This window comes from Pezoporus occidentalis, unplaced genomic scaffold (genome assembly GCF_034315485.1).
Source record: "Pezoporus occidentalis ecotype Australia unplaced genomic scaffold, CSIRO_AGI_Poc_V1 ctg16, whole genome shotgun sequence".
NCBI lineage: Eukaryota > Metazoa > Chordata > Aves > Psittaciformes > Psittacidae > Pezoporus > Pezoporus occidentalis.
In genome coordinates, this window is record NW_026913425.1 from 2,755,891 (window position 1) to 2,866,872 (window position 110,982).

Sequence of the window (110,982 nt, forward strand, 5' to 3'; positions counted from 1 at the left end):
AAGAACATAGGATACCAAAGGGACAGAAAGCACATGTTAAATAGCTGACTTGTGCCTTGCTGTTATCCTCCTCCTTCCTACATAATAACCTCCTCTTCTCTATTTATATTAACATCTATATTTAATGCTCACTGAAGACTACAGACTTGTGTTTGATGTTCAGCTTAAGACATGATTCATCACAATCCTCATTTTTAGTAATGGAAAAAGGCTGTGGTAGAAAAAAAAAACAGATGAGACTGCTTTTCATCTGGGTAGCCATATAACCTTTATGTGAACTTGGAAAGTCATACAAAGAATGGCAGTCTCAGCCTATCGCAGATGATTCACAAAGTTTCTTGGATGCTGCACGATATCCCCTAGTGGTGTCTGATCTCTCCTTCTTTAAAGGACACTTGTTAAAAATAGACAGCAAATCACCCATTCCATGGCCTACCATTTCTGTTGTTGTTTTTCACATGAGATGTAAAAAACATTCTATTGAATATAAAAAGGGTTTTCAAAAACAGATGTTATCATTTCTATGTCTGTAGTCCCAAGAATGAAAAACAAGGAGCATAAGTCAATTATTAACTTGTTTTTCATGCTTTACCCTGCAGCCAGAGCCACCAATGTTATGACTCCCAACCAGGTGGCCAGAGGAGAGCATGGCACTCCCTTCCTGGCTACCAAAAACAACCCTCTAAGAACAACATACCTCAGGGTCACCAAATGCAAACAACCGAAGAGCCTCCGATAATGACTCACAACAAAAAATAGCCTAGTGCTCTTCCTTACGAGAATAACTGGAGCACCAGAGTACTTTGTGTCACGGAATATATATGCTCCGTCTCTCCTATACATCCCCACATGGCAAATGCCAATATTCATGGGGTTAAAAATATTTCTGTGCACAGAAGCTGGTTGCTAGCTATTATTTAGCCACAGCTTTATAAATCTCTTTTCACAGAAGATAGATTTACCTCCCTCTTATCCAAACTAGCTTATTTGCCTTAAGATAACTAACATCAGCCTGTTAGAGATCAAACATTGCTGGGCTAGATGACACTATAATTTAAGAATATAATTTAATGCTAACCTTTAATACCAATGTGAAAGCTTGAAATTCCACTGGAATATGTGAATTCATTAAGCTGAAGTTATTATCATTCTTCAGAATGAAATGTATTCTTCAAGGAAATATAAAAGAGTATAAATGACCTCCAAATTCTCAGTTTCTATTAGGGATATTGCAGTTTTGTTTGAATTAAAAACTATTTGGATTTCTGGAAAAGGAAAAGCATGCATCTTTCATGTCTCTCATTCCTGGCTTCCCCAAAAGAGCTTCAGTCAAAGGGGGTTACAGTGAGCAAGCGACTCAAGGACCTGTCTGAAACCACCACCTGTGTGGTGGCAAAGCCAAATCAGAAGGTGTGGTTTGGAGGCCTGATGTGCTACCCCTGAAAGAGGCAGGTGGCTGAGAGAGGCTTATGTGACACCCTCAAATCACACCCAGCTCCGTTTCTTTGCTCAGAATCACTCCTTGGATCCAAAATGTCCTGGAGCTGCTCCCATGCCAAGGTACCACGATCCAGCTCCCAAACTCAGCTCCTCATGGCAGAGAAATAGAGCAGAGCCTCAGCCCCAGCAGCCTGCCATGGTGAGGGCAGAGAGCACACACGAGTGCTCACCCAGGCGCACTGCCTGCCATTAGGAAGGGGCTGTGCCTGGGAGCATGGAGATCCGAGCACACGGCCTCTCACCGCCTGGGAGCAGTTCCCACACAGCCCAGCTCTCAGACATCACCACATGCCCCCTCACATTGATGCCAAATTTTGCAATGCGCATGGAAGCCCAAGTCCCCACAGGGCCAGTCTGTGAGCTCCCCGTCCATCGCTCGCGGTGGGCAGTAGAAGTCTTCTGCACAACACGTAGGCTGTAGTTCCCAGTGTCACTCCTTTCTCCTTCCTCCCTCTTACTCCTCCTGCTGGGGGTCCCAACCCTCATAGAGCCCCCCAGGCTGCACCAGGTCAGCTGGTTGGTGTGGGTACACCTGTGCTGTGGGACCAGCCGAGGGAAGCGGGCTTGTTCTGCTGGACTGCATTTTGAAGGCTGGTTTTGAGACCTGCTGCTGACCAAGGAAGGCAGCACAAGGAGAGCCAGAGGTCAGCATTGCTTAGTGGGCTCTGCTATCAAAAGAAAGTCTCATTCAAGTCTACTTCAGTAATAACATCAGTTGCTGTGTCTGGGACTGCACACCTCATACAACATTTTAATCTGCACTGCCACTTTACACAGCAGCACTAGGGCAGGGGTCCTCTTTGCACATGTACACTGTACCTCTGGACTTCTTTCCAAACAGCATGCCATTTCCCACTTCCTTTGTCTGCTTTTCAGCAGCCATCCTCTGGGCATCACTGCCTGTGTGCCTGACTAGTGGGGAAGGGGACCTAGTGCTCAAGCAAGCACTGTAAAAAGGCTCAGGAGGGGACCCAGGTGATGCAGGATGACACTGGAATGGCTGTGCTAGAAATCAAGGTGGTCACAGGCTCTCCCTTCCACCAGCACAGGTATTGCAGTACCATATAAAAGAAAAACTGGCCCATGTACCTTAGAAAACCTTCCCCCAGATGTATGAGGAGACTAAAACCAGAAGGGACAATCAGGTGTTGCTCTATTTTCCTGCTATCCCCATCCCTCCCCACATCCCTATTAAAAAGCAATGATTGAAACCCATTTCCTTCCTTGTTATTCCTGCATTATAATTGTTTGTAAATGCCATTTTTTCTTTAATTACCCCTTCCTACATATACATGAGGATAATAGGGTAAAGAACAATCAAACATTGCAATTGAATTACAAAGGCATTGCACACGGCTGTCCTATTAACTTCATAGCAGCGATGTGTTATAAAATGCAAAGTGCAGAAAAGGGGGTAGTAATTTGTTTATAAATATGTTAGTTAGGTGGAGCAAATGCCATATTCTCTGAGAAAAGAAAATCACTGATTGCAAAATTTGCCTTCTAGCATGGATTTTGCAGGGCAAAATGTAGTTAATAAAACTACCCTTATGCTTTTTATTACAGCTTTTTAGCATAAATAGCTAATAACCAATTTACATTAATGGTATTGGCACAAATGTAAATTAGGATCTTTTTGTTTGTATTGCTGAAGTGCAATTCTATTGCTAGATGATTGTATTTGGCCATTTCATTAACTGGAGAGATCTAAGAAACAGATACAGTTCCAGGGCCTGCCCAAGGAATATTAATATGGAAAAGAAATTGCACTGCACACCTGGTTACAAGCTGGATTACACAAAGAGCCTGTGTGCTTCCCACACACAAGCCTGTTCCTCCATCATGCATGCTGGCACACAGAGATCACATCTCAAGCAGGCTGGTACTGTCTCAAATCAAATTTAGAAACAAGGCTCTCCAGTACCACACAGCATTTTGAGATTTCAGCTAGTCTCCCGTTCACACTCACACGCACCAAGGCTTTGGGAAGCTGCTTGCCATCCACCCTAACAAAAAGAGAGGTTTGGGAAAGCACAGCAGCAGTCTGGGGTCATTCAATTGAAAGAGAGGGGATTTGCCTCCACAGGCACAGCAGCTCCATTGGAAAAGGCCAGCCAACATGTCACAGATGAGGCTGTTCCCCCCTGACGGGCTGTGCTTTTCTCAGAACGACGCTCAGAGGAGGTCCTGCTCACCTCTGCTAGCAAATACTCTTCCATTCCTGACTGATTTACAGCACCCTCTTCCTTGCCACAGTGAAAGCGTTCTGCAGCTGAGAGACATATCTTGAATTTTCTCTGGCATAGTAAGTGATATGGAACCTTGAACAGAATTTACACCACCATTTCTCCCCATCTTCCAGGTGATGGCTTCCCCGGTTGACCTAGAAAAAAGGATGGTTGTAACACAATTTTTAACTATTTAGATGGCAGGTGGAGAAAGGGGACTTTACAGCCCACTAAATCAATGTTTCTGGTAGCCAAAGATCAAAGGCAAATTACTAGCAAGGCACATAAAAGCCACACAATCCTATCTGCTATAGAAACAGAGGTTTTCCATTTCAGGCCTCATTCATCTGGGACCTTTCATATTTGCAGGCTCTTTCTTTAGTCATGCTATGTAAGCAGCTACTGTATATACTGAAAGACAATTTTCCCATATACTTAAGTGTGCTGCTGGAGGAACAGTAAATCATGAATCTATTTCCAATTTCATTACCCTTTATGTGATATTGATACAAAAGCATCCTTTTCCTTCATCTGCTTGTCTCTTAGATATGGGCTGGAAGAAAAGCTTCTTCTCTTTATACCAGCTGGTAGTTGCTGGTTTCCTTTCATCAATATAGAAGGTGACAGAGAATTTCTACAGCAAGAGGATTTCAGAAAAGGGATGTATGTGTTGGTTGTTATTTCACTTCCAAGCATGCAATACACTGGGCTAAATTTTGCTATCGTCAGCACCAATATAATATCTCCAGAAAAATCTCTGGTGAACACAAAGCATTTTTTTCCTTTTGAACATGAACAGCCATCTTAAAGAATCATTATGTAAATGTACATATATACGTCAACCGCAGTTCGCTCTCATCCTTCCTATGGGCAGTATCACTCTAGCAGATGGAAAGAATTACAGTAGATCTCAGCCTTGTATTTACACTGCACTGCTATAAATTAGGAATAATTTCATTAAAGTTCATCAAATTCCTCCAATGTAAATGAGGTCAGAAATAGGCTTTGTGACCTCTACGTCCTCTTGCCCACTACATGCATAGAACATAATGAACTAAGCAAACACAGTAGGCAAGGTAATGCTATTCCTGTAGCATACAAAACATTAAAATCAATTAACAACACCAACATTATGAGATGAGTGCTATGAATGGCCAAGACTTACAAGAAGTAAAAGTGGAGAATCACTTCTCTGCCAACCTGGCATCAGGAGACAGAACCCATTATATGAGGTCAGCACCCCAAGCTCGTTCTGGTTTGGTAATTACTTAAATCACCAAATCTGATTGCAATTAGGTGGACTAAGTGAAAGACTTGATGGTTTCACTTCCATTCCTAAGCAACAGCACCAGTGCTCACATGGCTGTCTTACATGTTATGAGCCATACAATTACCAAATTGAGCTAATTATGATTCATGTTAAATTTACACCATCCAATCCAAATCCCATTATCTGAATACAAATATTCCCAAGGGCTTCCATGGAGCTTGGGTCAGACCTACAATGACAAATGCCAAGTTTGTAGGGCCAAAATGATCTGTCTACACCAGTGTAATTTCAGCATAACTCTATTAAAGGCAGTGGGGCTACTCTGATTTATGGGAGTCTGAAAGAAGAATTTAACTGTTACTGATTACAACTCAAATACAGTGTGCTTCTCTGTTTATAGCAGCCCTAAATATTTTGGGGGGCTTTGGAGTTCTTTTTAAACCTGATTATTTTTTTTCTTTCAGCTGGAGTTGTTACATATTCTCCTGATGGTTTTTAGGAGGTATGATACTGCATTTAATGAGCTCATGATTTCTTACAGTAAAAATATTGGTTACAACCTACAATAGGGCAGGAAAGCTTTTAGTACAGTGCAGCCTTTGAGCTAAATTCAACTCTTACATACACTTCAGTGGGATTATGTTCTCACTTGACACCAAATAATGTTGCCTGAGATGAAATGAGAGAGGGGTTTCGTCAATTACACATGTATGATTTTTAGTGAACCAGCTTGAAAGTGACAGAAATAATCATTAATGAAGACTAATGGGAAGAGTCTGGGGTACAGAAATAACTATTTACCACTTCACTTTAAAGGCAAGAATGGGAGGACAAGAAATGAATGATCACAGGAGCTAAAACCTGGTATGGAGCAGTGTGTTTAGGAGTATATGGCTATTAATAAACACATATGCCAGTATTTCTGGATTAATAATATCTCAAAGCTTTATGCAGCTGCTGCAGCTTCGGCTCACATTTAATGAGAAAGCACCACCTGCTGCTCTGAAGCACTGAGCGGGTTAAAAAGCTGGATAAAATTACGTTTGCTTCTCCAGAGGCTGGCTGGTTAAGGGGAGCTGCCCTGTGCTGCCCTGCTATCAGTATCAACATCCCTGCAGAGGAACCGCAGGGCACAGCAGCCACCTGCCCACCTCCCCAAAACGTGGGAGTCATTGTATTTTACAGGTAAATAAAGCTGTCTGCAAGGAAAGGGAGTTGTCATTTGTTTTGAAAAGTTAGCTCCTGCAAGGAAAAGGCCCATTTCTTTATCCCTGGGAACAGTGTTATTTACAAGAAGTGGACACCAAATCAGGTCAGTCTTGCTGGAGAAGCCCTACAGACAGACGAAGCTCTGGAGAGGTTTGGCTGCTGATTTGATGCTTCTTACAATCCCCCTGAAGCTTTGAATGCCTTGTCATCCTTAGTAAGGGATAAGACTGCATATTCCATAAACCTACCTTAATCTGGCAACTTTTACAAGAGCTAAATTCCCTTTTAAAAAGGTGTTACAAAAAAAGTACCAAGGCACATATTTAATAGCTTGGATTTAACAGGTCAAAATCAAGGGCAAGTATGAAATAGCTATTTAAAAAGATCAAATGGCGTCTGCATCACATCCAGCAGAAGTGGGTGAAGTGATATACGGTGCAGTTCAGATTCCCACGTTTTCCCAGAGTCACTGCATTACCAGCACTATATCCCAACTTAACTGCTCCGTAAAAGTGCTTTGGAATAGGGAAGAGTGAGAGGAGCCATATAAATCCAAATTCTTTTCCATTCCATTTAAAAGTTTAAGGCACCAGTAAAAAGAGAATAAATATCACTTCTCACTTTTTGCAGATGGGAATATCCATCATGAAATAATTGATAAGCCTTACTCGAAAGGCAGCCTTTAGGGTACTCTCTGTGTTGCCTTGCTGACAGATGCAGTACCATATCCATAGGCCACATCTGCAAAGGTGGTGGGAAGCTCCCTGCCAGCATCTTGGTGCCCTGGGCAGGGGCAGCCACCTCTGGGGCAGGCTGCAAGAGGCAGCAAGCCTGCTCTGATGTTTTGTCAGGGGGCTTGGGCATGAGCCCTCACATGCGCACCAGGGGTGGTGCACATATCACTTGCCACACGTAGACCATTTCACTTCAGAAAAGGAAACAGGAATGCTTCAGGCTAACCATGGCAATAGAAAGGATGGGCCAGTATCTGCCCTGTCTCTGTGTGTGTCACTCCTTGGATGCTTTCTCTAGGAGGGGAAAAAACTCTTGCCTGCGATCTTATGAATCCAGCGTATGTGCAGGAGCAAATAAATCTTCTACAGTAAATTCAGATGCCTGGAGACCTCTTCAGTACCCATCTGCATTACCTGATGGTAGGAGTGAGGGAAATATTTGGCAGACAGCAGCCAAATGCACATCAGGAAGAGGACAGGGCAGGACTCGTACAGAAAGGCAAAAAAAGAGGGTGAAGGTGCCACACCGACACGAATTTAAACACCAACTTGTGGTCCAGAACAACTGCCTGTGCTAGATATCATTAAAAATTCTGGGAAAGGGACACCTAGATTAAACTCCTCACCAAAGAATAATTACCTCAAGGAGAAAGATGCTTCAGCAGCCTCCTCCTGGCACTTGGGTTGCAACCATCACTGAGGAAGCCCTGGTCAGTGCCCCCCACAGCCATCACAGCTGTGAGCCTAGCACCTCCTGCCCACCCTCCTGGACAGCTCTGCTTTTAGCTGCTGGCACTCCAGTCAGCAGTCAGAACACGAAAACATAGCATCTTGAGGACTGGAGTATTGCCAGCCTTGGACATGGCCCCATGTGACAAAACAGCATTTGGGCATAACTGCAAAAAGTGAATTACTCAGGTGAACACCAGACTGAAATTGTGTTGGATTCTGTGTCTGTCTTACCTCAAGATTCTGACAAATGCAGTGACGTTTCCCTTGTGCTAGCCTCAGCAGCCAGTGTCACCTCCTCACCAAGGTCAGCGAGCCTGTTGAACCTGCATACTGACCTGTCTCACACCCGCAGACATGGGACACAGCCATGGGTCTTATGGGTCATCAGCCTGTGCTTACCTCTAAACAGAGGCTCCACTCCTGTTTCCAACTCTTCCATTCAGGAAGAAGATTCTGAACAGTTTCACTGATCAGTGACTGATGGGCTGGTCCCTGCTGCACCTCCTCTAATGGCTGGAGGAGAATTGGTGGAATATTTAAAACAGCTTCTTTTGTGACTGAATTGTTGCCTGCAGTGTAGATTTTTTTTTGCTTTGTCTATATGGGAATGTTTATTTCTGAACTTTATTGTTTTCTACCCATCTATGCATAAGGACAGGTGTAAAAGCAATTTCATATTTGGTATATACTTATGGATATGTTTCTTAGAAATAAAAGCCACTCAAGAAAGTGACCTCATATATGCCAGTCTCAAAATGGGCTTCTCTAAGTCACAGACATAACAAGTGTAATTAATAAAGATACTGGACTATTTCTAGAGAAGGCTCCCTTCAAAGGCAGAAGCAGTGCAGCAGCTGCAGGGACAAGGCAGTGGGTCTCTGCAGGGCAGCCATAAGGTGACAGCACAGCTGCCTGTGGCTGTCACATCTGGCAGAGGGGATGTTTGGGCACCTGGTGAGATTGTCCTTTAGAGATCATCTCCAAGGAGGGCCCAGGACAGCTCGGTTTATAAAACATTGCCCAATTTAACATGGACCATGTTTACAGAGGATGCTGGGCAGGATTCACCTGACCTGGCCAAAGAGCAGCTGATTTTGGTCTGACCAAGATATTTTGGTCTGTCTGAGCATCCAATCTTGGTATGAAAACATCAGGAAAAAGAAACCCCATCTCCTGCCTCCATGGTTTATTCCAGAAATACCATACGATAAAGCTCCAAGCAGTTAGGCCTTTCTCCGCTACATTAAATGCTCTTTTAATAGCCACTACTCTCTCCCCACCAAAGTGTTACTCACCACAAGTAAATCACTTCTCTAACAGATAACACAGATAGCAATGCTTTGATCCAAGATTCTGCATGCACTAAATTGAGGTGAGCCTGGTGGGATCAGCTTCTCCACAGCCCTCTTTTGAGAAGATGAGGCCCCTCATGGGGGAATCACTGCCTTAACTTTGCCCAGGTCAATGCTGGTGCCCAAGGTGTCCCATGTGGTAAGAAGATACAGCCGCCCTCTGTCTTTGATCATAGAATCATAGAATAGTTAGGACTGGAAAGGGACTTAAGATCATCTAGTTCCAACCCCCATGCCATGGGCAGGGACACCTTCCACTAAATGTATTACTTAGTTTTAGTACACTGAAACTTGGTTTAAATGGGTGCACTTCTTCTGAGTGTGCTGTTCTCAGCAGTAATTACTAATCCTTCTGGCAACTTCCACTAATCCTTGTGGTGGCCCAAAATGTTAAACAGAAGCTATTTTACCTTTGGAACAAGGGTCACTGATGGCAATGTTGCATAACATGAGGTTTAGGACAGATCTCAGCATTACAGCCACCCCAACTCTGAAACACTTCCCCATGGCCAACCACACTTCCAGACCTGAAGAAAGAAAAGGCAGGTGCCTTAAGAGACTCTCATAAAGTATGAAGTCAACCATCTCATGTGCTACCACTTCACAGCCAGGCCATGCAGGAAAATTCGTCCTCTCATCCGACAAGTGCCTCAGAAAACCTTGTCTAGAACTTGTTTTCTGAAGTTGTTTTCCAGAACTTGTTTTCTGAAGCCAGCTCTGGAAATCAGATGGTTGGGACCATTCAAATTGGTGACCATTTCTGCTGCTTCCCAGCAAGCGAGTGTTGAACAAGCACAACTTTGCTGCTTCAGGGTCATCAGGAGATAAAAGTGCAGCCAGCAAACATGATGCAATGCACAGAAAATGCCTATGTCTCACACCTATGTCTAAAAATAGTCTGGCAAAAACACACCAAAGCTCTTGTTGCTGCTTGTTGCCTCTAACCAGGTTTCCTTGGAAGCACAAACACAGAGAAAATACATGTTTCTTTCCACCAAATGGCTCTGAGAGCTAAGTTTTCAAAGGCAAAAGCACTCACACACTTCCAACTGAAAGCACTGCCCAAGGGCTCAGCCAAGTCACAGCAGGCCCACAAGACAGACACATTCATGTGTTATCAGCCTGTTGGTAAGGCTGACCCTTAATGCTAGAAAGTGCCTCTTCTCACAGTCTTGGAGGAAGGATGGTATCATCATTACCATATGAGTTTCAGATTTAGGATTTCCTGGCCTGTAATAGCTTTGTGATCTTCAACAAGTCACTTAATACCTTCCTGGCAATTCTTCACTCTACAAAAAATGCAAGGATAAAAATCCTTCCCTATTCATGGCAGGTTGCAAGGATAAACACAGCTTAGATGCTGAAGTGCTGAGATGCTGTGGTAACATATGTGCCATAAAAAGGAAATGTCTCATGAATACATTGAAGAAGACAGAAGACAGGTAAGACTTCAAGGAACAGCATATGTCAGTCTAGCAATGTACAGTCAGACACTTCTACAGCTTTCTGCATGTCTGCTGTGAAGGACTAAAAACATGGCCCTCTAAGCATCATCTGCTTGCCATCAGAGCAATAGTACTTAGTCAATAGCATCAAAATCTTCAGACAAGATCTTAACAGTACACTAAAAATTAATAGTAAATCCTTCTCGGTGCCTGTCGCCTGTTACACAGAAGCAACTGTGTACAGGAGCTGTTTGCAACAGAACTAACTTTATATCATGACGTCTGATGAAATCTCAAATTTGGAAAGGTGCCTTTGTTGTGGAGGAGATGACTACTCTTTTATCATGATAGTAAGTTGTATCTGCTTACCATAACAGCTGGGTCCAAATACCTTAGCTCTGGAGGAAGGTTAGGGCTTGTTTTGAAAGACAAAAGATACTGTAAGGCCACGGTATTCTAGGCAGCCTGAGTGATCTGCGTGTAAAATTGGCAATCCTGGTCAAAAGCAACCTCAGGTACACCACATTGGACCTTTGTGTTAAAAAATAACCTCTGGCTTTAGTTTCATTACTCATTTACTCAGATGTGTTATTCTGAGCCTCTAGAGTGCTGTACATAGTCCATCCAGTGAAGTACATATAAGCTTGACCTTTACAGTGGAGCTATTCTGCAACTTCTCAGATTGCCCTTTCTGCTATGACCTTCACAAGATTGTAATATTGACAGCAAAATTGCTGTTATGGCTGGGAATAAGAGTCGTATTCTCAAACAAAATGGTCTGTGACAGCTTATAGTACCAAAAGACAAATAAAAAGTCTGTAATTAGGGAAAATAAAAATTCCGCAAACCTGTAGCAGAGCTTGGTACAAAGCAGTTTATAAAACCTTCAATTGAGCTATGGAAAAGGAGTTCTAGAAAGTTCCTGGGATAAGCCCAGGAAAACAGACAGAAACAGTTTTGAGATAAACATGATGACAAAATTGGATGGATTGAATATACAACCAGTGCTAAAAGAAGAGTATATGAACCAGTGAGAAAAAGGCAAAACGCAAGAACAGAACTGGTGCTCCACAGGTAGAAGAATGTCCTTCTAGAAACAACATCAAGCTGTCAGAATTTGATCCAAGTGAAGCAGATCAGTACGTCTGTTGTCATGAATAACAAGAGGAGATAAACACAATGAAGAATAGCACAGAATACTGGGCTGCACAAAGTCAGGCACGAACACCTGCATCCAGGCTGTTCGTCAGCTTCATCAGAGCATTGGCTGGGTTCCTCTGGATACACTGTTACACACTGGTGTGCAGGAATACTTTCACCTGTCTTCTGGTTTTATCAGAAAAATACAAGAAAGTATCAGCAAAATGACACCAGCTCTGGAAAAAATCTTTTCTTCTGATTCTCTGCACACAAAAACTCAGTGATATTCTCTTGGGAAGCAGACTTATTCGATCACATAACTTCTTTTTCATTCTTTTAAAAAGGAGAGGCACTTAAAAATAGTATAGTGTCATTTTAAAACAGATTTATGATCCAGTGTTCCAGTTTCCTTTAGGCTTCTATAATTGTTCAACTATGAGAATAGGAGGGATGCTCTGTCCTAAGTAGAGAAAGCTCCCTGTGGGGACCCAGGCACAGCCACATCTCCTGTCCATGCCTCAAGTTCATGGCTTCTCCCTACCAGAGCATTCAAAAACAGAGTTGCCTTAATTTTCAGAGCACAGGCTGATAAATGCAAGCAGATGGACCCTAATCTTCATTCACACAATGGTCACAAAAATGTTTACATTTTTCAAGAATTTTAAAGGGTGTTTCAAGGGGGCTCATGTTTAATGTTTGCTGCCTTTCCAGCACACACTGCCATATGAAGCCGTGACTTTACAAGAGTCATCTTTTCTCCATAAAGATGTCTTTCTGGATGAGGTTTCCAATCTTCTTGTTTGTGTTTGAAAGTACAATGTCCCCAAACTGCCAGCATAAATCATTGGAGTTTAATTATCGCAACTGTTTTTTCCTCTAAGCAATCTCTGGCTAAACAAGTCAATGTGACAAGTAAAAAAGACAGGAGATTTTACAGAGAGCTTGTATGTATCCAGGTAAAGTAGGCAACAAGTGCACATGTAATGTTTTTATTACGGGAAGCTCTGTGGGATCAGATCACATCCTTCATACTGGAACAGACAAAACATGATGCACGAATCCAAGCACCATTCCTTTGTCTTCAGATGATTGTTCTAATACAGCACTGACAGGAACTCACCCAAACTCAAACTCATGAGGAAAACTCCACCGTGATTCCTAGGGGCATCCTTAGGGGTCAGCTGCATGCGGACACCCCATCCATGTTGGAACCGATGATGACAAACCTAACAAAGTACGTATGTTATTCAAAAGGTAATGAGGTCCTGCAAGAAAGACAGAAGTTTGAATCCGTGACCTTGGCAGCCTGAGGTGCTGAATATATCTGTTCAGGCAGTCAAAGGGAAAAAAATGCATACATTTGTTAGAAGTGTAAGAATATTTCGGGTTAATAGGCTGCATTACTGTCTGAAAGTTAAATTACAGTCTTCACACTTTCTCTGCCTTCCTCTGAATACTCAGCTCCATTTGTTCATGTACAGACAAGAGAGATTTTGAATTAATAAATGTGGTATTATGGCATGATCCTTTAAGCAACTGGGAGATGAAAGGCTGATTTTTGTTTGAGTCCTAAGCACACTGATATCAGGGGTAAATTTGGAACCTGATGCAAGGGATTCAGCTGTGCATCTGACATTAAAGCTAATAGGACCCATAATGAAAACGACATTACACTCTTTTCCTTGGACAAGAAATTAAATACAGATCACAACTTACTCAAAGAGTTCAAAGTCAATTACTTTTGAAATAAACGGGAAGGACTTTTTATTTCGGTTCATCAGACTTGCTGCACACTGAGAAGAGTGACTTTATCTGGGATCTTTATCACCATTTGCTTTTCTTGGTTGTTGGGTTTTCTTCTTTCTTTGACTGTCTGATGATCAGTCTCATATAAATACAACATTTGGGGGTTTTTTTCCAAAGGTAATCCCACTGCTCTCAATAATGGGCTAGAATTTCAAAAAATCACTGGAATTTTCCTCTAAGACACTGCTCTGGTGCTGCACTTTTTTAAGGCATCAAACGCAGCAAATTTCACCCCAAATAAGATGCAGTTTTCCTGATGAAGCAGAGATCCCTGCACTGTAGCAAAGGTGATGGGCGTTTGCTTGCCCAGAGCTGTCTCCCCAGGGCTCCCTTCCCTTGCAGGAGGGAAGCACCTTTCTGTCACAGGACCTCACCACTTTCGGTGTGCTGTGCATCCAAAATGACAGGACGTGCCAAGCAACCATGAAGGGACTTGATTTTGGTCATGTTGTCCATGGAAATCTGGGGCTTCCTAGCAACAGTGGTGATTATATAGCCTGTAGGCTTCTAATAATCATCTTTTGGCACCAGGTGTTATGTTCAGAACAGCCTAGTGGCTTGAAGACTGTTTTGGGGCATTAGAGACATGAGTTCAGCTCCTGGAGATAAATTGCTCAGCCCATTCTGTGAATCATCCTCCACCTCTGCAAACAGAGACACTATCTCACAGGCATGTCCAGAGAACAATGTAACCCAGAGATTACAGTGCTCTCATCTACACCAATTCTGAAGATCAGGAAAGCCTCCAGAGCTCCCACTCCCTTCGTGCACCAAACAACTGGCCCAGGACTGACCACCACCTCCTAAAGTTCAACACATTTAGGCCTAGTAATATCCTGACACAGATTTTACATGTGCTTATATAGCCAAGGTTGTAAGCCTCTGAGATCACTAGGTGAGTTCCAAAGTCATAAAAAAATACAGTGAATCTCACCACTTTTCACATTTCATAAAACAAAATAATAAAGGGAGATTATTTTTTTTTCCTGAAATATCAACTTAATTGATAAATTAAAGTTGTGCTGTTTGGCTCCACTCAAGATATAGTTCTACAAGTCCCAGAAGGATGAAGAGAACAGAAGTCCTCTGCCTACAATATGAAGGTAGAAAGAATAAACATTGTGATCTATGCAAACCCTCTGAAAACCTGACTTTTCCTCTTGATTTTATTCCTTCCCTGTATTTTTAGGAACTCAGTTGAAATAATAAATATTGCACCTTCTATGACTGTAAAAATCACTGCATTGCATAAGACAGAACAGATGTTAATCTAGAGAGTTCCTACAGCTTATTTTCAAACAGATTCCCATGTGACAATATGTAGTATTTGCTGTGTGTTATTATCAGCATCTACTGTGACAGTGTTTTAGTGTTTAGCAAAAGGCCACAGGCACTGAATGTTGGGGTTTCATTCAAAGGGCTCAGGGTAAGAAAGAGAGAGGAGACCCAGTGTCAGCCTCCATGCCCTGCCTGCTGTGAAGGGCAGTAGCCCCAGGGGTGCTGAGGCCAGGGCATCTTCCCAGGGGCCATAGGGGACATCCCTGCTCTCACTGCCCCCCAGCATGCCACTTGCTGCTCACTGGGTCACTTGGCTCTGGTGGATGAGCCACTGGCAGCAGTTACTCCTTTCTATCACCCTCCCTTGACCATCCATGGGACTGTGCTTTGCAGTCCCCTCTCCCAAGATGCTGGCTGTAGCCCAAGTCAGGTTTGAAAGATTTCCCCAAAAAATTCGCTTTCCAAAACTCTGCCCTTTATCCCAGCAAAATCTCACAAGCTGCCTCATCCCTGGAGTGTGATCTGCCAGCAGAGCACAGGTCCCGTGGCCAAGAGCTGCCCCATGCCTCCCCAAGCTGCCCCACATGGAGAAACAATACCCTCAGAACACCCAGAGAGCCAGAGCCCACAACTTCCCTAAACTCTGTGGACATAGACAGCTTCATACATTCTCTATCTTTTTCTTTAAACCTCATTATAACCTTAGTAAAGGAAAAAAAAAAACCAGCAAATATAAAAATATAATCATGAAAGAGCCCTCTGCTGGTAAATTAATTTTTGGATTAAGGAGAAGCAAAATTTTGGCTTGTATTGTGCTTCTTCTCTACCCTGTAAGTAGATACATCAGGTTATACAGAACAGCTTCCTTTCATAACTGCATTAAAGAAACAAGGACATCTGAAAATCTATGTGCTGAGAAGACAGTGGTGAACAAGATCCCAGTTTAGGAAAATCAAGTTAGGACAGTTTGTTGCTGATCTCCTAGGCCGGTTTAAATGTTGAGTTAAAAAAACACTGATATTAGAGGTAAAATTACAATGTAAGCCAAAGGATGATCCTGTGAGAGTTGGGCTGGGGAGCTGAGGAGAGGATGCACTCCCCATCCCCTGCTTACACACTGAATATTCCTGCCCATTGCATATGCCATGAATATCAAGTTCTCATCCAAGGCTCAAACCTGGCCTGTCATTTGTGCCACATGGGCTGTCATCCAAGTGCTGGGTATGAGCACGGCTCTCCGCAGTCTCTGCATTTTGTTCCTACTACAGCAAATGTCTTGGTGTACCAATTCTGCTAGGGCAACACTCTCACCTTTAAATATACAGGATTGAAATAAACTTAGAGGAGAGCAGACAGCCCATTAGGTGTAGGCTGGCAGTGGTGTGTGGCTGGAAGTCAATCAGTGCGACGTCTGTCTGTGAGCAAGGAGGATCACAGCCCAGGGCAGGAAGGCAGTCCTTCCTTTTTTCACACAGCTTTATCATAACCCTCCCTGAGATTTCGGCTTCAGTTTTGACCATTTGGTTATCCATGATGTACAACACAGAAAAGGAAAAGCATAAGAAAGGGATATTATGCTTTTGGTGTTTCTATTATCTTTCCCCACCAACATATTCATACTAAGAAATGTCTCCAGCAGTGTTTCCCCACCATTGTCAATAACCGTGAGCACCACGGTGGTGTCCCCTTGTTTTTGGTCACAAGCCACATGCAGGAGAGAGGAGCATGTCTGTACAGGACTAGACTGAGGAGGGAGATCCCTCAAAACCACAACATCATGAGCCCCTTCAATATTTATAAGCTACATAAACCCTGAGCACCATGTGTTGGGGCATTGATCTGAAAGCTGCTTGATAACACACAGAGAAAAATTGCATTAATGACATATGGCAAGTGAAAATACATCTGGTAGATAATGACAACTTGGTGCAGTTTGAAACGGTGACAAAATGTGATTATCTGAGGTAAAAACATGCTACTAATCATTTGGCAAGAGGTCAAGCATACTTCAGCTTTGTGGTTCTCCTGCAAAGCCCAGTAATAAAAAGCAGAGGGGCTGAACTGCATGATGTGTTTTTTTTTCTCACAAAGATCAGCTTTTTATGTTCATCTATTAGATTTTAAAACAGCCAATTTGGTGAGACAGCCTTAATAAACTGACCTATTCTCTGCAATGTTGCTTTTATATTTTTCATCTCTTTCCTAATATAATCAATAGTAAAGGAGAAATCGGGCTGTAAGGAGAATTGCTCATGTGGTCAGTCAATGGTAAGCACTGAGATGCTTTAAACACTCTATTTAACATCTCGGAGAGGGTGCTGCAGCCACCAGTGGGGGTGGGGCTAGCGCACTGTCAGCAGGAGCTACTTCTGTCAGACCACGCACCTCTTCCATACCACAAACTCCTCTTTTTTTTGTGTGTGTGTGGAAAAAGTGCACTGGGTACAAATTTAGCGATGGTTAACTTCTTTTTGCAGAGAGAGTACAGAATGCCCTATCCTTACTACAGAGAGAAGCTAATCCCTGCTGTAGGGAGGGCAGGGCAAAAGCAGCAGAAGTATCAGGAGACCCCAAATGACCCATGTCATGAACACCTATTGCCAAAAGGACCCAGGCTAAACACTTTTCCTGATCATAGAATCACAGAATAGTTTGGGTTGGAAAGGACCTTAAGATCATTTAGTTCCAACCCCCTTGCCATGGGCAGGGACACCTCACACTAGAGCATGTCACCCAAGGCTCTGTCCAATCTGGCCTTGAACACTGCTGGGGATGGAGCATTTACCACTTCCCTACTCCATTCCAGTGCCTCACCACCATCACAGTAAAGGACTTCTTCCTTATATCACGGTTCGCTGAGCACACCTCCTTCCGTGGATTTGTGGAGAGGTCACCAAACCATCAGAAATTATCCCCTGACCACCAAAAATCCTGGCCACAGCCATCACACAGGTTTCTTTGATCCTTCAAGTGGGCATGAGGCTACTTTCTATCCCCCAGGAATGCCTGCCACACCTGGCAGGATATGCTCCACAGGAAAAATACCAAGAGAATCTTCTAACATGTCTATACTGGGAGCCCAGGCATTTTAAGTGCCATTTGCAAGTAGTGGGCTTCACTGTTTTTTTTTAAGTAATCTTGTTCAAAGAATTGTGGTACAGACCTCAAAATGGATTTTACTATTATTATTATTTATTAAAATGTAAGGTTTGCACTTAAAGAATACCCTCCAGCTGGCATCTATCGTATGCCAATTCATTATTCATAATCCTGATACTATTTTTTTAGATGTTAAGCTATTGCCTAATAGCTGGTTGTGACACTTTGGAGGAGGGTAGGGAGTGGGAATGAATGCTTCTGAAGTGGGCCAGACTCATCATACAGGAACTGCAATTGCAAGTACCCTTCAGCACTCCACTGCTAATTTACTCTTCTTCTGAAAGGTGATTTCTTGGACCCAGTACTGCACACCAACAACCTCCCTTGCACCCGTTTGTCTGCCAGCATGCGTGAAAGAGCCACAACTTAACAAAGGAATTAGTTGGTTTCTTCTGTGGAAGGTGGAAAGAGGTACTAAATGACACCAGGCTGCAATCAGGTACTTCCATAAACTTTTAATAGTGGCCTGAGGCATCCACTTGTGAGCACTGGGATTTTTATCATCTAAGCACCAGTCAGATCTCACAAACATGTGAGGAGTCATCTTGGCTGTGGTTCAACTATGCCCCTACCACTGAGAAACTGGAAGGGTTTCAAGCAAACTCCCCTGGGGCCAGAGGCACTGAGGTCCTATTCATACGGAGGGCATCAACATATCTCTCCACTCCATAGCTTGGGGACCTCAGTTGTTTGCCTGAACTGATGCCATCTGAGCTTTCTTTTTCCTCTCACACCTCCAGTGTGTATTCCTGGGCTTATTTTCTGTACAGCTTGCTTTGGTCAGCTCATTCCTAACTATTCACTGCTCTGGGTGGCAAAGAAATATCACTGAAATAACCACTCAAGAACAAGGGAGGAGATATTCAAAAGCACAGATAAGCATTAGAGTCTCATTTGTGTCTTTGAAAATTCTCCTCTTTAGTATTACAAGCGTATCTTAAGAAGGATGCCCAATATGGCAACCCATATGGCAAAATACCATATGGTTCAAATACCAAGAGACATACTTGCCAAAGCCAGTGCAGAAGCATTGCTGGATTACATCCCAGGTGTTCAGTGCAATCCCCTTGGCAATCTCTGCTTATATACCTTTGTTATATATCAGACTTTTATGCAGCACCTTTTTCAAAGGGAAGAAACGAAACCTTTTAAAGAGTCTGGTAAGACACACAGAAACACTGTTGTACCACAGCACCCACTTTGTGGTGCCTTAAAAACCACCCAACAAATGCAATATTCCTCTTGCTTTCACATTCCAGTTTCTACTTATTCCATGAAATTAAAATCTCATCTCTACATGAGCTTTGCTCTGTAATTCACTCTCCAGTCTCCGTTTAAAACACACCAGATTCCAGCTATAAACTGCTTCAAATATCCTGAGAACTTCTGCAAAGCACAATGCAAATTTGAAAAGTTCAAGCCTGGTGCTAATGCAATAAAAGAAGGCAAATATGATTCCAGATATACAGTTGGTGTAATGCCTTTAGGAAGCGCTTCATCAGTTTGACTTAGAAAATGGTTGTATTATGTTAAAACAACTAAATTGGATAAGAGGGAGAGGGATTTGTTGACTTAAATCTTGTCTCTGGGTTCCAAACCCCTCCAAGTTAATGCAAATAAGAAAATACATACAAAGAGAACTGCCAATTTCTCCTGAAGAGATCTTTTTTCGAGGAACTAAAAGTCCATATTGGAAATCAATCTATTTGTTTATAAAGCAAGAAGCCTCTACTGGAAGTCAGTGGGAAGGAACATTGGAAGCAAACTATCAAATAGCAGAGAACAAAGGGGGGGGGGGAACCAACAACAAAAACAAAAATAAAAACAACTCTATATCCCAAACTTACTGTATTCAAATAACGACTTTGATTCTGACCTTATTGGCAATAAATCAGGACCAACTTGTCATGTGTCAGCCAAACATCACCAGCTCAAAGCAAACAAAACACAATGGAAGAGCAAGCATGAATAGGCCAATATTTAGTAATGTCACCATAAATAATCATCATGGGGAAGAAACAAGGCAGGACCAACTTCAGGCAGCCATAATTCTTTGAATATTTTGCATGGGTCTGAAATGTTGTGTCCTGATGGCAGTCTTCAGCCTACCAACTGACACTGATAGCTATTCACTTCAGTACTTCTCCTGCCAGAAGAGCCCTGCCAAACAGTATTAGCCTAGTGGGAACAGGGAGCCTTGGTAGGTGATGAAGGATTTGCCTCCTTTCTGCTTTCCCCTGTCCCTGCAACTCCCCAGAATCAAGAGAAAGTCATGCAGGGAGCAGAGCCTGCTGGAGGCACTTTTCCAAAAACTGTAATTTTACCAATCGATTCTTCTTCGAGCCCAGCCTTGCTTGTCCCTAACCTCCTGCTTAAATACGTAATTGAATATTGCTTGGCTGAATTAAATAGAAGATCTGGGAAATAAGTGCAGCTTCATGCTGTAGAAATGATGGGAAAAAATATTGGTACATACGTCTGTGCAATGCTAAACAGCTGTCAAAAAGTAAAGAAACAAATCTGAAATAACACTGTACTGAATCCCCATGCAAAAATTCTTTCCCTGTGACCATTACTGCTCCTCTATCTGTTATGCCAGAAGGGAAACAGTTGCTAGGTAATGAATTAACTCATTCAGACTATTCAACACTTTAATTGCTGAGTGATGTCCAGGGGCTGGATGATTACTGTCCTTCTGCCAGCAGGCTGGTGTGCCATGCTGGTTACTCACAGCCTTTAGTCCAGGTGGACAGTGGTGGCAGTGATGGTGACAACTGCCCATGCTCAGTGTAAGTGTTGGTGAAGTGGATCTCAAGCACTGGGCACAAGCTTCAGGGAAAGAGAACCATTTTAATGGTTGCCAGCATGGAGGTGCCTGGATCCTAGCCTCAACTTGCCCTTAATTTGAGCCAAGTCATCAGGCAAACAGATGTGAGTAACATATCCATAAATCCCAACAGGCAGCATGGCTGCAAAGCTCATTACAGGCAGAGGCTGACAGAAATGGAAAAACCCATGCTTTATCTCTTCCTTTGCAGAGTGAAATCACAAGGGCCCTTGCTGCAAAACCACAGGACCTTGGTGACTGTGAGAACAGGGATTAGTCACAAGGCCAGTGGCAGGAGCAAGCCCGCTCCAGTACCTCTGCCCTCCCATGCACCACTGCTCCTTGGGCCATTTGAGACCTCTTCCCCAGCAGGTGACCCCTCTCACTTCTCCAGAAATGCTATAGTCTTCTTGGCAGGCTGGGCATACTCATTTCTTGTCCCAGTGGTACATATTAGCAGCTGACCTACCACTTGAATAAACCTTCAGCACACTACTGTTCTCTTAAAGAGTAAAATGCTCTTTCCTGCTTGGCACAGTAGTGGACTGCCTGACAGTCCTAATGTAATCAGATGTGTCCTGTGACCATGTAGGCTAGTCTCCTCTTTCACCAAGATCCCAAATGGGTTTTGATGAAAGCAGAAGCAATTATTCTGAAAAAGCAGAAAACAGGAACAGCTCCTCACCAGCTCACAACCTTGACAAGGGCAAAATAAAGAACATCAAGAGAGAGGGTCTTTTCGTTCTATTTTACTGAAATACAGCTCAGTCTTCAACAGGGAGGCACACCCTAAGAGCAGAGCTGTGATCCATGAAGCTAAGCGCCAGAGCTCCTGATTACTGAACCACTGGAGGAAGGGGTTTATGCATGGGAAAGGAAGCAAGCTGTATGTCTTTCCTTGGACTTCACTGGTCAAAACCAGGAGATCCTGAACTGCTGTATGACAACAGCATCTCAGCCCAGGAGAGGACCCAGATTTCCTCACAGACAGGCATGGAAAGTGAAGAAATCAGAGACCGAAAAATATCTCACCCACCATTCAGCCAGTATTTTATCAAATAAGAACTCTTCTTTTCTCCTTGAGTCCTCACTGATGCACTTGCGTTTTCAGCTTATATTTTTGTGATCCTTCCCAGGGGACAAAGAACCTTATTAGCATTAGATAATTTAGTCTTCTATTACTCTGTTTAAACTGTGGCTATGACAGTGTGAGGGGCACAGATACAAACTGTAAATGCAAAGAAAGCTAAGATCACTGGAGGTCTCACTTCGTGTCTTGCAGAAATCCCAGTGCAGAGGCAACATCTACTGCTATCTTACTGCAAAGGCCCACCACTCAAGCCACGGCAATTCATTTTTTGTCATGGGAGAAGGAGTTGGTTGAGATGTCATCATCACAACTCCATTTTCACCCCAAGGTGATCTTAGCCTCTACCATCAGTTGTTCTCCAAGCTTACCCTGCTCCTGACCAGTACTACCCTGATGCAGCAGTCTGCTTCTACTCCTGCAATGCCCACAGTCAAAAATATAATGGACATGACTCTGCGTTGTAAAAATGTTTCTCCTTCTCCTTGGAAATCCCTAGGTCAGCTGTACATTGACACTCCTAGAAGAAAGGGAAAATACATTAATCCAAGAACCTCAGGTGCTGGAAAGAGGGGTTTTCATCCTAAAACATCCCACTGCTGCCTCTGCTGCTAGTAAGTCATTGTGGCCCTGTGCCTGGCCAGCTTTCACCCTTGATAGTGATTCCTTTTCCCCAGGGTACCTGCAGGAAAATCAGAAATAGAAATAAGACATCCTGACTCCAAATCTTATACTTCAAACATATGCCCATTGCCTCCTTCTTTTACCTTTGTCAATTTTATTCTGTCCTGCTTGCAACATTCATGCTGTACAGTTACTTCTCCTCCAAATGAACATCAATAGAAGCCACTGCTGGTTTAAAAAATTAAGCAAACAAATTTCTCAGTAACTCCAACAGTTGCTCAGAAAGAACAAAAGCAATGCAGATGCCTGCACCACAATACAGTTGTTTTCTACAGAAACTAACTCTGTTTCTAACAAAACTAACTGTTGTATCCAGACTGCTCCAAACTTCACCTTGCCATTTCTGCCACGAAAAACCAAACTCATATACTGCACTTTACTCAAAAGCATATCAAGATCTACCATTCTGTACAAACCTTGGGAAAACTTGAAGGGGGAGTTTAATAGCTATAACAACTAGTTCTATGTATGTATCTATGTATAGCCAGACCTATGCTGCTGGATAAATGTACTGTATTAAAATCCCTGGAGTGCTTATGGTAACAGTGGCTTATCTGCATGATATTTGATTAACTGAAAAGAAGTTAATCAAAGAGTGGTTTCTCTCTGGCAACCTGTCCTATTTCCTCCTCAAACTGTAAAGGATTGACAAAAGAAAGCAAAAAGTCCATTTTTAGATACAGTGGGTTCTTGCCAATGCCCCACACCTGCATCTTGGGCAGCTGCCACCCACTGAGAGTGTGGAGAAGAGTGTCACTGCTGCTGGGAGGGACAGTAGCCTGCGTCCCGGCATCACAATGCACAGCACTGTGGCCACCACACCAGGACCTCCCAGGGGGTTTCTGGGGCAAAAAGCACAAGGGAAAAGCCAAGGCCCCTCAAAATTAATAGCAAAACTTCCTCTGAGTTTGGCCAGGTCAGGTTCAAAGACTGTAGCAGACACTTCCATTTCTGACTTCATTTACTGCAACAGCTAATTTCAACTAACATTCACACCAGTGGCACATCATGTTGTTCTGCCTGGCACCCCAGGTGAGACTGGGCACAGTGATTAACCCCAGGGACAAGAAAGGCTGTGCTGGCAGCCTGTGATGGAGGAGTCCATACTGAAAGAACATTAACGTCTGTGTGAAACAGGACCAGGAGTGCACAATGGCAGTAAGATAATTAAATTCTCCTTTGGGAAAAAAAAGTCCTTTTGGAAAACACTCAAGTATGTGTAATTCACACCTGGGGTTTTTGCTAGAAGTCTGGCCCCAGGTTAGGTATAATGATGCAAATTAGAAAAACTTTTATTTGGGGAAATTAACTGTGCAACCTCAAAAAAATCCCTTCACATTAAAAATGTGTTTCTCCTATAAAGATGAAAAAGTCCTCCTTGGATGTCAGGCATCTCATATATTATATTATCTGCATCAAGATGGGGATGGCAGAACTTCTCAGGGTAACCTCACATGGATGTTTCAAGGATTTCTTTTTCCTTTTTTTTTCTTTTTTATGTGTGTAAAGCCTAATGGCTTGTTTTTCTCTTTTCTCAGAGAGAAAAAATGAACCTGATTCAAAGCAGCACTGAAATACAAGGCTCTGCCAGATGTTACATAAACGATGATGTAATGCTGAAATATTTCATTACACATGCAGCTCTGTTCTTCAGCCCAGCAGTGATTTATTTCATTTTGTCACTCCCATTTTATGTACCCACCTCATTTTTACATAATTTTTTTCATGACATTGTTACATTCTCACAGAAGCACATAGAGATAACATCATAACAGTGCAGACAATGAAGTTAGCATTTTACAAATAATGTTATTAATAAACAAGTGAGGGAAAATGGTCTGTGTGAGAAAGCGAAAAACAAATTTACCTTTGAATAATCTGATGGGGGAAGAGGCCATTGGTCCAATAAGAAAATTGAGTCTGTATCCATTCAGAGCATCTTCTGCCTTCATGAAGAATGGTGAGAAAATGTTGTTCTTGCTTCAATTTAATCTCACATTCTCTTTGTTTTCCTAATGTGTTCTATGTGCTGCTGGCTACATCTCATATGCTAGCTGCGTGGTCCGATTCATCAGCAAGTGCAAGGAGACCAATTCTGAAAATCAGTTTGACCCTGAAATTATCAAGCCAAAGCATATATTAGGGATTTTCCCTGATGATCCCTCAAGGTTCTTCAGAAAAACCACACACAGAAACATCACTTCTTACTGGGAGAAAAAAAAAAAAAATCCAGGAACTGTGAGCTGAAAAGCAGTGAAGGTTATGTCAAAATAATGCAGCAGGATACTTAAAAGATGCATTCCTACAGCAATACGGTTAAAGAAAATAACCCTTCTAATGAGCAGGATGCCAAAAATCCTGTTAGAAGACTGAAACAGAGAATTCCTCTTTTCTAGCAGACAGCCATTAAGCTGCATAATGTAAAATGTTGTACTGAGAAGCTGCAGTTAATAATGATTTAAAATTTTCTTCTTCCACAGAGCACAGGGCCAAATTCTGCCTCTGCTACATCACTAGAAAACCAAACCAATCCGCTATTTTAAATGGTGTGTCCCCATTGTACATATCTCTGTTTTATGCAGTGTCTCAGCAGGTCAGTATTTGTTAATCAGCTGTTAAGGTACAAGTCAGCAGAAGACTAAAGTATATGCTTAATTCTCATTAATTTCAATGGTTAAGCACATGCTTAGAGATTTGGCTAAACCAAAGCTTCCTTCTCCTGTTCTTTGGGATATGCTTGGGCCCTGTTCCAAATTAAAATTTGTCTGAGGCCACCCACCAACTACACTGCATCTGGGGTTTCATTGCAGAGCACTCAGCCTACCCTAAAATGTCAGTGTTTCAGAGAGACATGCCTCTATACTTAGAAATAGCTGAATGCTTCCCCAGTTTGGATATCAAAAACAAGCAGTCCAGAAAGGAAACTGCTTTCTGATCCAGGACGTCTCTGAGCAGATATCTGGTCCGCAGACTACTCTTACTTACTTCATTCTCAAGCAAGTGAAGAGACAAGCTGGGTTTCTTTTGACTCCCTGCTTAGGTTTCAGACCATTTGTAATTAATCTTTCAGTTGCATTGGTAGTTTGGAACTTGCCACCTATGATTGTTTGTGTTCCCCAGCTGTGAGCTTCCCCTTTCTTCCAAGGGTAAGGAGAGAGCAGAAGTGTTTTAATAAACCTCAAGACACCACAATGTTTTTCATCTCTAGTTGATACAAGACCTTGCCAAGCTGAATCCTTTTATAAAATTACACTATTCTGCCTTTCTTGTTTATTTAGTTATGTAGACCCAATCAGCTACAGCACTGCAGTAAGTCATGTCTGCTTCCATTACGCAGTTTGGAAGAGGGTTGAGTGGGCAAGGGGAGGTGGGGAGAAGGGAAGGACTTGCCCAAGGCCATGCAGAAGATGAACTACACAGTCAGAAACAAAACCAGGTCTGTCCTATCACTGGATCTTGCTATTACAGTGAAATGCCAACCAAGAGCAGAGTGGCACCTCTTTGGGGTAACTTCAAGCAAAACATTAACGAGCAGTTTTGGAGGATCAACCTTTTGGCTGGTTCATCCAGGGTCTCAGGGGTGCCTCACCAGCAAGTGAGATGCTGAGCAGCCCATGGGACTGTTTCTGCATGTTTCTGGCAGAGCAGCACACCTAGCCTGGTTCCATGCATCACTCACAGACCCTGTCAGGCTCTGAGGATATTTCGATTAAGAAACAGACACTGCCTTTTCTTGGAGGGGAAGGAGGAAGGACTGGGTGTTCAGCTATCTCACAAAGACCACAATAACTGCCAGCACTGCAGCAGTGCAATGCAGTCATCCTCTCAGCCTTGTTCTGTGCAAGGATACCTGGAAACTGAGAGCTTTTAAGGTACTGAAGCATATGACCCCTCGGTGGGTGAAGGCTGCTTTTATCTTCTCATCAGAGAAGAAAAAAAGAAGTTTATTATCCAACTAGCCATGAGATTTAAACTGGGGCAAATAGGAGTTTGATTTCTTTTCAGATAAAAAAGATGTTATAAATGAGAATTTTATCTCACATGGAGGCGTGACAAAGTATGAGACAGAATCCTTCTTGATTACAATCTTCCATCATTTTGATTTTATAATTACTGAATGGAATCAATCAGCTTTCAATTGTTACCTTGGCGAAAGATTAAAACATCATTACTTGTCATACATATTTCACACTTTAGCAAATTTTAATAAACTGAATGCATGAGAAATGGTCGTATTATCTTTCACAGCACTGGGATGCTAATGACATTTCTATTGATTTTAATTCACATTTGTTGGTCAAAATAACTTGGATTCAGGCAAGGCACAGACTTCCATAATCAACACTAACAAATGAAGACTGCTGAGCACTGAAATGACTAAAATGGAACCATTAATCAGAAATATCATAAAATAATTGCCAATGAGTTAGGGAGGTCTTATCTTCCTAATGATCATCCTTTACAGTCTATCGATCTGTTTATAAGGGGTACATGTTGGCGATCTCTCAATGAGAGCCCTACAGAGGAGGTAAAGGAGAGCAATACAAAGTGGATGACACAAGATGAGCAGGGATCTCAGACACAGCTGCCCACCAGCTGTGACAGCCCTTTTCACAGCCCAGTATCTTGGTTGAAAGCTGGGATGCCTCCGCAAATATCTAACCTTAGCTTGCTGTGGGGGAGACATTTTCCTCATGGCAGTCATCAGCCAGGACAGCCAGGACAAGCCCTCTGGACCTACCAGCAGTGGGGGCCAGCAGTAGCTTTTACACCTGTGCTGGTCAACCCCACAACACCATGTATATGTCAGGTCTCATTCCTGCTGTGCCAGCCTGTTATATGCAAGGTAGCAATGCCTCTTCCATGAATAAAGTGATGGGGAGCATGTTTGGGAGTTTTTTTGTGGTTTCTGGATACCTTTTAAATATAAATTATACAACAGTCTGCTTCTCTTACCGCACATACTATGAGTAAACCAATATACAAGTTATCCAACTGATCTAAATACTCCCATCTATTAAGATAAGTAGAGATACTACTCAATATTCCTGAAAGTTTTAGAAATATTGTGCAACCAACACTTTTTTTTTTTTTTTTGCTGAATCATATTTTGTTGTTTGAACTCATACTGGTGCTTTCTCTTCTACTTCTAAGCATGATTTAATAGCAAGATGATGTAATTATATCTTGAATTACTCAGACTTCATTACTATTATCAATACATTACAGAACATTTACTAACATACTCTGAAATGCTATAAATAATTAAAACATAAATACATTTGGTGAATTAATAGACACATCTTGTGACAGATTTCTTCCTTATTCTCCTACGGTCCAATACTGGGATGCTATTAGCCTACAGACCTGCTAGCTCTTAAAAATCAACTCATCTCTAAGCCCTTGAGGATAGATAGAAGCAGCTTTAAAATTGAGCACATGCAGAAGTGTTTGCAAGACCAAGGTTAGTGTTCCTGCCTACAACTGATCTCCTTGAGCTCCCATGTCACTCAGTGGAATAAGTAGGTTTACCATCCCGTATGGCAACCCAATAGTATTGTCTCAAGCCTTTATTGTTTTAATGCATGCACTCACAGATACAAGCAATTCACTTCTAGCAGAATTTCGCCAGGCTCTGAGCACATTAGCAAAACTGTAATTTAGCTGAATTACCAGCTGATCTCTGTGATTCCCACAAGAAATCTTAATTGTCCCTCTTATCATCATCACCAAAAATAAGTATGGGTGGGTAGGAGTACTATATGTCATGGTTTTAATGTGTGTAATGCAAAACAATACATTTATTAGTGCCCTTATATTGGGTGTGTTTGTTCTACTGGTGCTGTGGTTTTGTTTCAGAAATTTCCTGCACAGAAGTATGAATGTATAATTGCATCTCTTTCTTTGGCAAAAATTAAGACTTAAGACCCAGCTTTACCAGGCATAGAGAATGGTAACCCTTAGAAACCATGCCCCACCCTGTTACATACAGTGTATGCACGCACATGACCATTCAACAGTCCCTGCCCTAAAAAAAATTGCTAACACATTTGCAATGCATCACACAATAGCAAAGTGGATTATGCATATCATTCACTGCAAATCATTTAACTACACAAAGAAAGTGAGATACAAGTACTTAGAAACAGAATGTGGAGTGTTTCTTGGTATATTCCTGCTGAAAACAAAGGACAATTTCCCTGAATTTCCTCTGTTGTAGAGATTATCAGTTACCCGGGGAATCTGGCTCCTCCAAGAATTATGCTGTGAACAGAGGCAAGCCAGGGTTTGAGCTCACTTCAACATCGTACAGTACTGAATGTAATCTGAAGCTTTCAGGAGGGACAGAGGGGACCTCTTTAGAGTTTGGCATGGATGAGTAGGTATTTACAGATGTGAACTGGAAATGTAAGGAAGAGCTCAGAGCTGACTCTGAAATGTTTTAAAAATCTATCAATCAGGTGTAAGTGCATGTCACTGAGTCATGTTACACATGGATACCACATTTCAAGGCTGTTCAAGTTAAGTTTTATTGATATTCTCCCTCTTCTATCAGACATATCTGCGAGGTTAACTAAGGCATTCCTGTAAGCAGCAGAAACACTGCAAAATCCGTATTTATCTTAAGATCCAACTCTGCTAAGGGTAAAATACAAATATATATGTCAGGAAAATTGAACTGAGCTTGGAGCCATAATGAAGGGAATCACAAAAGCAGCCAGTGTTCTGGACAAGCAACACCAAAAAACCTTGGGAATCACAGAAGCAGTCAGTGTTCTGGACAAGCAACACCAAAAAACACTGGATTGTAAATATTAATCTTCTCTCACTCCAAGATGATAAAACATTCTTCCCTTGTCCCCCTGCACCTCTTCAGAATGAGAGATACAACAACCTTCAAATACTTAGCAGAAGCAGATGCTATACACATTTTTTTTATGCTTATTTGGTCTTAAAAAATCACTATTCCAAGCAAAGCTGCCTGTGCACTTGCCTTCAGTTTGAGTCCCCAGGGAAGCTCTCCCAAATAACTTGCTCACATCTTTAAAATCAAGAAATTCCAGCCTCTGAATTTCCTTGGCAACAGGTGAGCAGCCAGCAAAACATCCCCTGGTATCAGCCGACAGGACTTCACATCCTCACCAGGAAAACCTGGCACCATGAAAAACAAAACCACACTAACTCACAAGGAAGCCAGCAGCATTTTTTTTCTGATTACAGTGGCTTGGGTACAATCAGACACTGTCCTTTATATCCAAAAGCACAAGAAAAGACAATAAGTTTTTATCTTGTTGATGATTTGTTGATTAATGGCTCCAGTCAAGGTCATTTACTGCATAACCAACATGACTGATGCAACACACTGTGGTAATAATCTCAAATCAGAGGGACATCAAAATGAGCCTCGAGGACAGAATTCTCCTTTTCCTATTCCGACATAGTGGCCATTTATAAAGCTACAACAAGCCTCAAAGTGCACCTTGAGACACCAAATTTAAACATAGGACCCTGACTTGCAACGTAAAATGAATGCAGAAGAGTCTACTCACTGTATGTTTTAGTTTTAGAGGCCTCTTACAGTATCATTTTTAAAGGAAGAAAGAAGCGGATAAAATTACGGCAGTGACACAAAACCAATAAAGCAGATAAATCTGGAGTCAAGGAATCACTCTTACTCTGCATCAGTCCCTAAGAGAATAAAGTGTATTGCTAAACTAAAGCCTCATTAAGATGTCGTGTACTCTTCCTGTTTTCCTTTCCATGGTCACTGGTTACTAGGGTTTCTTCTTTCTAATCAGTTCCTTTTTAATATCTTGCTCATACTGGATACTGGATGAAATATTGCCTCTAGAGGCAGTGTGAGATTTTCCATTTACTTCAGCAGGACCAGGACCTCACACTCAGATTTCATTGTGCCTGTGGCTTGGTATAACCTTGAGATGCCCCTTTTGGCCTGCACCTCTGCCCACTACCTGCCCTTCCCACCCTTTGCCCACCAGGTATTCCCACAGCTTCACCAGAAGCAAGAAATTCCTACCTCTTACTGAAAACATGGGGCATATATATCTATGTGTATGGATAGGGATACAGATATGGTTATGCGTATGATTCCAAGAAAGGAAAGATAAAGTATATACACCTAAATTAGAGATTCTGAACATTTGCAGGTCTCACTCCCGTGTGAGCTCACACAGTTATCCTGCCCAGGGATACAGCTGCACAGCCCAGGCCACCTCAGAGCATCAGGACACTGGAAAGGAGATACATCCTCATCCCCAAGTTTTGCCTCCCCTCTGCTCTAAATTAGGTGGGACCGTGTTTCCAGCAGGTCTGATAAGAGGTCAGGGTAATGGGAACATTCCTATTCTGCCTTCACTGAGGGTCACAGCTCTCCTGGGGTTCTCACTTCAAGCAGTCCTCTGCTTGTCTGGTCTTGGAGTGACACAGGCAAGCCACCACCACGGGAGGAGAGAGACACAGGTTTCAGGACTGGGGAGGGCCTGCAGGTGAATAGGACTCTCTCGTGATTCGTTGATTTTGCTCTTCTCTTTTGTAACCATAATACGCTTTCAACATCTTTGTAGATGGAACTGTCAATTCTGCTGTTGTTATGTATTGTTAAAAACCTATAAAAGCCTTATGACTCAAGGATCTCCAGCCAGAAGAAAAGAGCTTAAAAATGGAACAAAATTTCCATCCATAATTTAAATGGGCAGCTTTCCCATTGAAAAATGCTTTTCAATTGAAACTCTATTAACAGGAAATTAGGAGATCTCCCATCACAGTGTTATTGGTTATTTCAAAATGAAAACTGAGGACATAAAAATACGATCATCACAAAAGTTTGACAGACCCAGAAATAAATTAAACCATTTTATTACATTTTTTTACTCTCAGTGTTTATCTTATAGTCTCTGGCAATTTAAATTTAATAGACAAATCTATTAAGAAGGTAGTGTCAATTGAAATTTTGGGCCAACTCCTCTTTGCTCTGGAATCAATGACAGAACTGCCATTGATCTCCACATGATCAGGATTTAGATGGGGTGTTTGTATCAGCAGTACAGATATGCCAAAAGGGGATGACCCTTGACCCTTCACATGACCAACCTTCCACTGGTGTCAAGAGGAGAACACTACAATCATAGAATCACAGAATCAACTTGGTTGGAAAAGACCTTTAAGATCATCAAGTCCAGCCTTCACTGCCAAATCCACCGCTCAACCATGTCACTGAGGGCCTCATCACACGTAAACCAAAAGTTTCATATGTGCTGTCTGGATTCACCTGTTTAAAAAGTGTCTATATACAGATGTAACATGTATGCATTTTAGGATAAGCACATGCATACATTTGCGTGTAGTTGTTGGTGCATATGTGTGTATGCACATATGTCAGCATCAGTATCCAACAGTACTGCCAAGGTGGCAGTGAAACTGTAACATAAATGGGAAGCTCGCCCTGTGAATTTTGTCCCTGTTAAATAGTTACATGTACAATGTAGGGTTCAGCAATATTCCAGTATACAGGGTTGTATGTTTTTATTTGCAGAGCAACCAGTAGCCTGAGGCATAGCTTTCCAGAGTCCAAAACTACCTGATTTAGAAAAATGACAACATCACATGACTTTTCTTCCAGGAAAGATTCTGAAGATTCCTCACTTGAATCTGGCCAGAAATATAGTAACACCAATCTTTCTCATAACACATGGGTTCTTCTGTGGTAATGTCTAAAAATAAGAAGTGTAGAGATGCAAAAAGGAGAACAAAAGGGCTAGCTGCAATTTTGCAAACCTCAAGAAAAACACAAGCTGTAATGGCATTCACAATTAAAATGTTTCAACCTCTTGCAAGAAGCCAAGAAAGCTCCTGGCTTTTTCTTAGTTTGAGTATTGTTTTTTATTTTCATATGAACTGCATTGGCTCAGTCATTCTTTGATCTAGTTTTCATCAAAGTTTGCTTTTCCCATATTGTGTTGTTAGCAAGGAATTTCTACATGTTTACAGTAAAGAAACGTGACTCCTTGAAGTATGAAGCTGCTTGTCTTTCTAGCTCATATCACTTGTCATATGCCCTGAGGGCTTGGTCTCTGTGAACCAACAAAATCCCAAAGAGTACCAATAAAACCAGATGATAACTAACAGTGTCAAAACATTTAGGCAAATGGGACAGTGCCCTACAGTGAACTACATTTTATAGGAGTGCTCCTGGAGAAGAAAACAAGCATGTAGGATGGAGTTGCCTCTTCCATAACTTCAGCATCAAAACCTGCTCCGTTCCCTGGTTCACTCCCAGCCTTCTCTCCCACAAAGCTCAGCTCACAGCATGCCCCCAGCACACCAGCATGCTGTAAATCAGGTGAGCTTCTCCATGTAGTTCAGCTCCTTGAGTGCCAGGATGCCTGCATGCTCCCAACCAAACCCGTCCTCAGGTGCGCACATCCATTAAAGAGAGTGAGGGAAGGAGAAGCAGCACCAGGAGCCACTGAGCTGCTGAAGCGTGGTTTCCTGACACTTTGCCTCTCAGGCTTAGGTTTTCTAATCAAGCACAAACTTTGGGTGAAGACTGCTTTTATGAGGAACATCTAAATATCCCTTTCCCATGTAGATTTTCTATGGGGTTCAACAAAGGGTGAACACAGAGTGGTGCCAGCCCCTCAAAGGAGCCCCCTGTGGCATCTCTGCTCCTTATCCAGGCTGTCCTTTTCATGAAAATTATTCGGAATGAATGCTTCTGCAGCTCTAGCTGAAATCAGCCCATAGGTCCATGTGCTAGGTGCAAGCATACAGAGGTGCACTCCATATGGCTAAAACAGCCCTTTTTTTGTGGAGAAAAGGAACAAAAAGGATGGGTCTTGGCTATTATTGGTACTGACACCAAACTTCCTAACAGGACCACATACAAGTGTTGCTCTGTTGATGCTGCAGAAGATATCAAGCTATAAGATGCATCAGTTAAATCCCTAGGCTTCTTCTCAGATCCTCTTGTGCAATGTGGCTGCCAGCAGAGCTGAAATATCTCTCTCCTGGCAGCTCAGATGTAAGCCCTACCGTCTCTCCTTGTTCCATCCCCTCTGCAGCTCCAGGGTTCTCCAGAGCTGCATCTCCAGAGGTTACAGGGTCAATATACTGCCTCAGTGAAGGTGCATCGCTCCTCTGATACCCCAGCCTGCATGAGGGAACCCGCAGCAGTTGCCAGGCTGAAGCCAATTTTGCACCAGCACCATCCCAGACACATTAGACACGTCTATGGGGCAGATCAAAGGAAGGAACCAGCTTGCTTTGCCCATCTTGGAATCGTGTGGCCTGATGCTGAGCTGACTAGTAACACTACATGCATGTAGCATGCACTCGCTCTGGCTGAGCCTCTCAGCATACCAGGCCCAGGCTGAGCTTCTTCGTGTTCGACCAGCTCTGAGCTCAGCAGAGCTAGCACCAGCCCTCCAGCCTGCCCCACGGCTGTAAATCTCAAGCTCTCCATGTCATGGCACATTTCAAGTGCTTTCAGCTGCTCCAGACAGGACAAAAATGAGCCTTGGTAATAGGCTGCACTATAAGGACTCAAACATGACATCTCCATCAGCTCATAATTCCAGTAATTGTTTATCAGGAGACAGAAAGCAGTTTGATCATCTCCAGTATGAAGTAACTACCTAGACAAGTGCTTTCTCCTGAATTCTGGTAATCTCCTTCTTCCACACCCCATCTGTCTTGGCACTTAAGACTAGACACTTAGACTTGGCACGATAGGCTACTCCGCTGGTTTCAGTGGATGTGCACTTGTGGATGCCAGTGTCAGATCTTGCCCTTCATCACCCATGATCCTACAGGGCTACCTATCATCTGCTGCTCTCCTAGTGCAAACAAAACAACCATTCATGCAGGACTATCCGCTACAAGTAAGCTCAGCGATCTCAGGCTGTTCTAATAACCTTGACTAAATCCTTTCTCCTTTGCTAACTCCACCTACTGAAAGAAAGGCCACTTCAAAGGGAGACTCTCGCCCTGAATGACACCATGACATGTGGAGATAATTCAGAGCAGCTATGATAAATGTTCTGACTACTGGCACAACAAATAAACAATGGGTTCACAGCAACATAAGATTAAACATGTTTCCACAGTTATCTGGGGAATTGTCCCGCTGACCATGTCATTTCTTACTATTTTTTACTACCCAAAACAGAGAATCTTACAGATCTGTGTGAAATACACTTGCAGTCCCTTAGACACCCCCCCCCCCCCCCCCGCAAAAGGCAAGGAAGCTGTGTTAGAAGAGGGTTTTCACTTGTGAGGTAAGAAGGAACATGTTTGTAGCCTCTACGCCACAGGCTCTTCTTGCTCCATTTGAGAGGGAAGCTAGTACTGTTTACAAGGGCTAATTCTTGCTGCTGGGAGGGTAATGCTGCACCATTAGATTGGTGGAGGGAGGCTACACTCAGTTAGGAAATAACAAGCCTGGGTGGCAAAAGCCAAAAGGGTTTGCAGTGAGAGGAAACAGGGCCTGCCAAGCCACGCAATGCAACACAAGCCTTGATCCCAGCCACCAGCTGTGCCAAAGAGCCTGGTACTCTGTAGCCCAGCCACAAAAACACTCAGCCTTGCCAAAGAGCAAGTGGAAGCAGATGGAGCAAGCTGCGGAGTACAAAAACATGAGCTCAGAGCTGTAGGCAGGACCCGATTACGAAAGAAAAAGAAGCAAGAAGTTCATCAGACCACCGCCATGTTAATCCAACTGATCCTTTCTTTGCAATCCTCCCTACTGCATTTTTAGCTTTGGTTTCCATTTCCATCGCTTCTCCGACAAGAAGTTATAGGATTTATCCCTCAGGTTCCCTTCCTTCCACAACACAAGGACAAGCTAACTCATTTGGTACCCAGCAACTCCACAAAGCTCCTTTCTTGGGAGGCCAGCCAGCCAGCCACCATTGCACCCTGCCTCCAGCCCACAAGCTCTCACAGGGTATACTACCAGTGAGCAGTCATGACGATGAGTTTCCCTGGGGCAAGAACCAAGCCCACACCACAAGACAGTCCGGCCACGTGTGCCAGAAGCCAAACAAACCATTTCACAACTTCAGGCCAGTGCCCAGGCACGTTCACCGCTTAATTTCCTAGCTGGGTTCACTGCTGCTGGATGTGTGCTTTTCTACCAGCCTGCTTTCCTAGGCATTGCCTACAGGTAATTTCACTGGCTTTGCTGTCATCTCTTCCTAAGATACTTTTACTTGTTGGCCAGCCTTAGCTACTGATGGAGCAGTAGAGGCCCTAGAAACATTCAGTTCCCAGAGGTTTGTGAAAATATGCAGCCAGGTGGAGGAGGGAGACCTACATTGGTGTCCCACTAGGGAAGAGTCTTCAGTATGAGTCTGACCCACCTACCAGACAACAGAGATTCAACATGGATTAAGACCATCCTAAATGCCTCAATAGCACCAAAAGTTTCATTCGGATTTAGTGAATGATTCAGTGGTTAGAAAGTCATTCTAGACAATCTACATGTCATTAATAGCTATGGTTTTGGCAGTAAAAATATTCCTTTGTTCATAGTGCGTTTTTTCATTTTTCTTCCCGCTTCTCCTCACCTTACTTGCTTTCATAATGATATTTTTTAAACCCAAATAACACTTGTATTCAACCCTATGTTCCAATAGGGGCAAAAAAGTATCCCCAGGATAAGTACTGGCTCTCCAGGGACCAGGCCCTGCATTACATCTTACCAAAACAAGACCTGAGGGATAGCAGTATGGATGTTAACAAGTAACCACATGGGAAAAAAAGCATGATCTATCCCAGGACAACATAAAACACCTGCCTGTCCAAGCAATACATATACACAGACACAAGACCTCAACAATGGTCAGAAACCCTCTGCTCTGCATCTTGATAAAGTAGACCAGCTGTCCTCCAGGGGCCTGCAGGAGAGAAGATGAATGCGTAATGTGAATTCTGCCTTCAATTTATGGCTTAATTTTAAAATAACTGGAAATAAAACATGAAGAGGAATATCACCCACAGAGAGTAGTCTGAACTCTGCTTTCTATCACTTTCCTACAGCTTCCATTTATCTCTGTCAGCACTGAGAGCTTTCTGAATACACCTATGAGTACTATGAGTTATTAATAGGGCCAGGTTTGTTCCCAAGGCTGGGCTTGCCCTCCATCCATGCCATACATCTACAGTCCTCCACAGCCAGGAGGTCCAAGCACCTACTTATGAGCTGTACATAGCTTACAACAGCACAAAGCCATATACAGTGAGGCACAGCCTATCAGAACATAGCCCAGATGTAGGGGTTTTAAAGCGTGTTTCATTATACTTTTTTAACACATGCCATGGGCCTTTTTTTTTTAAGCCCCTGGGCATTATCTGGGGGGAGGCAGGAGGGCAGTGAAGCAGTTAACAGCATTTACACCATCTATTGCCTTGAATTCACCATGTCTCCAACATCTCCCCTGCTGCATTATCAGCTCTCTTTAATTTTTACTAATGCTAGAAAATGTAGGTGGGCTGGTGTAAACCGACCATTAATGCTTTTAACTCCATATTATCCAGGAGGTTGAAGAGAACAATGTTTTTCTTGCTAATGTTCACGTGACTGTGATTCCATAATTGCTGCCCTCAGCCATGCTGGGGAAGGGGAAAATTTGAGGCAAAATGCTGTTAAAAGAGGTTTCTATGTTTCAGCTTCTGAGCAGCATGTGTTCCTTGTTAGTCAGGACTGTCACAGAGGAGGGAAGACAATACAAAGTAAGAGCTAACTGAAGTTGCTGTTGTCAGATAGAAAGTTAGCATCATGCATCTGTCTACTCACACTTAGCCAAGCTTTTTGAGTTTCCTCAAGCAAAATTCCCTATCAGCAAAACAGAACATGTGTTAATTTACGTCCTTAGGAAGGAAAGCAGTGAATCATTTCTAATGTTTCGGGTGCTCTGCTCATAGCACCTAATTAATCCTGACAGGAAAGTTGCAAAAAATTCTCTGAGACAATTTCTAGTATTTATTTCAGCTTTATTATTAGGTAGTCATAATGAATGAGGTATTGACCTTGTAGCTAAATCACTGGTCTAGGACCGAGGTTCAGTGCTGAACTGGCTTTCTGGGAAGACACCTCACTTTGCTGGCTCTTGCTGTAGGTGTTGCCTCTACTAAAGACTTTAGGAAACCACACGCATGACCCTGGGAGATGGTTACCTCTCTGCATGCATCACCACCAGCAAAGGGCCAAACCTAGAGGCGGGGACATGGCATGGAGAATCAATCTCTGCAATCTCTTGCTTTTCTTGGGGAAAACCCAGATCAGACTGCAGACTAATTCTCAGCAGGGACATGCACCTGAGCGTGGAGCTAGATAGAAGAGGTTGACTGTCCCCTAGATCGGAATGGCCACATCCCCACCAGTGGCCCCATCTGTGCCGAGCATGGCAGAGCTAAAACCGCAATAGAAAGATGGCAAAGGGGCTGCAGCGAGCACCACTGCTCATTGCCGACAGCCCGCAGTGGGGAGAGAAGGGAAAACAATTGCCAGAGACCTGTGTTAACGAGTCTGAGTAACAAAAGCTGCTTATAGCTAAACAAAAGCTTTCTGATAATGCAAAATTAAGCTGACAGGAAGTAACACACGTTAGAATATAGTCTAGCAGACACTCTACCATTTGTTTTATGTAAATTTGAACAGGCACCATCCTCTGTGACCAGTTCAATAAGAAACACAGCACTCATTCCAGCATAGCCACTCTGTGCATGTTTTCTCAACTTTTATTTTCTGCTACATTGACCTCAGCTACAAATTTCCCAGCAAAATACAATAGATGGCTTATGTCACATTACAGGAAATCAGTAAAGCCTCTAAAGTGACCCTGATTTTCAGGCGCTTTTCTGATTTTCTATCAATTCTTTTCTCCCTTCTCACGCCCGCTACATAGTTAACACTGCAGCTTTGTAGCAGAAAAAATGTCATGTTTAAGTCAAAATAAAGCTTTCTCGCTATGTCATTTATCTTATAAAAATTACTACAACAGAAGCTTTTTTTTTATTTCACTGTAATTCCACTTGTTTACATAGTGATGTGCATGAATATACAACAGCAGCACAAGAAGAGATGGAGATTCACAGCAATCTAAGTCATGCTGTTATTTCAGAGACAGCTGCTCTCCTTTCCACGCATCCTCAGACACCAGTCCTGACAAATTTCTGCAAATTACTGTGGGTCAGTCATGACTGAACTGAAATTCGTGAACCACTGATGTCTGTGCCCTTCCCCATGATGCTGTCTGCTCAGCTGTTCTCTGCTAGCTGAAAAATGAAAGAGCAAAGCTAGCATTAGAATCAGAAGGAAGAAATGCAGAAGCCAAGTCCCAGCAAAGTCATCGTCCTCTCATGCCAAATCAGAAAGAGAAGACATGTTCTGCCACTCCAATTATTTAGTTAATCCCAGTGAGCTTTTCCCGGAACAGTATTTGTGTCACCATTACTCAATGAATATAAAGCCATTAAGATATTTTCTAAACAAAACTCTTAATAAAAGAATAACGTGGAATAAATGCCCACCGGCAGCACAGCTTTGCTAGAGCTCCCCCACCAGGACATCTGACACTGTTCTGAGGGCACTCCCCGTCAGACCCGACTCCAGAGTGGTCTCCAGATAGTAACTCTTGAGTCCAGTGTGGTGACACCCACACACATAATTTCCTTCCACCCAGAAGGAAAATGCTTAATCTCTTTTGACAGACCAAAAGTCCAATCTTGAAATTACTGCAGATCTTCACTAGCACAAATTTAAGCACAAATTCTTTTGCTTTGAGGGAGAGGGTATTCTGGGGATTGATTTTTGGTTGGTTGGTTGTTTTTTTTCTTAATCTACCATAGTTAAGTGTAATCTTGAAGCAGCAAAAAGAAACACATCACTTAGAACGTGGCTCAGGTCTTTTTTCTTTTTTTTTTTTTTTTTGCTTCAACTCCCCCAAGATCTCATTTAGTGGAAAAAAACGAAAACAATTATCCTCCCAAATTTCTCTCAGCCTTTCTCTTCCAAGTTTCCCTGGGTCTCACTAGATTGCAGCAACAATCAGGTTTATTATTCCACAATAAATGTTTATACCTGATTTTATGTCTTAATTTTCTCACCATTTCTGTGTATTTTGTAGGCTTTAAATAAAAAGCTTTTCAAACCTTATCCATGAACACCATATCCTCTTTATGTAGGCTTTTTTTTAATCAGAAAGTCTATGGGTTTGTGTCTGTTCTTTCTGAGACTTTAGTTTCTCCCTCCTTCAGCTGTCCTTGCAGACTCCAACTTTGCTATAGTTAAGAGTCATTTGTTTTCACCATTCCCTTGAACAATCCTAACCAGTTTCACAAGCTGCTTTTTCTTCTGCAATTCTGTTTTTCAGTTACCTGCCCCCAGATTTACAGAAGGGCAGTAGCCATCTATGTGTGCAGTGGTCCTCCACTTTAATACATGAATACGCACTTCTAATCATTCTCACAATGATCCCTGGCAGAGTCCAGTAATGTGTATTTTCACAACTAGTGGAGACACAGTATGTTTTCACACATAATAGAGTTCACACGCTGACAGCAAGACACCTTTTGGCCAAACCAAACCACTACTCACAGCACGAGGCTAACAAGCCAGGGGTGGATTTCCAGTATGACCACAGGCAGATCTACACATGCACAAGTTCATATCTTAGGTATGCTTCTGTATGTACAGGTGAGACAGGACAGCCATTGTGGCTTACCAAGTGTTCAGGATCCATGCCTGCATCCCCTGGTCTTTGCAACGTTGACATTTAACTCATACCTCTATTTTGTTGTGTTTCTCCCAGTTTTGGCCCCAGAAAGCCCTCCTCTGTTCCTCTCTAGCCTTTCTTTCTTTACCTCTACGCACGGCTTGACCCAGGGGGCTGACTCTTACCCTTAGCCCGCTCCTACTCCACTGGGTCCCCCTGCTCGGCTCACTCACCGCTGCCTCTAGTCTGCGCAGTGCTCTCTCTTTTGCTGTTTGCCAACATCTCCATCTCCCGGACACACCGCATATGGCATGTAACTAAATTTATTTATTTATTCATTTATTTATTGCTCTGACTTCTAATGTTATTGTCACCTTCTGGTTGATCTATGGGCTTCAGGAAACTTCAAGCTGTGAAATGAAGGCTTTTGGACCTGTGGATTAAACATTTATGGAGTCTTCACAAGGCGGCTGAAATAGCAGAGCCAGCATGTCTTATGGTTTATGTTTGCCATGCAAGAGGACTCCACCTGCAATGGGAAGAATTTGCAAGTTTGCAAATAAAATTAAAATAAAATAAAATTAAAAAAACACCACACACACACCAAAAAAAAAAAAAGAAAACCACCACTTTGATTTCTGACCTGTGAAATTCTGAAATTTTTATTTGCCAGCAGCCATACTCCTCTGGGTTCCCACCCTGAAATTTAAAGTTACCCAAGTTCATTACTCTGAAGAAATCAAAAAGAATGCAGCTGGCCATTGCTCAGATTCACTTAACAGAGAATCGGACTTGAAATGGGCAAAGCAATATTTATATCCTCCTCCTTCTCACCTCTTCAGTCTCTCCCCTCTGAGACACTTATCTGTACCCCTTTCCCTGTGCCATTCCTCCTCCACTCCGCCTCCCCTCACGTTGATTTCTGATTTCTTTGATCTGCCTCAGTGCTGATGTAAGGACCAAAACTATGTGTTTGGATGTCCTGAAACCAGGAAGAAAGCTGTTAGCTCACCACACGGACATCTTCAACATCTTGCCCCAATTGTCCCGTAAGTTTGAACTGCACATATTTGTCCCCTGTGCTCCTCTGTAGCATCTCTGCAAACTGTTACACACTTGGTGTGTCACCCAACACGTTGCTCCACTTCATCTGTGAATGAAGTAATCCCTGTGCAGAGACCCTAGCGGCACACTGGAGGTGAGGTGACACCAACTGGGTGTCAGGCATTTCAATGATAAACACCAAAACTCACCATTGTCGAGGACTTCCCAAATTCATAACTGTTACCAGAAAACCCTGACCAACCTAGTGCATGCATGAAGAGACATACAGTGGCTTTGCAAGCAGGATCAGTGATGTTGATGCCTTGTCCAAAAAGTGTACAACGGTGGCATCAAGGGGAGGAGGACGACTACAAAGCACTGCCAGAGGTGCCAGAACAAATACTGGGTTATTCAAAGCAATGAAAGTGCTTCTGCAACTCACAGGGCACATGTGCCAAGGTTCCTGGCTCACTGACAGAATCACCAGGCTGCTGGGGGTGGACTCCATTTCAGTTGATAGGTGTTAAACAAAAAATTTGATCCCAGAAAGCTGCATAAATAGAATTTCATCTAGGAAACTAGGACCATACCAGACTGGTGAAGTTCAAGGGAGAGAAGAAGAAAAGAAGAGATACTCAGTGAATGATATGCAGCAATGGTCCTGGGGAAAAAAAAAAAAAAAAAAAAAAAAAAAAAAAAAAAAAAAAAAAAGTGAAAAACTGAATGTATTTTTGGTGGAAGCACTTACTAGCCCAGAGCCATGAGCAGGAAGATCCTCTCCTGCTGCTTGGTCCTGATAGTGGTCAGGACAGTAAGGCTTTCTACAGAATACAAAATAGGCTTGCATAAAAAGAAAATGCAATTCCACAATTCACTTTCCCTTTCAATGAAACAAATTGCAAGGCTGTACATATTGACCAACTTCTTCAGACGGAAAGAAAAGGGTGACATAATTCACTGCAGCCAATTCCTGCTATTCCCTGACAGAAAAGAGTCCCGTGACTGGTATATATCATTTTATTAGTTAGAACGGCTGCACTATACTTCTGATACCAGATGATATCATCCAGCCCCGTTCTCAGGGTACAGGGGGACGGGGGAAAGGGAGGAAGAGGCAGTAGGGGGGAACGTGAAGAAGGGGGGAACGGAGGGAAAAGTGCAACGGGGGAAGGGAAAGGCTTTTCCCCCTTCCCGTGCCCCGGAAACGATTTCCCGTCTCCGCTCCTTGCCCTTTGGCCGTGGCTTACGCGGTCCGCTGGCCTACCGCGGTTCCGTGGGGAAGCGGCGGCCGCGGGGGGTGAGCGGCGCCTGAGCGCTCGTAGCCTTCCCGCGCAGGAGCGCCGGGCCGCGCCCGCCGCCCGCTCCGCCATGGAGGACAAGTACAGCGGGCAGGCCTTGGCCGGCGGCGGAGTGTTGGGGCCTGTGGATGCGCCCAGCGCCCGGTAATGGCGGCGGGGGGGAGCGGCGAGGGGGCTGCCAGTCGCCGAACGTCCCTCTGGGCAGCAGCGGGCTTCCCCCTTCAGCCTCGCGTAGCCGGCGGCCTCCTGCTGCCGGGCCGCGGGGAGGGGCAGGGCTGGCGGCGGGGCCCGGGCCCGGGCCTGGAGCGGCGGGGAGTGCGCGGCGGCGGGTCCTAGCTGCCCTCTCTCCTCTTGCAGGCTGACCCGGTACATCGCGCTGCTGTGCTTCACCAAGTGTTTGAAAGCCGTGGGTCTGTTTGAATCTTACGATCTCCTGAAAGCGGTGCATCTCGTGCAGTTTATCTTTATAGTGCAGCTGGGGTGAGTGTGCCGGGGGGAAGCCTTGTCCACCGCCCTAACATCATGCCTTGTCCACGGCGTTCTCTGTCACCGTCAAGCTTATACCCTGCATTATGTTGTTACAGAGTAATCAAGGAGAAGGCATAGCAGTGTACCCAGGAAATGTTCTGTTCATAGCAATGGTTTTCCTTTGTATCTCTGCTCGCTATAATTTCATAATCATATCTCAAGCTTAAAGCAACCCATAAAGAAAATCAGTAAAACGACCTGCTCCTCACAGGACTACCTAAAACTAATCCATATGACTAAGAGCATTGTCCACATGTTCCCTGAACTCTGACAGGTTTGGTTCTGTGACCACTTCCCTGGGAGTCTGTTCCAGTGACTAACCACCCACTCAGTGAAGAGCCTTTTCCTAATGTCTAACCTGAACTTCTGCTGAAACAGTTTCAGTTCCATCTCCTCGTGTTCCATCACTAGTCACCATAGAGAGGAGACCAGCACCTCCTCCTCTGCTGCCCCCCTTGAGGCAGTTGTAGGCTGTGGTAAGGACACTCCCTGAGCCTTGTCTTTGCTAAACTGAGCAAACCAAGTGATTTACAAGTCTTTCCCTCAAGGTCTTCCAACATCTTAGTTGTCCTCCTCAAGACACTCTCTAATAGCATGATGGCCTTCATATATCGAGGCACCTAGAACCACACACAGTACTCAGTGTGGGGTCACACCAGTGCAGTGTAAAGTGGAACAGTTACTATCCTTGACCTGCTTGCTATGATGTTCTTGATGCACCCTGGGGCATGGTTGGTCCTTTTGGCTGCCAGGGCACATTGTTGACTCACATTCAACTTGCCATCAACCCAGACCTCCAGATTAGGTTTCCTGATGATACAAAGCTAGGAGCAGTGGCTGATACACCTGGAGGCCGTGCTGCCATTCAGCAGGACCTTGATGGGCCGGAGAATTGAGCAGAGATAAACTTAATGAGGTTCAACAAGGGCAAGTGTAGGGCACTGCGCCGGGGGCGGAAGAACCCCAAGGACCAGGACAGATGAGTGCTGACCTGCTGTAGAGCAGGTCAGCTGAGATGGACCTGGGAGTGTTGGTGGATGACAAGTTGACTATGAGCCGTCAGTGTGTCCTTACAGCCAGGAGGGCCACTTGTAACGTGGGGTGCATGGGGAGGAGTGTGGCCAGCAGGTTGAGGGAGGTAATCCTCCCCCTCTACTCGACCCTGGTGAGGCCACATCTGGAGTCCTGTGCCCAGTTCTGGGCTCCTCAGCACAAGACAAACAAGCAGCCACTGGAGAGTCCAGCAAAGGGCCACAGGGATGATCAGGCCTCTGGAGCATCTCTCTTATGAGGAGAGACTGCAGGAGCTGGGCCTGTTTAGCTGAGAGGAGACTGAGAGGGGATCTCATTAATGCATATAGATACTCAAAGGTGGGTGTCAGGAGGATGGTGCCAACCTCTTTTCAGTGGTGCCCACAGACAGGACGGGGAGCAATGGCCATAAACCAAACCACAAGAAGTTTCACCTCAACACAAGGAAGAACTTCTTTACATTGAGAGTGACAGAGCACTGGAACAGGCTGCCCAGGGAGGTTGTGGAGTCTCCCTCTCTGGAGACATTCAAAACCCACCTGGATGTGTTCCTGTGTAACGTGCTTTAGGGGGCCCTGCCTTGTCATGGAGGTTGGGCTGCATGATCTCAGAGGTACTTTCCATTCCCAACAATTCTGTGATTCTGTGATCTTCTTCAATGAGGCTGCTCACCAGCCTCTCGCCCTGCAATTAATACAGTATTAACCAGAATTACCCCACCCCAGGTGCAGAATCTGGTACTTGGTTTTGTTAATTTTCATACACTTGGTGGTTGCCCATCTCCTGGTTTATCCAGAAATCTCTGTAACTCCTCTGTACCCTCAAGAAACTTAAGTGGTTTTGCTACTATGAAATTGATCACATTATGACAGTGCTGCTTGGGAATGTCCAAATTTTCTCAAGGGTGTAGAAGACATGCTTTCTTCCTTGTAATTTGTATTCCTGTAGTTTTTTTGAGCTTCCAACTGCTCCTTTTCCCCTGATAAAGAGCTACAGTGTAGAAACTGATAGCCAATATACAGAAACAACCTTTGCCGATGCAATCCTGCATCATGATTAACTGATAAGATATGGAAGAGCATTTCTGTAATAAACTTACAAGGGTTGAAACATTTGGAACTTCAGTTTTATCTTTTATTTCAAATTTGTTTACATTTCTGGCCCTCTTGCTTGCATGCTCCCCTTACCTGCATATTCCCAACCATCATAGTCTTTCCTCTTCACTCTTGATCCAGTTTGAGGAACACGTACACTGTTTATTACCATTTTCAACAAGACTGTGTGTTCACATTCCATATAAATGGGTGTATGTATCTTGCCAATAAAAAGCCATAGTACTATTTTTCCTCAAAACTTCTGAGATCGCAAATCTGTAAAGCATAGGTAGACTTCTCATTAGCCATTCTCTAAAGAACTTGCCTTTAAAGTTTACCAGAACTGCAGCTCACTTGGCATCACATTTATACTGGTATCTGACACATGTAATGCATCAGGGAAAATAAAAGCAGTGAGTATAGTCAGGCCTGCTCGTGAAAAATGTAGAGGAAGATGTTTTGTAAACTGAGCCTGATGTGAGAGACCTGGTTATTTTGAACTGCTTTGAATAAAAAACTGTGAACTAGTACACTAATAGAGAAAATTTTCTCCTTTTAACAGGTCGGCATTTTTTATGGTTTTGTTTCAAAAACCATTCTCCTCTGGAAAAGTGGTAACCAAGCGCCAGGTGAGTTGGTCTATGTAATAGTGATTCACATCTTTGTAGATATCCTTGACAACTTGGTTCTTGCCAAAAGTGAAAGCAGAACAGAGATTATTCCACTTGGAAGATATGGTTGCAGTTTCCAGAAGGGGTGTAAGTAACTTTTTGCCTAGTGCACTGTAAAATTTTGCAAGTCAGTATTTTAGCTTTTGTCAGCTCCTTTTGAGAGTATTGTTTAAAGATTGCTCCTTGGCTCCATACAAGCATCTGTTTTGAGGACTGGATTTTCAAAAAGAGCTTAGTCTGCTTCACTGACTTTGACAGTTTAGTGGGACAGTTTCTGGACTGCCGGAATGTCAGAATGCCCCAGTCATGTTCCCTATGCTAAAAGAGTGCTTTCTGCATGGTGCATTGTGATAAGGGGCTAGTCTAACTGCTCTTCAGATCTGTATTCAGTTCCTAGTATCCTGAGAAGCTAGAGCAGGGCAGGTTGGAACCTGCTGTTTTATAAGAAACAATTTTTCTTCATCTGCCCCATACTCCTCTTCGGTTTATGTGTGCACAAAACCTGATCTGTGCACAGTGTTATTGGGGTACATGCTAAGTAGAAGGGATCTGAAGGACTGCCAAATGTCAGATGCTTTCATGATTAGACAGGTATAAACTGCATCTTTGATTTGTGTTGAGAAAAATTCATCCCTTTATAGTTTCACTGTTGCTAACATTTTTATTGTTTTGGATTTGAAGATGATGTTTGCCATAGGCACTTCGTCTTTCTCATGTATTTCCAAAAGGAATTACTTTTATTCAAAAACATACATTTAAAGTTAATAGTGTATAGAATAGCTGAATTAGAACATGCTTCCTGAAGAAAGAATTTAATATATGCATAAATATTTGTAGACTTAAGGTCTTAGTCTCTTTGTCTTGGATGTTTGATCTAGTTCAATAAATATTTATCAGATATATAGAGAATAATTTACAAAATAACCAGCGTCTTTGACAGATAAATGAACTTGATTTTTTTTCAGCCTTCTTTCCAGGCTTTTTGTTAAAGAGACTTCAGACTATACTAGAAAATGTACTACTGTGGTAAAAAAGAAATAAGTAATTCTGGTTCTTAATATGTCCAAACAAACTTTAGTTGCCTGACAAAGTAGGAAGGAAGATAATCATACTCTAAATTCTGCAGAATTTGCAGAGCATGTGTTTTACACTCTATTTTCACAGCTACTCTGCTGAAAAAATACTAATAATGGGGTGTTTATTTTGAAACTGTGGAGAAATTTATAATGAAATACCTTTCTCTTGCAGTGGATCAGAATTTTTAAGCATGCTGTTGTGGGATGTATCATTTCACTCTTGTGGTTTTTTGGCCTTACTCTTTGTGGACCACTGAGGTAATTACATATTTACAATGAAGAATGGTTTCTCCTTTTATGCTATTTTTTGTGATCTTCCCATGTCTTGCTGCATTGTTTATTATTTTCTTGTCCATCAGCCCATAACGCCAGCCTCTTGCTTTAGTGTTTGAGGTTTTAAATAAATCTTTGTGCTTTTTCCTGTGAATTCTGTTGTGCTTTCCTTTGGAAAAACTATGTATAATTCTCTGTAGAACTTGTAATTTTCTTTATTCATTCTTGAGACAGGATGCCAGGGAAATTCTTGATAGTGCTTGAACTGCTGATGTGAATGATATAACAAGAGAACTGGCTGTTACAGTGAATGTAGTTTTTGTAATTTCCATAGTCTCATTAATTTAACTCAAATTGTTGAATTAACTGTTTGAAGTCCATGGCTTGACAGCCAGTGGTAGCAGCTTGTATTCCCATACCAGTTGACTAGAATCAGTTTCTGCATTTGTACCAGTTGACTAGAATCAGTTTCTGCATTTGTTACAGGGCACTTCTTTACCTGGTCACGTGCCAATGCTGTGGTGGAATTGGGTAGCATTAGTGCATATGTATACTCCCAGTAAAATCGCTTGTGCTGTTTGTCAGCAGTGTTGAGTAACTATTAAAGAATAACATGAGAATTCCAAAAATGAAGGTTAATGTATTAGAAAGCATCTTTCATTAGCATCTTTCATTAGCAAGAGGCAGGTAAAGCCTTAAATTGTACATTTTAGAAGTTGAGGTTTTAGGCCAATAAAGGAAAAGGTATACCAGAGAATAACAGGATTTGTTAATACTGTGGTGCCTTTCTGGGTGCTGGCAGTCTTCCCAAACAGAACCAGTAAAGTGGACCCTAGCAGACTGTATTTTTACGCAGAGAATGACAGAAACACTTGGTAAACTTGACAGCAATTATTACTTTCATGTTCTGCTCTGGAAAGCTGTCAGTATAGCTTGTTAGTCAGCCTTTGTGTTCTGAAGGAGATGGTGTGAAAGTCAGAATTTCTTATTTTCAGCAATTGAGAGGTTCTGAGGTTGCATAAACTGCTAGATCAACACCTCAATAAAATGCATGTAATACAACAGAACAAGACCTCTTTTTTTCTGGGAACCAGAAACTTTGGTTTAGAGGAGGTGTTGTAATAAGAATAACAATTCCATCTTGATCAAGTTAGTATCTTGTTGTGTTATTAGAAGAAAGTACAGTTTAAAGCAGTTTATAAATGAATATTTTTTATCTGTTCCTTGAGTTACGAAGTTCTTGTTTTGTGATATGTCTAGCTGTCCACAGCCAGAGCTATTACTGCTGAAGGCAAATGGATTTGCATTTATCCTTTTGAATTGTTTAAATTTGGTGTTGAAATCACAGGCTAAGTCTTTGACTGCTCTGTCATTGAATTTTAGCTGAAATTGTAAATATCAAGCTTGTGATGGAAACTCCTTGTGACTGGGCGTAAGTGTTTATTTCACTTTTTTTATAGGACATTGTTGCTGTTTGAGCACAGTGATGTGGTTGTGCTGTCACTCCTTAGTGTCTTGTTCACAAGCTCAGGTGGAGGACCAGCAAAGGTATTTAAAAATGTATTTTATCAAATTTAAGAACTAGTGAATGCTAAAAGTTCAAATACTTCTTTACCTGGAATGGTGTTTGGGATCTATATTCATCGAAACTGTGCTTTGTGTAGCTTAATTAGTGAAATAATAAACACAGCATTAAGAGAGAAACAGTGGGTGAAGCTGTTGGTGATCTGTAGCACATGCCTGAGAAGTTTCTCTGTTTATATGGGGAAAAGAATATTGAGAATTATTTTTGCACTTCAGCAATCTTTGTAATGTGGTTTGGAGTTCAAACTAATGAGCGGACGTGTGTGTGTAGTGGTCCTGCCCTTTAGGCGCTGCAGTCCCACAGTACAGTCTCCATATCATTGCCTGTCCTTTCAGTGTCAGTAGCTTTTCACAAACTTTGTTTTTTTCTGCCAGAAGGTTCTCTTAAGTATTTTAATGTCTGCATGAGCCTGTATGTGCTGGATACTTGGGCACAGTGCTTCATGTAATCAGAAATCTGTACTTCTGACATCCTTTGTCTGAGTTCCATTACAAACAATTTCACAAGGTGTTCCCTAACTGTGCCTTATCAGCCCAAGATAGAATAACCTTATCCCAGCACCTAGGAATCTTGGCCACTCTCAGTCAAAAATAGTGGCAGTTGGAGAAGGATGCCTTACAGTATCATATACCTGAGGCTAGAGTACTTGTTCTGTAAGAGGAAGGCTGGCTTTGGTGCTGCCTTAGGCTGGGAATTTTGAAATCTCTGTCTCATAACTGCTGCTGGAGTCCCGTAATGACTTTTAGGGTGCTGTTAGAGTGAATACCACAGTCATCTGCTCTGACACTCCTGCCCCCCTCAAACTGATACTATAGCGATCAGCGTGAATTTCTTAATCTAGAAGACAAATCTTATCTCCAGCCAGTCACCCAAAGGTGTAGAGAGCTTTTTTGTCAGTCTCTACCTTAGTGGACCATACTTGACAGTTAAGATGCACATGTGAGGCAGCAGAAACAAGGGAGTGATAACCCTGTCCTCTGAATATTTCAGCTTTATGAAGTGAACTGTGGTAAAGAGAAGACAGCTGACTTTCTGAAACAATAATGTGATAGCTATATTTGGCTTCAGAAAATTAATTGTAATATTATTTTTTTAGGTGTAGACCTCGGTGTCTTGCCAAGATGATGACTACCAAAATTGCAGTGTTTTAAGTCTGCTGGAAGCTCTGCAAGCTGAGATTTCATACTTGCTTTTGTCCATTCCCCATAAAAACAGTTGCTGCAAAGCTCTGCTTACTCATAGCCTTTGTACAGTGCTCTAGCCTTTATTCCCCTAAGACAAAATTCTACAGTTTGTCCACTAGATCTTCTTCACAGCTCCCTGATGCTACAAAATATTAAATCATCAGGTTTAAGTAGCACGTTTTTTTTCCTCATGTTTTCTTACAGAACTAAAATAGGTTTATCTTGACCAGGAGAGGGGAGGAAGGAAGGAACTGATTTCCTGGATTTTTTTATGTTAAACTGTTACAGCACATTATAAAAATATTCTGAGTGGTCTTTGTTTGGTTTTTGTGTTTGGTTTATTTTGGTATTTTCATTATTTTTTTTTACAGACAAGAGGTGCTGCATTTTTCATCATAGCTGTAATCTGCTTACTGCTTTTTGATAATGATGACCTCATGGCTAAAATAGCAGAACATCGTATCCTTTCTTGTTATGTGTAAAAGCAAGTGCCTATTATTACTGGAGCAGGGAGAACGTAAAGTTGAATGCACTGACTTAAATATGCTTGCATTTTTCTTGATAGGAATCTTATCTACTAATAATGTTCTAGCATAAGATCTTACTTTTATGTCTAAATATTAATATTTACAGCCAAATAAATGGCATTGCTTAGTTTGATAACTTAGAACACAGCTATAGATTTTAAATCTAAAAAGTAAAAAATCTAAAAGGTAAAGTCTCCCTGCCCATTTGCACATACCAGCCCATTTAGGATTGCCAGAAATGTTTTTCATCAGCTCTGTTAATCATAGAATTGTAAAATGGTTTGGGATGGAAAGGATCTTAAGATCATCTAGTTCCAGCCCCCTGCCATGATGGGCAGGGACTCCTCACAATAGGTCATGTCTCCCAAGGCTGTCTCCAACCTGACCTTGAACACAGCAGGGACCCAGCATTTACCACTTCCCTGGGCAACCCATTCCCATTCCTTTGCCAGCCTCAGAGTAAAGAACTTCTTCCTTATATCTAACCTGAACTTCCCCTGTTTAAGTTTTAACCCATTACCTCTTCTCCTATCACTACAGTCCCTGATGAAGAATTCCTCTCCAGCACCTTTCTAGGCCCCCTTCAGATACCGGAAGGCTGCTATGAGGTCTCCACGCAGCCTCCTCTTTTCCAGGCTGAACAGCGCCAACTTTCTCAGCCTATCTTCATACGGGAGGTGCTCCAGTCCCTTGATGATCCTTGTGGCCCTCCTCTCGACTTGTTCCAACAGCTCCGTGTCCTTCTTCTGTTGAGGACACCAGAACTGTACACAATACTCCAAGCAGGTTCTCACGAGAACAGAGTAGAGGGGCAGGATCACCTCCTTCAACCTGCTGGTCACACTCCTTTTGATGCAGCCCATGTCACTGTCGGCTTTCTGGTCTGCAGCTGTACATTGCTGGGTCGTGTTCAGCTTTTCATCCACCAGCACCCCCAAGTCCTACTCCAAAGGGCTGCTCTGAATCTCTCCTCTGCCCAGCCTGTAGCTGTGCCTGGGATTGCTCCGACCCAGGTGTAGGACCTTGCACTTTGCATTGTTGAATTTCATAAGGTTGGCATTGGCCCACCTCTCAAGTGTGTCAAAGTCCCTCTGGCTGGCATTCCTTCCCTCCAGGGTATCAGCTGAGCCATACACCTTGGTGTCATTGGCAGACTTGCTGAGGGTGTACTCAATCCCACTGTCCATGTCACCAACAAAGATGTTGAACAGGATTGGTCCCAACCACGGTACCTGAGGGACACCACTCGTTACTGGTCTCCAGTTGGACACTGAGCTGCTGACCACAACTCTTTGTGTGTGGCCACCCAGCCAGTTCTTTATCCACCGAGTGGTCCATCCATCAAATTGATGTCTCTCCAATTTAGATAGAAGGATGTCGTGTGGGACAGTGTCGAACACTTTGCACAAGTCCAGGTAGATGACGTCAGCTGCTCTACCCCTGTCCATCAGTTCTGTAGCTCCATCATAGAAGGCCACCAAATTGGTCAGGCAGGATTTCCCCTTAGTGAAGCCATGCTGGCTGTCACCAAGCACCTTGTTGTTTTTCATGTGCCTTAGCATGGTTTCTAGGAAGATCTGCTCCATAATCCTGCCAGGCACAAAGGTGAGACTGACTGCTCTGTAATCCCCGGGTCATCCATTTCCCCCTTCTTGAAAATGGGCGTTATATTTCCCTATTTCCACCTGACTGCCATGATCTTTCAAATATGATGGACAGTGGCTTAGCAATTTCATTCACCAGCTCCTTCAGGACCCACTCATGGATTTTATCAGGTCCCATGGAGTTGTGCACATTCAGGTTCCTAAGATGATCTTGAACCTGATCCTCTCCTGCAGTGGAATTTTCATTCTTCTAGCACCTGCATCTGCCTTCCAAGACTTGAGAGCATGGTCAGAGCATTTGCCAGTGAAGACTGAGGCAAAGAAGTCATTGAGATCCTCAGCCTTCTCCAAATCCTGGGTAGCCAGTTCTCCTGTTTCCTTCCAGAGAGAGCCCATGTTATCCCTATCCGTCTTCTGTTTGCAACGTATCTATAGAAACCTTTGCTGTTACCCTTGGCATCCGGGCCAGATTCAACTCTTAACTAGGCCTTAGCTTTCCCAACCTGATCCCTAGCTTCCTGGACAATGTCCTGTATTCCATCCAGGCTGCCTGTCCCTGCTTCACCTTCTGTAAGTTTTTTCCCTCAGAGTTTTCTCAGCAGCTGGTTATCCATCCATGGAGGCCCCTGGTCTTCTTGCCCCATTTCCTTCTAGTCGGGATGCAACTCTCCTGAGCTTGCAGCACATGATCCTTAAATATCAGCCAGCATTCTTGGGCCCCCTGCCCTCTAGAGCTTTAACCAGTTTTATCCTTTTTCATTAGAAACTCTAGACATAGTGACTGTAGCCTGTGTGCAGTAAATGGTTGACAGGCTGGCTGGCGGTCTTTTCTATATATCCAGAAAGATACACAGAATCACAGAATGGTTTGGGTTGGAAGGGAGCTTTAAAGGTCATTTAGTACAACCCCCCTGCAGTACGGCAGGACATCTGCAATAAGATCAGGTTGATCAAAGTCCCATCCAACCTGACCTTGAATGTTTCCAGGGATGGGTCATTTACCACCTTATCTCTAGTCTGAATCTCCCCTCTTCTAGTTTAAAGCCATTACCCCTTGTTTTACTGCTACAGGCCCTGCTAAAAAGTCTGACACCATCTTTCCTAGAAGCCCTCTTTGATTATGGAAAAGCCTCTCCAGAGCCTTCTCTTCTCCAGGCTAAAAATATTGAGCCCTCTCAGGCCTTCCCATGGAGAGGTACACCATCCCTCTCATCTTTCTTGTGTGCCTCCTCTTGACTTACTCCAACAGATCCATGTCCTTCCTGTACTGAGGACTCCAGAGCTGGACACAATACTCCAACTGGGGTCTCATGAGAGCAGAGGAGAGGGGCAGGACCACCTCCTTTGACCTGCTGGTCACGCTTTTTTTAATGCGACCCATATCATTACTGGCTTTCTGGGCTGTAATTGCACACTGCCAGCTCATGTTCAGCTTTTCATTCACCAGTACCCTCAAGTTCTCTCCACAGGACTGCTGTCAATCTCTTCATCCCTCAGCCTGTATTGATACCAGCGGTTGCCCTGACCCAGATGCAGGACCTTGCACTTGGCCTCTTCTCAAGCCTGTCCTGGTCCCTCTGGATGGCATCCTGTTCCTCAGGCATGTTGACTGTGCCATTCAGCTCAATGTTATTTTCAGATTTGCTGAGAGTGCACTTAATCCTGCTGTCTGTGTCATTGATGAAGACATTAAATAGTACTGGTCCCAGTACAGGGCCCTGGGGAGCACCACTACTCTCTGGATGCAGCCATCCAGCTAGTTCATTATCCACTGAAGTCCATCCACCAAATCCATCTCTCAAATTTAGGGGAAAGGATGTTGCAGGGGACCTGGTCAAAGGCCTTACAGAAGTCCATATAGATGAGGTCTCCACTGATGTAGTCACTCTGTCACGGAAGGCCACTAGGTTGGTCAGACAGGACTTGCCCTTGATGAAGCCGTGCTTGAATCACCTTCCTGTCCTCCATGTGCCTTAGCACAGCTTCTAGGAGGATCTGTTTCATGGTCTTCCCGGACGCAGAGGTGAGGCTGACAGGTTAGTAGTTCCCAGGGTCTTTCTTTCTACCCTTCTTACAAATGGACACAGTGTTTCCCTTTTTCCAGTCGCCAGGCTTTTCCTGTCTGCCAGTTCTCAGGTATTGCAGAGAGTATCTCAAAGAATTACTGTGCTTTTGCAAATGCGGTAATCTCAGTTCAGTTGCTGGGCTGAAAAGTAATGTGAAGTAGCCTGCAGTAGCTCCAACAATGGATGTTAAGCTGCAAAGTGGAAGCTTACTAACATGCTTTAAAAGTCACTGAGTAAATTGGAAGTAATTCTGAAGTAAGTTTTCAACAGTTCATCTCAACATGGTAAAGCATTCTGGCAAAAAGTGGTACATCTAATAATGGGCAGTAAAACCAAACAAGGTGACAGTAAACTTAGTCAAGAAATAATAAAAACATGGAATTAAACATGCAAATAGTATATTCAGGGATAGCATTGATTAATCAATTGAGTTTTCAATAAATAAATTAATTGTTAAAGTGCCCTCTAGTTTTCCCAAAAGTTACTATGATTTTAATATTTGATGCATTGTACTTGTCAATTACTCTTTTTTTTTCAAAGTTTAAGTATTTAGAAACTGGAATGATGAAACTTTAGATACATCACTGTTTTAGTGCTTTTTATGAAAATTGATCTAATTTTTAATGCTCTTGAATATATTTTTCAAAGTCTGGTTGCCAAAATTAACTTAAATCCTGTACCATGATACCACTGTGCAGTATTCAGCAGTGACTATGGTCTTATGTTTAAAATGTACACACACACACACACACATATTTTTAACTACCTATTTTCTGTGGAAATATTTTAATATTTTCTAAATTTTAAGGATCTGACAAACCCTAAAGCTCAGTTTGCTTACTTCTGCTTTCTGTTGTCTTCTACTACCTTTACCTGTTCTTTGGATTAAAGGGAAAAAAAAATCATCAAATGAAATTCTGCCTTAACTTTCTTTTGTTTAGCTGAGGGGCATCATGACAGTGCTCTTACCCATGTTCTGTATACAATAATTGCTTTCCTAGGTGTTGCAGATCACAAGGTAAATAACTTATATTTTAGTAGGCTAATATTTATCTAAGTTTTGCAGATAACAGTTTCACTAACTTAGAGCTAATCCAAACCTAAATCAAAAACAAAATGTTCATCATCCCCACCCCATGTTGGAACTGAACTAGCACTGTAATTTTTACATCCTGATTGACTCTGAGCAGCTTCAGTACCACAAGCCAAACCCTAGCTTAGTCTTGTTGATAAAGTGGCTGCACTGAGGACTAAACCAGGGGAAAAAATATATATATGGAGCAGCTGAGAAAGTATTTATGTAAAAATAAATCAAATGTTAAGAGAGACTGGTTAACTGTGTGTAAAGCAACTGTGACCTAAGGGAGATGAGATGCTGTGTGTGTATCTTGTGATTCATTTATAGAACAATTTTGAAAGGAAATATTGTGAAGAAATGTGGTATGGTGCAATTAAAGGTAAGTGAATGAAAAGGTTAAGAGAAGCTTAGAGACTAAGGTGACATGGCACTTCTGGGGTTTATGTATGCTTCCAACACTTTTTTAATAATAGATGGAAAGCCACATTTCCTGTGATTTTTCTTTTTCCTCATGTGCTCTTCACACCAAATCACTGTTGTATACGGATTAACATTACTGAGAGTTTTAAACTTCAAGTCATACCAGGCTGTTGTGAATAGTATATATCCTAGTGAATAGTATGTATCCTATATCCTATAATAGTATATATCCTATGTACAGCTGAGGTATAACCATATATGCTGTGCTACTGTTTTTAACTAGAATAACAATTACAGTAAATAGCCTGCCTTTGGCTTCTGTTGATAAGGAAAGCATTTTAATCTTTTTTTCAGTCACGTTGGAGTGAGGTATTGGGCTCTTAAGAAATGCTAACAGGATTCCTCTGTGCTTCCAGGGAGGAGTACTGCTTCTGGTACTGGCATTGTGCTGTAAGGCTGGTTTCCACATGGCTTCCAGAAAACTATCTGTAGATGTAGGTGGAGCCAAGCGTCTACAAGCTTTGTCTCATCTTGTTTCTGTCCTTCTTTTGTCCCCTTGGGTCATTGTCCTCTCTCTGACAACAGAGGTAAGGTAGCAAGTACAAAAATCGGTCATTTTTTATAATGCTTCTTGTGAAGTGCAGTTTAAATCTTTCCGTTAAAATAGCTTTAAAATTGCCAAAGTTGCCATTGTTATTTTTGTAGTAAGCTCTGTTTGAAATTTTCCCTCTATATTTTGATGTGTGTCTGTGTGATATCTTAATTTCCTGTTTGTGTGGTAACTTTATTTCATCTTTCTAGCTCAGATACTATATCCTGGATTCATGTTCTATCATCGCACAAGTATTGATGACTGTATAAATACAGGGCTTCCTTATTCCTGAGGAGTAGATTGTTGTAATTTAAATACGTGTTTGCTATGCCTGCATGCTTAGGGGAGAGTATACTTGCAAACATTGTGTTGCATGTAGCATTGCTTGTAAGGGCATGAAAGTATTTAAAATAAAGTACTGTGGTGCCTATTAGTTATATGTGTCTCTCTATATCTGGAATTCTGGGTTTATATGATAAATCGAAAGTGTAAAAGTATTTATGTTGTGATGGATTGTTGAAAACATTTGTAATGAAAGTGAACTATATTTAATGCTAGTCAGTGTACATATAACCACATCTAATGATGAACAACACTGTTTGAAATGTATTTTTTGTTGCAGAGTAAAGTAGAGTCTTGGTCTTCTCTCATCATGCCTTTTGTAACAGTCATCTTTTTTGTTGTGATCCTGGATTTCTATGTGGAATCTATATGCTCTGTCAAGATGGAAGCTTCCACGTGTGCTCGATATGGATCCTTTCTTACTTTCATTAGTGCACTGCTTTTCGGCAATTTTTGGACACATCCAATAACAGACCAGCTTCGAGCTATGAGCAAGCCACCACACCATGAAAGCACAGAGCACGTTCTCTCTGGAGGGGTGGTAGTGAGTGCTGTCTTCTTCATTTTATGTACGTATTCTTATTTATCTTTTAATAAATCTGTTTTTCATGTGACTGGGGAGCCAGTCAAAAAATGGATGTGTGCAGAATTCGTTTGGATGAAGAAGTAATAGGCCTGTTTTGTTGCGGAAGTAATGATCTAATCTTACATAGCAATGAAATCTAATAATAAACCTCAAGATGAAGTCGACAGTCACTTTGCTGCCTGCATATTTCCTGTAAGCTTTGCTGGTAAAATATGTTATAAAGTAGCTGTGAAGCTTAGAAACAGCAACAAAAACTTCAATACTTTCCTTGCAGCTGCCAATATCCTGTCCTCCCCCTCCAGGAAAGGGCAAAAGGGTACCCTTATTGGCTATTCCCCTGAAGGCACTCCTCTGTATAACTTCATGGGTGACGCATTACAGCAGAGCTCCCAGTCATTACCTCGGTTTATTAAGGAGTCACTGAAACAAATCCTTGAGGAGTATGACTCTAGGCAGATCTTCTATTTCTTGTGCCTAAACCTGGTAAGTGCATGGGGTTTTGTTTTCTTATTTTCAAACCAAATGACAGTAGTACATGCATAGTACAGTAAGAAGAGTTACTCTTTAATTCCCATTATTAGTTGTCTTTAAAGTGACCCCTGATAGAATAGTTTCATCAGATGAAATGTTAAAACAGAATATTCTTACAATAATCTTAAAGTAAGTGGAAGGTCGTTTTGATTTTTTGTCACACTGCGGGTCTGGTTCTCTATGTAACTCTTACACCAGTAAGTAAATACTTGTATGGTGGTACATTTAAGATTGAAGTATCTCAATGTTACCAGCAGATAAGCTGAATCTGATAGGGTCTTCAAGGATGGGGACAATAAAGTAGTAAGTGTAGGATTAATCACTGTCATTTTGGAGGAGTCTGGTTTTATTTCTAGGATCTCTCTTTCTCAGGTAGGAAAAAATGATTCAGTAAGCAAAACTGATAGGACTTCATTTGCAAAGATCTCTCTTTTCCCCTTGGCAATTATCCAGGAAAATAGGGAGAAGTACTCATGATAACTTTAAGGAATTCCATTATGGAATATGAAAGATTGGAAAGTTTATAGGCATACAAATTAATAATAGTAAACCATATAGGGAAAATGTATGTAATAAAAATGTTTGTGTAACCTTCTCAAAACTAATTCCTAAGATATAAGCAGTCAACTAATTGTCAAGAAAATTGTTTCAGATGTATAGACAGCACTGTGTTTGCATTAATAATAGATCAGATCAGAGTTGTTACACTGTTTAATGACAAAATGCTTAAAATTTTGTGTGCACAATGTTAGTTTAAAATTCTAAATGAAAATTTAAATTTACTCCTGCAGATGGTTGTTTCCTTAGGTCTAAGGCTTTTAAGAGGGTAGGTTCAGAAATGTCTCTTCATAGACTTGGAATATATCACTTATATTTTGTTGGAGCAAGAGAAAATGTTCTAGAAATACTTCGAACAATACTATTCAAAACTGTGGAGTATCCTATGAAAAGAGTTTCCCACTAGCTACCAAGACATCAAACTACAAGTTAATATTCAAGGGAAAAATAAAGCTTTTTTTGCTTTTGCTTTTTTTTTTTTTTCATTTCAGGCTTTCACTTTTGTGGAGCTTTTTTATGGTGTATGGACCAATAGCCTTGGTCTTATTTCTGATGGATTTCACATGCTTTTTGATTGTTCTGCATTAGTGATGGGGCTTTTTGCAGCTCTCATGACAAGATGGAAAGCAACCCGCATATTTTCCTATGGGTATGTATACTAGGTTCTTAAGGACTATCTGAAAATTATTCCATTTTCTCATTTTCAAAACACCCTGCTATAGAGAACGTTTCAAATGTTTTAATGGTACATGTGTCTGTCAGTGTTTTGCTGTGTTTCTTCCGTTCCATTTGTGTTCATGCTGTTCATTCCTTACCTCTGTGAAAGTGTGTCTGAAATACCATCTTAATTTATCTCTACAAATAAAACTTTATCACTGTTAATATTATTTAGAAATTGACTTGCTCCATGTATGTATGTATGCCAGACAAAAATACATGTTGAAAGTCAGCATTCATAAGAGGATTTAAATTTTGCTGACATAATCAAAATCTGTACGGTTAAATTGCATAAGCAGTTTAGCAGTTTCAAAGTCCTGAATGGGCGGTTTTATATCTTTTATATACTGTCCCGGGTTCAGCTGTAACAGTTATTTTTCTCCTTCCTAGTACCTAGTGCAGTCCTGTATTTTCAACTTTAGCCTGAGAACAATGCTGATAACAAACCAATGTTTTAGTTGTTGCTCAGGAGCACTTAGTCTGATCAAAGACTTTTCAATCTCATGCCTCACCAGTGAAGAGGGGCATGAGAAGCCTTGAGGGAGCAGAGACAGGACACCTGACCCTGTGTCTTTGAGGGAAAAAATTCAAAGCCATCTTAATGCTGTATTAAATGTATTGTAACTTTACATATTATAATTCTGAAATTTGTTAAGAGTAACCATTCTTCACTCTCAAAAGTACCTGTGTTTGCTTTCAGGTATGGACGTGTAGAAATTCTCTCTGGTTTTATTAATGGACTCTTTCTGATGGTAATTGCTTTCTTTGTCTTCATGGAATCAGTGGCCAGATTGGTAGATCCTCCAGACATAGATACAAATATGCTAACTGTAAGTGTCATCATTCAGATTGAATGTTTTTTGACAGTTAGTGGTTCTTTTATGTTTATCTTAATTTAGAAAGAAAAAGGCAGACTAAAATAGCATACACAAGAGATCTAAAGTGTGCCTTGACTTTTTGACATATTCTAATTTTAAAATCCAAACTACATCTAGTTTTAAAATACAAAACTACATAGGGGAGAATGTAATTCAATTATGACAGCTAAATTGATTTCTTTCCTAAGATGTTACAGCTCTAATCTTTTTAGATGGTGGTCTTTCCACAGTGAAAGATACTAAAGAATCTGTACAAGACTAAATTTGGTTCTGCTGTTACATATACCAAGGCTAATTATTACAGAAAAGATTTTGTGTTAGTCTCTGAGAAAGCTGAAAAATCAGACAGGATTCATAACGTTGTGCTGAGTGTGTTAGTGTGGCATAAACAATCATGAAGATGTGCGTAGTTAATTTAACTACACCGGTGTCTCCTTCCACAGCCTCTTCAGGGGCTCCCCGCTTAAATTCTCAAGCTTCCATGTGTTTCTTGCAAATGTAATGGCTTATTTTCTTCAATTTTTTGTTTAACTGAGACTGCAAATCCAAGCATTCATTTATCACATTTCCAGCTTCATTTGTTTTGTCTCCCCCCACACACACAAGAATTTGTGCTCTCCTGCTGTCTTCGGTAACAAAGAGAAAGATTTTTATGTAGACACAATAAGAAATATGCAATGCTGGAATCAAGGCCTGATTTTTCGTTCTTTTTAATCTTTAATGCTTGCTCCATTTTAACTACTGATTTTGTTTCTTGGGAATGGAAGAGGTTACCCCCTCCACAAAAGCACAGGCTTTCATAGCCAAGGAGAGGCCTAATGATTCCCAAGTAGGACTTGCTTAACTCCTTTGTTAGCTGGTGTTAACTCTTATACTTTGCTAGTTTTTCAAGAGAAGAGTAGAAAAATAGGCAGAGAGGTAAAACATACAACTCAACCAGTAAAGCAATAATTGTTCACTCTTCAGCCAAGTACAATTTCAGATGGGTGTGCATGTCCTAGATACAATATACATTTTTTTTCTTTTTTGCCAGTGAAAGCAAAGCAAAGCTTGTGTTCAAACCACTTTATCTCTTCTTGAAAGTAAATAAAATCAATCACCCTTTCTTAAAACTAAATTTGCTATCTTGCCCCGATTTATGTATATTAGGTTTTGCATTCTGGTGGTGGTTATTGGGTGGGGGTTTGGAGAGGGTTAGGGAAAGTGGATCTTTTTGAGAGGGGAAGAAGACTCCTTTGAAACTAGCTTGTATACTGAAGGGAATATGGTGAGGAATCCATATTAGAATAATCCTTCTTCTTATGTTAATGCTTTCACAGTTTTCCTTAATTAGGTGCACAGTGACTCTTGATTACCATGTTCTAGAAAGCAAACTTGAATACCTGGGAAGAGGCAGTGAAGTTCACAACTTTTCTCCCTCTCACAGCCAGTCTCTGTTGGAGGGCTGATCGTAAACCTCGTTGGTATCTGTGCCTTTAGCCACGCGCACTCCCATGGGGCTTCTCGGGGAGGCTGTCACTCACATGATCACAGCCATTCTCACCATGGGCACAGCCACAGCCATGGGCATGGCCATTCACACAGTGACCATGGGCACGGCCATGGACATTCCCACGGGTCTTCTGGAGGAGGCATGAACACCAACATGAGAGGCAAGTACACATTGTTGGACCGTAAATGGTGTATGTGATTTCCAGCAGACTTTTGAAGATTTTCAGAATGAGACCTATTGCTATGCATCATTCCTAAAATCTCTCTCCAGAAGTGATCTGACAGCCGTTTAGTATGGTATACATGAATTTCTCAAACTGTTGATTCATCAATGAGTTTAAGCTGAAGGAACATAGCTTGAAATGTTTCTTTGTGTGGCTTTCTGAGATGTGGGTAATACGTGGGGATCAATAGAAAGCATTAATTTGCCGTGTTCGCTAATATCAATAAACAGTCAATATTATTGAATAAGCTTGAAGTCCTTGTTCCTAAGTTCTGTTTGAAAAATAAAGTACAAGGTCTCTATCTATAAGGATATTACCATGCTTCTAGGTAGCATGTGACCTCTGGCTGTAAAAACACTGGGATGAGGGATAAGAAGTAAAAGAACAAATGCATACCAGCAATCTGCAATATGCTTCTGTCTGTGACTCAGAAGATAAGGTGGTAAAGATGAAACTGTCTTTTTCAACTCTAAAATCAGAAGCTAACCAAGAAGGGTAATATATATAAAACTACAGCAGAGCTCCTTCTTGGAATTTTTGCCCTAGTAGTTAGGAAGTAGTTATTTACCAACTGCCTGGCTTATAAAAAACTAGAAAGGAATGATTTTTTTGTGTAAGCTTGTCAGAGCATAAGCATTTTAGTGAATAGTCTCATATTCCATTGGTTATTTTACATCCAAATTCAAATTGGCTATTCTATTGTCTGCCCATACTCTTAGCTATTTCATTATTCTTTAAAACCCTGATGCTTAACTAGCACTGACCTTACAAATGTTTAGAGATTACTTTCCTATGCCCATTGAGTGTCACCCATCATTAAAGCAATAAGCTGTGTAAAGTTCCTAGCAGTAACAGATAGACAATATTCTTGCAAAACTGGAGCAGAATCAGCATACAAAATCCAAGTCATGCATTAATATCTGGCAGGCCAGTGTATTTACAGTGATATTTTTAACCTCTTCTGGGAATCAGTGAGTCCTTCTGTATAGAGTTAAATGAATATGCTGTATAGTGTGAATCACACTAACAATTTCAAGACTACTCACATTCAGTTTAATCTGCAAATGCCTGCTTAGATCATTGCACTGGCGAGTAAAAATGGGTGGTTTGTTGTTTTTTTTTCTAACTGAAATACTGATTTCTAATCGAATATTGTTGATATCCAATTAAATATTAGAAATATTATTGTTGATTTCTAATTACATATAGAAAAGATAAATGCTTTGGGGTGGTTTTGCACTGGGTTGGGAAGATAGTTGCCTCTAATAGTTGCTTGAGGTGTGTTTATTATCTTTATTAAGCCATACTGTGTTTCTTTGATTGAGCATATAGGTACCTTTTAAACAGAACTGTTCAACTTAATCAGTTTATTTTGTTTTCAGGTGTGTTTCTGCATGTGTTAGCCGATACTCTTGGCAGTATTGGTGTTATTGTATCCACGATATTTATTCAGCAATTTGGATGGCTCATAGCTGATCCACTCTGCTCTCTTTTTATTGCTACATTGATTTTTCTTAGCGTTATCCCTCTATTGAAAGATGCCTGTCAAGTGCTTTTGTTGAGGATACCTCCAGATCAGGAGAAGGATCTGCATGCTGCTTTAGAAAAGGTCAGAACTAAAATTCTGAGTGTTTTCCAATGCAAACACTTGGTAAACTTGAGCAGTTCAGTATGACAGCCTTTGTTGTCTTAGACAACTTCATGTCTCAAGTTGTTTTAAGTCTGTTCTACAGAGATATGACAGGATTGGGAGTTCTACTGATAAAAGTTATTTTGCAACTAAAAGAACTTGAACTAGTTTTTTGCTTTTATGTGTAGTACTGTGATTTCAGATAAGTATGCTAACAGCATGGGAAAGGTACTTAGTACTGAGAAAGTAACATAGCAAGTCACAAAAGCCTGCAGTCTTTTTAAACTTGATGTGTACAGTTCAGGCTACAGAATTGTATCTTGAGCCTGTATTGCCTCTTAATTAGTAGAGGAGGACTTGTGTACTTGTCTGCATGAGAACGCTTCCAGGAGGATCTGCTCCATGATTTTGCAGAGCAAGAAAGAATAAATGGAAATTGTCTGTGAGAGGCTTGTGTAGTGAAAGAAAACTGAGGTGCAGAGTGGGCTTTCACTTTATGATGAGGGAAAACAGCAATTCTGGGAGACTGAGGAAAAGTAAAATACTTACTGAAAGCAATTGAAGAGCAGTTCATTAAAATATAATAGGAAAAGCATTAAAAAAAATACATCACAGGAAAGCAATATGCTTGCTACCCCAGCCAGCAGTCACTTGCTTGCTCCCCACTTTACCACCACTGCTGCCAGTGGAATGGGAGAAAACAAGAAGAGTAAAAGCAAGAAAAACTGGGGAGCAATTTAAACTCAGTTTAATATGGGGGGGGGGGGGGTAAAGCAGTGCACCAAGTTGCAGAACAGATAGTACCCAGGCAGTCTATAAACAGCAGCCACCATGGAAGCCCCAACACCCCCTTCTTCCTCTAGCCCAGTCTTTATTGCTGAGCACAGTGTTGCATGGCATGCAGTATTCCTCTGCCCAGCTTGGGTCAGCCATCCCAGCTCTGTCCCCTCCCCAGTTCTTGTCCACCCCCAGCCTCCTTGCTGAAAAGCAAGAAAGCTCTGACAGCACCCAAGCATTGTTCAGCTATAGACAAACACTGATCTGCTACCAGAACACAGATGCAAAGTACGGCATCTTACTGGCTGTTGTGAAAAAAAGTCCAATCCATCCCAGACAGACCAAGTACAAAAATCAATTTTAAAAAAGTGACAGGTTATGGGAAAATACTGTATCTCTGACTTAAGTCCAGCTATGATAACTAAATAGCTGCTTATCCTGCATAGTGAGGTAACAAATGCCCTAGAAATGGGTAAATACCCAGCCAGTTTTCTCTTTAGTGTGTCTATTGATGTGGCTGGGATTTGTGCCCTAAATTGTAGGTTTATTTGGGTTTTTTTTTCTCATCCTGTTTAACATTGCACTTTTCTGGGGTTTTCATTTAGTTTTACTTTTAGCTTCTAGTCTTTGACAGTAGTAGCAAGGTGACTTTTGAGTTCTACATATTTCTGAATGTGTCTTAGCTGGAAAGCTGCTTTGCTGTCCAGCTTTGTTTCCCTGTGAAGTATTTGTCACCAATAGCTATGTACATACACGCGTTTAAAATGTGCTCTTAAATTAAATGCTGCTAATGTAATTTCTTTGCAGATTCAAAAAATAGAGGGAGTCATATCATACAGAGATCCTCATTTTTGGTGTCATTCTGCAAGTGTTGTGGCAGGTACAATACATGTGCAAGTGATACCAGATGTGATGGAACAGAGAATTGTACAGCAGGTGAGTGCAAGGTTTTTAGACCCTGCTGTTTTAATTTCAGTTGTAAACTGAAGTTTGAAGCTGCTGCTTGTGATTATTTTTGCAGCTATTAGTTAATGTTTCAGAGCTGGTCTCTAGTGCTGTACTCCCCTTGCCTGCTAGCTTGGAATTGCATGAAGAGCTATTTGAAAAGGTGGTTTGCTTTTTTTTTCTTTTCCTCACTGTTGAAAGTGGTACTACATCTGCTCTGAGAAAAGCAGGTGAGGTAGATTTCATGCTGCAAAACAGGCAGTAAGCAGTAGGGATAGCTGCGTGTTAGTCATGGGTTTATAAGTAGTTTACTAGTATCTGTCTGCCTTGGGTTTCTCTTTTCCTTAAAAGGATACTTCCTATGCAAGACCCTGAGAGCTACCCCATATGCAGAAGTTGCAGAGCCATACCCTCTGGAGCTAGTCTTCTCTTCCCAGAAAACTGAATTCTTTATGATGATATTTTTTTTAATCTACAGTACTTCAGAGCCACAGTGCTGCAAGTTACTGGGATATGTAATGCTAATGTTAACCATACTGTTCTGTTCAGGTTACAGCCATTCTGAAAGATGCTGGTGTAAACAACCTAACTGTCCAAGTGGAGAAGGAAGCTTATTTTCAGCACATGTCTGGACTCAGTACGGGGTTTCAGGATGTCCTTGCAATGACTCAGCAACTAGAATCCATGAAATACTTCAAAGATGGTACTTACATCATGTGATACAAAGTTGTGTTTGCCAAAGGAGGTGTAAATGGGGAAGCCATAGTATTCTGTGTTCGTATTTCTGCCAGGAGATATTGCACATACATGTACAGGAACAAATGTACTATATATTTGAGATTTTTAAGCATACTGTCTTTATTAAAATTGCATCAAGATGCTTTTGTAAAGGAAATTAGATGGACTTAAATATTTGCTGTATATGTGAAAATTATGCAGATCTTAAATACTGTACGTAGTGCTTATTAAACAGAAGTCTTGCAACTTGTGGATGAGCAGGGATATATTCCATACTTTGTCTTAAGTATGGAACATCATGATTATCATTTCATATTAGTAGTGGGAAATGGAAATAATTTATATTAGAATGCAGACATAGCTTGAAGATTCTGGGTGAAAAACAGCATGTTTTTTATGGGGAGTAAAAAACAACGTGAAGTCGTGTTTTGCAGTCTTTGTTAGATAATATAAATACACAGTTTTTATGTTATATTTTGGCAAACAGATCTGATTTCTAAACTTAATTTTAGTGAGCAAATAGATGTTACCAGTGAAAATTTGTATCAAATTATGTTTTTTAAGGAGAGAAATCCACAGTTAACAGTGAGAAATAGGGAGGGGAGAAAGTTGCAGACACTTCTCTGTTTCCTGAGAAAATCAAAAAAAAAAACCTGTAAAACAATTTCTTTTTGTACTTTTTCTCTGAAAAACTGCAAATGCAACAGTTCAAAAATTAAGGTAATTAATCAGTGACCATCCTAGCACTCACCCGAACTTCACCTCTTCAACATACATTACTGTGTTGACTCGATTTTTTTTGTAATACCATAGCAGAGCTGCAGATGTCCTGTAGCCAGGTGTACCTTCAAATATTACCAAAGGAAGCAGTTCAGGTTTGGAATGGTGAGCTGTGACATTAGTCTGCGGCTTGACAGGCTGCAGAAACAAACTGTAAATTCAGACTTCTTGCCTCAAAAGAGAAAGAGTGTTTAAGAAAAAATAGTGTGTATTGGGGTCTTCATACTGTGAAGAAAACAAATCTGTCTTTAGTGAAAACCTGTCAACAGGGTAATACTGTGTCTTCAGAGGTAGTTTCCCTTACATCTGTTTACAGTCTTGCTGTGCCCCCTTCTTGTCTGAAGCCCTTAAATATTTCCTATGGAATTCAGCAAGTCTGTTCGGTGGTTAGTGAGAATGAGTAACATCTTTCACCTGTGTGTCACAGCAGCCTTACTTTGTCATACTGTTTTCTTGTTCTGGTATAAATTTATATTACTGATATACTGATCAGCACCTGAGTATTGTTATAAAGGCCAGACTTCATGTTAGTGGAATTTAAGGGTAGACTGATGTAGGAATTACATGATCAGACCCACCAGCAGCGCAGTTCAGAATGTCCTTGAGCAATTCGTCTGCTCTTGTTTACACAGTTTCTTCTGTGACTCTTACACAAACAAGTTTACAATCCATTCTCTTCCTCTGGTGCTGTGTTAAACACTGTCTGCAGTACAGGACTGACTTGAAAAACTGTGCTCGGAACGTTTCTGGAAGTTGCATTGCTTTTGCATGTAGTGATGAACGTTGACTGCACAGGTAACAGTCCCTCATTTCTCAGGGTTGTGCTGCAGAACCAGCAGAGTGCCCAGAACTCGATCCTGTTTTCTTCAGTTCTTGCCTTTGGCAGTGGTTTTCTCATGTCACCTCCTCCAGAAGGCCCAGGTCACTTGAATAACAGTGCTGCAATTACACTCAGCCTGTAAGCAGGGTGATCCCTTTGCTCTGAAAACCATTCTCGAACAAAAAGCTTCAGTTACTATTTACATGTGCCACTGGTGTTTGCCATGGCTGGACTGGAGCTGGCAGCATTTCAACAAACCCAGAAATAGCTCTGTGGGGATAGGTAGGTGGTTTTTTCCTACTTTTTTCGAATTCTTCCTTTTTCAAATCAAGTTAGTGTAACATCACTGAAAAGCCTTAATGCTTGACACAACTTCTCTGAGCAAATGCTGATTGCACACTTCAGCTGCTAGCAACAGGACCACAAGCAAATGAAGGTGGCTGGGACCTCATTGGATGATTACAGCAGTGAAGATCAGCTCATGCCTGGCTACTTCACAGGCAAGCAAAAACCTGCATCTTCACTTGCATTTGGTAGCTCTTCCCATGTGACCCCAGCACATGCACAGTGGCTTTCCTGCTATCCTGACATAAAGACAACAGCAACGAACATTGTCTACCTTAAAGTTGTTTAAAAAGAGCCCGTATCTGGCAATAAACCTCAAAAAAAAAAAGGGTTTAGGCTTTCCCCCCATGAGATGTATTGCAGCTGTGCTGTAAGGGCAGGTTTTCAAATCACCAGTATGGGCCAACTGGTGTACGTGGTTAATAAATGCTGTGGTGGGGAGCATTCCAGGTAGTCAGTTGCTTGTGTGCCGACAGAGGCAACAGAACACTTTCAAAGACGAAGCAAAGATTTACAACAAACTGGCAGTAAGTGATCTATGTACATGTAATGAGGAAAGAATAAATGTAGTTTTCAATACCGGTTTATGCAGTGCACCTTGGCTTTTCTGGTTAAAACGTGAGGTGGGACGCACACAGCACGGCAAGAACCCACCGGTATGAATGCCACGCTCTGGCTCGTCTCCGGGCAGTGCCGGAGCCAGCCCAAGGCAGGACACCGAGAACTGTTCCGAGCCGCCTCCAGGCGCCCACCGCTGCACCCCGGGCGGGGAGGCCCCAACCTCGGCACAAGGGCGCCCCCGTCCGCCCAGGCCGTAACACGGTGAACGCCGGTTTCCGCCGCCGGTCGCCGCAAGAACGCGCTGAGGGAGGACCGCCGGCAGCCAATAAGAGGCGGCGCACGGGTTCTATAAATAGGCAGCGGCTGGGCAAAGCCTTGTCTTCGTGCTCCGCGCTGCGGCCATCGTTCTGCTCTCCGCTTCTCACCGCTGCCCTAGCATGTCGCAGACGATTTCTTGGGTAAGTACAAGACCGGCCCAGCGGTACTCGGTTAGGTGGCTGGGTGCCTGCTCGCTCTCATGCGAGGGTGGCGGTCATCCGTGTCTTGCTGACACCTTCCCCTCCCTGCCCCCCGAAGCTCTGCGGGCTCGCGGGCAGGTGCGGGGCGCGCCGCGCCCTCGTTCCCTGTGAGCGGGGAGGGTGGAGGTGTGGGGCGCACGCTTCTCCTTAGGTACTCCCTCGGTCCTCCCGGGCTCCCCTTCAGCTCTCAGGAGCAGTAGCACTGCTCCCCGGAGTCACGTCTGTAGCCCTCCTGCTCCGTGGGTGTGAGCTCGTGTACCCCTGCAGCCCTCCCGCGGCTTTTCTCCGGACACACCTGTTTCAGGGTGGGGGCAGGTGGACAGCGCGGCGCGTGCACCATTCCCCCGGTCCATCTCCCCCGACTCTCCGGCTTCGGGGGTGCAGCCGTGCAGTCCCTCTTTCCTCTCCCCCGTTCCCGCTGACCGCCCGGCCCCCTCTCTTCCCGCAGCACCCCCAGCAGCCAGGCGGAGACAGCAGGCTGCCAGTCCTCAGGAGATCCGCGGTGGCCGGCCCCAGTATGCGGCCGAGTTCCCGCACGGCGCTGGTGGACATCGGCAACCGCGTCACCGAGCCAAAGGCACAGGGGGCCACCAGAAATGCGGCGATCGGTGGAGGCGGCGGGGGGGAGCCGGACGGCAGACCCTTGCCCTCTAGTCCCAAGGCGAACCACGTTACCAGGAGGAAGAGGAGAGCCGCTCCCAAGAAGGGGGCGCCGCCAACAGCGCCGGAGCCGAAGCCAGAACCCCACTCGCAACAGGTACGGCCCGAGGCGGTGCGCCCTCTGCCACGGCTGGGTATGCGGTGAGGCCGTGCTGAGCAGGGGCCCTCAGTCGTGCCCTCGGATAGAGGTCGTGAGCAGTTCAGTGCCTTGCTGGGTGTAGCTCACCCCACAGGAGCTTTCCTTTGCCTGGCCCGCAGTGGGCTGAGGAAAGTCCTGCCTGGGCTGATCCTGAATTTCCTTGCAGCTGGAGTCTCATTCCCAAATCCCCACGGAAATACCTGTATGTGTACCATCAGATGATGTGATGTGTCAGGCTTGTTCTCATGACTTGCTTCATGTGGAAAATGTAGTTGATGAAGATGATAACGACCCAGAGTACTTCCACGACTATGCAAAGGACATCTACCAGTATCTGAGAGAGCTTGAGGTTGGTAGAAGTAGATCAGAGCTCAGGGGGCATCTCCTGACACACTGAACCTGTCGTAGGCGTGGTCTGGAGCTGGTATTCACTTTCACCCATGAATTTTCCTGAGGCACTAGTAAGGGATACCCCAACTTAAAATGCAAGATTAAACTGAGCTGATTACATAAACACATACTGGTTGTTAGATGAATCAACTAGTAGTACTAATACCATGTTCTTTCTAGCCCATCTCTAGTAAACAAGGAAACCCTATGCCTGTAGGTTTTGCCTATACTGAGCTCTGATAAGCTGTAAGATGCCACAGAGGCTAGACATTGCAATGCTGTAGCTAAGTGACAAGATTTATTAACTCTATTCCTTCCACACAGGAAAATTGGACTATCAGACCCAAATACTTGGCTGGGCAAGAAATCAATGGGAAAATGCGTGCTGTACTAATAGACTGGCTTGTGCAAGTACAGATAAGCTTCAAACTCCTTCAGGATACCTTGTACTTGTCAGTTGCCATCATAGATTGCTTCCTGCAGGTGAGTGTCTCTGCCATGTGTCAGGAAATTCCTTCTTCTGTAAGCAAAAGCACAGGCAGCCCTGATCTGTAATACCATCATAGACATGTAACCCTTAACAAAATATAGCTGACCAACAAACGGCATTTGATGTTGAATTGTATGCACCACATAACCCCCTCAGCTGTGAAGAGGGATTTGATGTATCAAAACTGCTTCCTCTTCTACCTGATTTGATCTCAAAGCCTTCCAAAACCCCTGCAGATGACTGCAAGAGATGATGTACAGTTACTCTGTATATGCAAATATGAGCATGCTGCCATTGAACAAATCTTACACAGGCTACACTGAAAAGCTGTGCTCTGAGCTCAGGCCTATGATTCATATAAATCTCTACTGCTTCTTCCTACAGGACAATACTGTTTCTAAGAAGATGCTGCAGCTGGTTGGTGTCACAGCTATGTTCATTGCCAGCAAATATGAAGAACGGCATCCCTTGCATGCTGCAGACCTTGCCTATGTAACCGATAACACTTATACAACCAGACAAATCATCCAGATGGAGCTTCAGATCCTGCAAGCCCTGAATTTTCATCTGACTCGTCCCCTAGCTTCACAATTCCTAAATATGGCTTTAGAAGTTGCAAAGGTAGAGCTGAGAACACATGTTGATATAAGCAGCATCTGGAAAATGCCATTCTCAATTGTGGCAGGTTGTTTAAAAGGTTCAGAACTTGAGTATAACAAAAGTTTAGCAGCTAAGCCTGGTTAAGGCCTGTCTCCCATGTAGAAACAGGTCTTGCTTGCTTTCAGTCACATGAGCCTAACCCACCCAAAATCGGAGTTAAAAAATCTGCCTGGTACTGCAGGTAACTGCTATTGAAAGGAGTGGTCTTAGACTAAGCAGCCTAATACAGCTCAGAACTGCTCTGCTATTAAGCCACTTAAGTCTCGAGCCCTTAGCTCTCAAAACGCTTGCTAAGGAAGTATTTCTTCCTGCTTGATTAAACAAAGGTTTGACAGGATGCTCTTGCCTCAGAGATAGCCAATATTCAACTCTCCTTCTGTAGGTAAACACAAGACAGCGTGTTCTGGCCGAATACCTGATGGAGTCGACCATTCTGGACTATGATATGGTTCACTTCCCTCCATCCAAGACTGCAGCAGCTGCTTCCTGTTTGTCTCTGAAACTTCTCAAGGGATGTGAGTGGGTAAGTTATGCTTGTTAGATCACCTAGTCTGGGACCTGCTCTCCATCTCCACCAGCTTAAAAGGCCAAGTATCCACCTTCTGCTTCCTTGTGGTATTTCAGCATTTGCTTGTCTCTCAGTGACTTGTTAAAAAGGGGCAGTAATTGTTAACCGTCCTCTGGCAGGCAGGAGACCACAACTGCCCAAGAGAAGATAAACAGATAAATGGGTTGTTCTGGTAAGGTTGTCTAATGATTTCCCTTCCTTTCAGAGAGAAACTCTACAGTGCTACACATCTTACACTGAGAGTGACCTCCTCCCAGTTATGCAGCACATAGCAAAGAATGTAGTTCTTGCGAATAAGGCTACCACCAAGGAGAAGGTAAGAATCTCATGATGCAGGTGGGAATATGTGTGGTGCAGTTGGGGAGTATGTGTGGGGAATGTGTGGTGCTCTGAGGCTGGCTTAGCTGTGCTACTGCTCTCAGACTTCAGCTGAAGCTCTTGCCAAAGTGGTGTGAGCCAGCCATGAACTGGGTGTGTGTGCCAGGATGGGTTTGGCTTGGCCATCAAAGGCTTGGGAAAGCTGGAATAGTGTAAATTTATGAACAGGGTAAACTGAATCAAAGTTACCTCTGCAGGCAATCAAGAAAAAATATGCTAGCTCTAAAACCATCAAGATAAGCACCATCGAACAGCTGAACTCACCTGTCATCTGGAATCTAGCCGAGTCTGTCACTAACTAAAAAGCTTTAACTCCCACACAAAGTCAGTGCCAACATTGTTTTTATAAACCCTTATTATGTATTTTGCTTATACTTTGGGATGTTTAATAAAGTATTTCATTTTATTCTGTGTGGTTTTTATTTTGTAGTCGTAGAGGTAACTCGCGCCTACCGCTGAGGCATTGAGGCTGTGAGCAGCGTTGGGGTGGGTGGGCCCTGGCGCGGCTGCAGAGGCCCATGTCTGATGTAGCGTCTGTACTAGTCGAGTGGCAGCGTAGCTCTGTTATCGCAGTATTTATTTACTGTAGTATACTTATGTTAATTGTGTGTAGCTTCCTGAAGGAGAAAACGGGTCCGAGGCTATTACCTGCTCTTTGCCTGCCCCCCGTCCGGTTTGTGCGGTGCTCCTCGACTCCGCTCCCGTTCCACCGAAGCACCCCCTTGTGGAGAAGGGGAGGCGGGCGGAGAGCAGGCTCCTTCCCAGGGCCCGCCCCGCCCGCCGCGCGCGGGCTGCTGGGTGTCCCTGACCCGCGCAGCTTGAACGGAGTGCGGGGCAGTCATGGCGGCGGCGGCGGAGCAGCAGCCGCAGTCGCAGTCGCCGCAGCAGCAGCCGCCGGAGGATGAGCAGCAGGCCATAGCCGCGGTGGACGTGCTCTGTTTGCTTCAGTCAGTGCTGGGGGCCGGGTGGTGCTGCGGGGCCCCTTTGGCGCCCACTGCTCCGGGGAGCGGCGCGGGGCCTGACCATTGTCCTTCTCCTGCAGCTTTAAGGACCAGATAAAGCAGCAGTTATTGGAGTGCAGCGCTGTAGCTGACGCCGGTGAGCTTATCCCTGCGCTGGCTCCCTCCAGCAGCCCCCTCTCCCCTCCCTGAACGTAACGTTGTAATAGACGTAAATGTTTTGAAGTTATCAAAAGTGTTCATTACAACAATGAAATGTTTTTCTTAACCGATTATCTGACTTCGGTTTCTAGACAGCTGTTGGAGACATGTTTAAATGCTTATAAAGCTGCCGTCTGGTTATTGCCCACTGCTCTTTCTCCCCTTCGGTTTCTACTTGCGGCTTCTCTGACACTCAGACAAGCGATGATTATTTAAGTGTGCTTAAGTGCTTGGCAGCAATACTGACTTAAGGCTTTTTTTCTTGTTCCTATCGTGTTTCCGTTGCCTGTATCTTCCACTGAACCAGCCAGGCTGCATAGATAGAGCAGTGCTGCCAACTAGCTTTGACATGTCTCAAAAGCGCTAAATGGAAATACAGTAAAGCCTAGTAATTTCTTACATATAGCTCACTAATAGTGGAAGAGATTATAAGGTGTGGAGGGAGAATTAAGAAATACTTTGTTAGTACAGTTGTCAGGCTGTTTTATGCTCTGTAGATTGTATTTAAAAATCTCTGTTGTGCCTTTTTTGTTAATGACATTCTGTCTTTGCAGGTAAAGCAGCTGACTCTTATGCTGGCAAGCAAAAGCCTGTGCAGATGTACGTCATTGGATAACTTAAAACTTTTGATGTATTTTAAATGAAGAGAAGGGCTAAGAACTGAGTTTGGAGGTCCTCTCTAGCTACTGCTGTATAGTAAATGTCTGGATTAACCATCATTACTTTGCAGAAGTCTGGTGAAAATAAAGGAAATTATGGGGGAAGAAATATTTTGCTCAGTCTGATGATGTAGTTTTGTATCTGATGTGGCTTCTAAATTTGCAGTGCTCTTTACAGATGGCTAGAGTTCACTAATATAAGTTGAGCATGCTAAAATACTCGTAGCCTTAATAGTTTGTGGTTTACAGGAAAAAATCTTTAGATACTTAGAGAGCAAGTTAAAGTTGTGACACTGCTTTTAGATTTTTTTGATATCTTCATAGTGTTTAGGATTCTGTTTTCTTGAGGAGGGGGGTGTTGTGTGGTTTTGTGTGTGTGTGTTTAGTTTTGGTTTTTTTTTCCTTCAGTGTCATAGAAGATTATAAAAAAGCCATTGAGAATGAAAAAGCCTCTTTCTGGAGCAAGACGTTAGCCTTGCAAAGGTAGAATTTTCTTCCTGTTTATTTGGAGGTTTTCTGTTTGTGCATACACACATACATGTATACATAATTCTGATTAAAACAGGATTTCAAAGTGATACAGGGTGTGGTACAAACATGAGTGACTTTTAATAACACTGAACCAGTAGGAATACAATTGGTGATACTGGGGGGAAAGGGGAGGAAGGAGGAATCAAGTTGAAATATGTAAACTCAGAGGTTTCTGCAAAACTGTGGAAGTCTGACTGTATGAATCGGTAAACGTATTTCTTGGCTGCATTTTACAAATGCTTATGAAAAGGTAGTTGATAGGATAAATATTACGTATCTCCTGTGTTGCATGGCTGTTCATTTGAATTCCCACCTTTACCCAGTTTACCTTCTGCAGATTGTGGGATTAATGGTTTCTTAGTGTGTTTGCAAGAGAGAAGGGAGTTGCCACTCACCAGTAATCATAGATGCACCTTTTTTGTCCCGAGGATTAAGCCCCTTTATTTAAGAAGCATGATATTTAAAAGGTACTGAGAATTTTATATGTATAATTCTAATATTAAAGTAGCTATAAATGGAACCTAGGAAATGTATTTTCTGTTACTTGTCTCAGTCTGTTTCTCCCAGTTTCATGTAAGTTCTCATCAGTTTTATTTTTTTCTCCATGCTATGCAGGATGCAGGTTATGGCTGCCCTGAGAGACAAAATGAAGCAAAATGATAATGACTCACAGTAAGGTGTTCTTGGCAAAAAGATGGCTGGAAAGGAATGGTCTTTACAGAGTTTTCTCTGATACATTTCTGCATTACTGCATTGTACCTTTTTTAAAAAGCAAGCTTCTTTCTTCTAGTTCTGACTGAATGATATACTGTCCACCTTCTGGCTGGAATCTGCATGATCAGAACTCTTACACCCAGGGTGGATTTACATCTGAACTAACCAATCTTTGATTACAGAGATCATAATTTTTTATTTACTAGTGAGAACTGTTTGTAGTGAAGAATTTTTTTGCCTTTAATACATGAGTTATCTACATTTATAATAGCTGAGCACATATTACAGGCTTGTAACAGGGCCTTGGCGCTGCTTTCCTGCCTTCATTATTTCATTAATTTGTTGTGTAGAATTGAATGTCCTTGAAAAAGGACAGAAAGTTTTGAACATGTTTAGAATCAGCTTTTAATTTCCTGCCCAATATGAACAGGTGAACACATCTGAAGCGTAATATAAGAAATTTAACTTCTGTCAGAAATGCAGCTGAAAACATTGCATCATCATGATGTCCCTGCCCCATGCCAGAATTCAAGAGCTTCAATTAGCCATTCTCAAGTGGTTAGGCTTCTGTGATGCCTTTCAAGCTTTGTGATTTGAAATGTTAGACAGACTTAACTGAAACTGAGAAACTGAGGGAAATTAAGGAGGCTGTTTGGCTCCTACAACAATACTTAGGTTTGGTGGGGGGGGGGGGGGAGGGGATTAGGGATTTTTTTTGTTTAATCCAAATAACCTTGATTAAAACATTTATGCTGTTGACTCATTAATACTCTTCCTTAATGTATGCAACTGTGTTCCTTCCTTAGACTGATGCTGGAAACTTTGCAAGACATAGTAAGCCTCAGCCAGGAAATAGCTGCATGTCAGCAGGTAAGTGGCAGTCATAGCTTCTATTGCAGTTGTTCAGGTCAACATGATAGGCACAAACGCAATTTGAAAGTATTTAGATTTTACAAGTCCTTTGAAGCTAAATGTGTGGCCCAAAAGGTGCAGTGCCTACTGGTGTTAAAATCACTGAATTTATTACTTAAAGTGAGTATGTAAGAAAGTCTGTTTCTAGAGCTGCCCTTAACTGCTTTTGTGATTGGAGTTAGCATTTTTCAAAATACTTTGGAGCCAGGAGTCTAAGAAATGTTTTTTTTTTCCTTTTTTCCAGCAAGCACGTGAAAAGGAACAGAAAGTGGCTGACATTCAAAAGGAAAGACTTTGTAAGCATGTTAGCTATACTGACTTTGTTTGAATGTACACTTCATGTTTTAAGGTTCTTGTAGCAGTATTAATTTACATCTGAAGTAACTACCAGATGCTCAACACAGTTATAAAACTTCTGAAAAGAGCAGGAAGTACTGCAAAAATGAGCTGCTGTGTTGTCTACTTGAGCATGAGACTGACCATTAGAATGGGAGACACAAAAAGATTCTCAAAGAATGTGGTGGTGTTTTATTACTAGTGTAAGCTCCCCGGGAAATTACACATCATCTAGTAATTTAAATCAATATCTAAAGTACCTTTTTTTGGCAGATTGCACCTTTATGAAATGTTTGCAGAATAGGGGATGGGTTTTACTTGCAAAGAATCTTTGTATGTATGTTGGTATTCAGTAGGCTTGTTAGAGTGAGTCAAATTTAGATGCGGTCAGCCTTCGGAATCTATTTTCTTGAGTGAACCTACTGTCACATGACCAGGTTTGCCAACCATTTTAACAGTCACTGTGTTTCATGCATACAAAGTGGTGTGTATGTTGACAGTAATGAAATTAATGCAAGGAAGTATCTATCTTTTTCGAAAAAGTGAACGCCCCTAATATCTTCAGAAATAAGGGGAGGAATGCTGTGTCAGCATTCTTCCAATGTAAGAACTGCCTCTAAATAGCTTTATTCAGCCTGTTTTTTAGCCTGGCTTCCTATAGAACACTGGTAATGTTCACTGATGTGGTACACATACCTCTTGTACAACTTTAGAATTTGTTTTCAGTCAAGTCTGAAAAAGGGGGAAAGATCTTAAACATCTGACAATGAAAATTGTGACAACTGTAGGTGAGATGTAGAACAGATACTCGAATTACAGTCTGTGTCTGATGAAAATAAGAGACAGTGTACAAAGTACTTTCTGTTTTGCTAGCAGCCAGGGAAACAATGAATGTGCTTTGATACCAGGTACCCACAGGACATACTGCCTCTTGAGTGAAAGGAATATCTTGATATATACTGTGGGAAGGGATGGAGTGTGAGGTTAAGGGTATTGCAGTGGGAGTGCCTTAGATGTTTTGTGAGATAAAAAGCAGATCTTTAGTTCTGCTGATCATCTTACTGCTCTTTAACACTTAATTTTCCTCATAATGGAAAAAGTACTAAAAAAAGCCGGAAGACAGAAACTAACGGAAATCCATGACATGATGAACAAACTAAAAGAGAAACAAACAATTGAGGATGTGAAAATGCTGGAGAAGATGCGTATTGCCTACCAGAAAGAGAGAAAGATTACTTCAGTAATTCAAAATGTATTGCAGGTAAGGTGTTTCAGCTTTTAAAAGCCAGAGTACAGTTTTGCAATAATAGCAATAATATAGTGTCCAGTAAACGTTACTTTGGGCAACGTTCTGTTTTCTAATGACTTTAACAATAGTAATGGAAAAACAGCTATATGAAAGGAAAACTGAATAAATCTTTATTGCTTTAAAGGTTGCAAGCATGAAATTGTCAGAGTTTTTTTTTTAATAGTTATTTATGGAATTTCAAGACAGTCTATCAATCTGTCTTACTCTTTTTATTCCCTTAAAGGTATAAAAACAATGCATTTTCTCAAAGAATGTCTGTTAAAGTAGTGGCTGTATTTCCTTATACTGAAAGTCAAAAGTCACCCCTACACCCCCCCAAATCAGTTCCCCTATCTCATGATTAGGAAAAATAAGTAGGTCTTAATCCCATGATGCCACTGAGCCAGGCTGCTGCTCTGCACTCTGCCCTTCTGACCAGCTGTGCTTTCTCTGTGTTGCCGACTACAGCCTTGTGAAAGCCTTGGCCTGCACCCATGGCCCATCTCCAGTAACTTTCTGTGGTGTCTTTTGGTTACCCATTTGGTATCAGATGCTGCAGACTAGCCTGAATCTATGTAGCTGGCTGGCAGGTCATCTGGAGTGTGAAGACGCTAGCAAGGAAGAAAAGCTCATGGTTTGGTATAGGGTGAAGGTGCCTCTGGAGCATCCTGTGCTTAGAGGGGCACTTCAGTAAAGGTCACATACGCTGTGCTGCAGCCAGGAACTGTGCCTCTCACTGTGTGATTTGTCCTGGCTTCCTTTGCCTAGCCACATGGATTAGTGACCTAGGTACAAAGATGGAAGGCACACTTAATTTACACAGTAAATTGTAACTGCTCTTGAGTTTTATCTGCAAACAGGCTATGAAATCCCAGTTCAGCATGTACAAAGTTTATTTAAAAAAAATGGGGAAGGGAGAGGACAGAGTGGGGGGCTTCAGGTAAAGACAGGATATAATCACACTGTGAATTTGGATGATCAGAAGAATTTCAAAGACAGAAAAGCGAGTTGCATGGTTTTGTGTTGCATGGCATCTACTACTAGCTTGCATTGATAACAAGGTTAGATCTCATATTGAGAACAAGAAATTAAACATTTTAGTGGGGTTTAGATTAGATCTCCTGGTTTTGTATTCCTGAGATCTTCCGAGCCGTAAGTAGAGCAAATCTTTTATTGGTTAACTTTAATAATTCCCTTTTTCAGTCCAGAATGGCAGGGTGAGAATGTCAACTGTGGTATCTTAAGTTTGAGGCAAACTTTATGTGTTAAAAAACAAATTCTCTAAATTCCTATGTTAAAAATAGGGATAGTGTGCAAGCACCTCTGGGGAGTTCAAAGCACCACTTATTTTTTTACCTATGCATTGGCAACAGGATCTAAATTACTTTTCTTCTTTGTCCCATCCCACCTACTTCAAATACTGCTGTGAATTTAAAGCGCTTCCAAATTAAAAATTGAAAACCGGACAGATTTTGAGAGAATTTAGTGGGAATAATATTTTTTCATGATTTTTGTTTGTTTTTTTTTTTTTTAACCAAACTTCCTTTCTTACAGTGCATCATACTTGGAAGCAGAGTTAACTGGGCAGAAGATCCATCTTTAAAGGAACTTGTTCTACAGCTTGAAAAAAAAGTCTGAGTTGGGAGAGGTGGTCTTTAATTTTTTTCATATAGTGTACGTACTCACTCTCCTGAATTTAATAAATTAATACACATTATGAAAACATAATTTGACCTTTCTGGGGGTGTCTGTTCACTGAAGAGACTGAGAATGTAGTCACACAATTCTTTGAAGTGAAATTTAGTTCCTGGTATACAGTAAATGTTTGAACAGGAGCCATGGCTGATGAAACTATCTGAAAAGACCACTTACAGCTATACTCTCCCAAGTTAAAAAGAAGAATTGATACATTTCAAGGTTTTATGTAAAATTCATCTTAACCCAAGCCCTGTGTGGAGTCCAAACTGGAAGATCTTTGGGGTTTATTTTCTTTTTTTTGTATTATTAAAGCATTAATGAAGTGTTTAAATTTTTATGTATGCTCAATTTTACAATGAACGTTTTCTGCTCGTAGTAATCGGTTGTGCCTGTGCTATGTGCTGCTTAGTTACAGCCCAGTTGTCCAGCACTGGATGCAATCCGTGCCTGCCATCCCACATAGCAAAATATGTGAATGCTAGGCAAAGGGATGACTTTGTCTTAAGCGCTACTTTAAATTGACTTTTTCACTGAATAACCCACATCTTTGTTTTATGCTTGAGAAACTGAGCACATCATAGCACGTAATGTTAAAAAAGACTGTCGCTTTTAACTTTGCAAGTGATTTTTAAGTTTTCGGGGGATGGGCGGGACGTGTTCTCACCCAATAGACAACACGCTGTTTTCGTCAATGCTGTGCGGTGGGTTTTGCTGGGTACCTCGCCACAGGCCTGCGCTGTGGGCGGGGCCCGGCGCTGCTTCTCAGGAGCCGGCGGCGGGGCGCCGTGGCGAGGGGTCGTCATGGGCAGTAAGATGGCGGCCGCAGCCAGGGTAGTTCAGGTAGCCGCGCTCGCTAACGGGGGCCGCGGAAGGGGTGGTTGGGGCCGGAAGCCCGTCTCCGCTCTGAGGTGGGCCTCGTTTCGTGTGTTGCCCCGAGGCCTGCGGCGGCCGGCGCCTGAGGAGTCTCAGGGAGGCTGGTGCCCTTGGCGCGGGGGAAGAGACGCGCGGCAGGGCCCGCTAGTTGTTGGTGCTGGGTTGTGTTTCCGAAGGCTGCTGTGGAGCAGCCGGCACCATCTGGTGCGGTGTGCGGGAGGGGAGGGGAGGGGGCTAGCCGGCAGCGCCTTTCTAAGCCATCGTTCTTCAAGGTGAAGGTGAGACGTGGAGTGTTCTTGAGAAGACATGTTTTAAGAATAAGCAGTGTGGCTTCGGCTACAAGCTTTATCATTTATAGGTTTGGTTTTAATGGAGGTAGTCAGTTTTGTCCAGCCAGCTGAACAAACATACGGGCAGAGCACAGCTAGTAAGTCCATGTGTTAAAAGTTCTAATTTGTGTGTCCACGGTAGCAGTTCTTGCGCACACACATACAGACTGCAGTGAGAAAAGGAAGAGAATGCTTGTTCCTGCTCTGGATATTAGGGCGGAGGAGTACCTTTAAAATTGACACTTCTCCTGGAGTAAATACGGAATTTAAATAGGTAGCAAGTGTATCAATGGTGGTGCAGAATGCAGCAGGATAGAAGTGGTTGTTTAATACATTGTATGTTCCATTTTACTTTTGTGGAGGTAATGTGTTCTAGAAATATATTTTACTCTCGCTGTTTCTCCCATACCTTGCCTTGTTCCAGGTAGTAAAGCCACATACTCCGTTAATTAAGTTCCCTGACAGATTGAGTGGTCCCAGACCTAAAAGTAAGTATATCAACTGCAGGTCCAATCTGCACCACATTTATTTTTTTTGCATTAACTGTTTTATTTAAGAATTGGCACACAATTTTTCTGTTTCAGCAATGCAAGTCAACTGATTTGAAGCAGTTTCTGAAAAGTGGTTGTTTTAGTTGAAGGTAGCTCTTTGACTCTTCAGACTATATGTGGGAATACACATAATACATGCATGACTTTATTTCTTGGTCAAGGCAGATTCAGGAAGAATCCCATTTTTCCAGATACTAATATTTGCCTGAAATGATTATGCCCAAGTCAGTTTGTATTTGCAGAAATTATGTTGCATTTTCCTCATCTTTTCTAGTCAGGGTGTGTGCTGTCTCCAGTATTTAAAACCATGATTATAGCCATATATTTTAAAAAGTATTTCCTTGTGCTACTAATTAAAAAAAATAATTGCAATCTTTGACATTATTTTTTATGCCTCCATCTATGTTGATATTTACAGGATTCCAAATACTGTTATATTTAAACATCAAAGTTACATGAGCGATAATTTGGTTTAATACTCCTTTTCAGTCAGCAAAGCATTTGAAACTAAAGTAGGAGGCATCTGAAGGAGCCTCTTTTATACAGAACCTCTCACTTCTGTATAAATGGTACCACACCACAATACTTGCCACAGCATTATCGCATTTGTGACTTAGCTTATCCATTAACATTCCAAAATATCTACAGTGCACATCAAAACCCTCCAGGAACTGTTTTCTGCAATAGCTTTGTCAGAATTCTGTATGTTGTGCACAGTTCAGCCAAATACAGCACCTCTCATGCCAATGAACTGCTGTCTCAAGAGGCTTGAAAACGTGCTGCTTACCTCCTGTTTATGTCTGCATCAGAAGATTTTTGGGGCTATATCTTTTAAGTATGTTAGACTTTTGTACCTTAACCACGTTCTGTCATCTCACTGGTAAATTGCAGTCTACCTCATTTTGCTTGAATGCTGTAGCAATAACTGCATTTCAGTGTACCAGGCTGTTCCTTCTACATAGCCAAACAGAGCTTTGCAGGTAGAGCTTGAACATTTAGGGCCTGGGTGCTTGAAAGGCCAACAGAATTGTTACTGTATTACTCCTGCAACATGATGACCTCAAACAGAGAACAGGAAGATGTAGTAGTGACTGTGTTTGAGCTAAAGCAACAGTCTGGTACTGCTGAGACTTGTCCTCTGATGTTTTTAATTGGCTAATGCATGTACTCCAACTGCACTTCAGACTGAAACATACAATAGTGGAAAATCCTTGGCAAATCTCTAGACATTTTTGTTTTGTGTGGAACAATTTTGGAGAAACTGTTTCTTGGGTTTTTTCTTACATAAGGTGTGCTATTTCTTGAAACAAAAATACTTTGCCCTTGTTCAAAGTGTGCTCCTTCTGATGGGCTTTCATCCGCCGTGCTTTTTGGGACCTTCCATTGTTCCTCAACCACCTGATCAACTTGGGATTTTCAGATACAGTCCTCTGACAGAGAACTTCTGAATATGCCTCTCAGGGGTGACTTTTTTTTATCTTTATTTTAAACCAGTAGTGGTTCAATCACATAGCCACAGGTGTTTGATGCCCCAGTCCTGCCATTGACTCAAGCCCACTATGGCTAAAACTGTCTCCTCTCGTGTCCTCACTGGCCTTGTTAGAGACAGGAGGGATTGAGGCAGGCAGCACTATGGTATTTTAACTCCTTGCATTCTCTGACTCACCTAGTCTTGATGCTGCATATAGTTATATAGGCCCACCTTCCCAGTTGTTTAGATGTTGCATTTGTCTGGCTCATTTTTGAGGAGTACTGAGAGGTTCCCCATGGAAGCTTTCTACTTTATCAGGTGTTTTAACCTTACATATACACCTCTGAGTGTTTATGAAGTAAGCATACTGCTGTGAGACTCCATCCTGCGAGGTGGGGTAATTGCGTATTTCTGCATTACAGTCAACCATGGTGGGACAGACCTAAGGTTTCTGGTGCTGACTTGAACAGTGCTGCCCTTTTATCATCTCTTCTCCTATCTTCAAAATCAAGACAACTTCTTTAATGTGAATTCCCGAAGCCTAGCTCCTAGCCCTCACCTGTGCTGTGCTTTATGTACTCCTTGGTCTCTGCATTCATTAACACTGATGGTTGATAATCTGGTATTTCGTGGTCATTCTACACATCATTAACAAAATCTGATAGGATGTCATTTTTTATGTTAGAAAAGGGTACAACACTGCATTGCATGTTGTGGTATGTTGTGGTTGTGAGCTTCATCTCTTTTTTACAGAAAGATAAAGCTCACAACTCTCTACCTTTATTTCAGTCGTCTGACTTTACAATCACAGTAAACAAAAAGCATAATCTCACTGGATCTTAGTTATTTATCTTGGTTATCTTTCTACCTAGCTGCCTCCACACACTCTGTTTTTTTGATAAGTACAGCTTCCCAGTGAAGAAGCCTGTTAGGATATATGCTGATTTATCTTCTATTCCTGAGTCAGTATTTCTGCCACTTGAATATGCTTTCTCCTACTGTCAGAATTTTTTCACTATGCTCTTGATACATATAACAAAAATAAAAACATGCTGTGAGAAGTAGAATGTCTAAATCTTTTAAGTATTTGTTACAAAGAAGGTAACTGTTAATAACTGGTAATTTTTATTTGCTGCCCATTAATTAATTTTACAGTGTTGTTACATTTCTGTAAATGGTTTTGCAATTTGGGTTTCAGTACAGGAATCCTCACCAGCAAGTGTGCCATCTGTTCATGCTTCAAAAGCACAGGAGTCTCTAGGAGGCAGAGCGCCGCCGTCTGTTAGTAGAGTACAAGGTACACCAGACACTTACGAGTTAGTAAGAACCTTACCTCAGAAATACAGAAGGAAACTTATGACAGATGAAGAGATTGGCTATATTCAAGTAAGTTTCATTTATTAGTGTGTGTTGTCTGTACGTATGTAGCGTTTAGGTTCCTTCTGCACCTTTCTCAAAGTTTCAGATATTTTACTACCTTGTAATTCTTTCTGTGTGTGTGCTCTGAGCTTTCGTGGCTTTGATGCACAATACCCAACCTGCAAATTCTTAGTACTGAAGGTACCCAATTTTCACTAATTAGTAGCTTGTGTATTGCTGAGTAGAGAAATACAGACATAAAACAGACATGCAGATACCTGGTGATTGTCAGAGCCTGCATTAATCACCCTCACTGCAGCTTTTTTGCAGCAGCTGTTTTGTGTGTAATTTGAATGTGCTGAATGGGAGGACAGGAGTCCATACTTAAGCCAGTGAAGGTTTTAAGTCCAGAATACTTCTCAAACTATTTTTTATGAGTTATTTGTTAGTAAGTTAACTCTTGTATTTCTAGTAGTGGAAGCATTTCATTAAATTTGATATGGATATTTTCTGCAATATTTGCAAATAAGGTATCCATACATGAAAGGCAAGAAAACCTGCTCTGTAACAGTTCTCTACTGCAAATACTGATGCTTAAAAAGGGAGAATGCACAAAATATGAAAAAATTGTGAGACAGTTGTGAGTTTGATGTGAGAAGCAGCTTCCCATAGCTTTGTTAAATGATAAAGATGCCCTCAGTGTAACCATGTTAGTCAGTTAAATCAATTTTCCCATGTGTTTGTGGGTAGAGTATGATAATTAGAAATTAGTTGCTTCCCATAGCAATACACTCCTTGACATCTAGCATAAATTTTCTAACAGTGAGATAGATCATAAAATAATTTTTTTGGGAAAATATGAATGGAATACCTCTCTGATTTCTCGTAAAGATTGTAATGGCTGACTTTGGCTTTGGTTTTACTTTGGAATAATTTTAGTTTGGAAAATAATTTTAAAAGTTACGTTTATTACTGCTGTGATCGCCAGACCTTTCTAAAGCGAGTCAAAGACAGGTTTCTTCAGAGAAGTGGATGCAGCTGTAATCGTAGGTTGCATGTGTTGATCTTTTTGTATCCCCCCCTGAGAAAAAATGAGCTGTTAGCAGCAGATGCAGGTATTTGACACTCTGCACGTGTTCTTATGCAGATTAAAAATCGATACGTACACCAGAAGTTAAAACCAGAACACTGTGTGTTAGGCTGTTAACAGTGTGAAAAGATTTTACCTCCATTTCCCTTTCTTTTAGTGGAATATATTTAACTCTTGCTTTTCTTTTACAGCGTGGAGGTCCAGAATAAGTATGGAAGATAGTTCACAAGCCATTGTTGGAGAGTGAAGTGTCGTATTCACAATAAACGTATTTCCTTTAAGATTAAAAATGACTGTATACCAATAGCTTTAATACGCTCTCATAAAGCAGGTGAGAAGGCTGACACAATACACGATATTAATCTGTGATTGAGGAGGGTTTTCTGTTGATGGCTAACTAGCATTGATTATACTTGATGTCCACACCGTTTCCTAATTAGCCATTTGCACACTTGACCATATAACTAAGGCATTCTGTTTTGCCACGTCAGAAGATTGGGACGTTTCATCAGGAACGATTCTGGGGGCAGGGAGGGAACGCTGCAGTGTTCTGAGGGGTGGCTGAGCCATTGCGGCAGGTCTCGGCAGTGACCAAGCATGAGGCCTGGGCTTGGGAGCACAGTGAAACCGGGGTGCTCCGGCACGGCGGGGGTTTCTGGCCCCTCCAGAGGACGCTGTTACGGGTGTGCAGCGCACCGCCCGCTACTCGTCTGTGTCTGGGTGCCGTTCGGGCCCCCACTGCTCCCGGGGGGGGGGAGGCGGGGCCGGCAGCAGCTGGAGCCTACTTCCGGCAGCGCTGTGTGCAGCCGCTGCCCGCGCGCTCCGCGGGGGCGGGGCTTGAGGCAGCCGTCACAGGGGCGGGGGAGTCCGGCGGGCCGGAAACGGTCAGAGTTAAAGGCCCGCACGGTGCCGCTGCTACCGCCGCCGTCGCCATGGATGTGCGCGCGCGCGCCAAGCGCTATGAGAAGTTAAACTTCCTGGGAGAGGGGCAGGTGAGAGGCCTGAGCGGACCTCGGCGGCTGCGCGCTGGCTTAGCCGCAGCTCGCCTTCCGCACGGGGCGGCTCCGCTGTGAGCCTGGGGGTGCCACGCTTGTAGGGCGGAGGTGGGGATGGGGGGGAGACGAGGCGGCTGGGGAGGCAGGTTGTCTCCTGACAGCGAGCCGCAACAGAGTTCCGTGACGGCCTCCTGAGGGAAAGCGCCAGCAGCCTCGCAACGGGGGCCTCGCGGCTGCCGGCTCGCCTGCCCGGCTGTGACGCTGGCGTCTCTCTCTTAGTTTGCTACCGTCTATAAAGCGAAGGACAAGAACACCGACCGAATCGTGGCCATTAAAAAGGTGAGTGTCGGGAGTATTGTCCGGTTGTGCGATTGTCCGGGGCTCAGTTGTAACAGTTACTTTTATCCTTAGTAGCTGGTGCAGTGCTGTATTTTCGACTTCAGTCTGAGAACAACGCTGGTAACGCGCCAATGTTTTAGTTGTTTCAAAGTAATGCTTATTCTGATAGGGACTTTTCAGGCTCGTGCTCTGCCAGTGAGGAGGGGCACAAGAAACCGGCAGGAACCAAAGACAGGAGACCTGAGCGAAATTAGCCAAAGTGGTATTCCATACCACAGCAGGTCATGTCCAGTGTAGAAACCAGGCAGAGTCACCTGGAAGGCCCACGTTGCTGCTGGGGTTGGGATGGATATCAGGCAGCAGGTCGTGAGCAGTTGTGCATCACTTGTGTTTATTGTTTTCTTTCTTTCTCCTTTTAGTTTTATAGTCTCCCCCCTTGTTATTTCCCTTACCATTATTATTATTGGTGGTAGCAGTACTGATTTTGTGTTACACCTTAGTTGCTGGACTGTTCTTATCTCAGCCCGTTGGATTTATATTCATTCTGTTCTTCTCCCCATCCCTCCGGGAGTGGGAGAGGGAAGAAGAGGAGGGAGTGAGCAAGTGGCTGCATGGTTCTGGGTTACCAGATGGGCTTAAACCACGACAGTGATCAAGTGTCCGGTTGCTTTTGGTTTGCCTAATGACCTATTTAAATTTTTTTTACCGATTTGATTGATAATGGGAGAATATGTGTTCCTGTTCCTAGAGTGTTTTGTTCAAATGATGTAAATAACTTGTCTTCAACATCTGTGTCTTGTGTTTCTGAAAGGTAGCCTGGTTTGCAGCTTGAGATTTCGGTTATTTATTGGATTTCTAAAAATAAATTAAAATAAAACCAACAATAACCAATCAAACCAACAACAAAAAGATCCCCAAAACAACAAACCACACACACTTCCAAACTTCAGACTTTGTTAGTCCCTAATAGTGTGTGAGTTTGCTCCACTCCCTCACAATCTTGCCTCCTCCTGTCCCTGATTTTCTTCAGTGCAGAAATGCTACCACTGATTAAGTTTATGGTAGGTTGTTTGGTTGTTGTTTTTTTTTTGACAGATTTTTTTTTTGACAAAAGATGTTTTAATATATCTGCTTGAATACAAATGTTGAAAACGTATGTTGTCATAAAGTGTTTTGAAACAAAGTGACTCAACAGCAACGAGATACAGTTAAGCAGGTGTTCTTTATTAGTGGCGCTGGGGTAGCACTGGGGATTCTCCTCCATAAGTGCTCCCGAGTAATAGCTGTCAGTACATAGTTTATATTTTTTTACGTAATACCTATACATAAACTTTTCGAGAATTATTTAGCGTGTCTCCCTCCATTCCAAGCACTGGTTGCGTAGGCATGAAGTTCGTTATTTCATGGTCTCTGCTGCTATCTATTGACATTACTGGACCTTTAGTCCCTCCCGGCGGCCGTTTACTTCCTCGGGGGATTTTTCCTTCTTCATCACTTATCCTTTAGTTACCTTTTAGCTTAAGCATGCACAGTTTCTGTTCTGATTACATAAGCTCCTTGGACTCCTTTCAACATTTGTTGCAGTTGTTTCATATGGACAGAGAGTCTATTTTACAATATGCTTACATCCTATTCTAGCAATGTGGTTATATTTCGCAGGCCTAGCTTGCAGTAGATTAGATGTGGGAACAGCCAAGCGAAATAAGCAGTTTGACATTTACATGATTTAACAGTTTCAATGGAAAATATTAACATCTTGTTTCAATTTCAGTCCATACCATCTGAAGATGGCGGGGGGGGGTTGGAGCTAGATGATCTTAAGGTCCTTTCCAACCCTAACTATTCTATGATTCTAAGAGATTGCAAGAAGGTTTTGTATTAAAACCAGGTGATTAGCTCTAGTGCTTTGTAGGGGATGAAAAAATGCACATTACAGTGCTTTGGTTAGTTAAAGAGCCTCCCTTACTAAGCAAGTCGAACTGTATCAATAGTATGTAATTTTGTTTGATACACTAATCCCTTTTAGCATTATAATACTTTACCTTACAGCTGTTACTGGCAGCATATTGCTTAAAGCATTCTTGTTTCTATCAGAATGTTTTCTTAACTTTTATAATGTGGAAATAGCAATGGTAGGGTTCTAGACCTGAAAATTTCAGGATAGTAAATGACTGAGATAGGACCAGCTCCTGTTTACAGAGTATGCTGATTTTACTACAATCATTCTAAGACAACTGTCAGTTACTTTGCTCTCATTTTTCTCTAAGGAGAAGCACGTTAGTAGTATAATAAAGCTTTGTGGCTACAAAGCATTTTGTGCAGCCAGTTTGCATTATGTCTGTTTTCAGCACCATCGTGTCTATTCTTAAGCTTTTTTAAAAACTAATACTGTAGAGACGATTATTTTTAAAGAGAAAAAACCAAACCAAAACCAACCCTAGCTGGTAAAGTGCTTCATGGTACTGAAACTCATTGTGTCTTAGAAGAGCAACGCTAAATAATGTGCCCCCTACCTTTGGGACAGATAGCTGAACCTTACATAATACGAAACATTTCTTTTCAGATTAAGCTGGGACATAGATCAGAAGCTAAAGATGGTGAGTAATAAACCAAATTCTTGCTACTTTATTTGCTTTGTTGTTGTAAATTGAGACCTTTTAATTTGTTACACCTCAACTGAGGAAAATGAGCTCAGCTGTTACATAAGGCTTAGTAGGGCTTTGGTTCCCAAACTGCAGGGACGGAAAAAAAGCAGCAGAGCTATCTGCATGCATAGTAGAGATCTAAATATGAGTATATAACCACTTAGTTTTCTCAGTTTAAGATGAACGCAAACAGGAATATATAGCATAGAATAATAATCTTTACAGCACTGAGTTTAGAATACCTTTTTGTATTGATGCATGTCTCTGTCTTAAATATTTTAAGATGGGTGGGAGTATTTATCTCTGTTTTCAGGTGTTTCCTTTGCTCTATTTTTGTGATTTTTGGTGAGACAAAAGTTGATAAAAAGAACAATCTTATAACTCTTGTATCTATATGGGTCTGTCTTCTGTTGAGAAATTGGGTCTATAGAGTAGTGTTCTTTGGTCGTGTGCTCTGACTAGCCTTTAGGCATGGATATAGCAAGTAAAAACCCAATAATCCTGGTCTTCTTTTACAGCCTGTGTGGTGCAGTAGAATGTTGTATGTGCGTAGGCTGCTATTTTTCACGTATCCTGCATCAGGTTACCAGCTTCCCAGTGAAGAATCTCTGTAGTGAATTCTCCAATTCTGTTTGAAGGGGAGAACTTTTAAGAGAAACTGAGCACCAATCCCAGAGTCCTCACAGCTGAGCAGGCTGCCAGAGAATTGTGATTTTCTCTTCCCTGCCCCCCACCCCGAGGTTTTTGCTTAGAATTTCCCTCTTTGCCAAAGGGGAAACATGTTGCTTCATAATCTAAACCAGGTTACTGTGGTGTAGAATTTATTTGTTGTGGAAGAAAGTGTACATTCACTTTTATTCTGCAGAAATCTCACCTATGGCAATATTTGTTAACAAATTGTTGAGTTGTGTGAAAGTTATGTTGCAGTACTAAATTGTCCATGATTAACAGAGTAGGAGATTTCTTTGGAGCTAATCCAAAGTTTTAAATTTTGTTCTGTCTCTCATCTTTGGGGTTTTTTCTTCCTTTTTCTTTTTTCTTCTTCAATGTAGGAATCAACAGAACAGCCCTCAGGGAGATAAAATTGTTACAGGAGCTAAGTCATCCAAATATTATTGGTGTAAGTAAAATGAATGCTACTTCTAGAATCAGTCCTCAAATACTTTTGGTACAGACTCAGACTGAAATTTAGAATTAGTTGGGTCATGGACATGATACTTAATTTTATTTGAGCTATTTTTTTCTAGCCCAAAATGGGCAATAAACCAATTGTTATAGCAAAAAAAAAAAAAAAAACAACAACAAAACAAAAACAAAACCAAAACCCAACTGTTTCAGTAACAAGGACAAAGTAGTTTGCTTTGAAATCGTATTACTTTTTAGCCTGAGGCTGTGTGAATGTTAATGGTGGCGAGAATTGTGGAAATTTAGATTACCTGATTTTACATCTCTCTTGATAGACTTACAGGTGAGTACAGTGCTGAATTTAGCTGATTGTTTGCTTCATATGGAACTGGTGACAGCGTAAAGCAGGCTTTCGTAAGCAGTGATAAAGTGTGATTCATTTGGCTTATTAGGTTTTTGTGCTGGTATCTAAAACCTCTGTTGGAAGAGGAAAACCTGTACCATTTCAGTTCCATTTTGGTTGACTTTCAACTGCAGATAGCTGGACCTAAAGATACTTTAAAATTTCCAAGTACTGCATGCTTACAGGAAGCAGATACACAGAGCTGAATCCATAGGAAAACTTAGTCTGGTCTCACAAAGGGGTCGGAGTTTTGCAGAACAGCAAAGTCTGGGGAGAGGACAAGGTTAAATTGCCTGTTGTTGCTGACACAGTGAAAATTCTTTTTTTTTTTAATAATGTGAGACTGAATTAAGAAGCTAAACTGAGTAAGAATTTTTGTATTGCAAGTTGAAAAATTTAAACCAGTTCAGCAAGCTGAAAATCCACATGCAGACTACAATGGTGCATAAATTTAGAAAACTTGAAGTACAAGGGTAGCTTCATCATAATGTGTTTGGTTTTACAGCTTCAAGATGCATTTGGACACAAGTCCAATATTAGTTTGGTATTTGATTTTATGGAAACGGATCTAGAGGTAAGATTTTTAATGACTTTTATTTCCATATCTTCAAATGTTTGTTTTTTATTTTTTAATACTGTTTTAACAAGAATACATTTGCCCATATGAGAAAGGTGACTTACGTTGCCAGTTGGTTAAGATCATGTCTTAAAAGTAGTTTGAGCAATTTCACAGTTTCTGTGATTTCTCAGCTGATAATGCCTTTACTTTTAAATATTTGTCAGCATGATCTTCAGGAAACAGATTGTTTACTATGTTAGTTTTCTAGTACCTCAATCCATAGATCGGTCTCTCAGAGTGCAAGTGCTAAGCATAGTATCATCAAACATGGTCAAATAAGTGCAATACTAAAGTGTACCAAGTGATGAGCTGGTGCTAAAGTCACATGCACCTGATCCATTCTTAAAAATGTAATGATGCTAAGTACTTGCAAGTCAGTATCTTCATTCTCCAAGGCCTTAAGTCAGTTTGGTTTTATGGAAGTCTTTATATGAGATAGTATGGGGCAAGATTTTTTGTTTTGGAAAACTGTCCTAGATAGCAGTTCATGTCAGATCTGTATATGCACACATTATGCCTACTCTGGATTGAAATTAATGTGGTTGTTAAACAGGATTATTACTCATGCTGTTAAGAACTAGGGATTGCATTTAAAATGTTAAAAGAAAACATTGACCGGCTAGCTGAAAGCCAGATGAATGCAAGACTGAAAAGGTTAGATCAGGTTTTTGCTAATAGAAGTTAACGAGTAGACTTTTTAGAGGATTCATTCTGTTGACTTAGTAGCTATGCAACATTTAGAGCTGAAGAAGGTAATAGTGAACAAAGAGGAATAAAATACTTCTGTACTACATAATGGTATGTGGAGCATTTAACTGTATTGTGGTGTCACTCAGGCCACCATTTTGGACTGTAGCCTGTTGTGATTGTGCATGTGCTGCATACATGAAAATTTGTGTAGTCTTAGTTATTTTTGTAAATCTCAACTTAAAACTTAGGAAATGCTGTTACTGAACTGGACTGTAATATTAATAAGCATGTTGGGGCATAATATAGAAAATACTTTCAAACAGGATGTTTACATAGAATTTTCATGTTAAAAAAGCAGAGAATGTAGAAAATGTAAGCAATTAGTTAAAATACAGTAAAGTTGTCATACTTATCTTCTTGGAAATAGAAGAGGGAACCATTGCATTCACAAAGACCAGATATGTAGGTTGCATAAAGAAAGAAGGAATAAGCGGGAACATAATTTCAAATTCACTAACACATTTATAATTTTTGTGTATACGTCTTTGTCTTGTAAAGCCTGGGTATCAAACTGGAATTGAGATAAAATAATATACTTGCATTCCCCCCCCCGCCACTTTCTCATTTGCCTGTTATGCAAAGTTCATGTAGGATGTCTGGACTCCCCATTTCAATTTCAGATCTCCAGAATAGACATTTTCCTGGGTGAAAAAAAAAAAAAGGTGAGAATGGTAGAAAATACATGATTGCCAATTTAAATTTGATCTTAAAGGATGAAATAACTTTTGATCTGGAAGAATGGAAGTAAGTTAATCTTGCATGGTAAGACTTACTATCAGTCTAACACTTTACAGGTTATTATAAAGGATACTAGTATTGTGTTGACACAGTCTCATATCAAGGCATATATGCTGATGACCCTTCAAGGATTAGAATATTTGCATCAGCACTGGATTCTACACAGGGTAAGCATGTACTAAATTGACAGCCTGGATGCTGTAACAAAAGTCACATTTGATGGAATTTGAGCCTGAAGTCTAATGATAGTTTTGAAGTTTGGATACTGTTAGTCCGTAGGTGTGCGTGCTAGCTGGAGAGACAGTAGCAGTACCAGGAGTGTAAGAATTATTGATGTGGTTATTTAGTGCCTCAAGTTATATGTAACTTTGGTGAACACTGAATTGGGTCTGGCTGGGATAGACTGAACTTTCAAAACAGCCTGTAAGATGTGCAGTGTGTGTTGTTTGGTTGTTTTTTTTTTTTTTTTATTCGTGCTTGAAACAGTTCTGGTAACACACTGATGTTTGTCTATAGCTGAACAGTGCTTGGGTGCTGTCAGGGCTTCCTTGCTTTTCAGTGGACAAGAACTGGGGAGGGGACAGAGCTGGGATGGCTGACCCAAGCTGGGCAGAGGAATACTGCATGCCATGCAACACTGTGCTCAGCAATAAAGACTGGGCTAGAGGAAGAAGGGGGTGTTGGGGCTTCCATGGTGGCTGCTGTTTATAGACTGCCTGGGTACTATCTGCTGTGGAAGGTGGTGATTAATTTCTGTTGCATTGCTTGTTTGCCTTGTTGCTTTTTTCCCCTCTCCTTTATCTGTTAAACTGCTGTAATATTGCTCCCAGAGTTTTCTCACTTTTGCTGCTCATGTTCTCTCCCCTGTCCTGCTGGGGCGGAGGCAAGAGAAGAAATCAGAATAGCGTAATCAAATGGCTGTGTGGGTGCATCTTTGCTGGCCAGAGGTCAACCCACAGGACACTATTACTGTATTAAATTGTATCACTTCCGTGATTCCTACAGTTAATTGAAATACTTGCAAGGTCTTTCTGTTATACATTTGGCAACTATGCAGTCAAGATAGAACTGCTGTTACTTCAGCAAAACTGAAACCTATTGGGAGATACTGTTCTGTTGTGGTTTGTCTTGTTTTTTTTTTTTCTAAAGAATCCAACAATTCTGCAGCTTAGATATGATAATATTCAAATGGGTGTGTGTACTTTTTTAAGCCCAGCTGGTAACTCAGAACCATGCAGCCACTTGCTGTGATCTAGCACTTCCAGGTAACTGCCCCCAGTTCATATACTGGGCATGACATGCTGTGGTATGGAATACCCCTTTGGTTAGTTTGGGTCAGGTGTCCTGTCTCTGCTTCTTCCCAGCTTCCTTTCCTCCCTGGCAGAGCATGAGACACAGGAAGTCCTTGGTCAGAGTAAACATTACTTGGCAACAACTAAAAACATCGGTGTTATCAGCATTGTTCCCAGGCTGGAAGTCAGAAACGCAGCACTGCACCAGCTGCTAAGAAGGAGAAAAATCACTGCTACCTCTGAACCCAGGACAGTGTGTTTCACTATGTTTTTTGTGTATGATTAAATACTTGATTTCCAGGGTTGGTGGGTGGTTTTTTAGTTGTTTTTTTTTTCTTCATAATGTAGACTTACAATAGAATCAGAAGCCTGTATATTAGAATACTGTGATAGCACACTTGCCAGGAGGTTCATTATATGCCTGTTTTTTTATCAACACTGACAAAAAGTCATTCTTTGCTTTCTGTACTGACAGGATCTTAAACCAAATAATTTGTTGCTAGATGAAAATGGGGTTTTAAAATTGGCTGATTTTGGCTTGGCAAAATCTTTTGGAAGCCCAAACAGAGTTTACACACACCAGGTAGTAACAAGGTAAGACAGTGTTTTTTAATTACACAGTGATTGTGTAGCTGTTTTGCAGTGACTCTTGAAATGTGCCATGCCAAATCAACATCTTGAAAGTTTGACATCCAGCTCATGTGACGTGGCTGTAGTGGCAAGAGCCTCCCAAAGAAACGTAAGAAAGCATTGTTCAGCAGAGGCTTTGTAAGAACTGCTGGAGCATGTATCGGTCGGGTTGTTCCGGTGTGTGATACTCTTTTGAAACATGTGGAAATAATATGTATCTGCCTGTGAGCCTGGCTTTCAGAGCAAGGCAGCTGTTACTTTTTGTTAATCTTGACACTGAGAATCTTCTTTTTGTAGCTATTCACATTCCCTATTACAAGGCTAAAGCTTGACCCGATTAAAATATTTATTAATGTTTATGGCATGCTTATTTAAGATAGGCTTTAAAAAGCAGGTCTGCAAAATATGCAAAGGATTCCCTTTTGTGAGTTTTCTCCAAAATGTGGTTTTTTTTCAGGTGGTACCGAGCCCCAGAACTGTTGTTTGGTGCTAGAATGTATGGTGTTGGTGTCGATATGTGGGCTGTTGGTTGTATTTTAGCTGAACTGCTTCTTAGGGTAAGTCTTGAAATGTAAGCATTATGGATTTGCCCTTCAGTGCATTACAACTTTGTGTGGGGGCTTCCTCTCTCCTGATAGCAGCAGCAGGCAAAGGCAATTAGGCGATTTTTGGAAAGAAAGAAAAGGAGAGAGAAAAAAGCTTCCAAAAACTTGGTAGCAGTAAGAAAAGTGAAGGTTTGGAGTAGATTAAGGTTCCATAAGCATCACAGTCATTGGAAGTCTCTGTTCATTCCTGCCTATAATTGCTCATAATTTTGCTTTTGCTACGAAGTCCCTTTTTTCTTGGCATTGGGTACCTGATATGCAAGCTACAAGTTGAACAGGGCAGGTAACCTCTTTTCTGTCTTCTGCTTAGTTTAAATGAGGTATGACACTGATTAGGCAGCTTCTCTCCTTGTGGGTCACTACTCTCCCTCATTCCATCAGTCTTACTGCTGCTTGTGTAATCTAGCTACAATTCACTTTAAATGTTTTGATTATATATAAAACCTTACTTCAGGAAGCAGATTATGGAAAGATCACTGTGACCTATCAACTTTAAACTGGCAAATGAGATGTAAAACCTTTCCTGTCTTTAGTTATTTTACATAAATATGCTGGTGGTTTAGTTTACAGTTAGCTTTCTGCTATCAAGTCAGTGCTGTCAAACCTGGGTTGCAAGAAACCTTCAGAATCTATTTGGACATCATTAGAAACCCCCAAATATTGTGTATCTTTGTGGGCATCTGATACATAAAGATGTTTTGCCCTGCAATTATGAGGCATAGCTCACAGTTTTTCTCTAGAACTAAAATTCAGAAGTTAATTCAATCAAATGTTGTTGCCTTCTTCTAGGTTCCCTTTTTACCCGGAGACTCTGATCTTGACCAGCTAACAAAGATATTTGAAACACTAGGCACTCCAACAGAAGACCTGTGGCCTGTAAGTTCTTTTGTTTATCAGACTGACATTAGTTTCACTTGATAACTCTCTGTTTTAGCTTTTAAAATTAAGGAGTGTACCAGAATACTCAAGTGGATTTTCAGAATGCAGCTGCCTGATCTCACAAAGTAGGATAAGCAGCTAAGATTTATTGTCTCTCTCGGTAAATCTTTGGTTAGTATAGCAGTGTTGTTAGCACTAAGCAACAGTAATGGAACTTCTTGGTTACCTTTCTGTATTGATCCACAGTTTCCCATGGATATTGGTATGAAATTATTGTTCCTGCTTTATATTTTTGAGATGCTAGGTTAATTAGTCTGCTTTAACCTGAAAGCCTTTAATAGCTTTCAGAAGGAGGAACAATTTTTAGGGTCTTAGTTTGGCCTAGATAAGTTAGAGATTTGGGGTATAGTAAGAAACACCAGACCAACAGCTTTAGGGAAAACAGTTTATCTCGGAGTAATGGTACTGAAACCAACACAAATTAGTAGTATAGCTATCTCCGAGATGACAATAAATTCAGTAATACCAGGTCAAACATAGTGTCAGGGCACACAATGACGTAACCTAACCAAGGTTATTAGGCAGACTGACAGGAAGCAAGGCATGGCTTCTTCAGATGGGCAGCTTGGACCAGCAGATGGGCACAGGGGCTCCAGAACTCCCTGATCATAGAATCATAGAATAGTTAGGGTTGGAAAGGACCTTAAGATCATCTAGTTCCAACCCCCCTGCCACAGGCAGGGACACCTCACCCTAAACCATGTCTGTCCAAACTGGCTTTGAACACTGCCAGGGATGGAGCATTCACAACCTCCCTGAGCAACCCATTTCAGTGCCTCACCACCCTAACAGGAAAGAATTTCCTCCTTATATTCAATCTAAACCTCCCCTGTTTAAGTTTTAACCCATTACCCCTTGTCCTATCACTACAGTCCTAATGAAGAGTCCCTCTCCAGCATCCCTATAGGCCCCCTTCAGATACTGGAAGGCTGCTATGAGGTCTCCACGCAGCCTTCTCTTCTCCAGGCTGAACAGCCCCAACTTTCTCAGCCTATCTTCGTATGGGAGGTGCTCCAGTCCCCTGATTATCCTCATGGCCCTTCTCTGGACTTGTTCCAACAGTTCCATGTCTTCCCTGGGCAACCCATTCCAGTGCCTCACCACCCTTAGAGTAAAGAAATGTACATTAAAAAAAAAATAATGACCTGTAAGTTTGCTCAGCCTTTCTGCATCAAGCGCATTCTTTTCATGCTCTGTCTGTAGCCAGTTATACAACATTTAACACTCGAAAACAAGTCCGAGCATGTAAGTTAATGAACATCATCTTGAGGAGCAGACCAGAAAGTAAACAACGTTGTAGACAATAGGGCCCATCTTTAGAAGTATTCTACAAGTCTGTTGGGTTTTTTTATGTATTTTCCTGGAAAAGGTGAGCAATTGTGCTCTGTTGATGGACTACACCCATGGGTTCAACAACTGGCAAAAGCCAAAAGAATATGCACTTTATCTATCCTATGTGCCACAAACCTATGAAAACACAGGCCATGTGATGATGTTCCTGCAGCGTAGCTGCTGGGCTGCTGTGCCGTAGTTGGATATTTGCACAGGTTAAAAAACACAGCATCAGACCATCCTTTTTTGTAACTGAGTCGTGGAAGCACCCTCTAGACAAGTCATCCTGTCCCGCCTCTGCTTCTTCTCTATGCCACTTTTCCTTTGTGTAAATGGTGCTTGAATGCTGTAGTAAGCAATCACCAAATGGAGCTATAGCTGTATGGAGAAATACTGTGTAAGGCATTTGTAGCCCAACACAATTCTGTTACTGCATTGAGATTCTAAATGAAAGACATGAAGATTTTTGCAGTGACAGTTCTGCTTGCTTTGAAGAGGAAGAGTTAAGATATAGGTGGGGAAAGGAGAGAACAGGAGATGCTAGCATGACAGAGACGATGCATTCCCAAATTAATTTGCAAACCCATGCCTTTCAAGAATTGAAAGCTTTATTGTCAGGATTGTAATTGAGCGCATTTTCCACTTCAGTTTTAATATTGTATTTTAAAATGCAATAATACAATATTAATTTTAAAATATTTAATATATTAAAATATTATGTTTGGATAATTGTCTGCTACATGATAATTTTTATGATAGAGTTTGAATACAATGGGATTGATTTCATACCTACAGGAGAAAAAAAAGTGTGCAATTCATCTGCTGCTACCTGCTTGGCCTATTTTCTTTCTCTCTCCCCACTCCCTAGATAAAAAGTTTCGATTGTGCCTTTCAAAATGCTTTTGATGATCAGCTAACTTGGAGGAGGAGGACAGTGTATTATTAACTTGAAGAAAATGCAGAGTGCATTTTTGTGACTCTTTTGTGGATCTTGTCTCTTCTACCATGTCAGTTCACACACACGCACAAAAAAAGTTTTACATCATTTGTCTGCAGCGTTCCTTTTGGACTGGTCACCACTAAAGCAGGGAAAGGAAAGCACTTAGAAGTGAGAAATAATTGTAACAGTTTTTTGGGTGTTGTTTTTTTTTTTTAAAAAAAGTCTTCGGGAGCTGCTGTTCTTAAATTAATTTTATTTCATTGACCAAGAATTAGCAAGGTGTTTTGAAAGACAGTTTGTTTCTGATGAAAGACAGCAGTTCTCTGTGCTAACTTGAAAAACATATATTTTGTTTTATACACGTTTCTAGGGGATGACAAATCTTCCAGATTATGTCACATTTAAGTCTTTTCCTGGAATGCCCCTTCACCATATCTTCAGTGCAGCTGGTGATGATCTGCTTGATCTTCTGCAAGGCTTATTCACATTTAATCCTTGCATGAGGCTTACAGCTACTCAGGTATAGTACATTTGCATTATATCCTAATGTTTGTTAACCTACCATTAATACTGGATGTAAATGTACCTTGAAGCTAGTAAGCCAGGTTTGAAATGTAATGTCGTATAGCTTTGTCTATGTAATACTAGAAACATATTTCCATAGTAAGAACTCTAACAGGCCTGAATAATGCTGACTAGCCATGCCTGTTCCAATATATATCAGAGGTAGACAACTAAAATTTGTATGAATCATGGCATTCAGACATTCTTCATATCTGACATTCAAAATACAGCCACCCAAAGCTTGAAACTTTAGTGTTAACGTAGCATGTCTCATTCCCTGGGTTTGAAAGGTTTTCATCCTTACTTCATCCAGTCTCTTTTTCAATTTCATTTAAACTTTTTTTGGATTCTTTTTTAATGTGATATTCTATGGTGTTTTAAACCGGAACTATAATCTGAATATCCTTTTCCATTACACTTGGGTGAAACTGATCTTGATTTCACTAGTCCTTGATGGGACTAAATGAAGGATTTTGAATGAAAACCTTGCAGAATGTTCTAGTTCAGAATATTGCATTCTGCTATGAGGAAGATACAGCAGTTGGCAGTTCCAAAACCATATTCCATCACCCAGTACTGTTAAGGAAGCATGCGAGAAAGAGTTGGCCTCTGAAGGGCAGGATTCCCTCATTGCTTGTTAAGCAAGGCAGATCCAAATCCAGGACATCAGTGCATGTATCTTTTTACTAGAAGATTTTTGCAGAGCACATTCAAGTTTTTTTTGGTTACCATCTTTAGGAACTTTAGCTATAAATTTCCAGCTAGTTAGTTCTGCTATGCTTGGGACATCTCTGTACTAGTTTGTACAAATGAAGTAATTTTACAGGGCATATAGTAGGATAGTAACTTGAATATTAAATATACATTATTTTTCTAGTCTAGCATTTTTATTGGCAACACCACAGTTTAAGGCAGGAAACAACCTGCACTCACTGTATTAGCTTAATATATAGCTGGCATTGAATGCCATGTAGAGGACATCAGCAAAAGTAATGATGAACTAAGAGAGAGTTTAGCCTCTTAACCACCATTTATGGAAGCTCTGGAATTTTAAAATTTTAAAATAGGGTTTGTAATTCCAGTACATGAAATTAACCCTGCTCACCTGTGTTTATCTTATGATCTAATTAAGTTTTTCTCAGAATTTACAGTGAGAAATAGCACAGTTAAAGTTTGGGGAAAGACCTATCTTAAAAGCTAGCAGAATAGCTGATGTCCAGGTCTTGGGTCAGATCAAGACTTTGGATATATTCTGATCTTTCTTTATTACTACTTCTTTATCCTCTTGTCTCATCTGTCTATTCAGAATGTGAGCTTTTCAGAGCTAGAAGTCTGCTGTTTGTAGAAAACCACCTGCAGTGTTGTCTAGAGTTTTGTTAGGGTGTTTGAGTGCTAGTTAAAAGTAATTATTTTTTGGCTTACAAATCAAAGTTTGACGGGTAGTCATTGAGATCACAGAATCTTGGTTTGCCCCAAGGTGACCTGCTATAAAAGTATCCAAGTAGTTTTGAAATCCCAATTGCAAGTGCTTTACGTCATTGTAACCTCTTTATAGATGGTGCTCTGACACTTTAACTACTGTGTTATTTTCTCCCATCATTAAGGCATTGAAACAAAAGTATTTCAGTAACCGACCAGGACCAACGCCAGGAAATCAGTTGCCGAGACCCAACTGTCCTGGAGAAGTCGTGAAGGAGCAACAAAATTCACTTCCAAATTTAAAAAGAAAAAGAACAGATGGAGTAGATCAAGGTAATCTTGCTACATGCTCAGAGAAAACGTGATACCTGTGGTGTTTCAAAACAAAAAATCTGAATGCAGTACACCCATGGGCACCAACACCAGCTGGAGCTGGTGAGAATGACTTAGTTCTGTATTCTAACATATTTCTAGTATGAAAAAAAAAGTATCTCTTAGAAATCTGTTTGTTAGGAGAAATACCCAATTCTGTTAATTTCTACAATGGGGTTTGGTACTGCCCCTTAAAACACAGGCTATTATGGTTTCCCACCCCTGTGGTGTTGTTTTTTTTTCCTGAGACATCCTACTGAGGTGGAAATAACTTTACATCACTTAAAAAAAAAAAAGGAGGGTGTGAGAGAGAAACAAAGCATGTTATTCTAACAAATGGTAGAATGTAAACTGGATTCAGAAGGCATTTCTGTACTTTCTTAGGAGTGAAGAAGCAAGTGAACTGTTAAGACTGCTCTGGTTAAGGAAAGTAAGCACATTTCAGTGACTCTTTTAAAAGGCAAGCCTATTCCATAAATCTATATGGCGCCTCCAGTCTTCCCCTAACAGTAAGATGTGCTTCATATATTCATGGCAAGAAAAGCTCTGAGTACTCAAGACCTGTATTTGCCGCTAAATTACCTAGAATTCTTAGTAGAATGGCAAATACTAGTTCTTAAACTGGGAGTTGGTCATCTTAACAGCTAGAATATGATAGATAGCAGCCGTCAGGTTAGCATCAGCTTCTTGCTATGGCCAGTATGAGATTGTTTTAATACCAGAGTGATACATTTTTAGAACGGAGATGCTTCCATGAAAGTGCATTTCCTCTCAGATTCAGAGAGACAGCTACATTATTAGAGTCCAACTTACTTTTTAGGTGTTTGTTGTTTCTCTGTGTCAAATTAAAGAGTAAATGCATTACTTCACTATCTTAAGATTCTAATCTCAAATTTTGGCTGCAACAAAGGCATTTAGGAAGTCAGCATTACTTTTTGAGACATTTAAGTATCAGTATAAAAAGCAATATAATGGTAATGGAAACATGATGGGGTTTGTGTTGTGAATTTTCCATTATATTCTGTAACTGCCTTAGCTGAGCTGACAGAATCAGAGGATCTCAAAGGTAGATCATCTGCTAGGCAGCAAATGTTAAAGGAGAGAGCCAGTGTTAGAACTAGCAAATCTACCCTGGATTTCATATGACATCCTTACATGGTTATGACATCCTTCTAAAGTTAAAATCTGAATATTGCTTTGGAAGAATATCCTACTGTCTTTGTTTAAATAAAATTCAAAGTACAGCACATTTTTATTCATATTAAGAGTGGAAATGTGCAAAAGTAATTTCAAAGAAATAAATTGCATTCCCTAAAATTCTTATGCTGGCCTGTGCTTTCATCCTGCCCAGTACATTCGCTTTCCCTTAGCCCTGTTGAGGTAGCATTCTGGAACTTAGCATGATGAACTGATTACTGATGGGTACCCTCTTATAAAATGGTACCAGGGGCTGGCTGCCAGGAGGGAAAGATATATGCCATCAGTGTAAGAGCTGCTTTTCCACAAGAACAAGCCTCTGTAGCTTGTGGGGTGTGTTCACTCAACTGAAATGTGTGGCAGCTGTACTTCTCAAGAAAGTGTGTTTATTGTCAGGACGAAACTCATTAGATGGATGACCACCCATAAAAAGTATTAAGCATGCAGCATTTTTAGGTATTGCTACCACTTATTTCTTATCAGTGAGGTATGTGGAGACGCTGATGCTATGATGACATCATTGTCCATCTTCTCCACTCTGGCAAACATGTAATCAAAAGCAGCCCTGCTTCCCCAGGACACTAATTTCTAGTCCTATTAATCTGCATTTCTACAGAGTTGTAGGTTCGCAAAACAGATATAAAAGATACAGCACTAAACTTTTTCCGTAGTTAATGCGGTGTAAGGAACCTGTCTAATTTCAGAGCCGTTCTATATTGGTTTGTGGAAAAAACCCAACATTGTATCTAAAGTTAAGAATTTGTGTTGTTTGGACATTCGTTTAAAGTTCATGGGTGTGATTCAGTGTTAGTGTATTTTAGAGGAGACCTCTGCCTATAGGGCAGGTAAAAACTGTTGGGTTCTTTCATAATAAGCTTGATATCCATCCCAGAAGGCAGCTATGGTTTATTCTACCTACATTACAAATAAGTAGCAGATGAAGAAGTGACAGGACAAGATCTGGAATAGAATCAAAAAAGTACTGGCCTCATCATCTTTACAGGTGATACTAAACAAAGATGTTATTAAACAATGAGGCAGACCCTAAAAGGGTTACTTCCTGCTGACAGCTTATTGCTGGATGATGATAGCACCTAAGAAAAATCATTGAATATATATGTGTGGTGGGGCAGGGTTAAGCCTTAGAATAGCTTGCCTTTTTTAGGTTTAAAAGTACAACTAACTGGCTAGCTTTTTAAACCAACAAAGAGAAATACTTACATGTATCTCAAATGCAGTTAACACAATTACAGAATTTGGGACTCATTTGAAGTATGCATACTGATTCAAGTGCGCTTGGGTTCTAGCATCGTGTCATAGATTGATTCATTGGGAAAAGTCATCATGTACTACTGCTGCGGCAAACAGTATTAAGCAGCTCAGAGAAGATGCATCTGAGGAACAGTATCAAATGAATACTAAAATCCTGAGGAGGGGGCTGTACTCCTTTACTTTGGTAACAATGTGATTTATATTTTTCAGGATTACCAAAAAAGCTGATTTTTTGACAGCTGTGGGTGAAGGATGAAAATGGCCCAAGTCCCAGTCATTGAAAGAAAACTATAATAGCCATCAGATGGTTATTTTGTAATATTTCAATATGTAAAATGTGAATTTAATATTTCCGTGATGAAACAGTGATTTTAATTAACCCTGCTTTTTTAATAAATGTGGTTTTAAACAAAAAAAGAAGATTCCGTTCTCTGGTTTTGATGTCTTGATACTTTGACTTGTGCTGTCAAAACTGCTTGATAGCCACAGATTTACACAGCTTCATTTCTGCAGAGCCTTTACGCTGAATTACATGCTATTGCTCACAGATGTATACCCTATGGAGGAAAACTACAAATAACACACTTTTCACCTGGATCTTTGATGTACCTATGGCTGTCTGCCAGCCCATATATTTTTCATAATGTGAAAAAATCCATCATTTATAAGTGAAGGCAGGTCAGAACTCTGGAAGGAGTATTTGGGTCATCTACTGTTTAATTTGTGACTTGGTTACCTTGTAAGCTTTATCATGCTAATTATGCTTCAGCATTGGCAATTTCTCTTTTATCACATCAACTTACTGAATGTACAGCTGCTGCAGTCTACTTGGCTTCTGTTCAGAACCCCAGCAGTCAGGGCTAGTTTGTCTTGAGCCTTCTTGCATGTGCTTGTGCAACAGTCTAAATTGTACGGTTGCAGACTGGAACATCTGAATACTTTCTGTCTTTGGTTAAGACAGTAGTTCTGCCCTTACCAACTTTTTTATCATGAGTCACTGCTCTTTCTTTCTGAAAGGTTAGTACTCATCTTTGCAAACTCCATGTCTCTTACCTAGAGACTTAATGGAATTTGAGCAACTTCTATACTGATAGTGTTTATACAAATAAACATTTGTTTTCTTCTTGCACTTTGTTGCCACAGTGTGTAACAAATACAGAAGGGGAAGTACACAGTGAGTTTTGCTACATTTATTGTGGCAACAGTGCAAGAAGGGGAAGGCGCTCTCTGTCAAAAAAAATTGATTTCATTTTCTCACAGATACTAGGATTACTTATGGTGGCATGGAGAACAAGGACAGCTAATTATCACAGCCTCATCTTGTCTCCTGCTTCTTGACTGGTGCCAACACTGCGTAATCTCTGCAGTCTTTTTGTTCTGACCCAGAAGGCTCAGAGCCAGATTGAGTTGTAGCATACAGTTGTTGCTTAGCAGTTGATTTACTGACCTACTGCGGGTACACTGCTTGCTCAACTCCTACTCAGCTGTTTCTTCTGGTGCGTGACTGTTAATGCTACATCTGCTCCTATGCAATAATTCCTTTATAGAGCAGGTTTCACCTGTGCCCTTTCAATACTCATTTGCTTCTCTGGGAAAAGGGAGAGATGGTTGCAAAAGACGCTGTAGCTAGGCCTTCTTTTCTTTGAATTCCTCTGCTCCACCTTGTATTTCATACTCAACTATGTCAACTGTGTCTCTGAGGTAAGGTATTCTCCCTACAAGGCTGTAATAAAATCACAGGATAAAACAGGTATAGGTTAGGATGTAGTTTGTTAGGTTGAGACAGAGAGACTTCTCAGAGGACTAAACTAAGTGCTTTAAATATGTATGGCAGGCTGTGTTTTGACATACACCTTGCTGGTAACCCAGTACTGTGAGAGGCTGGGGAAAAGACATGCACAGCTGCAGTGTCTTTTGGTTCTGAAAAACAACACTGCCTAAGAGAACCTTCTGTCAATACCAGTCTTTCCAAGGACCTGCTGAGAATTAGATTTGCTGCTCCTGTGTTCCCCCTGGTTCCACCACCACTACCTGGAAAGGTGCAGAAGCAGCCCTGTTCTTGCTGGCTTGAGAACTGCACTTGGCAAAACTGTGTTCATTTTGTAATGCCAATTTCTCATTCTCAAGCTTCCCCAAGCACAGCTGGACTAAAATCTTAGTTTTGATGCCACTGAACTAGCCTCATATAGTCTCTGTTCTATTTTATTTGTTTTTGTTTTGTTTTTTTTTATTTGCAAACAATTTATTCAGAAAATCTTCGATTTATTTACTTTTAGAAGCTCTTAACTCTTTCAAACAAAAGGTCAGGGGGTTGTGTGTGTGTTTCTGTCTTTTCCTTCCACAGAATCCACAGGCAGACAGGTCCTGAACAAGTTTTTTTCTAAGAGGCTTTCTGTAGTCAGCTCAGAGGCCATCACTGTTGTGACCATTTCCTCTAGTGCTGTCAGCTCAAATTGTGCCCAGAAACCTTCATACCAACAGCATTCATTATTGGGATAGGAACAGAATGGTACGCAGAGAAGAGAGGAGGAGAGGGGGCGCATCACCCTACTCGTAGTTAGAAAGTGTTAGTAAAACATGGTATATTGCCTACCACAAGAGATTTGTGCCACTTCATTAGGGACATTGACAGTTATATTAAGCTGACTTTAATACATGTCACAAAGTCCTTGGTCAAACTAAACATCAGTGTTATCAGCTCTGTTCCCAGGCCTAAAGTCAGAAACACAGCGCTGCAAGAAGGAGTAAAAATGACTGCTACTGCTGAACTCAGGACAGCTATGTGCTTAGGTCTGGGGAAACCTCGAGTTTGGGCCAGGCTAGTAAGCAGGTATCCTCAAAGGATGCTTATGTTAGCCTGCGCAGATTTGCAATCTGTGACTGAATATCTCTCTCTCCAGAAGAAGTTCATTGACAAAAGATAAAATACGGCAATCTGGCAATTCTGAAGAAGTTTACTACTGGGTTGATGAATCTCAAACTGTCTGTTTCTTACTAGTTGAAACTTACCCATATGTCAGAAGCTACTCTGATTTTCTCACATCAGCATCCTGAGGAAGTCGTCAGTGCAGAAAGACAGTGCCACCATGTTTTTTATCTTTATACATGATGGTAGAAACCAGTTTTAATCTATCAGATTTAACTGGGGGAGTTGAAATCCTGAACCGCGCCAGTTTTCCATGCCACTAGGGGCAGCATCTGGCAGAGGAGTAAGGTAGGTGGTCGGATGTGGTAACAGCTGTGTGATCTTAAGCCAACACTTCTGACTCCGAGAATCATCAAGGTAGCTTGAGGCTCCTTGTAAGGATGGACAACCGGGCTCCCTCTCAGCATGCAGCTTAATCCTGATAGCCTTCCTATTCTTGTAGAACTTCTTTTAATTGTCCTTATCTTGTAACTCTGGGGCATGCAGTTTTCCTGCCTCCCGTCACTTACTCATTAACTCCAGTAAGACTTCCTGCCTCAAGGCAGCACCAGACTCCTTGCTGCTGGGTGATTACCTGAGTGTCAGAAACGTGTAAATGTGCTGGGAGAAGCTGCTGTCTCTTCTAGCACCATGTTTCCTCAGTGTCACCGGTGTCAAGTGTCTGTGTCAGTTATTTGCAAGGTAAGGGTCTCAGCTGTGATCGAGAAACCCAAAACATTCTAGAATAAAATCCTAATTTAGGAATGAAAAGCGATACTGCATACAGTTGCTGTGAGGTCAGAAAGAATTACACTCATAATTGGCATTGCACAGTATTGTGCTAAAAAGGATCAACAATGAGCATGCAAATGCATCACTTGGAGAGTTCAGTGCAAAGCTGTGTAATGCTACTCTTCTGTACTTCGGTAGCAAAAATTAGCCCACTGAGAAAGGTCTAGTTGGTGTGTTTCCTTAATAGAAAGTGCAGATTTTAATCCACTTCAACACTGGAGTGAAAAAACGACTAAGCAACCAGTTTATTAAACTATCATTCTCAAAATAAAAGGTGAGGTGTTTGGGGTTTTGAGCAGATTTACCTGGAAATACCAGCCTTGGGGATTTCTTTAATACTAAAATATTCAAATGCTATGAAATGCTTTCTATCAAGTCAAGTAAGTGATTTAAAACATTTAATTTGATCAAAATCAGCCAAATTTGACTACTGAAGTGCATAGCTTCTTTCTTTTTTTTTTTCCTAGTGTGTATTACTGACCACTAATAAAGAGATAATACAAGATACCACCATTTAGCATTATGAGAAATGTGATATTCTGGAAAGGCCAATGGCATGTGCTTGTCTGTCCCCACATGCACCAACAGTCTCTTATCAGCCCCATCTAAGAGGTCTGTAGTTGCAGGTTGCTCTTGCCATGTGCTGGCAGATCATTCAGTGCTCTCTTTGCTATTACAGTTGCTCTGAGTGCCTCCCCAGACCTTCACAAACTTGAAGGTGATCCTCCAACTATAGCAGTAATGAATACCGCTGTATTTGATATATGCTATAAGGGATGCCCCCTTCCTTTTTGTCAATCTACAGCTGGGCTATACTGTGCTGTGGCAGCTGGTCCTGGCATGATTCCTGGATACACTGGCTTTTGGAAGATGTCCAAAGGCCATACCTTCTGAAAGCCTTTAGCTACCTAAGAGGATCTGGGGAGAAGTGGTCCATAATCCAGGTTCTGGTGTATACTTAGAAAAAAAAGAGAAAGTCATGCATTTATCATGGCCTGCAGCCACCCAGACTGCAAAGCAAGGATGGTCTGATCATGCCTTTGCATGGTGCTCCTCTTCACCAGAATACCTTTTCCAGAGGAAAGCATTCCAGCAACCATTGCAGCAGTCAAGCCATTAGCTGTAAAAGAGGTCCAGTTGGGATCTGAGCTGTGGTTTTCAGAATGTGTGCATGCACTTACTTGCACAGGCATTTCCCCTCCCTCCCATAACCTCATTTTTGACGAGTGTCTAATTACTACACTCGAGCAAAATAGACCTTTACCTAAAAAGCCATTTCACATCTTTTGTATTTTAACAAGCATATAAAGTCTAAATTTACACTATGAAGCTGAACTAATTTTATGTAAGTGGCCACCACAATGTGTAACAATCTGGTTTTGTTCTCTTTCTGAATGCATTTAAGCTTGGAAAGTTTTTCTGTTATCTCATTACACCTGAAAAAACAGCAAAGTGGTAGATTTCTCCTTCTCATTGGATGCACTCTCTTTGTGCTCTTCCTTTTGCTAGCTGGCACAACCCAAAATCCTTTAATTACTGAAAAATCTTGAAACTACACAACATTGAAAACACCATTCCAAGTTGCAGCTTCCTTTTGGAAGGTATGAAGAAAATGGCATAATTCCTAATATTCTTACCCTAAAATACAGTGAGCTGGTTCATACTATGCAAGTACTGAAGAAGCAGAGTGTTGTTTAGCATTCCTGGTAAATTACAATTTCCCTGTGCTATGCCAAAAAAGCTTTCTGCTTCACCACTAATAACTTTTAAGTTCTCTATAGAGGTAATAACACTGCATTCTTCTCACAGTGAAGGAGGACAGTGAGAACCTCTTCTTCTATTACAGTCATCCATGCAGAAATGAGTAGGGAATGAGTAAAGTGGGTGCATGTAAAGGTGTAACATCTGCAAGTGTAACTGCAGTTGGGATTCAAGGGTAGTAATTTTCCTGGTGACCTGAGCAAAGCTGATGTGCCATGGTCACTGGTGCATATGAAACTGGTTGGATACCTTGAAGGCAGAGTTTTGTAGGCTGCCCAAAGGTAAATGACTTGAAGGGAAGTGCTCCTGGGGCTTCAGGTTCTGCCACTGTGCTCTGCTTGTGCACATGCTGAATGACAATGCAGCTTGCTCCCAGGGCAAACTGGCTTCTTACCCAGGGGGATTTCTGGCAAGTGCTATGTAGTTACAGCTTCTAACTCAGTTCTGTTCTTCATTTCTCACTCCCTGGCACCTGAACTGAGACCAGACTTTTAATTTGATCCATTTGCTGATTTACTTTCTATGGGGCCATTTCTTGCCCCCATTCTGCCTGTCTCACTAAATCCTTCTAAAAGTATGTTCATAAAATTCCTTATACAAAGTAAGGCCAAAGCACTTTGCCTTTCTCTGCCAATGCTATGGACTCCCTGTCATGAAAGCCCTAAATAGGATTTAACATCTCTTCAAAGAGACACCCTGCCAAAATGAATAGTTTGAGGCAGGGATTATGAGTTGAAGATTCATGGCGTGCGAATCAGATTAGCCTTCTCTGGTTTCAGAGTATGTATTGGATGGGTAAACCTTATTCTAAACGCATTGATAGTTTCAGAGTGACAGTTCTTTTCATGCAGTGACAGCTGCTCATTGCTTTGCGATTAGCCTGCTTCATGCCTGCCAGTAGCACAGCAGGAAAGTTCAAGCCTTTCTGGTGATGAATTTTTCACTCAGAAAGCCAGGGTGCACATCCCAGGCTCTGGGGCTCTGACCAATTGAGAAGTGCATTATAGATCTCTGCTCTTCAGTGCAAAGGCTGGCTTTACTCATGTTGGTGATAGCAGTGTTGGCTGGCATTTAAGAGGGCTGCATGCAGCAGGGAATTAACAGTGTTCCCCACTCAGTAAATGCGCCTTCCTATTGCAGACATGCTGATGCGTAGAACAGCCACCTAGGGCTCTTCCACCATATGTCACCTGCATCAGCCTCTCCTTGCAAGACAGTTTCATTTCTATATTAAACCTCAAATTCTCCTTCGTGTTTTGAGTTGATTTTGCAGATGTGGAAATTAAGCAAAGCCTGACCAGGCAGCATCTGGTGACTGTGTAGGAAGCTTAGACAAGAAATAGAAGATGACTGCAGTGTACTGAGTTGTTACTTTGCTGTGATGCTCACGTTCCCATGCTTAACCACGTGCTTCAGGAAGCTATGTTTTGAAGTTAAAACCAGCAGTGGTTTTCCACTGCCTGTTTGCTGGCCACACTGCTTTCCTGTCTGTTGTTCAAGTCTTGATTCTCTCTTCAGCCCTGCCTCTGGGGAAAGGAGCTGCAGACTGGAGATGGTGTGCTGAGACTCCAACACCTAGTCCTGACCTGAGGCTGGGGCTGCTCTTGCTTCTTCAGGGCAGGAGTGTCATCCCATCAGTGCTTGCACTGCGGTGGGGCACTCTGGGATGCCCACAGGCTGGTGTGGTGTCCTTTGAGCTAAATAACCATCTGCTTGACAGAATGAATCTTGTTTCAGTGGTAAATAACATGTCTATAGCTGAGTATGTACAGATATTAGAGCACCAGTAAAAGCACAGCACATGTCTGCTTTTTACAAACTACCCTCAAGGTAACGCTGCTCTCTTCCACCCCCAGTATAACACTGAACTACGTAACGATTCATCGGATGATCCACTTCCTAAAGAGTTGACTTCCTCTTTGTTTACACACACCAAATGTGGAACGAGGAAGGGGTTTTACACAATACATACTGCAATCCACACCAATGTCCTTTTCGGAAGGTGTAGCTGCGTTATCTACATGTGTGTACCTGCATGCAGTTTAACAGCTTTGAGACACACTGAATTCCTAAAGTTAGGGCAGTTTAAGACTATAAACAAAGCTCCAGAGAATCATCTTCAGTATTAAAGAGCACATATGCAGAGGCAAGCGAGCAGACAGCGTGAGTCTTTCCACAGAGACCTTCAGCAGGAAAAGAGGAGATCCTCAACCACCGTTTAGTGCTACACCTGAGTCCTCGCAACTGACGCTGAAGAGAGTATTTTGGAAACACTGGGAAAGGTCTCAGCTTCTGCTAGGAAAGCACAGCCCTCAAGCCACTCTTTGAGCAGCCCTGACTTTTCCATAAAGGTGTCGGGCTGTTAATGGCCGTGGGGCGCAGCAAGGCAGTTT

The 110,982-nt window shown here is 41.8% G+C and overlaps 5 protein-coding genes across 5 annotated transcripts; all 5 read left to right on the top strand.

Annotated features, from left to right (window-relative positions):
* Positions 1-42,426: 42,426 nt before the first annotated feature.
* Positions 42,427-68,199, top strand: SLC30A5 (solute carrier family 30 member 5). Its single transcript, XM_062612344.1, has 16 exons — positions 42,427-42,672; positions 42,886-43,008; positions 45,745-45,811; positions 47,102-47,187; positions 48,663-48,750; positions 50,343-50,430; positions 55,110-55,186; positions 56,083-56,253; positions 56,881-57,169; positions 57,461-57,669; positions 58,767-58,924; positions 59,693-59,822; positions 61,297-61,522; positions 62,968-63,194; positions 64,800-64,928; positions 65,487-68,199. Exons 1-16 carry the CDS (start codon positions 42,599-42,601, stop codon positions 65,655-65,657), a joined length of 2,313 nt encoding a protein of 770 aa, XP_062468328.1. The 5' UTR covers positions 42,427-42,598; the 3' UTR covers positions 65,658-68,199.
* Positions 68,200-68,594: 395 nt separating this feature from the next.
* On the top strand, positions 68,595-72,393 carry CCNB1 (cyclin B1). Its single transcript, XM_062612345.1, has 8 exons — positions 68,595-68,639; positions 69,148-69,456; positions 69,665-69,847; positions 70,213-70,371; positions 70,763-70,999; positions 71,421-71,561; positions 71,812-71,922; positions 72,182-72,393. Exons 1-8 carry the CDS (start codon positions 68,619-68,621, stop codon positions 72,284-72,286), a joined length of 1,266 nt encoding a protein of 421 aa, XP_062468329.1. The 5' UTR covers positions 68,595-68,618; the 3' UTR covers positions 72,287-72,393.
* A 431-nt stretch (positions 72,394-72,824) lies between these two features.
* On the top strand, positions 72,825-79,417 carry CENPH (centromere protein H). Its single transcript, XM_062612274.1, has 7 exons — positions 72,825-72,921; positions 74,187-74,286; positions 74,950-75,006; positions 75,855-75,918; positions 76,205-76,256; positions 77,397-77,557; positions 79,139-79,417. The coding sequence occupies exons 1-7, from the start codon at positions 72,825-72,827 to the stop codon at positions 79,220-79,222; spliced, it is 615 nt and encodes a 204-aa protein (XP_062468258.1). The 3' UTR covers positions 79,223-79,417.
* Positions 79,418-80,022: 605 nt separating this feature from the next.
* KGD4 (alpha-ketoglutarate dehydrogenase subunit 4) lies at positions 80,023-85,309 on the top strand. Its single transcript, XM_062612346.1, has 4 exons — positions 80,023-80,122; positions 80,909-80,972; positions 83,705-83,892; positions 85,147-85,309. The coding sequence occupies exons 1-4, from the start codon at positions 80,084-80,086 to the stop codon at positions 85,162-85,164; spliced, it is 309 nt and encodes a 102-aa protein (XP_062468330.1). The 5' UTR covers positions 80,023-80,083; the 3' UTR covers positions 85,165-85,309.
* A 920-nt stretch (positions 85,310-86,229) lies between these two features.
* Positions 86,230-103,510, top strand: CDK7 (cyclin dependent kinase 7). Its single transcript, XM_062612347.1, has 10 exons — positions 86,230-86,289; positions 89,987-90,054; positions 90,968-91,036; positions 92,626-92,736; positions 94,337-94,455; positions 94,949-95,048; positions 95,886-95,972; positions 98,678-98,827; positions 100,476-100,623; positions 103,342-103,510. Exons 3-10 carry the CDS (start codon positions 91,019-91,021, stop codon positions 103,365-103,367), a joined length of 759 nt encoding a protein of 252 aa, XP_062468331.1. The 5' UTR covers positions 86,230-86,289; positions 89,987-90,054; positions 90,968-91,018; the 3' UTR covers positions 103,368-103,510.
* Positions 103,511-110,982: the final 7,472 nt, after the last annotated feature.

Excerpts from the sequence above, each read along its gene's own strand:
- CENPH (XM_062612274.1), top strand. The coding sequence starts at position 72,825 with ATGGCGGCGGCGGCGGAGCAGCAGCCGCAGTCGCAGTCGCCGCAGCAG. Across the intron at positions 75,007-75,854 it reads CAAAATGATAATGACTCACA|ACTGATGCTGGAAACTTTGC; the intron begins GTAAGGTGTTCT and ends TTCCTTCCTTAG. Across the intron at positions 75,919-76,204 it reads AAATAGCTGCATGTCAGCAG|CAAGCACGTGAAAAGGAACA; the intron begins GTAAGTGGCAGT and ends CCTTTTTTCCAG.
- SLC30A5 (XM_062612344.1), top strand. The coding sequence starts at position 42,599 with ATGGAGGACAAGTACAGCGGGCAGGCCTTGGCCGGCGGCGGAGTGTTG. Across the intron at positions 42,673-42,885 it reads GTGGATGCGCCCAGCGCCCG|GCTGACCCGGTACATCGCGC; the intron begins GTAATGGCGGCG and ends CTCCTCTTGCAG. Across the intron at positions 50,431-55,109 it reads GGCTAAAATAGCAGAACATC|CTGAGGGGCATCATGACAGT; the intron begins GTATCCTTTCTT and ends TCTTTTGTTTAG.
- CCNB1 (XM_062612345.1), top strand. The coding sequence starts at position 68,619 with ATGTCGCAGACGATTTCTTGG. Across the intron at positions 71,000-71,420 it reads TGGCTTTAGAAGTTGCAAAG|GTAAACACAAGACAGCGTGT; the intron begins GTAGAGCTGAGA and ends CTCCTTCTGTAG. Across the intron at positions 71,562-71,811 it reads TTCTCAAGGGATGTGAGTGG|AGAGAAACTCTACAGTGCTA; the intron begins GTAAGTTATGCT and ends CCTTCCTTTCAG.
- KGD4 (XM_062612346.1), top strand. The coding sequence starts at position 80,084 with ATGGGCAGTAAGATGGCGGCCGCAGCCAGGGTAGTTCAG. Across the intron at positions 80,123-80,908 it reads CCGCAGCCAGGGTAGTTCAG|GTAGTAAAGCCACATACTCC; the intron begins GTAGCCGCGCTC and ends GCCTTGTTCCAG. Across the intron at positions 80,973-83,704 it reads GAGTGGTCCCAGACCTAAAA|TACAGGAATCCTCACCAGCA; the intron begins GTAAGTATATCA and ends TTTGGGTTTCAG.
- CDK7 (XM_062612347.1), top strand. Across the intron at positions 92,737-94,336 it reads AGCACTGGATTCTACACAGG|GATCTTAAACCAAATAATTT; the intron begins GTAAGCATGTAC and ends CTGTACTGACAG. Across the intron at positions 100,624-103,341 it reads AACAGATGGAGTAGATCAAG|GATTACCAAAAAAGCTGATT; the intron begins GTAATCTTGCTA and ends TATATTTTTCAG.